Here is a 142770-nt window from a genome sequence, read left to right as displayed (position 1 = left end):
GGCGTGTGGCGTGGGACGATCTATGCAAAGAAACCCCCATTTCAATTAATTTGGCGGCCCGTCGAAAGCCAGCAACAACCAATGCAAACAGCGAAGCAACAGTTTGGTGGGTGTTTCTATACGAGTATAGCTCTCCAAATCCCACTTGCTTGCTTTTGCCTAATTTATCCGTCCCTGGGCATAATAATTAAAAAAAGATCCATCAAATCATCGGGGTCTGATTCTATCTGAGACTGCAGCAGCTCCTTTCCTCACCAATCACCATCTTTGGTTGCATCAATAAACAAGGGCAGAATAGCATGTAATGCGTGGGCTGTGGTTTGCATCTCATCTTGTAGCTCAGCTTATGCATGGCATGATATTCAGCAGGGCCCCTCCTTTTGGCAGCCTGGTCTAGACTCTACAGAGCCCACTTTGAGCTGTGCTATGACTAGTTCTTCCTCATAGATAGGAGTCCATGATGATTTGCAGCACTAAGCTGCAAGAACTCACTGACTCGTGGAGCCGGTGAAGGAGACCGTTGGTGCTTATTATGCGTTCCGGAGATGCGTCGTCTTGCCGATGAGGAAATGAGCCTAGTGCGCACGCTTACGTGGGTATGTGCCGTGCCAGACAGGTAACGAACGGTCCATGTGCCTGTGTCGGGTCGATGGCTGGCACAGTACCAGTACAGGAATGGAGATGGCAATTGCATGGCGTTCCGCCGTTTCGGTGGTTTACCTGTAACCGTGATACCGCAGTACTAGGAGTATACTCCAGGAATTAGGATAGGGCTACTTGTACTACTAATTGGGCTTAAAGGTTAGGAGATCAGATATTAGGCCCAAGGCCCGTGTGATGTGGGATCTCAAAAGTTGTCCATCCTAGCTATTGCTTTGGGCTCAAATCACACTCCCGGGCTCCCGGCCTACCAGTCCATACACACACAAGTGGGTGGGCCCATTTATATCTGAACTTCGTCGTTAGCCATAATCACCTTGCCCGGCAAAAGTTAGGCCTTGAGCTTTCGATCACTTTTAGATTACTAGTTTTTATATTTTCTAAAAGTTAAACAACTCTCATAAGTCAAAAGCTCACTGTAGTGAGCTCCAGGCTTTTAGCTTCCGTGAGTTTTTTTTTTTTGAAAGTCCAAAAGCTAAGATCAAAAGCTCCCAAAAAGTCTAAACAAACAGGCCCAAACGGAAATGGAGTAGAGTTACAGAAGAGAGCGCCTAAGAGAAATGCAGTTCAGTACCGAAGGTCAGTGTGATTTATACCGATGGTTGGCCGGTGATCTCTCGAACTGAACAAGATCTAGTCTAGGAGAACATGTGCTCCCTCCATCCATGCATCTCAAGCTAGAATAACACTTTCTTGCAAGCATTGCATATTAGCTAACATAAGCTCTTGTTTCTACAAGACAACCCAACACGACACCCTACCTTTCGAGGTCTCATCACGCTTACTAATACACAACAAAGCACGTACGCACACGCACTGATCGATCAATCACAGGTAACCCAAGCGCACACTACTCATCACTCATCATGTTCGAGGCCAACATCGATCAGCCTACTCTTCTTCGCCTTCGCCGATGATGAACCTGCCGTTGCCGGGGTTGATGGCGGCGACGAAGAAGAAGAGGACGTTGAAGATGACGAGCGGCTCGATCTCGTTGATGGGCACCCCCGTCTCGATGTTGAGCTGCGCCAGCGCGCCCTTCCCCGTGATGATCTCGCCGATGATGGAGAAGGCCACGCCCAGCTGCGCCAGCCGCCCCACGAACAGCTCGTTCGACTTGGTGAACCCAAACAGCGGCCCTGCATCGCATGCACCGCAGGCACCACCATTAAATAAAAAAAATGTTCAAATCAACGAACAAGAGACAGCTGCATGCGAAAGTGTCGTGAGCAGTTCTTTTTTCTTTTTCTTTTTTACCTCCCTCGCTGAGGCCGAGGGCGCCGCGGAAGCCCTTGCCGGGTTGGATGACGGCCTTGTCCAGGCCGGTGGCCTCCTCGTCGACGAACCTACCACGGTCCCCGAGAGCGCCGATGGCGCCAAGGAGGGTGAAGAGGATGAAGAAGAGGAGCAGGGGCTCCGCCTCATAGATGGGGATGCCCGTCTCCAGGTTCAGCTGGGCAAGGATGCCTTTCCCGGTGATGGCCTCTCCAAGTAGCGATGCCTGCCGTGCATGTTCAAGACTAGTGTTAATAAATCCTCGTTTCAACTGACGATACTCCATAATACATACACGAGTAGCTGTCCATAACAAGATAATGCATGAATTAGACAATCTATAGTTTATTTATTTTGGGAGACTGCTAACTAGCAGGAGTAATTGAGTAATTTATTTCGGGTTCAAATTAAGTGAGTAAATCTTTTATTTTGACCGTTAGCGATTTTCTTCCACCCATCACTCCTCTTTTTCCCTACTGAATTTTCATCTGGAGCTGAAACCCAGCTGCTAACTTCAGAGATAACACTTAGCAGCCATGTTCCCATGAGGAAACGAGAACTTCAGAGATAACACTTAGCAGCCACGTGGGAACCCAGAAACGTGGAATGTGGCCATGCTTCCGTTCGTAACAGCGACCACCATATCCTGCTACGGCAGCAGTAGTAGCTATCACAAAAATTGAATGGCTATGCTTTATTGCCAAAGCTATATATTGTTATTTTTCCTAATATAATACCATAGATGGATGGTGTGCACTACTCTAATTATTTTGGTCAATATGAAAGATATCGCCTCTGTTAACTCTAAAAGATATACTCTCTCCATTTTTAAATGTAATGTTTAAGACATGCTAATTAGCTAATAAAGCTAACTAGCTTATTCTAAACGTCATATATATTTAAATACGGAGAGTATATAAGAACATTTTTTTTCTACTACTTCCTAAGCGTGCATGAATACACTCCATCCAGATGCAGCTACAAAACATGGGCGTCAGTGTCTTCTAAATATACTCACGGCAAAGCCAAGCATGGCGACACGGCCGACGAACAGCTCGTTCTCCTTGGTGAAACCGATCCCGCCGGACGTGCCGAAGATACCATCCTCGACCTTCGGCTTGGGCGCAGCAGCCTGTACAACAAAGGATTGACACCATCATATACACATACACATGAGTACATGACAGAGGATCAGAATAAAACTAGGAGCATGCGTGCGTGGACACAGCATGCACACGGCAATAGTGTGTACGTGTTGCTAGATAGCCACGGTCCACGGACCTTCTTCGACGGCGCGGTCTTGACCTTGGATTTGCCGAACAGGGCGAGGGTCTTCACGGAGACGGACTTGGAGTGCCTGTAGCCCGACGACGATGGCAGCGGTAGCCGCGGGTATGGCGCCGGCCGGCCGGCCTGCAGCGACGGCAGCGCGCGGCCGCCGTTGACGCTGGTCGACATGAGCATGGACTGCGCCATATGTGCCCACGAACACAAACACAGAGAAGAGAGAGGAATGCGCAGCAGCCACTCGCGCGCGCTGAGGATCGAAGCTGTGTACTCGTAGTCGTAGGCGAACGCGCGGCTGCGGGCTGCGTGGTCGTGGGCTCCTTTGCCTACTGGCTCCGAGGCCGCGTGTCCGTTCTTATGAATGAATGGGGGTCACAGGCGCGGGCAGCGTGAAGCTGGAGTGGCGCCAACTGGAGGTGTCGATTGGCGACTGGCGAGCGGCGAGGCGGAGGATAGGGTGCGCCTGTGCGGGATGGGTTGCCAGGAGGCCACGTCGCCGAGAATCCAATCTATGGCCGCGCCGCGCCGACCGAGGCCAGGGAGCCCAGGAGCCAGTGTGTGCGGCTCCTGCGGTCTCCGGCCGCACGTACGGCCGGAGACGCGTTGGGCGTCGTCAGGCGTGCAACGAACTGATGGCGCCGGTCGGTCGGTGAGATACACGCGTCAGGCAAAAAGCGTTCTGTTCTGTCCCTCCAGCCTTGAGGCATGTGCTGAGTTGCAAGGACTGCATTCTACTGTCTGTTAGTGACGGTTATCATGTATGGAGCAGGTAGCATCGTGCTCTTTTCGTTTCTCTCTAAGTAGATGAATTGGATCTTGCTACGAAATTTCAACTTTCACTGCTAGTATATTTTTGTATCTGAAGTTCTGAACCTTGAAGATCTATTTTGAAGGAAAACTTTTCACCAAGTAAAAAGCCCGCTGTGGCAATGTTGCTGTAAGTTAGATTTATTTTCCTTCCCTTCGCAAAAAAAGATGGATTTATTTCATAGCGGTGCATCACGCTGTTTCGTGTGCAACAGAATTACAAGGAATTCGTCGGATATTCCCGTGTTCCATTCTGTTCCGTCTAGAGCAAATGGTTTCGGACCAATGGAAATTGGGTTTCGTTCCATGTACTGGTTCTCCATGGTAGAGATAAATATCGCTATCAGCACACCAGTCTCAACAAATGGCCCCATAGTGTAGTGGTTAGCACTCCAGACTTTGAATCTGGCGACCTGGGTTCGAATCCCGGTGGGACCTTTTTTTTGAATTTTTTTTTTCGCTGTGGGCCAACAAAAAACACGTCAAAATGAAAATAGCATAAGATCCATATACAATACAGAATGCAGGTCTGCTTTCCTTTGTTGGTCCACCCAAAACACGTCAAAATGAATCAGTCCAGGTTTAAGGCAAGAAAATGGGGCAGTACTTGCTCGCAAAAAAAAAAAAGGGCAGTACTTACTTCCTTCACTAACTGTAATACAGTAGAGCCAATGCATATAAACAAAAAACACAATATTTGCTTTGCAACAAGAAATTATCAAATATTATAAAGATAAATAAGAGCATTGTAGCCTCACAGGGCCAATCCACAAGTTGCTTCGGGGTTTACTTTAGATGAGGTTTGGGAGTTGGGACCAAAGGGTTTGATACACTACTCTTGTTTCTAATTGCAAAATGTATGTAAATCCTGCATCCAGGTACCCCCTTCATTCTTCTAGTGAACAGTAATATCATACCTACATGGATGCACATACTGGCAACAACCCTTTCTGGTAGAGATCTTAGCATTAGCACGTGTTGGTATACATAAAGAATGCATACATAAATAGCCTCCAGTGTAGTTGCTAATTAAGACTTAAACGTCCTCTGTCCCTATAAGAACGGAACTACAGCCTTCTCAAAATTTAGAGTACACCGCCATCAAGAAAGGTGCATTCAATCCTGATGGTTCTGCTGATTTCTTTCTTGTGTGAATGCTTTAAGTAGATCGAGCCCTAGAAATATGTTGAGCAGATTCATTCCTGCCATACCAAGAAGAGCTAGAGGAAGCTCAATGCCCTTCCCAAATTTGTGGGCATCAGCGATGAGCTTATAAGTAATCAAGATATGGCATATCACCCTTGCTGTCACAAAGGTAGTCCAGTTGAGTACCCATTCCAGCTTCACCATTGTTCTGTTGAAATCCCGAAATCCAACCATCCGCCTCACTTTCCTTACATGCAAAAATATGGAGTGCAGCTGCAATCATAAATTTTGTCAGTTTTCTGCTCTATGAACACAACTTAGTAATTTAGATAAATCACAACAACTACGGGGAACCCTAATAAAATAGTTATCAAGCAAAGGCATCAATTGTTCACAGTGGAAGATGAGCTTGACTACTTTTTCTGGGAGAACTTTATTTATATACATGAATGAACAGTTGAACACATCAAAATTCTCTTGCAGCAAGATGAAGAAAGAGCCTGTATTAATTCAACTAAGTTGCCAAAAAAAGGGGGTCTAAGATGCATTCACACATGCCACCAATTCAATCTCAATAAAAGCGCTATAGTCAAAACGAAGATGCAACTACGAAGGCCAGTGGTCAAAAGCCTAAGTGGGCAGGCAAAATAGTTACTCCCTCCATTCTGAAATATAGGTCACTAGGTCATTTTAATTTTATCTTAAGTCAAACTTCTCTAACTTTGATCAAGTTTCGAGAAAAATGTATTAATATATACAATACCAAAAATAAATGCACTATCAAGACATACCTCATGGTAGATTTAGTGAAAATAATTTGATGTTGTAGATGTTAGTGCAGGTTTATATGAATTTAGTCAAAGTTACGGAAGTTTGACTTAGTACAAAACTAAAACAACTACATTTTGGAACGGGCCAACCATCTTATTTGTTATACATTGCAGGGTAAAGTGAAATGTCCTATAGTCATATAATCATCTGGGCAACCATATAGAGGGAGAATGCATATAACTTGTATTTCAGGTTCATTGCAACAGAGTTGGGGTTAAAACTGGTGCACACAACTATGTACTGGCTAAGGTTATACTTTGTGACAAAATTACAATAGTTGCCAGTCTGGAGACTCAAAAGCAGACTAGGGTCAATCAACAACAACAACAACAACAACAACAAAGCCTTTAAGTCCCAAACAAGTTGGGGTAGGCTAGAGTTGAAACCCAGCAGAAGCAATCAAGGTTCAAGCACGTGAATAGCTGTCTTCCAAGCACTCCTATCTAAGGCTAAGTCTTTGGGTATATTCCATCCTTTCAAGTCTCCTTTTATTGCCTCTACCCAAGTCAACTTCGGTCTTCCTCTGCCTCTCTTCACGTTACTATCCTGGCTTAGGATTCCACTACGCACCGGTGCCTCTGGAGGTCTCCGTTGGACATGTCCAAACCATCTCAACCGGTGTTGGACAAGCTTTTCTTCAATTGGTGCTACCCCTAATCTATCACGTATATCATCATTCCGAACTCGATCCCTTCTTGTATGACCGCAAATCCAACGCAACATACGCATTTCCGCGACACTTATCTATTGAACATGTCGTCTTTTCGTAGGCCAACATTCTGCACCATACAACATAGCAGGTCTAATCGCCGTCCTATAAAACTTGCCTTTTAGCTTTTGTGGTACCCTTTTATCACATAGGACACCAGATGCTTGCCGCCACTTCATCCACCCTGCTTTGATTCTATGGCTAACATCTTCATCAATATCCCCGTCTCTCTGTAGCATTGATCCTAAATATCGAAAGGTATCCTTCCTAGGCACTACTTGACCTTCCAAACCAAAAGCAGACTAGGGTCAATGGCTCAAAAAATTCTATGGCAAGCATTCCATTTTGCTGTGCATGTGTTTCTTCAATGAAAAGTGAGTAAAAAAGTCAATGCTTGAAAAAGATGATAAAAGAGAGGACATAATTTTATTTCAAGCATGAAAAGTGAATGCATCCCCAGAATGAGAAGAGATAGATGTACCTCGCATACAAGGGAGAGAATTAGGTAGTTGATTGTGACATTCCTATACAGAGCTAGTGTAAAGCAAATGAGTAGGATCAAGTGATGCATGAGAATTCCAGGAATCCATCCACTGTACAGTCGGCAACGGAGCATGTCCAGTTGGTCATAGGCAAAGTAGCCACAAGAAAAGCACAGAGCAGAATATGCTCCAATCCAACTGCCACCAAATAGTTCTTCATGCTCAAACATGTTCTCAAGGCCCTTATTACGCCATTGATGGACAAGAACAAAGATAACTGCAAGGGCAATGGCATCAATTCAAAGATGAGCTAATGCAATAGAGCATATGAACAAGCCTAAGATTTAAAGACATGATGTAACTGATGGTGCTTTGTATAACATCTTTAAAGCTTGCACATTATAAGAATGTCTTAAGAAGTGTTAGTGGAAAGTGCCTGTCTGTTAACAAGCCCCATATGAATTGTTATTAGTATCTTTGCACATTAGTTCTTTGCTCCGCCAGCCCCAAATTTAAGAGTACTAGAGTAGACAATAGATGTCTGTTAACAAGCCCCATATGCATTGTTATTAGTATCTTCGCACATTAGTTCTTTGCTCCGCCAGCCCCAAATTTAAGAGTACTAGAGTAGACAATAGAATGTGATACAGCTTAAAGGAGCATATATTCGATCGGTTCATCAATACTTTTGACCAAACTTGGCAGCGCATTTGCCTGTAACGCCATTGTTCTGAACCACGATAACAAGCTACTGTTGGACAATCCTGCGCCAATACGGAATTTCAGTATTCTCGCACAACTTCAACCAAGCCAAGCTCACACCAGACAAACGACATTGCCACCATGGAAGCAGCAAGTGACAAAACCAACAGTAATTAAATCAACGCTGCTCCCGGTCCCCCAGCAAGGAACTCAGACGTTATGTATCACCTGCTTTGTCTATTGTTAATTTTCTGTGCGCTTCTATTTCCCAAACTCATCTGAAGCTGGAATCGAACTAATCGTATGTTTCCTTGCAGTCGACGCATACCGAGCACCAAAACTAAAAGGTACCAAGGCTGGGGGTTGGGGGAGGCAAGGGGGGAACTCTGTACCGGAGACGGAGGTGAGGGAGGAGTGGAGGAGCGATACGGCGGTGTTGACGAAGAGCGGGTCGCGGGAGACAGAGCCGCGGACCGCGGCGTTGGCGGCCTGGAAGAAGGCGAAGCCGGCGGCCACGGGCGCAAGCTCGCGTCGCCCCCGCACGCCGATCTCGAACCCCACAGACACAGCCCAGAGCACTAGCGTCGCCGCGAAGAACGCGCTCGTGTCACCGCCGCCTGCGGCCCCTCCGGCACGGTGGGGCGGCATCGGGTTCGTCGTCGGCTCGGCGTGGTGCACGGTGAGCCGCACCCCGCACCCGCAACGCTCGCTCGGCTCTACGTACGCGACTACTAGGCCAGTACGCCGGCCTTTGCCTCGACCACTCCAAGTGGGCCCGCACGCTATCAGGCCATTGGGCTGTGAAAGGACGCTGTGACCTGTAATCTCAGCCCAATTATTAGCGATTGCCATGGTGAGACGTGGAGTACTAGTAGGAGTGTAGGACCAGGATCAAACTAATAATTACGAGAATGCGTGGAACTCAACAAGTAGGAAAAGAAATACAGTGTTTAAAATTGACTCCTTAACGTTAATCTCTTCGCGTTCTTCGAATTGAGTCCTTAATGGTAATACACATAAACTCTGGGAATGCAGCTTGTGATAAAGCATTTTTTAATCATAATTTGATGCCAATTGCCAAATGGGATCTGTAATGCCAATTGCCAAACGAGATTCACAAGCCTTTTAATTATATTATATATTGTTATTTTTTCGATCAATATACGTATTATATATTGTTATGAGATTCATACGCTTCTAATGAGCCTTCATCTGTGACCAAAATTATTTCAGACTCTGAATCTGGCCCTGACATTCATGAATCACAACCTTTCCATCCTTTCAAATAATTCTGTGGCACGTGAACAGGGGGCATCACTATGATTTTACAGCTTCAGGAAACCCATATACACCCTGTTCGCTGATGCTGAAATCTACTTATGCTGATGCTTATGCTGAAATATTGTGAAAGAAAAATACTGTTACATAACTGAAAAGTAGTTCAGAATAAGTTCAAGCGAACAAGGCGATAAGCTCGTAGTGATTCAGTTGTTTGAATTTCAGTTTCAGCCTAGGCATGTAGTAAGGGCAGCCCAGTGCTGCAGCGAACTGTATGGTTCGGAAGGTGCAAACAAAACTTCTGTTGGGCCGCCTCCAGTGTGGATATCACCTTCACGTATAAAAAATTTATTTCTCTCCATACAGCGTAGTAGTGCCGCTCCATTGTCGTTTGTGTTTGTTTGAGATTATTTTATTCCCTATATTCGGCGCGTCTGCAGCACCCGCTTTTGCTTCTGACATCAACGGTTCGATGGCTGTAGTGTTGACGGTTCGGTTGGACAGCCCCTCGGTTCGATTCGGCCAAACACCGGAGGTGCTCTAAGGCTTTTGTGCCATTTGTTGATATCGTCTAGGTGTGAGTGTAGTTTATAACACTTGCTAAACATCATCTCTAGAGTCATGCCTTTTATCTCTGAATTTTATAGGCTGTCTCTTATTGATCAGATCTTCTTGGTTTTATATGATAGCTGCTTCAGATATTATATTTCTATAGTAAAATCCCTTCAGCCAAGAAACACTCGAAACAAGACATAGCAGTTGTTCAAGGACACTCAATGTACACAGGCTGAGCAAATATGGTACGGCGTTACGTCTCCCGCCTACCAAGGGTTGCACTTTTTTTTTTTTGAATCTGGGCTCCTTCTTTATTACTCGTTTGCTACCAAATCGTTAGCAACGATCACAAGTACAGCATTAGGGATAGAGTTGGTAATCACCTCCTCACCCTCATTACACAAATGACTCAGCGCAGCCAGCTCATGAGCGGCTCTATTACAATCTCTACCAACATGAACGCACTCAAAAGAAATGAAATTTGAGAACACCAGCGACTTGATTTCATCAACCAAATGACCCACTACTGACATATCATAGACATCCGAATTTATAGCCTTCACCACTTCTTGTGCATCAGACTCTACCTGGAGCCGACCAATACCAAGGTTCCCTGCCATTTGAATACCTTGGAGGCAAGCAGTTAGCTCGGCATGAAATGGACTGAATACATGGTCCATTCGTCCTCTTCCTGACAGCACCGAATCACCATCGCTGCAGTGCACCCCAGCTGCCTGACCCCGAATCAGAATGGAAGGAGGCATCACAATTCAGCTTTAGAATGTCCACAGGGGGCTTTGTCCAGTGACTTCGCCGACAATTTTGCCTGACCACCGGTGTTTTGGACTGCTCAAGATTTTCATGGGCATACAACTCAACGCATCTAGCGAGGTCCTGGGCACTTCGCCGCCTCCCCTCTTCTCTGATAATATTTCGTTCCGTCCAAATGATCCATAATGCAATGACCATCAGCAATTTCTTGTACTCCCTGGCTTTTAGAATAAACTCTACAGCTCCTAGCGCCGTTCGAATAGAGGCCAATTCCACTCTTTCAGCCTCCATGCCCAGCAAACGCCAGAGAAGTTTTGCCACTCGGCATTTGAAGAACAGATAGCCTCCATCTTCCCCCAGATGATTGCAAACTGGGCATCTGGTGCAGATTTTCATGCCCCGATGAGCTAAGTTACATCTCAAAGGGTGGCTATTGTGTGAAAATCGTCAGAGAAAATGCTTGATTTTATTTGGGCATCTCAGCTTCCAGATATTTTTCCATGGACTGCCAGGATTGCAATTGCTTCCTCCTTGTTGTCCAAAGGTGCTTTTGTTCCTCAAGAAATCAGCTCGGGCCACTTTGTAAGCACTTTTAACACTGAAAACACCATGTTTGTCATAATGCCATGCAAGATTATTGTCCCGACCCTGGTGGACAGGTAACGCAAAGATCAACTCAGCTTCTTCTTCCCAGAAAGTGTCTCGGACCAACTGCACATCCCATTGTCCAGTATAAGGATCTATCAACTCGGCCATCTCCGAGAGTAGAATATGGCCTCGTGGTGTTCGCGGTCTCCTGGAAAATTCCCTTGGAATCCAAGGATCCAACCATATATTTAGCCCAGCCCCATCACCAACTCTCCAAACCATGCCTTTCTTCACCACATCTAGTCCACCAAGAATGCTTCGCCACGTATAAGACATCCCCGTCTTTGGCTTGGCTTCCAGAACGGATGTATGGGGGAAGTATTTGGCCTTCAGAACCCGCGAGCACAGGGAGTCCGGTTGCTGCCATAGTCGCCAGACTTGCTTAGCGAGCATTGCCAAATTGAATAGGTGGATATCTCTAAACCCCAGCCCTCCTTCTTCTTTCGGTTTGAGCATCTGTTCCTTACTCAGCCAATGGATCTTATGTTTTCCTTCCTGGTGATTCCACCAAAACCGGCAAATCATAGCACCAATTTGATCGCACAAGGATTTAGAGAGATCAAAACAGCACATCGCAAATGTAGGGATAGCTTGAGCAACGACCTTGATCAAAATCTCTTTGCCCGGCCATGAAAGGAATTTTTCATTCCATCCTTACATTCGTTTCCAAATACGATCTTTCAGATAAGCAAAGGTTTTCATGTTGGACTGCCCAACATGCACCGGCAGACCCAAATATCTCTCATTCATCATCTCTTTTGTAACTTGTAGTAAGTCACACACCTTCTTCCTCTTTTCCGATTTTGTGTTCCTACTAAACAGAATTGCTGACTTTGCTTTGTTTATCACTTAATAGCACTTGTTTATTCTTCTGCAGTTCTGCTTTAGAACTAGCGTCCTGCCGTCCTCAACGGTTATGGACCTACGGGCAGTTGGGAGTTGGGACAGCCAAAACGGTCGCATAGCTTGTCCGTTGACATTGCAGGTTGCAGCATGCATGGGTTATGTAGCCACCCTTGTCCTCAGTTGTTTGGATTTAAAGCCCCCTTTGGCACGGCTCATCCAAAACGGCTTCACCGGTGAAGCCAAAGCCGGTGAAGTCAGAAAAACTGGCTTTTCTCGGTTTCTAGTTCATTTTAACTCCGGCTTACAAAACGGCTTCACGCTACAATGCCTCGATTTGCGCAAAATAGATGAAGCCGAAGCCAGCATAAGCCGTGCCAAAGAGGCCCTAAGTTTCAACCTATGCATGTACCACAGCTTTTGTTCCATCTATTGGCGTTGTCCTAGTTGCGAGTGTATGTAACGCTTGCTAAACGTCATCTCTAGAGTTATGAGCTTGTATCATTGATAGGCTCTCTTATTGATCAGATCTTCTGGATTTTACATGATAGCACCTTCATATATTATATTTCTATATTAAATTAAAATTTCCTTTGTCAAGGAACACTCGAAACAAAATATAGCAGTGGTTCATCAAGGGCACACCCATATAGGCTAGCTCACATGTTGAGCAAATACAGTACGACGTTACACGTCTCCCACGCTATCAGGCTGTTTAAGGCTTTACTAGCACCTTTTTTTTATATATGTCGCCTTGTTTGTTTGGACTTGTTTGGCTGATAAACCTACAACCTACGAGACAGTAAGATGCAGGATAAAATAAAGGAAATCGTATTTCGTTGTATATCTAGAGAGAAAATCATAGATATAAAATAAAAGTAATTAAAAACCCACAACCTACGAGACAGTAAGATGCAGGATAAAATAAAGGAAATCGTATTTCGTTGTATATCTGTCTTCGTAAATCAGAAAGAGATATCTTCTTTTCATTTGTTTGCTCATTCGCTCTTATAAACCTACAAAACTTCTAACACTACTAAGGAATATGGGAGCTGCATTATAGGGTTCCATTAGTCAAGTAAGCAGAGTTGGGCGATTTCATTAGTGGCCAAATGGATGCAAGGTTTTAAAAAAAGGATTGCTGAAGAGGGGGTATGGATGGAAAAAAACATGTCACAAAACATGGGTCATATATGAATTAGTTTTTATATGGCATGACCATCAGAGGTAGAATTGGCTTAATAGGCTGTAGATAATATCATCATTTGCAAACCAATCACATGAATGCACACTATTACAAAGACAGTAGAATAACTATTGGCATTATAAGCGGGAACAATAGCAAATTGATAACTGGTAGCTAACCGTTGTTATTATTTCCAAGAGGGGTAGAGACAATTTGTTATGGAAGGAGGGCATCTTCATTTGTAGATCCTTGTGGAGTTGTAATTTTAGGCACTGCATTTTCACTGCTGCCACTTGAATCATCTACATTAGTTTAGTGTATTTGTCCTACACAGGGTCCTCAAGACCTGAATCACTATGTTTCTGCCCTGGAGCATCATGTACTACTTGATCTGTAAAAGGAAAAACATGAAAGATCAATCCACAAGCAGGTTGCTGATCAGATGCCTAAACTATGGGGAATACACTAAAATAGATACGTGAAATATGAAGAAAAGTTGAATGGCACATTCACAAATGGAGTAACACACGTATAATCCACAAGCAGGTTGCTGATCAGATGCCTAAACTTTGGTGAAATTACATATAAATTGTATAAAGTCCAGAGTAAGCAAATAAAAGGTGATGCATTGATATATTTGTGATATGGAGGGTGCTCATTAGATCATGAAACCATGCCAAAGTTAAATAAATCTCAGTAACACAATTGATAGTGTCAATACTTGGATATCTGAACTGCTGGAAAACAGATAGTTGTGCCACTCAAATTTCCAGGGATGTCAACGTGAGCGAGAATATATTGTACCAGCATGCATCCTCAAGTAAATTTTGCTAACATGGCCATGCTAAGAGGACGCTAACTCCCGTAGGTTTGTAGAGTTTAATGTTTGGAAAGCCCAAATTGTTAACTATATTTAGAGATAGTTTTGACGGACTACAGACAATCTCTGCAGCTGTGGAGGCAATCTTTTTTAGTAAATAAAGTAAAAGTAGAGACAAACTAATTTTGACGGAGTACAGAGAAATGATATAAAAGAATTAATCACCAATAGAGATGTGTTTCTGTAACTGGACTGACTACTTTTTATCTCAGATTTGTTGTCAGAGACACATAGATGTGCAGATGAATCCATGAAGCACCAGCATAACATCAACATACTAAGAGTGTGCACTTAACCCAAGAACCTGAGAAGAGGACAACAAAAGAGAGAACAATGATTAGAAACCTAACCCCCTTTTTAACATTACTGAGAGCAGTATACTTTACCATCAATAAACAATGGTGTAGAGATCCAGTAAAAGGATTCCAGTATGGCATGTCAGGTAGGCATCTTTGAGGCAAACACAGTTCAATAGAGACACAGTTGCAGAACTATTCCGAACATATGCCAGCTGCAAAATTCCCATTAGAGCAGTAAACCGTCTGGAATTCATAGACTCATTAGTCGGTATTAGTCTATAACTCACCTATAGAAGCTCTTCTCCAACACACAGAGTGATCGCCTTTTGAATCGGGTGCAAATAACAAATTCTTTTCACATCAATGTTCCATATTATTGCAAAACACATGACATGAGGCATCATATCTGATCCTGGAACTCCAAGAACATGATATGAGGCATCATATCTGATCCTGAAACTCCGAAACAATGAACGATACACTAACCCAACAAAAGTCAGGAGGGGCACTATAAATATATTATATTCTGAACATAGAACTGCCAACACCTTCCTTTCCCCAATGTCTGCTACATGCAGGTGCTGGTGTTTAACCAGCTGCCATAACCATTGTTTCTATCAATTTAAAGCAGTCTCACAATAAGCAAGCAAGGACCAATTTGCTGTAAATATCAATGGATAGTTAACTACATGATTATATGTAATATGTATGATCACAATGGTATTAAGCTGAATGACAAAAAGAAAGTACAATTAATTTTAGGAGTAATTGGTCGAAGAGACACCTTCCAAGATAGCTTAGTTTCATATAGGATTAATAGTAGGATGCATAAGTTCAGGTTCATGCATGTTATCAACCAAGATAGTTATAGTACGACAGCACACAAGGTAACTTAGTTATATTCCATCACTGATCAATGATGACTGACTATGCAGGCAACCTCCTTTTATTAAAATTCCTTCCAACAACCAACCAATGCAAGATGAGTCCAAATTGTTTCTACATGCAATATTTCCAACGGGCTGCCCAAACACTATTAGTGTATTTTTCTCACAAACACTTGACACAAACCATGAAAAGTAATCTGAGACAAGCAAAGGTACAATGCACAAATAATAGGTATGGTTTGGAAAGTTAAAGAGAAAACTAAGCCTGATATTGACGTTCACTAAGTAATAAATTACCTTAGCAAGGCCAATCGCAAAATACATCATTGGCAATGGGCTGTGCTCAGTAATAGAAGAACCGATAAATTTTATGAAGCAAAGACATCATTGACAATGGATGTATGCTGACTAACAAATGGATAAAATGTGTGTCGGTGTTTCGGACCGGCGGGTCCTCAACCAACTAGTAAATTTGTACTGCGTGTTCTCAGCCCTGGATGGTGATGCAAGAGACACAAGGATTATACTGGTTCAGGCAATCGGTGCCCTACGTCTAGTCTGAGAGATCGATCTTGTATTCCTTGCACCGAAGTGCTTGTAGTAGAGGGTTACAAGCTGGGTGAGAGAGGGAGCTAGTCCCAGGTCTCGGCGTGGAGTGGTGCGGGCTGCTTGAGACGTTGCTCTCAGGCAGCGGGGGAGTGTGCGTGAATTGAGTGAGTGCGTTTGCGCGTGAGTTCGTTGCATGAGCCTAGGTCTAATCGCCTGCCCTCTAGAAACGGCCTAGGTCCTTCCCTTTTATAGTTAAAGGGGGACAAGGGTAATACATGCGCTAACTACATGGCGTCGTGCGAACGGAGGCGGCGTGTCCGAGCCCTGTAGCCTGTTCCTATGGCGGCGTGGCTGACGGAGTGGTCCGTCCTTGAAGTACTGGGGCGACGCGCCAGTCACATCCGATCATGTGCGTCGTGGGAGCTCCAGGGTTACCTCGAAGCGGGCGTGGCGGTCGGCGTGCGGGTCACTGTGTGTTGACTGCGCGAGAAGCCGAGGCTCAGTTGGTGCTGAGGCCGAACCGTTGTGGGGGTCTCGGCAGACGTGAATCCCGAGGTTGCCGAGACCCTGATGTAGATTGCCGAGGCTAGGAGGGAACAATTGGTCTCGTACGCTGATTCCAAGGCTGTGGTAACCCGGACTAGACTCCCCATGTCGCGTTGTCTTCGGGGCGGGGGTTGCATGGCACAGTGTAGTGCAGGCGCTGATCGTGGGCACAACACCAGAACACAGTGGCCGGTAGTCCCCGCCGTGCCCTGTCCTAGTCGGTATGGCGTTGACGCGACTCCCTGTCCCGTTGGCCACTCTGCGGTGTCGAGCCATCGTCCGGCTGAGATTGCGGGAGTGGTTGATGCATTAATGGGACGTGATGCTCTGTCGGGGAGCCCGGTCGAGGCGGGAGCGACGGGTTATTGCCGAGCTGGCCTCCAGCGATACGGAGAATCGCTACCTCGTTCGAGGCTGTACGCGTGGGGCCTCGGGCGAGACGGAGAATGGGTTCCTTGTCGAGGCCTCCTGTGAGAGGCCTCGTGCGAGGTGGAGATTTGTCAGGCTGTCGAGACCTCCCGTGCGAGGCCAAAGGCGAGGCAGAGAGCCGGTGGGCTCAGACGGGGCCGGTGGTTAATCAACGGCTTACCTTCTGGTTTTGTTTTTGATGGGGTTTAAGTGACTCTTTTGGTGTACGCTCGGGGTACCCCATTTTATGGTACCCGATAGTAGCCCCGAGCCTTAGGGAGAGCGTGAGCACTCTCCTTGAGGTTTTGACGAGGCTTGACTTGCGGTAGCTCCTGGCGGGACGATGTTTTGTACTTCGAGGCCTCGGTGGGTGCGCGCGAGCGCACCCGCCGGGTGTAGCCCCCGAGGCCCTAGGGGAGTGGATTCATTCCCCCAGGGTCTTTTTCTTACATTGAGCGAGAGATTTTATTGCATTTGCCGAGCCCACAAGTGCGAGTTCGGGTCGCGGAGTTTCGGCAAGGTCGCAGGAAGGGCTCTCGAGCCTCGGCACGGAGCGAGAGGGCGATCAGGAGCTCCCCTGACTTTTTGTATGACCCTCGCGCTTCCTTTTTGCTCAGAAGGAGGGGGGAATATGCCAGGCTACCCTCGGTGGGCGTGAGCGGTGACACTTCCGGTGAGCTGTTATCGGGTAGTCTGAGTGGAGGCCCGTGCCCCGTTCACTAGGGGTCAGCTAGTGGTCCAGAGACGCACTCCAAGAGTACCAGAGGGTTTCTCTAGTGGGTGCCGGGGCTGTTCGCTAGGCCCCGGTGGCTCGGTGCCTCCCTACGGTGGGATCCCATTCGGAGACCTCCCTACCGGTCTCGGACACGACTTGGGACGTCTCGAGCGATCGTTTGCTCAGGCCTCGGCCATATGTGGGCTCGCCCGTAGTCGTCCCTGACTCTGTTGCCCTGGGCGGCTATTGAAACCCTAGGGGGCCTAGCCTTTGAACCCCTAGACCGTAACGGGCTCGATGCCCTTTATCGCATTTTTAACGAAACTTCTAGCGTGGGCTTAGGTCGTTTGTCTTTGTCTCGGGTGTAGGAGGAGCCCCCGAGCCTCCGCATGGAACGAGAGGGCAGTCAGGGGTCCCCATGACTTTTTTGTTCGACCCTCACACATCCTTTTCGTTCGGACGGAGGGGTTGTTTGCCGAGCCCATTCGGGTGCGAGCCTGGGTCGCTGGGTCTCGGCAAGGTTGTAGGAAGCGCCCCTAGCCTTTGCACGGAGCGAGAGGGCTGTCAGGAGTTCCCCTAGCTTTTTGTACGCCCCTCGCGCATGAGGGTTTGTTTGCCGAGGACCCCTTGGGTGCGAGCCTGAGTCGCGGGGTCTCGGCATATCTGCAGGAAGAGCCCCCTTGCCTCTGTACGGAGCGAGGGCCGTCAGGAGCTCCCCTGGCTTTTTGTACGACCCTCGCGCTTTCTTTTCGCTCGGAAGGAGGGGTTGTTTTGCCGAGCCCCCTCGAATGCGAGCCGGGGTCGCTAGGTCTCGACAATATTGCAGAAAGAGCCCCTTAGCCTCTGCACAGAGCAAGAGGGCTGTCAGGGGTTCCCCTGGCTTTTTGTACGACTCTCGCGCTTCCTTTTCGCTCGAAAGGAGGGGTGGAATGTGCCAGGCTACCCTCGGTGGGCACGAGCGGTGGCACTTCCAGTGAGCTGTTATCAGGTAAGTCCGAGTGGAGGCCCGTGCCCCATTCGCTAGGGGTCAGCTTGTGGTCCAGGGATGCACTCCAAGAGTACCAGAGGGTTTCTCTAGTGGGTGCCGGGGCCGTTCGCTGGGCCCCAGTGGCTCGGCGCCTCCCTACGGTGGGATCCCATTCGAAGACCTCCCTACTGGTCTTGGACACGACTATGGGCATCCCAAGCGTTTCGCTTGCTTGGGTCTCGGCCCTGTATGGGCTCGCCCGCGGTCGTCCCTGACTCTTTTGCCCTGGGGTGGCTATCGAAACCCCTAGGGGCCCAGCCTTCGAACCCCTGGACCGTAATGGGCTCGGTGCCTCGTTCCTTCGCTTGAAAGGAATAGGGTGGGGGATATCTCCCCCATCGGCTCGACAACGGTCGGCGCGCCTTTTGAGGTGATTTTCTCGGGGAGACGGAACGACACCTGCCGCTACTGCGGTTGGACGCGACATGGTGTCAGTGGATGGGATGTAACTGCTCCCGCGATTAACAAGGAAAAGGTGGGCACGTGGGCGGTAAAATCGGATCAGGATTAACCGCACCAGATCTGGGGGAAACTTCCCCGATTTCGTCGCCCGTCCATTTCGCCTTCACCCTGCATAAATATGCAACAAGCCTCACCCCCCCCCCCACCTTACCTTGCCTGCATTAGCTTTGCCCCCATTGAGCCATCGCTAGAGCAGCGAGCACCAGGAAGAAGAAGGGAGAAGGGCGAGCCAGAGAGAGAGAGAGAGAGATAGACTCACCGCCTCATTCGAACCCTCCACCGCACTCATGGCCAGCGACATCGTTGTCATCGAGGCAGACCCTTGGGATCCATCCGACGTCACCGTGGAGATGCTTCAGTCGCTCGTCGACGGCGGACTCCTTCGTCCGGTGACTGACCCCAACAGGCCAGAGTGGATCGCTCCGTCGGGCGAGCCAGAGCCGAGGCCTCGCGACGGCTACGTCATGAGCTTCGTGTCCTTTCACGAGCGTGGCCTCGATGTCCCGGCGGACCAGTTCATATGGGCGCTCCCGTCCTACTATGGCGTGGAGCTCCACAACTTCAACCCCAACTCTATCGCGCAGGCGGCCATCTTCGTCGCTGTCTGCGAGGAGTACTTAGGGATTGCTCCCCATTGGGAGTTGTGGCTCCATCTCTTCCGGGCGGGGCATACCACCAAGCCAACAGGCACGTCGAGCATGAGGAAAGCAGTGAGGGCTGGCGGCTGCACTCTCCAAGTGCGCCAGGACCGCCAGCACCTCTACATCCTGGCCCAGCTCGCGTCAACTAATCATCGATGGTACACGAGCTGGTTCTACCTCCGCAACGATTACGGCGGACTTCCCCCCTACACTAGGCGGATTGTGGGGAGCTGCCCGGAGAGGTGGAAGTATGGCATCCCGAGGGAGGATCAGCCCAAGCTACAGCCGCTCCTGGAGGGGCTGCAGAGGCTGCGGGACCACTGCCTTACTGCAGCTGTGGTCGTGGCCGCCTTCCACCGTCAGAGGGTGCTACCACTGATGGCTCGGCGACGGCACCTGTTCGAGATGAGGCCGGATGAGCCGATCGTGGGCATCCGGATGTCTGCCTTCACCCTCTCTGATGAGGAAATTCTTCGCTGAGTGAGGGAGATGGTGGATGCGAAGCTGAGGAGCAGTGGTCTGACCACCCCTGTAATGCGTTCGTCGCGGAGGTTCCTCTCACTGGTAAGTCGTGCGTCGCTGTAGCCCTCGAGCCCTCTCCGTTTCTCATCATTTCTCGTTCCCTTATGCGCGTTCGCCGTTCCTGTAGGGGATGAGGGACATACGAGCCTCCCCGCCGCCCGTTCCCGAGGACGTGAGGCGGCGGACGATCAACCAGGCGCACGCCAAGGCGCAGAAAAAGCGGAAGGACGCCAAGGCGGCAAAGCGCACGAAGCAGATTCTCGCACGCGAGAAACTAGATGAGTGTCGCCGGCAGCAAAGGAAGGATGGCCTCATGTTGGAGGAGTCCCCGTCGTCGTCGCTATCAACGGATGCCTCGGATGGAGATGAAGAGCAGACCCATGCCTGCTCCGGTCTTCATCAGAGACCCGTCGAAGTACATGGTCCAGCACTCTATCTGAATTTGAGCTGGTGGCAGCTGGTGTCGGTCCACTCTGCTATAAAATCGGCCAAGACCTGAGATTTTATTACTTTCCAAGGCGCAAAGGTCAGGGCTTCCCCCATGAGTTCGACAGCCCACTTGGCTATCCTACCCGAAGCCTCCCGGTTATGGATTATCTCTCCTAAGGGGAAAGATGACACCATGGTTACTGGGTGTGACTCGAAGTAGTGACGCAGCTTGCGCCGAGCCAAGACTACGGCGTAGATCAACTTCTGGATGTGGGGGTATCATGTTTTGGTCTTGGAGAGCACTTCGCTGATGAAGTAGATAGGTTGTTGGATGGGTAGAGCATGCCCCTCTTCCTGCCTCTCTACTACTACAGCAGCACTGACCACTTGGGTCGTTGCGGCGACGTGGAGTAAGAGGGCCTCATCTCTGGCCGGCGGTACCAGGACGGGGGGATTGGTGAGCAGTGCTTTGAGCTTGGCGAGGGCTTCTTCGGCCTCGAGGGTCCAAGAAAAGCGTTCAGATTTTCTCAAGAGGCGGTACAGAGGCAAGCCTTTTTCGCCGAGGCACGAGATGAAGCGGCTCAGGGCCGCAAGGCATCCCATGACCCTCTGCACTCCCTTGAGGTCTTGAATTGGTCCCATGCTGGTTACGACCGAGACCTTCTCCGGATTGGCTTCGATGCCGCGTTCTGAGACTATGAATCCCAAGAGCATGCCTCGGGGGACTCCGAACACACACTTCTCGGGATTGAGCTTGATGCCCTTCTCTCTAAGGCATTTGAAGGCTATCTCCAGGTCGTCGACGAGATCCCCGACCCTTCTGGACTTGACCACGATGTCGTCTACATAGGCCTCGACGGTTCGCCCAATGTGGTCGCCAAAGACCTGGGTCATGCACCGCTGGTATGTGGCCCCTACGTTTCTGAGGCCAAAAGGCATAGTCGCATAGCAGTACATGCCGAATGGGGTGATGAAAGAAGTCGCGAGCTGGTCGGACTCTTTCATCTTGATTTGATGGTAACCGGAATACGCATCAAGGAAAGACAGGGTCTCGCATCCCATAGTGGAGTCAACGATTTGATCGATTCGAGGTAATGGGAAGGGGACTTTCGGACAAGCTTTATTCAAACCGGTGTAGTCTACACACATCCTCCACTTCCCACTTTTCTTCCTGACCAACATGGGGTTAGCCAACTACTCAGGATGGGATACTTCCTTAATGAATCCAGCCGCCAAGAGCTTTTGCACCTCCTCACCGATGGTCCTACATTTTTCCTCGTCGAATCGGCGTAGGCACTGCTTCACCGGCCTAGAGCCAGCCCAGATGTCCAAGGCGTGCTCGGTGACCTCTCTCGGTATGCCCGGCATGTCTGAGGGACTCCATGCGAACATATCAGTGTTCGCACGGAGAAAGTCGATGAGCACGGCTTAATATTTGATGTCGAGAGTGGCGCTAATCCTCAGTGCCCAGTCGTCGGGGCAGGCGGGGTCAACTGGTACGAGCTTGATGGCCTCCGCGGGCTCGAACATCCCAACACAACGCTTGGAGTCAGGTGCCTCACCACCGAGCCGGTCGAGGTTGGTGATGAGGGTCTCGGCCTCCGCGAGAGCCTCAACGTACTCGATGCACTCGACGTCGTAGTCGTATGCATGTTCGTACGTGGACTCAATCATGATGACGCCGTTGGGACCAGGCATCTTGAGCTTGTGGTAGGTGTAGTTGGGGACTGCCATGAACTTGGCGTAGCATGGCCACCCTAGGATGGCGTGGTAGGTTCCCCTGAATTCGACCACCTCGAAGGTAAGGACCTCCTTGCGGTAGTTGGAGGGGGTGCCGAAGCAAACGGGAAGGTCGATGCGCCCGAGGGGTCGCGTGTGTTTCCCTGGCACGATGCCGTGGAAAGGCGCGGCGTCACCCTGGAGCCTCGACCGGTCGATCTCTAGGAGCTCCAGGGTGCTGGCGTAGGGGATGTTGAGGCCGCTGCCTCTGTCCATCAATACCTTGGTGAGCCGGGTGTTGCCCACGATCGGGTCGACCACGAGCGGGTACTACCCAGGATTCGGGACATGGTCGGGGTGGTCATCTCGATCAAAGGTGATCGCCTCCCAAGACCAGTCGAGGTACTGGGGAGTGGCCACCTTGACCAAGAAGACCTCTCGGCGTTCCTTCTTTCGCAGGCGCGCCGTAAGGCATGCCGAGGGTCCCCCAAAGATCATGAAGGCATTGTGCACCTTAGGGAACCCATTGTCCTTGTCATCATCCCGATCGCCGGTGCCTTTCTGCTTGGCATCATCGTTGGGGAGCCCGAGCTTGGTGTAGTAACGCCGCATCATGGAGCAATCCTTGAGGGCATGCTTTACCGGGCCCTAGTGGTATGGGCAGGGTTTCTTAAGCATGTCGTCGAAAGGCCGAGGGCCCCTAGGGCCTCGAGGATTCTTGCGTTCTGCGGCCGCGACCAGATCAGCCTCGAGGATGGCCTGCTTCCCCTGGCGACCCTTTTTCTTTCTCTTGGGGAGGTGGGAAGCTGAGGCCTCGGGGGCCTCGTCCCTTCGCTTCCCCTTGGCGTCGTTCTCGGGGAAGATGGCCCCAACAACCTCTTCGCCCGAGGCGTAGTTGGTGGCGATATCGAGGAGTGCGGTAGCCGAGCGCGGCACATTTCGGCCTAACTCTTGGACCAAGTCTCGGCAGGTGGTGCTGGAGAGGAAAGCCTGCACGATTTCTGAGTCGCCGATGCTGGGCAACTCGGTGCACTGTTTAGAGAAGCGCCGAATGAAGTCTCAGAGAGACTCGTCCGGTTTCTGGCGACAGCTCTTAAGGTCCTAGGAGTTTCCAGGGCGCACGTATGTGCCGTAGAAATTCCTGACGAAGATCCTAACCAAGTCGCGCTAGTCGTGGACCTTTGAGGGAGGAAGGTGCTCGAGCCAGGCTTGCGCCGAGTCTGACAAGAGCAAGGGGAGGTTGCGGATGATGAGTAGGTCATCATCCGCGCCACCTAGTTGACAAGCCAGGCGGTAATCGGCAAGCCAAAGTTCGGGATTGGTCTTGCCGCTATACTTCATGAGGTTGGCTAGTGGCCGAAACCGGGCCAGGAAATGAGCAGCGTGGATGGCTCTGCTGAAGACTCGAGGGCCAGGCGGTTTAGGAGAAGGACTGTGGTCCTCCTCACTATCATAACAGCCACCTTGGTGTGGATGGTAGCCCCGGGCGGGCCCCTCATTGTCGTGGCGCCATCGCCTGCTGACCACCTCATGGTCTCCCTGCGCCTCGCGTTGGTTGCCGAGGCGGTCGAGTAGCAAGGGGACCCGGGGGGCTATCAGTGCCCGAGCGGGCTCGGGACGTACCGAGGCCTCCCTATTCTACCGAGACGGTGCCATGAGAAGGTCCGAGGCACCCCCACACCATCGAGAGGCGGAACTCTCGGCTTGCTGCACCGCGGTGGTCTCGAGGAGATCCCGGAGCTCGCCACGGACCCGTCGCCCCTTCGTGGTGGAGGGCTCGAGCATCGTGCGGACTAGCATCGCCGTAGCCACGACGTTCTGGCTAGCACGATTGAAGATTGGGGGTTGCTCACTCCTTTCGTCCTCATTGATGCGGTGGTGCACGTCGCGGGCCCTCTGTTGGGCTCCTCCGCCCTCACCGCGACCTCGATGCTCCTGCTCGAGAGTATCTCGAAGCTGCTGCAGGAGGAGTCAGTCTTGCTCGACCTTGGCCTGGAGCTCACGGAGCTGTTCCAGGTCCGGGCGTTGAGTTCGTGCGGGGGCGAGGTTCTCGTTCCGCGCTGCCAGCAGGACAATGCATGGAGGTGTGGCAGCGCCTGCACCCGGGCGAAGCAGGGAATGGCTACCTGCCCCCTCGTCCTCCTCACCCATCCTCGACATCCCGAGCCCGATGTGGAAGCACTCGCGAGTGGGGTCGTAAGCACCTTCGTCGTCGGAGTCGGAGTAGCCGAAGTAGTAGTCGCTCGTGGCCAAGAAGCGGCGCATGGTTTTAGGGTCATGGAGTTCGGAGAAATCCGCTCTAACCCATGCCTCGTCCTCCTCCGAGGATTCAGTGTGGGTGTAGGTTGAAGCGGTGGTGTCAAAGTCAAGGGCGAAGCGCTGGCGGCGTCCTAGCGGATCCACGTGAGCGGAAGCGTAGGCGTAAGCGTAGGAGGCAGCGGCATTTCTCAACCCGAAGGGGAATGAGGATGGTGTCATTGCTGGGCTCTGCTCCACCGGGGTTAGCTTCTCAGGATGTGGTGGACCGGAGCTTGATGTCGGGGCGTCGCCGCACGTCGCTGGCATTTTTCCCTTGTCCAAGCTCAGGCTAGACAGGTCCCTGACTAGGGATCCTACGCCAACAGCTGGGCGCGGGATGCCGGTGAAGCGCGGCGTGTCGCCCTGAGCTTGGGCAGTGTCATGGTGGTCCTACCCGTGTTGCGCTTGGCGAGCGCAACGAGAGCGACCGCCTGGGCGTCGCCTACGCCTAGGCTGCCGGTGCGTGGAGTCGTCATCGGTCGGTGGGGCCTGAGGTGTGAGGAGCACCATGTCATACTCAGATCCTAGAGACATGAATTCTAGGCTCCCGAACCAGATCACCGTGCCGAGACGTAGTGGTCGTACGGGGTCTGCCATCCAGAACTTGTTGGGATGACAAAGCTAACACGCAGAGGCCCCTACCTGGCGCGCCAACTATCGGTGTTTCAGACCAGTGGGTCCTCAACCAACTAGTAAATTTGTACTGCATGTTCCCAGCCCCGGATGGTGATGCAAGAGACACAAGGATTATACTAGTTCAGGCAATCGGTGCCCTACGTCCAGTCTGAGAGATCGATCTTGTATTCCTTGCACCGAAGTGCTTGTAGTAGGGGGTTACAAGCTGGGTGAGAGAGGGAGCTAGTCCCAGGTCTCAGCGTGGAGTGGTGTGGGCTGCTTGAGACGTTGCTCTCAGGCAACGAGGGAGCGTGCGTGAATTGAGTGACTGCGTTTGCGCGTGAGTTCATTGCGTGAGCCTAGGTCTAATCGCCTGCCCTCTAGAAACGGCCTAGGTCCTTCCCTTTTATAGTTGAAGGGGGGACAAGGGTAATACATGCGCTAACTACATGGCATCGTGCGAACGGAGGCAGCGTGTCCAAGCCCTGTAGCCTGTTCTTGTGGCGGCGTGGCCGACGGAGTGGTCCGTCCTTGAAGTACTGGGGCGACGCGCCAGTCACATCCGATCCTGTGCATCGTGGGAGCTCCAGGGTTACCTTGAAGCGGGCGTGGCGGTCAGCGTGCGGGTCACTGTGTGTTGACTGCGTGAGAAGCCGAGGCTCAGTTGGTGCCGAGGCCGAACCGTTGTGGGGGTCTCGGCAGACGTGAATCCCAAGGTTGCCGAGACCCTGATGTAGATTGCCGAGGCTAGGAGGGAACAGTTGGTCTCGTACACTGATTCCAAGGCTATGGTAACCCGGACTAGACTCCCCATGCCGTATTGTCTTCGGGGCGGGGGTTGCATGGCACAGTGTAGTGCAGGCACCGATCGTGGGCACAGCACCAAAACACAGTGGCTGATAGTCCCCGCCGTGCCTTGTCCTAGTTGGTATGGCGTTGACGCGACTCCCTGTCCCGTTGGCCACTCTGCGGTGTTGAGCCGTCGTCCGGCTGAGATTGCGGGAGTGGTTGACGCATTAATGGGATGTGACGCTCTGTCGGGGAGCCCGGTCGAGGCGGGAGCGACGGGTTATTGCCGAGCCGGCCTCCAGCGATATGGAGAATCGCTGCCTCGTTCGAGGCTATACGCGCGGGGCCTCGGGCGAGACGGAGAATGGGTTCCTTGTCGAGGCCTCCCGTGAGAGGCCTCGTGCGAGGTGGAGATTTGTCAGGCTGTCGAGACCTCTCGTGCGAGGCCAAAGGCGAGGCGGAGAGCCGGTGGGCTCAGACGGGGCCGGTGGTTAATCAACGGCTTACCTTCTGGTTTTGTTTTTGATGGGGTTTAAGTGACTCTTTTGGTGTACGCTCGTGGTACCCCGTTTTATGGTACCTGACAATGTGCAACTAATAGAACGACATTGTCACAAGATTCATTGAAGAATGAAATAACTATATACTCATCACTGCAGAACTCCATTGTCTCAGTCTTAAAAAGATCATCATTGCACCATCCCCAAGCCTCAGTAGATAACATGAATGTAACAATTTATAATCACTATACATGGAAGGATATCAGTTCTGCACACAAGAGAACAACAAGAGTCGATGGACACTGGGCGAGCTTGCTCGCTGCAGCGAAGAGGGGAGCGCGGCCAAGATCCCCACAGTGAGGATAGGGAGTTTAGGGAAGGGGAGGGAGAAGGGGAGAGAGCACACGCCAGAGTTTAGGGTTTGGCCCATCTGGCATGGTACCTAGGGTTTCACCGATAGGAGGAGCATAGGCACACCGGTGGGAGGAGGCATCGAGCAGGCCGTACGGAGGATGAGGGAGAGGGAGGGGGCCGCCAGGCCCCACCCACACCGTCGCGGCGCCTGCAGCCCATGCCATCGCCTGACGCCCGCCGCCGCCGTGGGAGGCAAGGGGAGAGAGGAGGAGGAGGGCGGCCGCGGCGCGCCGCTTGCGCCTGGCGCCGTCGCCCCTGTTGGCTTTAGGAGGACGAGGAAGGAAGGGGACGGGAGAGCTGAGTTTTTTTTCTTTTTTACTAAGGAGAAGCGGAAGCTAAGATATATATTTGCTTCGTGAAGCCGAAGAAGCGCACGAGAAACCGGAGAAGTCACTCCGGGCGGAATCCAAGGATAGGGAGTTTAGGGAAGGGAAGGGAGAAGGGGAGAGAGCGCACGCCAGAGTTTAGGGTTTGGCCCATCCGGCATGGTACCTAGGGTTTCACCGATAGGAGGAGCACAGGCGCACCAGCGGGAGGAGGCATTGAGCAGGCCGTACGGAGGATGGGGGAGAGGGAGGGGGCCACCGAGCCCCACCTGCACCGTTGCACCGCCTACCGCCATCGTGGGAGGCAAGGGGAGAGAGGAGAAGGAGGAGGGTGGCCGCAACGCACCGCTGGCGCCTGTTGTCGTCACCCCTGTTGGCTTCAGGAGTAGCCTTGGGCAAATTTTACCGAGAACCGAACCGAAAAACAAGAACCAAACCGAATTTACCGAGAATCGAAGTCTCGGTTCCCTGTTCGGTTCTCATTTTTGAGGAATCAAAATTTGTTTGGTAAAATCGGTTCCCCCCTCGGTTAACTGAACTAACTGAGGAACCAAAAATAGTGTAGTAGTGTGTTGTCTTAGTGTCTTGCACTCTTGCTGAATGCTGATGCCTTACTTTAGAAGTTAGCACTCTATATATGTATTTGTTACTCTGTTTGACTGTTATATTTGTCATTGTGGTTTTGTATGCAATCCTGCTGAAATGTTGTCAAAATTTGTTATTAAACATGCTGTTACATAGATTTTGGGTGTTGTTCGATTTTTCGGTTCTACCCGGAACTGAACCGAAAGAACTGATACCAAACTTGGTCGGTTCCATGTTTTTTAAAGAACCGATCGGTACTGGTTTTCTAAGAACCGAACATCTTCAAAAACCAAAGAACCGATCGGTTCGGTAGAACCGAATGCCTAGGGCTATTCAGGAGGACGAGGGAGGAAGGGGACGGGAGAGTTGAGTTTTTTTTTTCTTTTTTACTAAGGAGAAGAGGAAGCTAAGATATATATTTGTTTCACGAAGCCGAAAAGGTGGATAAGAAGCCGAAGAAGCGCTCGAGAAATGGGAGAAGCCGCTTCGGACGGAATCCGCTCCGACTAATCTAGGCCATTGGATGGCGAGATCGAACGGAGGAGGACATTTCAGGCGACGTGGAGGGTGCTTCTGCTCGAGAGCCCACATACATATATATATACTCTAAAAACTCATAAGGGTGACGTCAACCGGCTGACCCACGCCCCAGCTCCGCGGCCTCATCACCCGGCGCACCCAGATTTGTTTTCAGAAAAAATAAATTGGCACACACACGGCAGCCCAGTTTTTCTAGAAAAAAAGAGAGAATTCATGTCGGTCAATATTCACACGCATCTATACAAACATAGCCACGATTCACACCTTTCTGAGAAAAAAAGGGAGTCCATGTCAAACACAGTCACCCAATCTTCCTCTTCTGATCTCCTCGAAAAGACCAAAATCGTCGTTCCTCGACGACATCCAGCCTGTTCGGCAAGCCTTACCGGGCTGCATGTGCTGGGGCTTATCAGCCCAGCCGTTCGGCAGCCCATCCCCAGCCGAACTGTTAGAGATAAGTGATGGGCGGGCACTACATGCCACTCCCTATGTCCTCTTTTCCCCTTCGCCCGCGTGGCTAGGGTTTCCCCACACCCTCATCGCTCGTCCACGTCTCAACGCCTGATTCTCGGCGGTCGTCAACACCGAGTCTCCTGTCCACGTCAGTGGCCACCGGATTTGTTCGCACCCGTCTCTCTACGCCATCCTCCTTGCCGGGCCTATGCTGATAGTGACCTCCGCCTCCTTCCCCGACCCCGCCTCCATCGACGATGCCTTCGTCCAGCAAGGTAACCCCCGGATCCCACGCCATCGTACTCTCACCCAGCCACCTCTGAGCCCCAGCTCGTCGTCTTGTAGGTTGACCCCCGCGCGGCTAGGGTTTTCCCGCACTCTGAAAGCTCTAGTTTGGTTTTGGTTAATTGATGAAACCCTAAGTGTTAACCTAGTTTATCAAAGTGATCATGAGATAGATAGCACTATTCCAAGTGATGAAGCAATGACGAAGATCATGACAATGGTGATGGCATGGTTATGATCAAAGGCTTGAACTTGGAAAAGAAGAAAGAGAAAAACAAAAGGCTCAAGGCAAAGGTATAAAATGTAGGAGCCATTTTGTTTTAGTGATCAAAACACTTAGTGAGTGTGGTCACATTTAGGATCGATAGCTGTACTACTAAGAGGAGTGAAACTCGTATCGAAATGTGGTTATCAAAGTGCCACTAGATGCTCTAATTCATTGCACATGCATTTAGGATCTAGTGGAGTGCTAACACCCTTGATAATATTTGTGAAAATATGCTAACACATGTGCACAAGGTGATACACTTGGTGGTTGGCACATTTGAGAAAGGGTGAAGGAGATAGAGATGATAGAGGGTCAGTCTCGTTGTTTTACAACTGACCGAACGCTGGTCTCAGGGAGACCGGCGCGTCCAGTCAGGCGTGGCAGTGATTACCTGGCATCGGTCATGTGACCGGACGCTAGGCCTCTGACTGACCGGATGCTGGAAGGCTACGTCCGATCAGAGCTGACGTAGCTGCACAGAAGTCAGGGTAACTGACTGGACGCTGGCTGTGTCCGGTCAAGTACCACCAGACGTGTCCGGTTGAAGAAACCCGGTTTTGGAACCTTACTATAAATGACCGGACGCTGGGGGTTTAGCGTCCGGTCACTTGTGCCGGAGCGTCCTGTCAACTGTCGACCGTTGTGATCTGGCGGTCATAGTTAAATGAAGATTGACATGTGGCCGCCATCGGGCGACTGGACGCTGAGCCCTGCGTCCGGTCAGTAGGACCGGAGCATCCGGTCACCCCAATCAGTGCCTAGTGAAGGGGTACAATGGCTCTATTTCGTGGGGGCTTCTATTTAAGCCACATGGACGGCTCAAGCTCACTCTCTTGCACATTTTCATTGACATAACAACCTTGTGAGCTTAGCCAAAGCCCTCCCACTCATCTCTATCATTGATTCATCATCATTAAGAGATTGGAAGAGAATCCAAGTGCATTGCTTGAGTGATTGCATCTAGAGGCACTTGGTATTCATGTTTTGCTGCGGATTTCGCTTGTTCCTCTTGGTGGTTGCCACCACCTAGATGGCTTGGTGCAGCGGTGGAGGATTGGCACCAGTTGGTGATTGTTCGTGGCCATCTCCGGTGATTGTGAGGGGATTTGTACCTTCCCCAGTGGAGCGTTGAAAGGTAACTCTAGTGGATTGCTCGTGTCATTGAGTTACCTCACTTGTGGATAGGTTCTTGTAGTGTCCAATCGTGTAGACGAGGTTTGTGCAACACCTCTTAGCCACCGAACCACCAAGTGTTGGTCGACACAACGAGGACGTAGCGTGTTGGCAGGCACATGAACCTCGGGAGAAAATCAGTTGTCCCTTGCTATTTGACATTCTCCCGATGATTGATTTCATCTCCATCTTGTGATTGGTTCATCCCTCTACACGGTGGTATAATCACTCTACTCACCCTTTTATATTCTTGTAAATTAGTTGTGGCAAGCTCTTTAGTGTAATTAGAATTGAGAGCTTGATTTCTTATTTAAGTTCATCTAGTGGAGCTTTTTAGTGTAGCAAGATTGAGAGCTCTTAGTGAGTAGTATCATAGCAAGTTGTGTGTCTAGTAATCATTGCAACTAGAATTGTTGGATAGGTGGCTTGCAACCCTCGTAGAGCTAGAGCAAGTTTGCATTTCGCTATTTGTCTTACTAATCAAATTGCTCTAGTTGATTTGTAGAATTTTAAATAGGCTATTCACCCCCCCCCTCTAGCCATATTAGGACCTTTCACACTCTCGCCGAGCCTCGGTGACAATGCTCTCCACCTCCCTCCATGACCCTGCCTCCATCAACGGTGACTCCCTCCAGCACGGTAACCCCTCGGATCCTACGCCGCCACAGTCTCACTCGGCCGGATCTGAGCCCCACTGCCTCATCTTGTAGGTTTACCCCCGTGTCGTAGCCCTCATCACCGCCAGGACCAGATCGATGTCTGCTCCTTCTAGGTGTTTCTGAGCCACCGTCCTCCTTGCAGGGCCCCGTCTGCATCGACTGGCTCCAACAAGGTGCCCCTAGATCTGGCACTCACTTCCGGAGCTGGCTACTGTCAATTTTGAGGTCATGCAGCTGGTCATTTATAGAGCTGGCTTTACTGATCGAATAGGATTTGTGGCAAGATCAGTTTGGGGCTCTTGCACTTGGGGTGCTAGGGTTTAGCCCATTATTTCCAAATTCGCTATTTGCTTTTTGATCATAGGCTAGGAATTACTTACAATGCTTTTGTTTACACTGAAACGCTTGACCTTGGGATTGGTACCCAAGGTATTAATTCAGATTAGGATGTTGATTTTGCTTACTATCTGTGATCTTGGAGTGATTAGGTTGTTTTTACTTGAGTACCAATGTGTTTGTAGTGTACATGGAATGGAGAGTTTTCAGCCACTAAGAGCTATTGATTTGTTGGTACTAGTGGTTTGTCCATTACCTGTTGATTTGTTGGTACTAGGGGTTTCACATGAATACATGCATGCAATCCTGATGATCTCACATGTTTGTATGCCTGCAAATGCATGTTCACATTATGCAATATGAGAAGTTATTTGTTATCGTAGTTATTCCTGGTGACCCTTCTTGCACTAATAGCAGGGGCTATTGGTTTCTCTGCCATATACATGCATTATAGTTTTGTTAGTATAACCCATTTAGCTTGTATCCTTCAACTGCACCCATTCTGTAGGCTACTATAACTTTATAAGCTGTGTCAACACTACTTAATTGAACATCTTACAAGTATGCTCTATGTTTACACTACAGAGATTTTAGGGACGTTTCAACCGCTGATGATCAACGCTGCCCAAACTGGCAGTGTCATCGACTTCGTCTTGCTCTCCACCTGCTAGCAGGCATTACAACCTCCGCTCAAAGCGCTGCAAGCGGTTTGGAAAGGCAAGTTCTCTTTTTCGTCGCCCACTCTCATCTTTGCATATTGGAACTACCCTCCGTATGACATAACATATGCATCCATGTAATAATCCCTTCAAATATCAATCCTTGCATCAGATGAGCCAGGAAGGTGCTAGCTAGGATGACAGAATCTGCTCTTCGCTTCTTGACCTAATCAACAAGCAGGAAGACCTCTGTCACTGGAACGCCACTTCACCAACCTCACTAGGGTGGACCAATGTCGTTTGTTGCTTCAATAGAGTCACGAAGCTCGGGTACAACAAGAAAAAGTGCTAGAACAGTACAATGAGCTAAAACGTTTGTATTTCAATTGGCGCGACGGCCAGACCCATACTGGGCTAGGTCGTGACCCACTTACTAGGGAGATTATAGCTGAACCCGAGTGGTATGGCGCCAGCCCCGGGGTGTTAACTACACGCATTTCCTTGACTATTTTTTATCAATTAGGTTCCCACTAACTCAGTACTAACTTCACCATCACTGGAACATGAGTAGGAAAGTAGCCAACCCACTCGTGATAAGTTCAGATGCCCCCAATGTTGTGAGCAACTGATCATGATTTTGGGACGCATCCCACATGACAGGGGCGAGTTGGTATCGGCGAGAGGCCATCAACCTGACAAGACACCCAGTAGTGGAAGCCCTCGCACTCCTCAGGCCTTGTTAGACGAGTCGGTCCTACCACATAGTGGTGCTCAGCCCTCGAAGAGAGTCCATAGGGAACATTCTATTAACAGTTCTCGTAGTAAGAAGAGTAGCAAGACTCCATCTATTAACGTCTGCCTTGAAGACCTGAGCAGCATTATGAGGGAGGCTAGGTCCCAGAAGGCCCGTCATGGCACAGATGCTGAGGAGTTGGCCCAAGTCCATCAGATTCTGAAGCAAGATGGTTACAACGAGACTGATGTAGTATTCGCTCAAGCCCTTAACCTTTGCAACAACAGGCTTCGTCATCGAGCTTTTCTTAATATGGAAACTAAAGAAGGCCGACTGAACTGGGTCAATGTGTCATGGGACTTCGTGTGCTCCACAAGTCCTAGTGATCAGCACTATTGTTTGTACTGTGGTTTTTTCTACTGTTGCTGTTTTCCACCATGTGCATATTGAGTTGATTCTGTATGTTGTTTCGTTATGTTCGTTTTGTTTGTTTTAATAGAGACCATTGCGATGCGAAGAACTAAGTGCATGTCATTGTCTCATGTTTTGAATAAAATATATGTGTCGTGTTGTGAGCGTTGTAAGACCTTATGCATGGATCACTTTTCTGTTGTTCATTTCTTACATACATTTGTCTAAGGTGGTTGTGCCAACTACGCACAAAGAAGCTCAGATTCACTGTCCATTTTGTGATGACTGCTTGTTTTTGCCCTGCTGCTGTGTAGCTGCCTCTACTGTGTTGACAACCAACAGCTTGAAGGCGGGTGGTGTATGTGCACATGTAGATTGCAGGTATGCGTGCATTTTTGTTAGTGGGGTCATGAAGGCCACAATGTTTGTGCTGCATATATGCCTACTTTGTTATTTGTAGTGTATGATCTTTGTGTTGTATGAATGGAACAAATAGACTGTGAATTGTTGGTTGAACCTGTAACTTGTTTAGCTATGAATTACGGATTGCAAATGTGTTGTAAATAACCTTATGTGCATTGTGGTTTAACGCCATTATATGAAAACCACCTGTTGGCGCCAATAATCAGTTTGAATTTGAAATTGTGCAATCAGCCGTTTCAAACCTGCTGTTAATGGCTGGCATCTGGAATTGGCTGGTTGGGTTGGCTGGTTTAGCCCTAGGCCTAGCCAACAATTCAGGGTTGCCGAACAGGTTGATCATTGTTTTGCTGGCCCCTGTTGATCGAATCGTCGCCATTGACTTTTCCTCGACGAGGATCCCACCGTGCCGCACGGCGTGGCTGCCTCGGTGCCTCCCCAAGCTGCACATGTAATACTGGCAAGTGAGCAGAATAGGATCACGATCTAGGTGGCCTCCACCCACTCTCCTGGTTGAACGACTTCCTGCTAGCCGGGCCATCTCATCGATCTCGGCGATACGGCTGGCCACCGGCTGTGACCTCCCTGACCACCTAGAGACCCTCCATGAGGAACTGAGGATTAACGTGTAGATACATATACATCTATACTTCTAAGTCTACTCTACTTATGCCCTGTTCGCTTGGCTGATAAGCCATGGCTGAAAGTATTGTTGGCTGATTTATTGTGAGAGAAAAATATTATTCGTTGGCTGAAAAAGTACGGCTTATAAGCTAAGCGAACAGGGCGTTAAAGGTTGGTACTTGTCCAACATACTTTAAATTTTCTCATGTGCTGTCCTCTTATCATGGATTATTTTTGGGGAAATTTTGCTGTAGGACACCGCTAAAAAACGTAATATGCCGATGGACACCGCAACGAGCGGAATTTGTCCAATACCATTGCAAATTTGAGGTTCTTTGCCATGACACACCGCAACCAATATTTTATTCATTTCTCAGATTTGTGAAGAGAGAAGGCATGAGAAATAACTTTTTTGCCCTCGTCTTTGACCTTCGGTTGTTCGCTTATTTTTTGCTGTAACACATCGCCACCGCCTTTTCTTCTCCCACGTCACCCACGACCAGGACGCCGGGCATCTCCACCACATCTCCAGTGGCCGGCGGCCTTCTACGAGGGGCGGATGAGGTAGTAGAGAGCACATAGAAAGCACCAGTGGGGTCCTCTTAGGCAGAAACAGCTCGAGAAGCGCTGGTGTCAGGTTGAAGCGGACGGTAGTGGCGGAGCTCAGTGGAACTCGACGACGCGGTCATGGATCGACGACGAGGGGTGGGGTTGTGGCCTCTTTGTGCCACTGCGATGCCAACATAGGAGAAAAATAGGCAGAAGCTAACCAAATTTGGTAGATTAGAGCTCGACCATGGGTCGGCAATGGTAGTTGTGGCGGCGGCTTTGGGCGCTAGAGAGACGGAGGAGGCACGGGGATGGCGGAGTGGTGGCAGCGTGCTTTTGTGGAGCTCGGGTGCCCTTTATAGAGGAAGAGAGAGGAGAGGGCTGGGTCACGAAGGGCTCGAGCACGCCGTTAATGGCGGACTCGGTGCACGGGAGAGCAGGTCGTGGTGCGTTGCAGCACCATCAGCCGCCATACAGCGATGCCGTCACCGCATTACTAGAGATGAGCAACCATGGTGGAGATGCCCGATGTTGCGGTCGCGGGTGTCATCGGAGAAGAAAAGGCAGCGGCGATATGTTACGGCAAAAATAAGCGAACAACCGAGGGTTGAAGACGAGGGCAAAAAAGTCATTTCTCCTGCTTTCTCTTTCCGTGAATCTGAGAAATGAATAAAATATTGGCTGCGGTGTGTAACGACAAAGAACCCTAAATTTGTAACGGTACTGGACAAATTTCGCTCGTTGCGATGTCCATCAGTATATTACGTTTTTAGCGGTGTCCTACAGCAAAATTTCCCTTAATTTTGTGGTAGTTTCCATGAAGTAGAACATGTCCTGTTGTCCTCTACCCCCAATATCACATCCATGGATGTAGATCGAGCAAGGGGATTCATGAAATGTTGTTTGCCAAGTGCACCTTTTCTAAAATTTTTATCTCATTTCTAAAATCATTCTTATTTAGAGTAGTGGTGTCGGGTTCATAAACCCGGGTCCCTCATGGACCAGCTTCCCAATAAAGGCTCGGGTTAGCAGACAATGTTGCAAACGACACGCAACTCATGGGCCGACCCAAATACCTAAAACGACACAGAAGGGCGATCTAGTCTTCGACCGAAAGGCCTGGCCGAGAAGGAACGACGCCCACTTCCGACTCTGGCCCGCCTCTCCGACCGGAAGGCCTCACCTTCGACTCTGGCCCGCCTCCGGATGGCCTCTCCGACCAGAAGGCCTAGCCAACACACCGCTTTTGACTCCGACCCGCATCTCTGACTGGAGATGCACCAAACCCCTGCTCACTGCTCCTTTCCAACTAGCGCAATCAGAGCCGACTAGGACCAACCGACCAGGGACGCCTGCTCAGTAAGGACCAAGAAACAGATGGAGAAAGTAAGGCAGGGCACTCAAGTCAATTTCAATACCAAGGACCGTACCCTGTACACCTGCTAGACAGTACCCTACGACCTTCCTGGCATGACAGAACCCAAACAGTGTTGTACGCACCGACATTTCCCCTACAGTGTTGTGGGCGCCATCAACTCCCATACCAGACAAACACAGTAAGGTTCCTCCCACGTGCCTCTGAGGCTTAAGGGACCATGACGTCGAAGAGGGGGGGGAGGGTGAATTAGGCAACTTAAAATTCTAACTCTAAACTATGGCCTCTTTTTTCTAACCTTAGCAAAACCTATGTAAAAAGATAAACTATCTAAATGTGCAACTACGGTTTTGCTAATGTGTTGCTATCTCTACCGCAAAAGGAGTAATACAATTAATGTAAATACGGAAGCTAACGAGCAAGGTAGAGATATGCAAACTCCCATCGACGACTCTGGTATTTTTACCGAGGTATCGAGAAGCACGCAAGCTTCCCCCTAGTCCTTGTTGGAGCCCCTCGCAAGAAATTCCTCACAAGGGCCAAGCTCCCGGTCGGGTAACTCCGTCGATAGCCTCAGGCCTTCCCCACGCGCAAATGGGTCTCCGACGTGCCTTCTGGCAAACCTCTCTCGGATGTTCCCCACCGTCTTCACTATCAAGCGGCCACACCACAAATGTGGTTGGTGTGATCTCATAAGACTACAAGCCCCTCCGATGTACAACAATGATGCGTGCAAGCACCGAGTGGTCAGAGGTATGCAAACCCCCACTAAACACTAGGCCTAAACCTAGAGCAAGCGCATAAGCGGTGGTCTAATCAACCTAAGCACTTCGCAAAGCACCTACGCTAATCACCTAATGAATCACTAAGCACTATGCAAGTGGAGATCACTAAAATGGTGTATCAACACCCTTGATATGTTTCCTTAGCTCCACTCACCTCATTTGGCCGGTTGGGGGTTGTATTTATAAGTCCAACTGAGAAAGTAGCCATTGGGGATGAAATCCTACTTTTCTGCTACTTGACCGGACACTGGTCACGTCCTGACCGGACGCGTCCGGTCATCCCGATCGTTGGAGCCATGAACAACTGATTGGATGCTACCAGCATCCGGTCACATGCCACCAGACGCGTCCGGTCACATTTTCGCCGCTTTGGAACCTCTCTGTACTCGACCGGACTCTGCTGTCCTGCATCCGGTCGGTTTGCCGCCAGCATCTGGTCTAGCGTCCGGTCGCTGCTACTGACGCCTGTTTGCCGAGCCTCTTGATCGGAGTGTCCGGTCACTTTCTGCCAGTGTCCGGTCCAGTGTTCGGTCACTTCTGTGAGCTCGTTTCTTCGTGATCTTGCGTACGGCTTGGTTCCTATCTTCGTGCTTAGACTTTGCTTGATATCTTGGGTCTTCTCTTGTGCTCCTGAGGTCTTGCTTATGGTGTTGATCATCGAATCATCACGTCGCATTCGTCCAAGTCACGTCTTGCACCCTATTGAACTACAAAATAATCACTTGCAAACTCATTAGTCCAACTTGGTTGTATTGGTCATCAAACACTAAAATCCAAAGTAAATGGGCCTAGGGTCCATTTTCCTTACAATCTCCCTCTTTTTGGTGATTGATGACAACACGACCAAAGCAAGCAAATAATAAAAAATTTGAAATTTGAAAACTACCTACTTGCTAGGATGCAATGTAAGGGGCAAGATTATATGATGCTAAAAGATCCTACTTGTAAAACTAAAGGATACCACATAAAAACTTATCTTGCCCTCGCAAATGTCTCCGTGTGGCATTATGGATTTAAGCCTTGTTTCTTACAAAATATCCCCATTACATAGGCAATCCATAATTCACTATCCTTCCTTTCTCGGACCATTACCACTTATAGATACCACTTGTAGACCATTACTACTTATAAATTATTATGATCTAGATTTTGATCATATAAATTAATGCTTGTTTTTGGTCCTCTAAATTCTCCCCCTTTGGAATCAAACATCGAAAAGGAAGACATTAGTAGCACAAGGGAGGGTCAAACTTTGTGATACTTTGTGTGTAGAGTGGAATAGGTCACAAAATTTGACTCTCACATTATATAGATTAAGCTTCCCCTAAATATATGCATAATATGGTAGAAGACAAAGCATATGCATAATTGGCAAATTATTGCTCAAGGGAATTTAATCTATATAATGCATGGAGAAAGCATATAAATATCAAAATGAAATTAACATGATGATATCGGTTTAGAAATACCACATATGAAAACCAGTTTGATTTCTACCACTTGTAGTGTGTGGCGTATACTTGAAGTATGATACTTAACTCCGGGGATTCCATTTTCCTTGCAATAAGACTACTACACACATGATAAGCTTGGAAAAAGTGTTAGTCTCAAAGCATCCAACTTATAGAGTAACCTCTCCCTAAATTTGTGCACATAAGTATAAAATACTTGTAGGAAACATGCACATTGATTTTAGAATCAATAATACCACTTGAAAGATGACATCACATGAATGTGAGAATCATTTTCGAAGATAATATTCAGGAGAGACTGTCTACAATTTGGACTTTGGCACATATTAGATGAACAATTGTAATGTAAGCTATGTGCTGTGCTTTTAAACAATTTTAAAAACCATGTAGGTTTGCTCCAAGAGTTAAAAATGAAACCGAGCAAGCCTACCATAAGATATACCTAGTGCATGCATGACAAAAGATATAAGTATGCAAATACAAACATAGGCATAAAAAATAACTAGATGCTTAAAGATACCAATTTGTAAGAAATACCACTTATAGGAAATGCAAATTGATACTACTTAAAGGAAATTGAATCTAGTTACCTAACATGGGAAGGGGAATTTGGGTCCATAGTATTCACTAACCCACTTGGCAATGATTTGTCTATCATGATGCACCCCATGAAATACACCCATACTTTGCCAAGTATTCAAATTCCCGAAGTCCATTAGACTTCTCACTTCCCTTTCAAAATCCAAACCTTCTTGCTGCTCTTCATGTTGGAAATGATTTTCTTTGGCACCCAAAAGCGTTTGACTCCATTGTTGGCTTGCTTGTTCACCTTGATGGCCACCACCTTGTCATTTTTCTTCTTCTTTAATAAGTATGGTGTGGAGGCCTTCTTGTTCACCTTGTTGGTGTAGGTGTTGGAGAGCTTGCTTGTTTGCTTTTTCGCTTTCTTCTTTGCTCCACCCCCATTCTTCACCTTGCACTCATAGGACTTGTGACCTTCCTTGTGGCACACATAGCAAACCACGGTTTATCCTTCATCAAGCTTCTTCACTCCCTTGATGGTGTTATCTTGATGAAGTTGGCCTTGCTTCGTCTTGCCTTTCACTTGAGTCAAGTCCTTAGTGAGGCGAGCTACTTCTTGCTTGAGTTGCTCATTCTCCTTTGCAACCTCTTGTGTGCATGTATCTACAACAACTTTCTCAACACAAACTTGGTTGCACAAAGATGAGTCTAAACATAAGTCATTACAAGAAGTAGAAGCATTCTTTTTAGGCATGTTAAAGATAGAGCTTTTCTTTTTAGATGTCTTGGTGAGGGTTGTACTAACGGCTTCAAGATTAACAACTTTATTAGTTAGCTCATCACAATATTTGCACATGGTTTCCATTTTAGCAAGCAAACTTTTATAAGCATCTTGTGAGCTAGCTAACTTTTCTTTTAATCTTTTATTTTTCTTTACAAGTTGCTCATCATTGATTGTGTATGCATTTGTTGTTGCACTAGCCTTAAGTTGCTCAATTTTAGTAGATAGTTCAACATTGAGATTAGCAAAGTTCTCATATTGGTCAAGCAAAGTTTTGTATACTTCTTGTGAACTATTTAGCTTTTCTTTTAATTTTTCAAGCTTCTTTTGTTGACTAGTGCAAACTTTAGCATAATTAAGATTTTGTTGCATAATTTCATTATAAGAAGGCATTTCATCATCACTATCACTCTCACTAGAGGATGAGCTTTCGTTACCTCGTGCCATAAGGCACATACGAGAAGAGCTTGATGATGAGTGCTTGCGTCCTCGCCTCTTGTGATGGTGTTCTTCTTCACTTGAAGAATCATCCCATGACTTTATTGATGTGAGGGCTTGGTTCTTGCATGCCTTCTTCTTTGTCTTGGGTGTGGGCTTGTTTGGATAAACTTCCACAAAGTACCCCAACTCGCCGCATCCATAGCATCCTCTCTTTCTTTGCTTATTTCTTTGATTGGTAAAAATGAGATCTTGGATTTGAATGGGCACATCCTTGACATTGAGCCTTTGGATCATCTTCTCCACCTTGTTGATTAGTTTGATTGATTCTTCATCAAGGTCGGAGATGGAGGAGGAAGATTGATCATCTTCACTTGAATCTTCATCATCATCATCATTGTCCTCATCTTCTTCTTCATTTTCACTCGAGGAGCTTGAGCTTGAGCTTGTCTCAACTTGCTTGCCCTTCATCTTCTTTTTCTCGCTACATGTGAGAGCTTTGCCTTTGCTCGATGAAGAGGCTTCATCTTGACCCATCTTACGTGACATTTCAAATGTCACTATCTTGCCAATGACTATGCCTGGGTTCATGGTGCTCAAGTTCTCCATGTTGTGAAGGATGGTGATGATGCTTGCATATTTCTTTTGTGGTAGCACGGAGATGATCTTCCTTACGATGTTCGCATCATCTAGCTTTGTTAATCCTATTGAATGAAGCTCATTGATAATTAGATTCAAATGAGAATACATATCACGAATAAGCTCATCATCATTCATTGTAAAGGAATCATAATTTTGTTTAGCTAGACAATGTTTTTGCTCATGGACATTAGATGTGCCGTCATGGAGCTCTTGGAGTTTTAACCAAATTTCATGTGCCGTATTTAAAGTGAACACTTGGTTAAACACATCCATGCTAAAAGATTCAAATAAGCAATTCTTAGCTCTAGCATTAAAATGTATTTCCTTTTCTTCACTCTTTGTGGGTTTATCAAGATTCTTAATGGGTTTTATCCCGTCACAAGTGACTCTTTAAACTCCCAAATCAACCGCCTCAAGGTAGTAAGCCATTCTAGCTTTATAATAGGGAAAGCTAGTGTTGTTGGGGTGATCCAGTCTTCGACCAGAAGGCCTGGCCGAGAAGGAACGGCGCCCGCTTCTGACTCTGGCCCGCCTCTCCGACCGGAAGGCCTCGCCTCCTACTCCGGCCCGCCTTCGGACGACCTCTTCGACCGGAAGGCCTAGCCAAACGCCGCTTCCGACTCCGACCCGCGTCTCTGACTGGGGATGCGCCAAACCCCTGCTCACTGCTCTTCTCCAACTGGCGCAATCAGAGCTGACTAGGACCAACCGACCGAGGACGCCCGCTTGGTAAGGACCAGGAAACAGACAGAGAAAGTAAGATAGGGCACTCAAGTCAACCGCAATACCAAGGACAGTACCCTGCGATCTTTCTGGCATGACAGAACCCAAATAGTGTTGTAGGCGCCGATATTTCCCCTACAGTGTTGTGGGCGCCATCAACTCTCATACCAGACAAACACGGTAAAGTCCCCCCCACGTGACTCTGAGGCATTAGCAGTGTTGTGGACGCCGACATTTACCGTACCAGACGAACATGGTAAAACATCTTGCATGCCTCTAGGTATCAACAGTGTGGCGGGCACCGACGTCTGCCATACCTGAAGAAGACGACGCAACCTCCCACATGCATCTAACATAAAAAAGTGTTATGGGCGTCTACAATCATCATGTACCGAATAGCGTGGGCAACAAGACTTAGCATACGTACACTCTCTCCCTCTCACTTGTAAGGCTATCCCCTTCATCTATAAAAGGGGATGAGCTCTCTCCCAACAAAGAGATGGATCCGTTCATTAGTACATAACAACAGAACCACCAGGTTCAAACCACAAGCACACGCTCGAACACTTAGCACATAGCGGGGCTCCCGTCACTCTCGGCCCTTCAGACCAGAGTCCGACCAGACCTCTTATACCCCCATCTTTTTCCCTTCCGTTTGTAACCCCACAGCAAACTTCGAGCACCTGGGCTCAGGAATAAAGTCATCGACCGACTCAAACTGGACGTAGGGCACGTTGCCTGAACCAGTATAAACCCTGTGTCATTGAGTGCTAGGCCACCTCCGATCACAACGTACAGCAAAACTACAAATATTTACGTGTTGGTCACTTTCTGCACCAACAAGTGGTTTGTGTCCCTTCCTATCGAACTACATGACAAATACTTACACAGTGGATGACTTCCTATTGCAGGTGCATATGGCGGAAAAAATCGATGGAAGCACACTATTTCAAGATCGGCCAAACACCACCAATGCAGATAACTATTGAAATATCCTTCTAAAATAGTCTAGTGTTCACGCAACGTAAAATTTATATTAATTAGAATAATTGGTGGTCAAGCTATATCCAATCCAACGCCATCAGTCATTGATGCTAAAGAATGTAAGCGGGAAAGGGATAAAGCTCGATGGGCATCAATGTCTCAAGAACGAAGGTATGAAAAAAATAAAAGGCGCCGTGAATCTTATCAGCGAAAAAAGGGCAACCAAAACTCACCGGAACTTTCGAAGGTAATATTGCATGCAAGTTTCTAATTACATTCGACCTCTTTACTCTTCTTTCTTTTTGATGATGTCCAAATAATTTATAGAAGGTGGCGGCATATTAAACAAGGAAAACGAGGATCCTGCTATTGCTACTGATAACCGGCTACATAGAAACAATTCAAACCCAACCAAAAATGTTGACAATGGGAACATACCCACTAAATTGCTAGGTAAAGAAACTGTTATTATAGTTGTCATTTATAGTGTGTTGTTCATTGCTGGAGGTTTTGCAAAATAAATGATCAACAATATCAATATAATATGTAGGTCACTGGACATCTAGCTTTGTAGACAACGACAACATTATCGCCATGAATAATGTCACATCTTATTCCAGCCCAGGTATAATATCCAAATATTTAACGCTTCACTTGACACACACCAATACTTCAAAATCTCCTATGTCATGTCAAGGTTTTGTTAAGATATTAATATTAACTGTTCTAATTATTTATATTTATAATTGAGATATGCTTACCAAGCTTTTATATTAGGGATTCATTCAATATGTTCATCTGATTTAAGCAAAACCATACACAACCTTGAAGTTAAATCCCATGCTTCCCCGGTTGATAAATCGCAAATGCAAAGAGAGTCAAAACGCATATACTGTCGGACATGGTATAAAAATTTGACACCTGAACAGATGATTGCAAGACTCAAACGCCAGAGGTTACATAAGACAACTCCTAGACGGCGGGAGGCAAAGAGAGCCTATAAAAGAAGACAAAAGGAGTTACGGAAAACACTTTGCATCTGGATTCCATTGCTATGGAGAACCCATTCTATGCACCTGAGGTTGTACCATCTTTTTTTCTATGCTCATAGCTCGCTTTTATGATGTCTAAAAAAAATATAGAGAACACCTTTTCAAGTTTTTTATTCTCAGCTTCCATCTTTATATATTTTATAATTAATCTAACAACACTAACTATGTATCACGATATTTGTATTTCAATATTATTTTAAATCCTTCAAATTTCAAAAAATTCATAGCTTTTATTTCAAACTTCGACGTTGGATCCGATTACTAATCAAAGCACCAGCCTTGCAAGATGCGGGTTTGCAAAATCACATATGGCTTATGTTCCCGAGCCATGCACGTGCATTATTCTAGTAAATATAAATATAAATAAATTTGAAGCTAGTACTCCGAATCTTTTTTTGTACGTACGGGCTCGCCGTCCCCAACTGGCCGTCGCCCCGCTGGCCGACTCCGTGGCGTTACACGCTGCTCTTCTCCAATTCATGGCCTCCCGCCTCACCCTCCTTCCCCGCCCGTTCTCCCGCCGCTTAGCATTCTAGGGTTTTCGGATTTCCGAGTTCCAGTCCGCCGCGACCGCCGCCCGCGATGCCTGACTCGCCGGAGCTAATCGTGAGGGCGGTTGGGAAGCGCCTCGCGCAGCCGCGCTTAGGCAAGGACGCCCTTGTCAAGCTCCTCAAGGTGACTACTGTTCATTTCCACCCGCTTCTCCTCGTGGCCTATTTGCTCCTCGATCTAACCCAGCGCGCTTCCATTTCCCGTGAAACCGCGCTGCCTCTGAAGTTTCGAATTGGTAGGAGGCCTTGCTGTAGTGCGTTGCTAAGTTCGGTGGAATTTTCTACTCAAATTTGTAGTCACAGTTCAGGGAATAGATGCGGCCTACTGACAATTTTGGTGAATTTGAGTTCCATGTTGCAATACGTACTGATTTTCATCTGAAGCTGGAGTGGTGTAGTAGCACTGAAGGAGTCGTGTATACACTAGTGGAGGATGTCGTGTTTGGTCAATGTGACGCTTATGTTTATGTGATTCTGAGAGTTGGTTTCGGACTTGGGGAATGGTGTTTTCTTGGGTCTTACAAGGGACCTTCATCTATCTGGCACTTGGAGGCAGCTGAAAAGTGTGTGGAGTTTTGGACATTCAGTTGAACTGCTTGTCACTGCTTGCTGTTCCATGTTTACTTTCTTTCTGAACTGCTATAACTGAGGGAAGCTGCTAGTCCTGAAAATTTTTTATAGGTAAGGAATGAAAGGATATATGAGGCATGGTCAAACATATTTCTGTAAATTGACAGTGAGCCGTTAACATTTAAATGATTTCCTTGCATCCTGTTGCATTTTTTTCACGATAAACCTTCTCTTGGAGATTGATTGGATTTTCTCAGGGTTTATTGTCTTTTAGCTTTGTGCTAGTGTTGGTCGATGGTCCAGTTGTTGAAACAGTTCAGCCTAGCAGAGTTCTTCTGAAGCTAGACATGAACTTGTCCATTGTTAATACATACTCAAGTTGGATAGTCATAATGACAAAAAGGCTCAAATAATGGTGGATTCATATTCTTTACTTCCCTAACACATTTATGTTCTTATCTGCAGCAAGCTGAAAGTGCATTATCAGAGTTTAGTCAATCATCCTCTCTGCAGAATGCTCTTCATCCTCTGAGCAAATCTCTAGTCCAGACCACTTTACTCAACCATAAGGATAAGGATGTTAAACTTCTTGTTGCTGTTTGTTTTATCGAAGTTATGCGTGTCCTCGCACCAGATCCACCTTTTAGCGATGAAATACTTAAGGTATTTACCAATCATGCTACTTTTTTACTATGTATCTGGTGATGTAAAATGCTACTCCCTCCGTTCATTTCTAGTAGGAGCATTAGAATTTTGAATATTCTGACTTCATAAACTTGGAACAACAGTTTGTCAAATTATATGCATGCTTACAGTATAAAAGTTACGTAATAGATTCATATTTCAAATATCTTTTCATGTGACATTGTTTTTGTAGTGATTAATGATATATTTAAAGAGAAACTAGTTTTTTTTTCTCTCGAAAAACGCAGGAGAGCCGTGCTTCATTATATTAAGAAGAGTGGGCAGAAGCCCTTACAACACACACCAACACCACACCCCAAAAGAGAAACTAGTGGTCAGCGTATATATCTCCAAAGATCTTTTTTCAAATCATAATACGTCTACTAACAATGAACAGAAGTAGTACCTAATAGTTCCTTTTTTACAACAGAGCTTCTGAAATTTCATTTACTTTTAGAATAAGTAGTGAGAAAGAACAATTTCATTAAGGATTGCACTATAACACTTGGTTAACATTTTTTCACAGGAAATATTTAGGCTATTTATCAGCATATTTGCAGACCTTGCTGAAACTAGCAGTCCATATGTTACTAGAAGGATGAAAATATTGGAAAATGTTGCTGCACTTAGATGTTCTATGATCATGCTCAACATTGGCTGTGAGGACTTGATTCTTGATATGGTCAAAATTTTCTTCTCCACAGTGAAGTAAGAACAAATCTACTTCTTTGATTGTTATTCTCTTATACTTTGTTAAAACCATTGTTTAGATCTGATGCATTTGTCCACCATGTTATTTGCAATTATTTTTTGTTGTTATTAATACTATATATCAGCTTATTTTTTGTTTGTAGTACTACTTAGCTTTAATGCAGAAGTTAGGAACTCTCATGTCATTGAGATTTCCAATACTGGGTCTAAAAAATGTAAATGTCGGGCACTCGGGTTGAATTCTATTTACCACTGAAGCTAAGAGTGTCAAATAATTAGACTTCATCCACCTATAAAAAATTCACTTTGCAATTTGCACATATTACAGCAATTTCATACATTTTTTAAGAAAAAAGCGTATAGTTTGACCATCTCATGATGTTGGAACCAATAGGGATGTACCTATTTGGTGCAGTGGGTTCAGTGAACATGCCATGGCCACCATAAGAGTTGTGTATGCTAACCATTTATCTGTATTACTGAACAGTCATTTTCCTTCATTTATAGTCTTGCCATGACACTGTTCTTTCTTTTTTTGTTTGCGTGGGGGTGGGGTGGTAGAAATGGTATTGCTAGTCCTGCAAAATCAAAATTCCACTGATTAGGACTTTTGCTTTAGAACTCTGTGCGCAAAAGGTAGATTATGACTTAAAGCGCCGTTTCTGTAATTCTGTTACCATATCTGTATTTTTGGCGTTGGTTTTGATGACTATGTTATTTGTCTAGATGGTTATTACTTGGCATGTGGACATTTCACTGTTGCTCAAAACATAGTAAAAAACGTTCTTGTGATTTTTGGGAGATGTTTTGCCGAACAAATACATACCTGAAATATCACATAGTATAGTACGATGCCTCATGCTGATTTCATTTGTTGACCATGACCAGAGTTTGACACTTTGACCAATTTTTTGGCAACTCGCAAATTGCATTAGATTCAATGTTAACCAACACAATATATATATTGCAACTGTATAATTATGTGCGTACATCCATTATGTCAGATTTTGTCATGTATTCTTCCTTTGCCTCTCAGTTAATTGTATTTTTAAAGAAAGTCTTGCATTGTTGTTAGAATTATTTTGGTGTATTATGCTCTTACCGATTCTTTTTGTAAGTTATATTTCACAGTTTCATATTTGTCTGCCAGATAATTGCTTGACTCTGGAAGTTTAATATGAAGCCTTAGGTTAAATTCGTTTCTATGAACCTTTTTACAGGCATGATCTTCAGCGGAGTGTGTGCCAAGCTATGCTATCAATAATGACACAAATATTGAATGAGAAAGTTACTCAGCCTCTTGTGGATGTGATTTTACGCAATTTAGTAAAAGATGACAAGGTGCATTATTTATTTATTTATTTTAGTTATTATTGGTTGAAAGGATGTTTCTCTAAAGCATGTAGTTCTTGTGGTCTGGACAAATACACACACGTGGTCACCTGCATTACTCATTCTTCAGTCCAAGTAGATTATCAGCTAATGTTTAATTTCTTGTTCTTTTTTGCCTGTGCAGGGAGCATCCCACAAGCTAGCTTTTGACATCATTGAAAATTGTGCTGACAAATTGGAGCCTATCATTCGCAGTTTTTTGTCCTCGTGCATTTTTAACAAGGATATGCCGGTTACTGAACTTAGGAGATCATATCATAAAATTATTCTTGAAATATTCCAGTGTGCACCCCAGATCCTTTTCACTGTCATTCCAAACTTGACACATGAACTTCTTGTATGTTATCCTCCTTTCTTTGTTACACCATTGTACCTGCATAATACCATTCCTGAATTTTGTACTATCTACCTCTGTAGAGTGACCAAGTTGATATAAGGCTGGAGGCAGTTCACCTGATTGGGAGGCTTCTTGCCTTCTCTAATCTTCATTTTGGTAAAGAAAACAAGGTGGTTTTTATAGAATTCCTAAGGAGATTCTCTGACAAATCTGCAGAAGTTAGAATTGCTGCAATTGATGCAGCCAAAGCGTGCTACATGGATGTATCTGGGGATGAAGCACACCATATACTTTGTAAGGCTGCTTTTAGTTGTTATTTTATCTAGATTACTGTGTTAGCACCCTTTTAATGTTAACATTCATTTCTTTGGCAGCATCACTTGAAGGGAGGTTACTAGATTTTGATGAGAAAGTGAGGATCCGAGCTGTTCACACAGTCTGTGATTTAGCCAAATCAAATCTTAGCTCTTCTGCTAAACTGATATTACATGCAGCTGAGAGGCTACGTGACAAAAAGGTGAGTATAAACTGTTGATGTTTCTCAGTGCAGTTATTTCTCTACAATGCTTCACCCAAACATGCTTTTCAGGCATCCGTTAGAAAAAATGTAATGCACAAGTTGCTGGAGCTGTATCGGGATTACTGTGAGAAATGCTCAAAAGGAATTGCCACAGTCAACACTCATTATGAACAAATCCCAGCTAAACTTATAGTTCTTTGTTTCAATAATGATATTGAATCCTTCAGGTTTGTCCTTTTTTCTCCCTTTGTACATAGGATCTTGCCCACAGTTCTGAGTTCTAGCTTCTTTATTATGGCAGGCCACAGAATATGGAGCTTATATTTGCTGAAGAACTCTTTCCATCACATCTTTCTCCAAAAGAGAGGGCGACCCATTGGATTGTGTTCTTTTCTTATTTCAAACCAGAACATATTAAGGCTTTGAACACCATCTTTTCTCAGAAGAGAAGGTAGATATCTACCACACATAGTATTTAAGTGCTATAACTGTACGCACCACCGCTTGATGCTGAAGAAAGTTTACTTTTAGGTTACAAGTGGAGATGCAAGCATATTTATCACTTCGAGCAAGGAAGGTTTGTAAATTCATTAATCTATTGGCAACAACAGTTGACCTTATTTCTCAAATTGAAGCCTGCCTGTGCTGTAGGAGGAACCATCAGATGAAATACAGAAGAAAATCTGTGCGACATTCAGAAAGATGGCAACATCCTTTCCAGATACTTCTAAAGCTGAAGAGTGCTTTGGAAATTTGCACCAGATGAAAGATAATAACATATTTAAGGATTTGGATGAACTAATCAATGAGGGAACCACTTTTGCAAAAGGCCGCTTGACCAGAGTAATACTCTTTTAGCCCTTTCAGTCTATAAGACTGCACACTTTTTGATTTCTCCTTGGTTTTGTTACCTTTATCCTCAGAGATCCAAACATTATGAACTGGGAGATGTTATAGTTCATAGCCATTAGGTTTCACTGTACACATGTTTGATTTATTTTTTTTTGGCATTTGTTCTCCCTAATCATGGTTGCAGAACCCTACTAATTCATCAATCAATCCTCCTGATAACTCCTTTCAACACCTATGTATCACGAGATGTGTCAACATGGGACATGCATTAAGGAAATGAAATGTGCTTTTATGTCATCTTTCATATGTGCCTATTATTACCATTAGAATTTCCTGTCAATCTGTCTTTTCTATTTTCTATTTTTGAGGTATGCATCGATTCATCATGATTGAAACACTTAGCAAATATTGGCAAGTCTACTGCAGTTTTGGTAGCGGTCCATGTCCTGTTATACTTTTCCTTTTGCATATAAATATTCAATCTAACTAAAGAAAAAATGTTTAGTGAAAAGAAATCAAAATTCTTTCAAAATCTAATGATTAGAAGAGTGGCGTATAATAGGATCCGCACAAAAGAGTTGTATAGCTTAGTAACATCATACTGACATGCATCGTTAACCACTGAGATTGTAGACGAAGGTACTAGTATAGTGGATTGATGCATTTCAGTTAAAAGACCCGACATGGCAAAGCTTGCAGTAAAAATCGTACTTGGCGTAGTTATTGTGCTTATATCATTTTTTCTGTATCAGTATGAAGAATATACAGAGCCCATGGAAGGAAGATCAATGACTCATATAAACTACGTACTTAGTGGAAATGTCCCGAAGAAACCCAATGAGAGACTAAAATCCTGTTATAGAGGAAAAAGTAGCTATCATTCCTTTTCCGACGAGTGAGGAAAACGTAATGTGATCTTTCCATGTTCAGTTTACTACAAGTGGCTAATTGTAAATTCTATTGAGACGCAAAACAATCAACAAATTTGATCTGTTCATTGGATTTAAAAGGGCACATCTTAAGTCCCATCCATGCCCTAGTTCCTTCTATTCATTTTCTTTTGCCTGCATAAGTGCTCTTCTTAAAAAAAGTCCTAACAAACGCTAAAGCTTCAGATCTGTGGTCTTTGTCTCTGACTGTGTATTTGCAATATATGCAGGAGACATTTCTCAAGAGAATTGGACAGAAACACCCAATTTACAATTTTTCCAGAGTGCTGTCTATAAAATGTTTGCATTCAATATTTAATCAGGAGATGATCTGTGCCATCTTCGAGTCTCTTTTGTCCTGCAGAGATGAATTAACCGATTACGTGCAGTCTGCTTGTGATCTATTACTGGTAAGCATAGCTACAATAATAATATAGAAAATATAAGTTGGGGCAGATCCTGTTTCAACATTTGGCCCTCCTTGTACCAGACATGCTCGCATTTTAATAATGTATCCCTTATATTTGCATCAATAGTTGTGAGTCACCGAAATCCCCTAATAATGGTAAAATGTTTCACAACTAAATGCTACATGAAATGTAGTCAATAGTGTGGATGAACTACTAAAGAAAATAAATGATTTTGACAGGCAGACATGATTCTTATTCGTAACTGCTTGCAACAGCTGGTACAATGTCTGCACAAGATCAGAGATAGATTTCTTTGTTATCTTTTGTTACTTGAGATAGCTTGCTTTGAGGATAAATTAGGAGATTTGTTAGTTGGTTTGTTAAACTTGGATGTTTGGCACACATCCATATAATGAGCATTCGGCAGATGATTTAGGCAAGCAAGGAACAAACCCTAATTCATTGTCTTGAGTTTGTACCCATGCCTTTATTTCTTATGCAAGAAGCATCTTGCATGCTTCTCACTCAATGGTGTATTCATGTAGGTAATTGCAATGGTGTTTCCATCATTATTCCGAGGCTCAGAGGAGTACTTGCTTAAGTTGTTCTCAGAAGAATCAGTCCTGATAAATGTGAAGACTCTCCAGATGTTGGCACATTTGGCAAAATCTACACACTATTTTTCTACTAATTTTAGGTAAACATATTTTTATGTAAAGCTAGATTGTCTTGACCCTTTTGGTTCTTGATTATTACTCTGAACATGAACTATTGTAAGAAGTGCAGACCTTATCTCTTAGTAGGCCCCTTGGGTGTTATGAAAAGGCTACAGACAGATGGATTAGCAGAGAGACCCCGGATAGCCGTCCTTCCTCGGGGACTATCTTAGGATTTCTTCTTGTTTGCCTCTAACTGATACATGATGGTCCCTTTTATAGAGACAACTTACTTGACCCCTATGTAATATCCTAACTGAATCAACCTATCTTATTCCTTTCCTAACAAACCAAATCAATCTAATCTAATCAGTTCTGGCACTGTTCATGCCACGTGGGCCCCCTGGGCTGGCTCCACCTGCCATAACATTGGGCAATATGACAATATATATAAAGTGGAGTGAAAGGGAGATATAGTAACCTATGTGAGAGACTATCAGACTACGACACTGTTAAAGGTTTGATGTGTGTATCAATGCTGCATCTCACATATGGGTTATCAAGGCTCAGTTCCGATATTCTCGTGGGCTGCAATATGTTAACTTAAACTTTGGAAATCATCTTAAGCTTTGTACATAGATCAAAACTCAAGAGTATATGTACTGTATCTGTTATTTTCAAGTAAAAGTGTTAGGCAGTTAGACCATGTTGTATATTGGCCCTTTGGCCCACGAGTACTGTGCTGCTCCGGCTGTTGAGCCTAGTGTTTGGTGTTAGGCAAGGATATCTGGTGCTGGTCTTGTTTCTATAAACCTAACCATAGACATCTTTGCCTATATATACATGAACATTGCTCCCTCATAATCAATCTACTAATCCTTTGTGCCATATTCTTGCTTACAGAAGGAGATCCACTTTACTCCACTAGAGTATTGTGAGAGCCCACTTAACACATTATGTATTTTTCTGCTGTATCTGAAATTTTCAATCCCTTGTTTCATAATATCAGTGCATTTAACCCCTGGTGACTGGTGATGGTTACACTATCTCTATTCTGCAGGGTTGGACATGGTTTAAGTGGTTTGGTCCACGTCATTCAGCCAGCTAGCCAACAATAAGGCTAAACCACCTAGTATTGTCCACCCTGATAAAACTATTCAATCACACTGATATTAAGAAATGAGGTGTCAGATACAACAACAACAACAATATAGCCTTTCAGTCCCAAGCAAGTTGGGGTAGGCTAGAGTTGAAACCCACCAAGAGCCCCAAGTCACGGTTCAGGCACTTCAATAGCTGCTTTCCAAGCACTCCTATTCAAACATAGATCTCTAGGTATATCCCAAGCTTTCAAATATCTTTTTATTGCCTCTCCCCATGTCAATTTCGGTCTTCCTCTACCTCTCCTCATATTATTAGCTTGGCTTAGGACTCCACAATGCACTGGTGCCTCTGGAGGTCTCTTTGGACATGGCCAAACCACCTCAACCGATGTTGGACAAGCTTTTCTTCAATTGGTGCTACCCTAGGCGATCACGTATATCATCGTTCCGAACTCGGTCCATTCTTGTGTGACCACAAATCCATCGCAACATACAGCATTTCTGCAACACTCAGTTGTTGAACATGTCGAATCTTTGTAGGCCAACATTCTGCTCCATACAACATAGCCGGTCTAATCGCCGTTCTATAAAACTTGCCTTTTAGCTTTTGTGGTACCCTCTTGTCACAGAGAATGCCAGAAGCTTGTCGCCACTTGATCCACCTCTGCTTTGATTCTATGGCTAACGTCCGCATCAATATCTCCATCCCTCTGTAGCATCGATCCCAGATACCGAAAGGTATCCTTCTTAGGCACTACTTGACCTTCCAAACTCACATCTCCTCCTCCTGTGCAGCTCCGCCAAAGTCGCATCTCATGTATTCGGTTTTAGTTCTGCTTCAATCTAAAACCTTTAGACTCAAGGGTCTGCCGCCATAACTCTAGTTTCCTATTACTCCTGCCTGGCTTTCGTCCACTAACACTACATCATCAAGCGAAGCAACATACACCAAGGGATATCCTCTTGTATGTTCCTGGTAACCTCATCCATTACCAAGGCAAAGAGATACGGGCTTAAGGCTGACCCTTGATGAAGTCCAATTTTAATCGGAAAAGTAATCTGTGTTACCATCGTTTGTTCGAACACTAGTCACAACATTGTTGTACATGTCCTTGATGAGGGTCACAGTACTTTGATAGGAACTTTATGTTTGTCCAAAGCCCACCACATAATATTTCTTGGTATCTTGTCATAAGCCTTCTCCAAGTCAATGAAAACCATGTGGAGGTCCTTCTTCTGCTCTCTAAACCGCTCCATAACTTGTCTTATTAAGAAGATTGCTTCTGTGGTTGACCTTCCGGGCATGAAACCAAATTGGTTTGTTGATATCTGCGTCGTTCCTCGCAGGCGCTGCTCGAATAACTCTCTCCCATAACTTCATAGTGTGGCTCATCAACTTAATTCCCCGATAATTAGTATAACTTTGGATATCTCCCTTGTTCTTGTAGATTGGTACCAATATGCTTCTTCTCCGCTCCTCAGGCATCTTGTTCGATCGAAAGATATTGTTGAACATCTTGGTTAGCCATACTATAGCTATATCCCCGAGACATCTCCACACCTTGATTGGGATACCATCAGGGCCCATCGCTTTGCCCCCTTTCATCCTTTTCAAGGCTTCTCTGACCTCCGATTCTTGAATTCTCCGCACAAAGCGCCTGTTAGTTTCATCAAACGAGTCGTCCAGCTGAACGGTGGTGTTCTCGTTCTCACCATTGAAACAATTTATCAAAATACTCTTGCCATCTATGTCTGATCTCATCCTCCTTCACCAAGAGCTGCTCCCTCTCGTCCTTTATGCACTTGACTTGGTTGAAGTCCCTTGTCTTCCTATCGCGAGCCCTAGCTATCCTATAAATGTCCTTCTCTCCTTCCTTCGTACTCAAACGTTGGTAAAGGTCCTCATAGGCCCGCTCCCTTTGCCTCACTCACCGCTCGTTTTGCAATCTTCTTTGCCACCTTATACTTCTCTATGTTGTCTGCACACCTGTCATGATACAAGCGCTTATAGCACTCCTTTTTCCTTAATAGCCTTTTGCACATCTTCATTCCACCACCAAGTGTCTTTCGAGTCGCATCCGCTCCCTTTGGTCACTCCAAGCACCTCTGAAGCAACCTTCCGAACGCATGTTGCCATCTTCTCCCACATGCTGTTTGCATCGCCTTCATCCTTCCAAGGGCCCTCTTCAATGACCTTTTCCTTAAAGACCTTTGATGCCTCCCCTTCTAATTTCCACCACTTCGTTCTAGCAACCCTAGCTTGTTTGTTCCCACGAGCTTGCACCAGAAAGCGGAAGTCAGCCACCACCAGCTTGTGTTGAGCGACCACACATTCTCCAGGTATCACCTTACAGTCCACGCATGTTCGTTTATCCCTCCTTGTAAGGACAAAGTCGATTTGACTAGAGTACTGGCCGCTACTAAAGGTCACTAAATGGGACTGTCTCTTACGAAAGAAAGTGTTAGCTATCATCAGATCAAAAGCTTATGGCGAAGTCTAAGACTTCCTCTCCCTCCTGGTTCCTACTATCCATATCCGAAACCCCCATGAACCGCCTCGAAACCTGCACTTGATGTACCTACATGGCCATTAAGATCACCTCCTATAAAGAGCTTCTCGCTACTAGGGACAGCTCTAACCAAGCGATCTAAGTCTTCCCAGAAAAAGCCGCTTAGCACTCTCATCATGGCCTACTTGGAGGGCATACGCACTAATTACGTTTAAGACCATATCACTAATGACAAGTTTAACTAAGATGATCCTATCCCCTTGCCTTCTCACCTCCACCACACCATCCTTGAGGCTCTTATCAATCAAAACTCCTACTCCATTTTTATTTGAAGTTGTCCCTGTGTACCAGAGCTTGAAGCCGGTATTGTCCACCTCCTTCGCCTTCTGCCCCTTCCATTTAGTCTCTTGGACGCATAAGATATTTACACGCCTCCTAACCGCTGTGTCCACTAACTCTCTTAACTTACCCGTAAGGGACCCTACATTCCAGCTACCTAAACGGATCCTAGTTGGCTCGACTAGCTTCCTTACCCTTCGCACCCGCCGAGGTAGGTGTGAAGACCCTTGCTCATTTTGCACCACACCCTGGGCCCGATGTGTCGCGCCACTATGGATGCGACGACCCGATCCTTGCTCACTTGACACCGTGCCCAGATCGCGACACGGCGCGTCACGGGGGTGACGACCCGGCCCTTGCTCATTTAACACCATACCCGGGTTCCGACATGGCGCGTCGCTAAGAGGGTTACGCCCCAACGGGATTCTTTTGGGTTGTCAGATAGACAACAAAATGTGAAAAATCTTTTAGGGCTCACAATACTTTGTTGTTATCATTTTTTACCATAGTACATCTGTTTGTAAGAGGGATGTTCTTTACATTTTGTATGTAAAGAAGCTGTTTATTCTGTTGCCAGCAATGTTGTCTACCCATTATTGGAGCAAAAGTGCATTGAAGGTACTCGTGCTGAATCAAAATATGCTATCACTGCAATTGCTTCACTGCACTCCTCAGATGATAAGAAATTTGCTAGATTATTTGAGGTAGGTGGTATTTCAGTTGCTTTAATGGTGTGTTATTATATTTCTAATTTTCTGATGTCTGCACACTGCACTGTTCAATCAACAATTGTATCAAGTTTGCAAATGCCTTGTAAAAATGAAAACAATGACATTTTGTAAGGATGCTGTGTTTCATGAATGATGGTTACTTTGTTCCAGCTGCTGTGTTTTCATCCAAGCTGAATAGCTTCTTGAAAGGAAAAAGAAATTTCTATCATTGCACAATTTTCCAGATGACATTGATTATATTTTTCTGTTCTAGCTCACCCAACTTTGCTTATCTTATTCATACCCACTTTTAGCTGCATTCCCACCCACTGCAAGGTTTACATTGCTGTTTGCTTATATATGTTGTTTGATTACAATTGGCATGCTTTACCTGATCCCTCTTTGCAATCATACGATATTGGCATTTGCATGCAAATGTTTTTATGATTTCTCTTGGCATGGCTGAGAGCATGATAAAGATTAAAAGGTGATCTAGTAGGTTAGGGTCCACAGGCCATGCTGCTATGTTTAATTTTTTGTGATGTGATTAAGTATCTACATACTAAGCACATATTATATTCATTATGGTTTATTGTCCCATATTAAAATGTTTAATAGTTTAATACTGTTTCTGTCTGACGTCTATAATGCTATGCTACTGCTACTCACAAAAAAATGCGAGTAGTTTTAAAATAGGTCCTTGTTTTTAACTTTTTTTTTTACTTGACATCATATAACCCTTTCTTTGCATATAATTTATGTCATCTATTCTTCCCTGCAGAAAGTTATTACTGGGCTCAATGATGATCACAATGTTCCAACACTATTACAGTCCTTGGGCTCAATATTGGAGAATTCCCCTTCTGTCTATGAGTTGTACGAGAGGGAGATCATCACTTTGTTTCAAGATATTTTGTCGCCAGCTGAAGTAGGTATTTTGGTATAGAAATATGTAGCCTAGTGTTAAACAAACTTATATATGGTGTTTATTTGAATGCTTTGGTCTCTGCAGTTCATTTCAACATCTGGACAGTCATCCCTTGATGGCCCATGCTGTGCCTCTTGCAAGCGGAAGGTAGGCTCACTGCTTGAGAAAACAAAGCATTCAGTTCATGGTAGATTTAGTGTGGATGAAATTCAATTCAGGATTTCTACATGTTGCATCCACTGTGGAAACAACTTCTACTTTTATTGGCATGTGGGCATGGGGTGGGATAAACACATTACAACGCTGCTATTAGTGATGCATCTATGTTTTTGGTCTATGACTTTTTTTGTGATCTATTGTAGATTTATTGTCTCAAAGCACTTGTCAGAAGTTGTTTACCCAGAAGTACTGCACGTGCTCGAATTAACAATATTCTGGGGAAGCTGTTGAAATATGAGAAGGGTCTCTTCGATGACATTGCTCTATGGTCTGTCTTGTTCTGCTACCTCTCATTTTGCTTACTACTACGTCCATTCCAAATTATAGATCACTTTAGCCTTGTCATAAATCAATCTTCTCTAACTTTGACCAGGTTTATATAAACATCTACAACATCAAATTAGTTTGATTAAATTCTCCAAGAAATATGTCTTGATAGTGCATTTATTTGAACTTGCAGATGTCAACATATTTTTAAAAACTTGATCAAAGTTTGAGAAGTTTGACTTAGGAGTTGGGCTCTTTTTTTCTTCAGAAAAGGTTTATTCCAAATTTTTTGTTTCTGTTTACTGACAGTCTCTGCTTTTTGGGCAACTGGTGAAGCACTGATGCTAATCTGTTTATTAGAATAAAGACTCTTAGGTGCATTGGTTGCTTGATTGATTAGCTTTTCTGTGATATTTGTTGAAGTTATTTTTTCTAGTTTGAAAAATCAAACCCTAATGCATCATGCCGCTTACAAGTCAGCCACTATGTGCTTTCACTAGGTTTGATCCATTTTATACAGGTACTAATGTTTTAGAGTAACTGTGATTGGAACTCGTCCAGTATCTTAGGAATGTCAGTCTATTTCAATTAGATGCTTCTTGGTTAGTTCAATGACTGGAAGTAGTAATTCATTGAGCTTTCTTGTACAGAGATAAGGAACATAACATATTTTTTTTCATCTGCACTTTTTTTGGAAAATTGAAGGGCGGGCCTGGTGCAAGCGGTAGAGTCTTACCGCCTGTGACCGGAAGGTCTCGGGTTCGAGTCGCGGTCTCCTCGCATTGCACAGGTGAGGGTAAGGCTTGCCACTAACACCCTTCCCCAGACCCCGCACAGAGCGGGAGCTCTCTGCACTGGGTACGCCCTTTTTTGCACTTTTTTTGGAAAATAAATGAAACTTTCCCAAAATTATAAGACCTCTGACTCTGAGACTGCTAGTCTTTCCATTCTCTTCATCAATTCTCCACATGTAATAATGCATTGTTCGTTAATAACACGACCTTGCTATATGCTTACATCCCGCTTTCCGCAGCCATCTCACATTCACTAGGAATCTCAAAGTTACTGCTACCAATATGCTTATTGCTTGTTGGCATATCCAATATCCACACAAGTTTTAGCTTATAATCGAACTTTACTACTTTGTGATGAAGCTGCCTTGTCCAATACCTAGCCTGAGCCTAGAATTAAAGCTCACAAACTTCAGGAAAGAGAAAACTATACCTCTTCCGTCGCTATGGATTACCGGATCTCTCCCCTTTCTCAGAAGATAAGTGTTCTGTGATTGGTGGATGAGAGTTAATAATTTGGTTTTTGGTGAAATTAAGCGTGGCCTCAATTCGTTGATAGTCCTCACTGCTTGGAAGCTGTGGAATCACCGTAATGATTGTGTTTTCAATGGGGACAGCCCTAGCATCCAGCTCATTCTGAGGCAAACTCTTGAAGAGGCACACCTATGGGTTCTTGCAGGTGCTAGAAGTCTTGCCGAGATCGCTAATAGTTAATAAAATGGTTTTTGTTGGGTTGGGTCCTGGTTTGATGTAAAGGGTGTGTTTGTTTCTGGCACGAGCTGGAATATGCACAAAGAATTGTAGATTGATTATGGAGGATGTGAAGGTACACATATATAGGCAAGGATGAACTAGGGTTTATAGAAATAGAACCAACCAACTGTGATCCTTGCCTGTAATATATCAATCATATCTACCCTAGCTGTATGGGGCCCAGGGCCCAAATAGGAGGCACCAGGCCCAAAGGGCCTGCCACACCCTTTTCATGTAAACTGGAGTAGGCACAAAGGATAGTAGATTGGTTATGGAGGATGTGAGAACATATATAGGCAAGGATGACCTAGGGTTTATAGAAATAGAACAAATCAATAGTGATCCTTGCCTATAATAGATCAATCATATCTATCCTATGTGACAAAAGGGTACCACAGAAGCTAAAAGGCAAGTTTTATAGGACGGCGATTAGACCTGCTATGTTGTATGGTGCAGAATGTTGGCCTACAAAAAGACGACATGTTCAACAGCTAAGTGTCGCGGAAATGCGTATGTTGCGTTGGATTTGCGGTCATACAAGAAGGGATCGAGTTCGGAACGATGATATACGTGATAGATTACGGATAGCGCCAATTGAAGAAAAGCTTGTCCAACACCGGTTGAGATGGTTTGGACATGTGCAACGGAGACCTCCAGAGGCACCGGTGCGTAGTGGAATCCTAAGCCAGGATAGTAACGTGAAGAGAGGCAGAGGAAGACCGAAGTTGACTTGGGTAGAGACAATAAAAGGAGACTTGAAAGGATAGAATATACCCAAAGACTTAGCCTTAGATAGGAGTGCTTGGAAGACAGCTATTCACGTGCCTGAACCTTGATTGTTTCTGATGGGTTTCAACTCTAGCCTACCCCAACTTGTTTGGGACTTAAATGCTTTGTTGTTGTTGTTGTTGTATATCTATCCTAGCCATAGGGGGGGTGCAGGGCCCAGATAGGAGGCCCCAGCCAGCAGCCCAAAGGGCCTGCCGCACCCTTTTTTGTAACAGTATGTAAGAGTGTGTTTATGTGTGTTGTAATTTATTTATTTTATCCCCTTAATGCAATGATACGCAGCTCTCCTGCGCATTCTATAAAAAAAATACATTTATACAAAGTTAAATCCTATTGTAGTACAAATTCCATTTATGATCCTGTCCATTGAAGTTCACTATACAAATAATGAGATACTGATTCTATTCTCATTCTGTATTCAGTGAAAATGATCATCCATATCTGAAACTGGCCGCTGGAAAATCTGTTCTGCAATTAGCTACAAGATGGGATTCACATATTTCACCAGAATTATTTCGTAACACACTTCTCATAGCAAGGGTACTGTCAATATTTTACACTGCTAATTGTCATCTTGCTTCAGATTTCATACAGAGGCCGCATTTCTGTCCGTTAACCTTCCAAAATTATTTACTTTGATTTTTAGGTCATTGATTTTGAAGTGCAATATTTTCTGTAGATGCATATGATTGTGTGCTTGCTTCAGCTTGCTTTGCACGCTTTGTTTGACTACTACAATTATTATTGTTAAGAGACCATTATATTATTATATAGACTGAATCATAGTTCCATATTCAAACCTATTGTTGGAGGTTCTCTGCATTTTAGTATTTATTACCTCTGCTTTTGTAATGTATATTTTGTTCGGCTTCCAGGATCCTTCATATAATGTTCGCAAGTCATTTATTTGCAAACTTTATGGCCTCTTGAAGAAACGTGCAATCCCGTTTAGATATGCATGTGCTTTTGCACTAACATCAACAGATTGCTTCAGAGATATCCGCACTGAAGTAAATGTCCTCTTTTCCTTTTGATTTTGGTTAGTTTTCATATATATGCCCTTCAACCTGCATGTGCTCAAGGCATTTCCCTGTACTGTTCCTAGTCGGCAAGTTACTTAAGTGAGGTGCTGAAGGAGCAAAGAAGGTTTTTTGTTCATCAGAACAGAGCAAACAAAGAGTCCATCGTGGACAACCCAGCATATGCTGTGGTTTTTTTGATTCATACTCTAGCATATGATGGGACACTCCCTTCCAATTACTATGTAGACGAGAGTAGCTTTCCTGAACTTTGCAGGTATTTTCTTATTTTAGAGTGCTGGATCCTGCGAACTCCTTTTGGCACTTAAAAGGTACCTGCTAGAAAATTTTGATCCTCACAGTAATTTTCCCATGTGTTTCTTTTTTTGTTGACAGCCCACTTTGTGTGATGTTGAGAGAACTAGTTGAAATAGATAGTTCTAGCAGAACTGAGCATGGTCCCACAGCCAGTTTTGTATCAGTTCTGTCAGGGATTCTCCGTGGTATTCAGAAGGCTGAGGATCCGACTGATTCTGATATAACTCCTGTATGTCTTTTGGCCACTGTTAGATATGTTATATTTGTTTACCATTTTGTCATCAAACTCTGACGTTCTAAGCCCTGTCACAGACACTGCATGTTCTCTCAAAAATCGGCTTGCTTATTGTAAAAGAACTTGATAAGCATTGCAAGATGTATGATTCTCCACGCCATATTCTCTTGCCCTCATCTTACTATAGATTGTCTGGGAGTGAGAGAAAATCAGATGTAAGTCAATCTTATTTGAAACCATAAAATAGTCTATCTTTGCATTATAGCTAACCTTTTGTGTTGCTCCGATATTCTAAATGCAGGAATGTTGCCAAGAAAATTTTATTAGTGATAAGCTTGTAAAGAGAATTCTTAAAGCTCATGAACCTTATAACCATAATGTATATCCTTTCTGCGATGCCTCCTTTTCTCCTTTCAAATGTGTAACTGTACACCATCTAGCATCTAACTTGGTGATGGTCTAAAATCAATTGATGTATTTCAGGACAATACTAAATGCTCTGTTGTTTCTGAGAGGGTATCAAATGAATCTGCTCCTGAAAGGAAAGCTTGCTCCTCATTAAACAAATCAGTGGGACAGAAGGTAGGTGGTGGTGATAAAGGCAAAAGGAACAAACGTTTGGCATCTGGGAAAGCTGTGTCCAAGAAAAAGGATCAGAATACTAATAATAGCTTGGATAAAGAAAATGTGTCATCTTGTGGTTCCGCTGGCACAAAGGTGTCATCTCCAGGCTCCTTGGGTTTAGCTAAGGAAGCTGATTCTGGAAATTGTGTCTCCCTCTTGGATAACCGGAACCATCCTATGAGTAGGTGCTCTACTGGGGAGACTAGGACCTCAAAGGCAAATCACAACAACTGTAGGCAAACTGCGGTATGCACATATTTGCTAACTTGTGGCCAATTATAAATTTGCTTGTTAGATAGTGAACTACGTATAGTTTCCTACATGAACATCTGTATATCTTTTATTATTTTTGCAGGACGCCTCCCATTTTAATCTCAGAGAATGGTAAGCAGAACAACAGTTTGTCAGATCCCCCCCCCCTTTTTTTTAAGGATTTCTGTCCCTGCCTCTTCTTTGTTTGTTCGCGTCGTCATATCATGTTTTACTCCAGTTGAATTAGTATGGCTCCATAGTGTAAATATACCACGAATGATTCTGGACCTAACTGTATGGGACCACCTTCCCCCATTGTCTGCTGTGCCTTCATGTGGTATCTTCCCCCATGATATCATTGGGAAAACCATGCAATGCCATTTTATAACTAGAATTATGTGCTGATCTATGTCTGTAGGTATAATTGGTTGGTCTTATTCATTCCATGTTAACTGTTACACATAATAAGATTATTTCCCCCACCTGCCAACGCCCTTGATGGGATCATACATTTTAGTAGAATGTGTACCCGTAGAACATTCTTTTTAAAAAAAGAGTGTTGATAAATAAAGGGTGGCCACATTAAATTTGTGTTACTAGATTCATCATGAAATGCTATTTCAATGGCCAAAAAACTTTGATGTGCAACAGCTATAGTAGTTCCTTATTAAAAATAAAGGGAAATCTCTATAGCGAAAAGGTTGTGGACAATCAGCATGAAATTTGACTTATATAGACCTGATTCTGGCAGATCAAATTAATGGAACCTGATTCTTTTTTTTTCTCAAATATTCTGACAGATCATATTTAGTTAGACCTGATTCATACAGATCAAATTTGATTGCCATTTAGTTATAGTTCAGATAAACTCAGACTAAATTGCACAAACTTTATCTTTATATCCTGCCTTGGCAGCGGCGGAGGTATATGTACTGCTGTGGGTGCGGCTGCACCCACACAAAAATAAAAAATAAAAAAAACTTTGGCAAGAATCAAATTTTCACCATATTTGCACCCCTCATATGTTATGGTGGGCCAGGTCTACCAGCGTCGTAAGCGCAGCCATGGCTGAGCAGCGGCAACAGCACGTGCACGGCGCGCGGCCTTTCCATGGTGACCGCGCCCAGTGTGGGGCGCCGTTCCTAGAGTCTAGGATCTCAGATTCAGTTCAGTTAGTGATTTGAAGTTTGTTAGTCAGTTGGTCAGTTTGTTAGCATGTGGCTATAAAGCCTAAACACTTGGTTAATGAGAAGTTTAGCCGGAGATTGATTAATCTCTCCTGCTCCTCTGTTCTCGTGTGCTCTCGCTTCCTCTGCTGCGGGCGTCGCAGCCTCGCCGCCGCCGTGAGATCAAGCCACGCCCGCCTACCACCCACGACTACTTCCTCAGGGGCAGTTGCAGCGAACCCAACAATCTGGTATCGATGTTAGGCCCCCTCCGCCAGCGGCCCTCTGGCGGCGTCCCTTCCGTATGGGTTGCCGGGCTATGGCGGCATTCCGGTGGCGCCTTCGACCGGCTCCGGCGTCGTGCATACCGAGGCGTCGAGCCAATAGCCGGTCCCTTCCGCCCCGGTGCCCATCACCCAAATCGCCTTCCCACACTCCCCATCTCCACTTCCCAACTTCAATGCGCCACCGGTTCCGCCGGCGCCATACGAGGGCCATGCGGACGCCCTTGGCGTTCCCCGCTTCCAGAAGTTGTCCTTTCCGACGTTCGATGGCAAGGACAATCCACTGGCCTGGCTCAACAAGTGCGAGCATTTCTTCCGGGCGCAGCGCACACCCGAGGCGGACAAAGTCTAGCTTGCGTCGTTCCATATGAACGGCGTGGCACAACACTGGTATTACATGCTCGAGCGCGACGCCAGCAACGTCAGCACCATCTCGTGGCCACTCTTCAAAGCTCTGTGCCACCAGCGCTTCGGGTCGGCGCTCGGCACCAACCACCTCTCCGACCTGGCGCGTCTTCCTTTCCGCGGGACCGTGGCCGAGTACCAGGAGGCCTTCTAGGCCCGAATGGCGCATGACGGGCCGCTGTCGCTGGCGCAGCAGGTGCAACTCTTCACGGGCGGGCTGCCGGACCCCATCCGCACTGACGTTGAGCTCCAAGGCCTGATGGATCACTAGCGGGCCATGGGGCTGGCCCGTGCCTACGAACGCCGTGCCGCGGCACTACCCGATGCGACTCCAGGACGGCCCCCGCGGTCCCCCACTGCGTCCATAGCCGTTGGTCCTCCCCGCCGCGACATCGCCACCGACGCAGCAGCTGACACTCGCGGCGAATGCCCCGGCGCCGCCGCGCCCGTTCCGCCGTCTGTCTCCAACCGAGATGGCCGATCGCCGGCGCCAGGGCCTGTGCTACAACTGCGATGAGCAGTATGTGCGTGGGCACAAGTGCCAACGCTTGTTCTACCTGGAGGTCACTGACTTCGATGACATCGAGCCTCCGCTACCCGAGAAGGAGCAGCCCCACGATCAGGTCCCAGATGAACTGTCGCCGCTCATCTCGCTACACGAGATCGCTGGCATCCGGACCGAAGACACCATGCAGGTCCGCGTCTCCATCGGCAACTATGAGCTCACGGCCCTCCTCGACTCAGGCTCGGCCCACAATTTCATCAGCTCGGCGGCTGCCCGTCGCGTTGGTCTACACTTCCACGACAGCCAGGGCGCCCACGTGGTGGTCGCCAACAGTGATCGCGTCGCGTGTCGTGGCCTGGCCTGCGACATCGCCATCCGCATCGGCAAAGAACACTTCATCGTCGACTGCTACGCCATCCCGCTCGACTGCTATGACGTGGTCCTCGGCGTCAAGTACCTACGCACCCTAGGCCCGATCTTATGGGACTTCGACGACCTCTGCATGGCCTTCTGGCACCACGGCAAGCGCGTCCTGTGGAAGGGAATCTGCTCCACGTGCACAGACATCCCCCCACTGGCTGCCTGCACGCTGTCCGCAGCACGGAGCCCGCCCTCCTCGATCGGCTCCTGGAGTCGTTCATCGACGTTTTCGAGCCTCCAGCCGGGCTCCCGCCGCCTCGCGATTGCGATCATCGGATCCACCTGCTGCCGAACACCGCGCCGGTGGCGGTCCGGTCGTACCGCTACCCCCAACTCCAGAAGGACGAGCTAGAGGCTCAATGTGCGGCGATGTTGGAGCAGGGGATCATCCGGCTGAGCACCTCACCCTTTTCCGCACCGGTGCTCCTCGTCAAGAAGTAGGACGCCACATGGCGCTTCTGTGTGGACTACAGGGCGCTCCATGATCAAACGGTGAAAGATAAGTTTCCAATTCCAGTGGTCGAAGAGCCCATTTATGAACTGCACGGCGCGCGCTTCTTCACCAAGCTCGACTTGCGCGCCGGCTACCACCAAGTGCGCGTCCACCCCGACGACGTCGCGAAGACGGCTTTTCGAACACATCACGGGCACTTGGAGTTCCTCGTGATGCCGTTCGGCCTCACCAACGCACCGGCCACATTCCAAAACTTGATGAACGCGGTGCTCCGGCCGTTCCTCCGTAAGTGCGTCTTAGTGTTCTTTGACGACATTCTAATTTACAGCGCGTCCTGGTCCGAGCACCTCCAACACCTGCGCGCCGTCCTCTCCGTCTTACGCGACAACCAGCTACGGGTCAAGAGATCCAAGTGCGCCTTCGGCACTTTTTTCGTGGCCTACCTGGGACATGTCATCTCGGCGTCCGGGGTGGCCATGGACGGCGATAAAGTGGCGGCCGTGGCATCTTGGCCGCAACCCACCTCGGCTCAAGTGCTGCGCGGCTTCCTCGGCCTCGTCGGGTATTACCGGCGCTTCATCAAGGACTTCGGCACATTGGCCGCCCCCCTCACGCAGCTGCTCCACAAAGAGGGTTTCCTTTGGACCGAGGCGGCCACCGAGGCGTTCTTGGCGCTCAAGGAGGCGCTGTCCACCACGCCCGTGCTCCACCTTCCGGACTTCACCAAGCCCTTCATGGTGGACTGCGACACCTTCGGCACCGGCTTCAGCGCTGTTCTCCACCAAGGCGCCGGACCCCTGGCGTTCTACAGTAAGCCCTTCGCTGCTCGGCACATGAAGGTCGCGGCTTATGAGCGTGAGCTCGTCGGGCTCGTTCAGGCCGTGCACCATTGGCGGCCATACCTTTGGGGCCACCGCTTCGTCGTCAGGACTGACCACTACGCGCTCAAGTACATGCTCGATCAGTGCCTCTCCACCGTTCCCCAACATCAATGGATTAGCAAGTTGTTTGGGTTCGACTTCTCGGTGGAGTACCGGCCCGGGTGCCTGAACACCGTGGCGGACGCACTGTCACGCCGCACTCTCCGGACCGACGTTCAGCCTCTATGACGACCTCCGGGCTGAGCTGCAGACGAACGACAACCTGCGCCACCTCTGCGACACCATCACCGAGGCCCGCGACGCGCCCTGGCATGTCGAGGGGGGTCTCATCCTCCGAGGCGCGCGCATCTACGTCTCGGCCACCTCTAGCGTTCTGCCGATCGTGCTCCATCTCGCGCACATGGCCGGGCATGAAGGCGTCCAGAAGACGCTGCAGCGCCTGCACCTCGACTTCGTGGTGGACCATGACCGCGTGGTTGTGCGCGACTTCGTGCGTGCTTGTACCACCTGCCAGCGGAACAAGACGGAGGCACTCCATCCGGCAGGTCTTCTTCAACCTCTCGACGTTCCCTCGCAGGTTTGGTCTGACATTTCATTGGACTTCGTTGAAGGGCTCCCCAAGGAGCATGGCAGGAGCGTCATCCTCACGGTGGTCGACCGCTTTTCGAAGTACGCTCACTTCATAGCGCTTGGCCACCCCTACACAGCGTCCTTCGTCGCTCGCGCCTTCTTCACCGACATCGTTGGGCTCCACGGGTTCTCGGCGTCCATCGTCAGCGATCGGGACCCCGTCTTCACCCGCCACGTTTGGCGCGACTTGTTCAAGATGGCGGGCGTCCAGCTCCGCATGAGTACCGCCTTCCATCCCTAGACCGACGGGCAATCGGAGGCGGTCAACAAAACGATTGCTATGTATTTGCGATGCCGGGCTTGGCTGGACTGGCTCCCATGGGCCGAATACTGCTACAACACCGCTTTCCACTCCGCCTTGCGCACCACACCGTTCCAGGTGGTTTATGGTCGTCCGCCGCCGGCACTGCTGCCTTACGTGCCATCCTCGGCGCGCACGGCGACGGTAGATACTCTTCTGTAGGACCGCGACTCCTTCCTCGCCGACGTCCGTGACCGACTCCTCTAGGTCCAAGCCTACGCCAAGCGCCACTACGATGCACACCATCGCGCCTTGGAGTTCAGCGTCGGTGACTGGGTGTGGCTTCGCCTCCTCCACCGGCCCGCCCAGTCCATGGTCCCCGGGGGGCGGGGTAAGCTGAGCCCGCGCTACGCCGGGCCGTTCCAGGTGCTGAACCATGTCGGCGACGTCGCTTATCGTCTTCGCATGCCGGACGGAGCCCGCATCCATTATGTCTTCCACGTCGGCGTCCTCAAGCCCTTCCACGACACTCCATCAGCATCACCGCCTCTTCCACCGCTGCAGCTTGGTCGTCTCCTCGAGGCTCCAGAACGCGTGCTGCGCTCCCAGCTGCGACGTGGCGTCTGGCATGTCCTCATCCAGTGGGCGGGACTGCCTGAAGCTAAAGCCACCTGGGAGCCTGTTGACACGTTCCGCACGGCGTACCCGGACTTCCAGCTCGAGGACGAGTTGTTTGTCGACGGCGGGAGTGATGTTATGGTGGGCCAGGTCTACCAGCGTTGTAAGCGCAGCCGTGGCTGAGCAGCGGCAACAGCACGCGCGGGGCGCGCGGCCTTTCCATGGTGACCGCGCCCATTGTAGGGCGCCGTTCCTAGAGTCTAGGATCTCAGATTCAGTTCAGTTAGTGATTTGAAGTTTGTTAGTCAGTTGGTCAGTTTGTTAGCATGTGGCTATAAAGCCTAAACACTTGGTTAATGAGAAGTTTAGCTGGAGATTGATTAATCTCTCCCGCTCCTCTGTTCTCGTGTGCTCTCGCTTCCTCTGCTTCGACGCCGGCCGCCAGGACGGCGTCGCAGCCTCACCGCCGCCGTGAGATCAAGCCACGCCCGCCTACCACCCACGACTACTTCCCCAGGGGCAGTAACAGCGAACCCAACATCATATGTCACAAATCCTTGCATCCACAAAGCAAGCGCACCCCCCCCCCCCCCCCCCTCTGATTTGCTCTAGCTCCACCCCTATCCCTTGGCCTGGATTTCTGGTTAGTTCTTGGACAGTTCTAGTATGTGTATGCCTGCCAATCCAACCACTGTTCTGTTTCAATCAAATGAAAGAACTAGAAATCTATTATACAATCATGATGGCATTGCAAGAATAACAAAGGGGTTGAAAATGAACTTGTCCAGCTTATTTGATAAAAAGTTGTTATGTGCTTTGCTGCAAGTTTATCTGACAAGTTTTCTTCGTTTTGATGATACTTGAACCTTGAAATATTAATAGTTCCTTCAAGAAAGATCATAGCAAGGGTTTATCTGAAGCCCAGAAGCATGAAAAGTCGCTTCCTGGATCTTTGATTATATGGTGAGAATGTTGCCCCTTTTTTCATGGTGAAGCTTTGCTGACTTTCCATCCATGACTATTTATATATCGACTTAAAGCAGTGATATTGAAGATGTTGAAGATGTTGGTGATTGCGATGACAACTTTGTGAAAGCACCGTTATCAAAGAACATAACAGGTAATCACCCAATAATTGAAGCTGTCGTATTGTCAATGCATAAACACCAATGATTCTGATCTTGAAATCCTTTCAAAGACGCCTTACCAACAAAATCATGTAAAAGTCACTCATAAGTATTCAGTTGCATGCACCGACCAATTTGACCCAAAAGCTTAAGCTCATGGGGAGAGGTGGGTAATTCACTTATATTCCAACAATAAGTCAAAGCTAAAAATAATAGTGGTTCTGACCAGCAGTCTTGAATACTAATTAAATTTTGTGTCCAATTCTACATGGCACTTCTATTCTGATGATTGAATGTTGCTGGTTAAAAGTTGTGCTCCTAATTTTACATATCATGTTTGTATTTATTGCATTAATCCAGTTTTGTACATTTCTGTAGCTAACCTTAAGAAAAAGGGTAAGAGAGCATTAGAGGTGGCGAATTTGCAGAACAGCTCTGATTTAACTGATGTTGTCACAAAGGATAACGTAAGTCGTGCAAACAATGCATGATTTCATTTGTATCATAGAATTATATCTAATTTTGCTTTTGCACAGGTTCGACGGATTAGAGCAAGGAAGGTGCCAGTGTAAAGAGCTACTCACATATGATCTTAGTATTTATCTGATTTTCGTCCCATGTAAATAAATACTTAGTTCTGGAATCATTTATACTTGCATATCCACTTGCGAGTATTGTCATGATTGTAGGAATCTTGGTCCCGGTCGACCATGTAACATTGTAATTTAAATAGGGATGGGCATGAGTCTCTTATGACGTCTTCTCTAATGTTTAGTACCCGTCGTTGTAGGACTTTTTAACTTTTCTAAATACATTAATTTTACTTTAATTTTACGTATCTAGACATAGCGAAGAGCAAAAGCTATATATAAGTTATAGTAAATTACTACAATTTAGATTGGAGTAACATGGTACCCACCCTTTCAGTGCTGGTCCATCATTGTCGATTTCATATAACCGGCGATGATGGTGCCTGCCTGTCCATCACCGTTGTTTTTTTTTTTTTTCTAAAACTAGCAGTGATAGGATCAACCGGCAGTGATATTCAGACTATGAATTGGCAGTGATATTAGGTCATCATTGTCAGTTTTTTGCTAAAACCGGTTTGTGGCTTACCGACAGTGATATGTTGTACGAAAAACTTTATAATTTTCTCATATGATGTCCGATGAAGATGAACTTTATACCAAAGTTGTAGTACTCGACGAGATCTACAATTTTGGCCCTGTTTGCTTTGCTGAAAAGCCATAGCTGAAAATATTGGTCGCTGATTTGTTGAGACAAACATGTTCGTTGAAATAGTACGGCCTTCGTTCGCTGAAATAGTATGGCTCATAAGACAAGCGAACAGGGGCCTTTATAGTTTAAACTTCTTTGATTTGAGATCGTTTGGATGTCTAAATATACATCATAAGATTTTATAGAGTTAGGGGATGTTTAGGACTGCTTCACAAACTCTACCGTGGAGCAGCTTCATAAAAAACTGGAGTTTGTGGAGGAGCTTAAAAAACTGGAGTTTATGGAACACCACTTTAACTTCACCATTTTTCCTCGAACAGTGTGTGGAGCTGAAACCGTTTGGTTATAAAATGTGGAGCGGAGCTGAAAAACGTAGAGCAGAGCAGTCCCAAACGCCCCCTTAATACCAACGGAATTCATATGCTCTATAGTCAGGTAAGTGTGTAGTGGTAGTTAAGGAACTTGGACGATCGAAACATAGATGTTGAAAAGTTATGTAATTTTGTAGTTCATAATTTTTTTTATTTGAAGTTGATGTCTCTCTATTTGATTCGCAAGATTTCATAGAAGTTAATAACAAATGAATGCACATGTTCTGTAGTCCTAAGTGAATGCGTAGTGACTAAAGTTGTAGATCAGAAAAAGTTATGCAACTTTGTAATCGACAACTTTTTCATTTGAAAAAACGAAAACCTATCTTCTTTGATTCGTATTTATGCAGGAAAACAAAAAGGCTGCCCTTATAGCTATATCTATGTACCAGTAAAAACAAAGGGCAGTTTATACACACACAAAATGGATCAAACGTGCTAAATCTACTAATAGAACTCTAGAAGAATAGCGAGGGCACAATCATCTCAATTATTGCGTCGTATACACAGCCGAAGAATTTCGTGGCGGTCCAAAACAGAGGACTCGTGCTGCAGAGTTCGCACTGTGACACTTCCTCTTTTTCCTAACGTTTGCTGGACTGGAAAAGGGCACCGTCAGACATCAGTGACATCAGTGCAGGATCTGGCTCCTCTTCCCCGCATAGATTGCCAGGAGATACATCGCAAGACACCCGAACACTGTGCCGCAGGTGGCCTCCCAAAAGTTCAAGTTCTTGATCCTCGCCTGCTCATCCGTCTCCGGATCTTTCATGAGTTCAATATGGATGTTCATGCCAAACAAGCTCACGACCACGATGCCGGCAGTGACCACCACGGTCGCCGTCGTTAGCAGGACGCCCATTTGCAGTAGCTGGTTCTGCTTCTCGTCCAGCATTATGTTGATGTAATCCTCCGTGTCGTCCACGTATTCCCGGAGCTGTGGAATGCAATAGGCACAATATAGGTTACAAAAGCATGGTCGGAACAAGGACCATGGTAGCGATGTATTGTCACTAGACCATTCAGGATTACAGATACCTGCATCGTGTATTTTTCAGTGATTGGTCCAGCAGCGACTTTCTCAGCTCACTGCATTCATTTATCTTTAAGTTTATGTATAATTGACAGCATGATCACCATTTTCTTAATCTAAAAAAATGATCCACCATTTTGTCTTTGTTATGGCAAGGACAAAAGAACACATCAAATTGAAATATTTGTTGCAATTTCCATAATTACCTTTTTTCTAGTAAGACATATTGCTATCTGCTCTTAAGTATCATCATTACTTTTTTGACCGAAGTAGTATCATCATTATTTGACCACCAATCCTCAAAGGAAACCATGTGTAATACCAAAGCAATCTAATAGTGCAAAAATTAAATTAGGATAAGCTGTGAATAAGCAAGATGGAACATACATGGTACAGTTTGTTCAGCGTGCCGTCGATCTGCACGAAGTAGGCTTCAAGAAGCATTTCCAACTCTTCAACATCAGGCTTAACATAGGCAGAACTTTCACGGACAGTCTCTGTCTCATCATCACGATCTTCTTCCTCCCTGAATACAGTCATACAGGTAAGATTAAAATGAAAATAATGGGTGTGAAATAGGTTGTCGTTTCATCAATATATGTTTGTCAACATGTGCTTCTGCTCGGTAACATATCTTCCAAAAAAAAAAGATTTAGGAGTTTACTTCCTGTTCACATCCTAGCATCTACAGACGGGATTACATACTTCTCGTTCTCGTTGTGATCCGTGGATGCATCCTTATTTGAATTGACTGAGCCCAATGTCTCGGAGAATCCTCGGAACGTGAGTTTTCTTGTCAGATACATCTCAGACATATCCATGTCGTCGTCCAGCAAGTGCTCGATTTCATCCCGCACCTACCAAAGAGCATATGCCACACAACACAACCAGAACGTCAAATGATTAGGATGTAACAACACGCCACTTCAAACTTTTGAACTAAGAACAGGACACCTGCTTAACCTTCTGCACGCGCCCTGAGACCGCAACCAATCGGTTCTTGATATTCCTGACGTGATCCAACTTCAGTCTGCTAACCTTGGAGGTCAGCTCATCCAAGGCTGGGTAAGCTTCCTTCTCGAGAGTCAGCGTCTAGCACCAATGTGAATCCATCCTCAGAAACACGATTTGCAAAATTGATATAGAGATCTTGTGTAGGAAATATAGGATTTAGTGATGTACCTCACTTTCCAAGCATTTGCATGTGTGCTCGAGGCAGACCTCAAGCACCTTGAACTCGAAGGGAGGGGATATCGACATTGCCAGCCCTGCAGAGCGCCACTGTTACCCCGTTTCCCTGATCCGTCTCTTTACTGAGCGCCACTGTTGGCCCGTTTCCCTGATCCGTCTCTTTGCTGCGATCAGTCTCTGAACTCGTGCTAGAGACGTCCTTCACAGGAACAGAGGACAATTTTGCAGAAACGTCACAAAGAGTTCATTAGCTCAACTGCAAAGGTCAGAGTTGCAATCTAGTGTTGTAGAACAGAACAAACTCGTCTCCGTCTGCAAGAAAGAAGAAAGGTTCGTACCGGAGACGAGAGGCGGGTGTGGAGGCTCTTTAGAAAGGGGACGAGGAGCGGGTTGCTGGAGTCCAGGACGAGCGCCTCGGCGGCCGTGACGATGACCTTGACGTGCTCGAGGTTGACGACGACGGCGCGTTCGCGGCCCAGGATAGTGGAGGGGGAGTCGAGGTCCGGGTCGAGCACGCGGAGGTCGCGCGTGGGCAGGCCCGTCATCTCCATGATCCGGTGCTTCCCCAGCTCCGCCACGCGGGGCTCCCCCGCGGCCGCGGCCTGCACCACCAGCCACTTCCGGGTCGCCGCCGCGCCCTTCCGCCGCGTCACGTGCACTGACGGCGGCGGCAGCTTGCGCTCCATAGCCCCCGCCCGCCGGCTGGTTCGTGTTCGTGGTCGTGGCTGGCCTAGGGCTGTGGGACTGTACTTTACCTGCCGCCGCCGCCGCCCACCGCGGAATCAGCCGATCAGCGGAGGCCTCGCTCGCGCAGTTGGTTAGTTCGTTGGGAGCGTGGAGGGCTGGGTCGGGTCGCTCTCGCTTGCTGAGGGCCCCGCGCCGCGAGGACGCGGTGCCACCTGGCGCTCAGGCGGCGTGGGCTCGTGGCCACGGATGTGGTGATGGGTGACCAGGCTTCGGTGGTCGTCGGTTTCAGAATTTCCGTGCGTTACGTGGGTTATTCCTGATGACCGTGACCGTTCTGGTGGGTTCAGTTTTCGATCAAGATCCGATGGGCGACGGCAGTGTCGGATGCACAATAGGTGCATGCATTGTACCGTAGAATTCAGGGTGTGTTTAGTTCGCGAAATGAAAATTTTTGGATGTCTCATCAGATGTTTCGGAGATGTCGGAAGGAGTTTTCGGATACTAATAAAAAAAACTAATTACATATCTCGCCTGGAAACTGCGAAACGAATTTATTAAGCCTAATTAATCCATCATCAGCGCATGTTGGTTACTGTAGCACTTATGGCAAATCATGGCCTAATTAGGCTTAAAACATTCGTCTCGCGATTTCCAATCAAACTATGCCATTAGTTTTTTTTTCGTCTATATTTAATACTCTATGCATATGCCGCAAAATTCGATGTGACACTTTAGGGTGAAAATTTTTAGGAACTAAATAGGGCCTCAGTCTTGTTCGGTTAATCTATCATAATATTAGTTCAATATAATCAATAATTCTAGTTTGAGAAATTGGGTTGTTGTTGGACCTAGAAAGGTTTTGACAAGTGAAGAATGAGCTCTATATCAAACTTGTTTTTGTAATCCAGTTCTCTATCAAACTTGTTGAGACAACAAAGCATAGGCCTGTTCGGCATACCCCATTTTCGGCTTGTTCGGCTTCCTTTTTTCAGCTGGAACAGTGTTTTTCTCTCACAATAATTTAGCCAGAACAATGTTTTTCAGCCAGTTTCAGCCAAGTTTCATATCAGCGAACGAGGCCTTTGCTTTAAGGGGCTATTGCGTTCTTGCCCCTATTTTGAACCCCAATTGTGATTTTATCCCTCATTTTCTTCACTTTAGTGTTTTTACCCCTGTTTTTTCAAAACGAATGTTCAGTTTACCCCTACTCCATGAACAGCAGGTAACGTTGTTAAAAAAGTTGAAAGATGACAAGTTTGCCCTTCCGAATATTGCATTTTTGCCCCTATTTCAAACCTCAATTGTGATTTTACCCCCACTTTCTTCCACTTTGTGTTTTTACCCCTACTTTTCCAAAACGAAGGCTCCGTTTACCCCAATTCTTAACTCAGTTATCTACATCCGGATCAAAGCAATTAAAAATTAACAAAAGTCCAGTGAAAAGACAAACTTACACCTTATCTCTCGGTCGTCTCTCTCAGGGTCGTCCCTCTCAACGCTAGTAGGCAGCGGGCGGCTGGGTGCGGCAGCGGTGGCGGCGGAAGGGCAGCGTCGGGCCGTCGGGCGGGCGCGGCGAGTGGGCACGTGCGGCCAGGCGGAGGAAGCGGCGCTGGCGCGCGTGGCTTAGCCTGACGTGGGCGCGCAGCCAGGCACGAGGCTCTGCTTGGCGCGGGCATGCGCGGCTTGGCCGGCGTCGCGAGCGCGCGTCTCGTGAAAGCAGTCGACCATGGAGCCGAAGACCCGCCTCTCTCTCAACTCTAGCGGATGGCTGGGTGCGGCGGTGGCGGGAGGCCAACAGCGCACACCGCCCGACGGGCCCGCTGTTGGCCTCCCACCGCCGCCGCACCCAGCCATACGCTAGAGTTGAGAGAGAGAGAGGCGGGTCTTCGACTCCATGGTCGGCTGCTTTCACGAGACGCGTGCTCCCGACGCCGGCCAAGCCGCGTGCCTGGCTGCGCGCCCACGTCAGGCTAAGCCACGCGCGCCCGCGCCGCTTCCTCCGTCTGGCCGCACGCGCCCGCTCGCCGCGCCTGCCCGACAGCCCGACGCTGCCCTTCCGCCGCCACCGCCGCCGCACCCAGCCGCCTGCTGCCTGCTAGCGTTGAGAGGGACGACCCTAAGAGAGACGACCGAGAGATAAGGGGTAAGTTTGTCTTTTCACAGAGCTTTTGTTAATTTTTAATTGCTTTGATCCAGATGTAGATAACTGAGTTAAGAATTGGGGTAAACGGAGCCTTCGTTTTAGAAAAGTAGGGGTAAAAACACAAAGTGAAAGAAAGTGGGGGTAAAATCACAATTGAGGTTTGAAATAGGGGCAAAAACGCAATATTCGGAAGGACAAACTTGTCATCTTTCAACTTTTTTAACACCGTTACCTGCTGTTCACGGAGTAGGGGTAAACTGAACCTTCGTCTTGGAAAAGCAGGGGTAAAAACACAAAGTGAAAGAAAATAGGGATAAAATCACAATTGGGGTTCAAAATAGGGGCAAGAACGCAATAGCCCCTCGCTTTAAACTTGTTTATTGTTGCTGAATGGTCCTGATCCTTCTTGCGGCATTGAGGGTATTTTTCAACAATGAACTATGTGAAGACTAAGCTTCTGAATAAGATGGTGATGAATACTTTTGGTAATATTTGAGCGTGACATTTCCTGACGTGTAAGCGATGAAGATATCAGTAAACACTTTCAAGCCATGGTGGAACGGCGCTTGCAGGGGCGGAGCCAGGAAGTAATTTTTTGAGTGTTAGGGGGCACAGTGTTAAATTTTCAAAATTTATTTGAATTTGAAAAAATTCAGTGGAAATTTTACAGCCTGGGCCCCTGCTCTCGTCCCACCTTGTCTCCGCCCCGGGCATGTGAATCTTTAGTTTTTATTACAGTATACTCCCCCGTCCAGGAAAGAATGCAATTCTAGTACAGTACTATGATTTTGTATCTTAAGTTTGATCAATTATAGATAAAAAGTATCAATATCTATGATATTAAGGCAATATCATTAGATTAGTTATAAAATGTATTTTTATAATAAATTAATTTAGAGCCATAAATATGAATAGTATTCACTAGAAATTTGGTCAAACGTGAACTACTTTTGTTGGCACGCAACTTATAATTACATCCTTTTTTTGGATGGAGGGAGTAATTTATAAGATTTAGCTGGAAACATATAACTTGTTCCATCTATATACATAATCACAACTATTTTATCATCATTAGTGATCAAATTATGTCATGTGGCGATGTCGATGAACTATATCAGTTTGGTTCATATCCTATGATTGAAATCCTACCGACAAACCGCCACTGGGCGACGGGGTGACCATCAGCGTGTATGAGATGGGAGGCGCGAAGCTGGGCGGTGATATCAGGTGTGTGATTCTTCGTGATGTTTGACTGGAATTTGAGTTATATATAAGCTTGAGGTGCGTGTTTATTTTTTTAAAATTTATTTGAAAATTTAATAATATATTATTTTTCTAGTTGTAGGTGATGTGATCGGTGATGAAACTTTTATGGTGACTTCGTTAATTTCGATATCAACCGGTTTAATCTTTCAAAGATACTCATACAGTATCCATAGAGATAACTATGCATATATATAAGTGTTGTGTTCCTACTGTAAATCTTGAGAGAAAAATAAATATAAGTGAATATCGCGTACGTTGGCGCACGACGGGTGCCTCATTAGAATGCCATTGCACTAGTTGACGTAGAATGAGTATAAACCACAGTAAGCTCATACTCCACATATATTTTTTCCTAGGGTTTATATGTCGAACCCGTTGCTCTGTTATTCTTTATTAAGTTTATTTATATGACTCTTGCGATAGTGAGGTTTGGTGGCGGCCATTTAAACAGCAAAATGAACGGAGGTAAATCACTCCTGAACTCCTCCATTAGTCTATCTCCTGTTTAATCTATATTACTAATAGTAGGTAGCATGGTTTTGGGCCTAGTTTCTATTCAAAATGCTGGGCGGATACTTGCCTTTTTTTTTGTCTTCATCTAATATAAATCACAGTAAAGCTTTTATCGTCCTTTAAAAAAATAGTATAGCTAGCTGCTACAAAAGAATAGTAAATTTAGATCAAACATGTCGTCTATTAATAAGTGTACTAGTTACTAGTAAAAATGAGTAAAACTAGTTTTGCCAATAAGTGCTACTTCGTAGCTCTTAAGATGCTATTTAGTAGAGTTAAGTGCACCGACAGCCTTAAAACTTGTAGAAGTATGCCACTTATGTTCATAAATTTTTAAAATATATTTATGGATACCAAAACTTATTAAGTGGTATATCATAGGTCTATACTCGCTGGTGTGACAAGGGGACATGACATGTTTTTTTACAGTTAACCTCTCTCGTTCTCTCCTCTCACACGAATCGATCCGTGTTTCCCTCTACTCTCTGCCCTCACTTCGATGTTGCTTGTCGCCGTTCCGCTCCACCACCAGCGAACACCTCGTCATCCATACATTCATTCGTACAGCGCGGGAGCTTCTCACCGCTATCGAGGTGCACGGACAAGAGCGCAGCGACATGTCAGTGCTCAAAGAAGATCGATCGACTCGCCGCGCATATACCATTGCTACTTCATCCTGTCGCCACGCCATAGGGATGCGGTCGCACCTGCAATAACATGCATGCGTGTTACTGTGTTAGTACGCTCGCGTGCACCAGCCAAGGTAGCCGGCCATTAGATAGTAAAAAATGCAACGAGAACTATTGTTACTGTAATTACTCCTACATGTGTGCATACATAAAGCAACAACTAGCTTCCCTACATATGCGCCAGCAGCAGGTAGCATGTTGTGTTGTACAGCAGCAGGGCGAGGGGTGCCTCGGCGTCCACGGGTTGCAATCAGCGTGAGAGAAGAGGGAAGCAAAGAGAAGAAATGAATTTATTTGTGAGAGAAGAGGAAAGACGAGCGCTTAAATATAGAAAATTATGTCACGCTCGTATGTCATATCAGTAAAAAAAAAAATCCATATAGCTAGTATGAACTTAAGGTGCACAAATTAACAAGTTTCAGATCCAGAAAAAAACATTTTTAAACTTCATGAACAAATGACACACACTTATATACTTATAAGTTCGAGAGCAGCCGGTGTATTTAACTCTTTTAGTTAAGATTTAATTTGGTAGAGCTTCGACTCCTTAAAAAACCTCCTCTTGTGTGGAGTAGTTTATCTAGTGGGGTTAGAGCCGTCTTAAAAAAATATTCGACAAAAACTGATTTTAGTGATAGTTTTATATTAATTTGTATTAGGTTTGTAAGTAAAGTTACTTTTTTTTAGCTTCATCTCCCAAAAGTGAAAAAACCGTTTTCACTTTTTGTGGTTCCTTACAAAAGGCCTTGCCGAACATATGTTAGAAAATGGTTTGGGTTGTTGGGAGTTTTGGTGGACCGGTATACTCACTCCGTCCAAAAAAACATGCAATTCTCATATTTCGAGGAGTCAGACAAATTAAACTTTGACTAAAATTATATTAAAAAATACTAACACTCATGAAACAAAATAAACACCATTCGATTAGTTATATAATATATTTTATATTAAATTAATTTAGAGATATAAACGCTAACGGTATTTACTATAAACTTAGTCAAACTTGAACTAGTTTGACCGGCACGTTTCTTATAATTGTATTCTTTTGTGGACGGAGGAAGTATAATATAGTTACAAGAAATATCGCTAGGAGATTTATGACTGTCAGATTTTATTAACTTTGATTAGATTTATAGATGTTATAAATATTTTTATCTATAAATAAGTTTGTTATAAAAATATATTTAACTAATATTAATATTTAGAAATAAATACTCGACGGAGGAAGTAGATGGGACCCTGAACCATTGCAGCCGTGTATAACACCCCTACCCCTCCCTTCCACCGCTCCGTTCCTGTCCTCGCCGCGGCGCGCTCCGCTCGACTCTCCCGCGCTGCGTCTCCTCGACTCCTCCGCTCTTCTCTTCTCCGGCTCCGGCCCCGGCCCGGATGGGAAAATGGGAATTTTGCCCTTATGGGGAGTGGGCTTCGCTAGAATGCCCTTAAGTTTGTGGGCTTCGCCAGAATGCCCTTATAAAAGATGTGTTTCACGCTATTTTTCCATTTCGTGTTTTTTTCAACTTTGTAAATTTCTGACCCCATCTTTTTGACCAGGCGTGACCGTTTTACCCCTGTCCGCGACTGGGGAAAGCGAGCAGATGCAATCGAACAGAATCGAGCAGAGAGGGAAGTGCGGGCGGTGGTGCTGCTCGTCGCCGGGCATAGAGAGAGACGGTGGGAGATAGAGAGGGGCTTGAGCGGTGGAGCCGCTCACCGCTGAGCAGAGCACCTGGGCGAGTGGCGGGTCGCTGGACCGAGCGCTGCTCTAGCGCTGGGAGCACGCGGCTCCTGTTGCTCGGCCTCCCACGACGAACAAGCAGGAAGAAACGAAGAACAACAGGTGCTGCCTCCCTACTGCACGTGAGTGATCGAGGCTGCTAGCCAAGGACTAGCGGCACACTGCGCTGGCCCTGTTGTTCGACCCTGTGTGCAAGCGGAAGAACATGAGACCGATGCCTTCAAGAACAGAAAAAGGGCGACAACAAAATTGACGAAATCCGACTCAAAACTCCATGATTCGCTCCCAAATTTTGCGAGAAATTCAACTACCTACAAACTCATCCCCAACAAATCATCTCTTGGGATTAACCCAAACTCCGGAAAATCTAGAACAAGAAACCGGCGGCCACAAAATCGACGAAAAACTAGACCAAATCAAAACAAATCACGACCAAACTTTTCACAGGCCATCACAAGGGAGTTGGTGAGCATACTCTAAGAGATCATCGCCCAATTTCAACCCAAACTCCGGGAAAATTAGATCACGGCCAAGAACACGAAAAACTCCCCAAAAATGAAATTCGTTCGATTTCTTCGTGCTCGACTCGATTCAATCAAATTCACTTAAGGGGTAGCATCAACTCATGTCATAGCACGAATCTGAGCAAAAAAGAACGAACTAAATCGGTCTCAAAATGAAGAATCGAAGCAAGAACGGGGGAGGAAAAAACTGAGAAAAAAGCTGCAAAAATAAAATCACAGACACAATCCCTAGAACACGAATTGGTAGTGTCGTTGCCAATTGGTGCTGTCCTTTCACAGATAAACACAGAGAAGGCAAACATTGGAACAACATGCATTCTAGGCCAAACCCTAGAACACGAATCGAAATCATCGAAGAGACGAATCAAAGAGGCAAAAGCAAAATCCCAAAATACAAGAGGAAACGGGAGCACCTGAGACTGCTATGTGCCAATCGCGGCACCGCCGAGACCTACCGACACCGGGCACGAGCACCATGAGCGGCCACAGCAGGAGAGAGGGAGAGGGGGAAAGATGAGGACGACTCTGCCCTGCCCTGCGCCGGTCGCGCCACGGCCCGGTGGTAGATTGAGACGGAGGGAGAGGGAGAGGGGAGGGGGGCCGCCTGCGCTGCGCCACCTCGGGAGAGAGAGGGAGAGGGAGAGAGGAAGGGGATGCGACGGGAGCGAGAGAACGAGAGGGGGAGAGATGAGAGGGCAGAGGTCAATGAGCTCAGAGGTAAAATGGTTAGTTCAGGCTAAAATTTTGGGTGAAAAATATAAAAAATGGACTTAAATCTTAAAATGACATTATAACGTGTTGGACTTATTTCATAAGGATATTTCAGCGAAGCCCACAAATTTAATGGCATTTGGGCGAAGTCCACCCGCAGTGAGGGCAAATTTCCAATTTTGTCGGCCCGAATTCGACGGTGAGGGCGGGCGCATCCTATCCCCTCTCCTTTGACACCTACACTTTCCTCAAACCCTAACCGTCTCTGCTCTTCCCCGCTGTCTCGTTTTCCGCCTTCCTGCACACCTTGCTCCGTTTCTTCCTCGAACACAGATTCTGTGCCCCACCCCGACTCTACCTATAAATCTCACCAGCACACCCCCCGAATCCCGGCAAAACCCACCGGCAGAAGCTAAGCTCGGGCCGCCGCCGCCGCCGCCGCCGCGATGATCCTCCGCATCCGCAGCCGCGACGGCACGGACCGCATCACGGTCCCAGACTCGGCCTCCGCCACCGTCGCCGACCTGCAGCGCCTCATCGAGTCGCATCTCACCGTGCCCGTCCCGCTCCAGCGCCTCTCCCTCGACCCGGCCCTCCTGCTCCCTAACCCCTCCGCCGCTGTTCCACTCCTCGCCAACCCGGCGGCGCCGCTTGCCTCCCTCCGCCTCGCCAACGGCGCCTTCGTCTACCTAGCATACCCGCCCGACGCGCGCTCCGCCCGCCCGACGCCGCCCAAGGCGCTTTCCGCCGCCGGCTCCTTCGGCAAGAAAATGACCATGGACGACCTCATCGCGCGCCAGATCCGCGTCACACGCCAGGAGAACGCCCTCTGCGCCGCCGCCTCCTTTGACCGCGATGCCGCCAACGCGTTCCAGCTCTACGTCGCCGAGTCCCTTGCTTTCGCCGTCAAGCGGGCGGGCTTCCTCTACGGCCGCGTCGACGCAGAGACCAAGGAGGTCTTCGTGGACTTCATCTATGAGCCGCCGCAGCAGGGCTCTGAGGACGTGGTCCACCTCATGAGGGATCCCGAAGAGGAGGCCCGCGTCGATACCATCGCCGAGGGGCTTGGGATGCGCCGGGTCGGCCTCGTGTTCACGCAGGCCGTCGGGAGGAAGGCCAGTGAGACTGGCGAGTACACCATGTCCAACCGGGAGGTTGTGCAGGCGGCCCAGCTGCAGGCTGAGGGCGGGATCCCGGAGTGGGTCACCGCCATAGTCAAATTGGAGGTGGGGGATGACGGCACTGGGGATGTGCACTTCGAGGCCTTCCAGATGAGCGAGATTTGTGTCAAGCTCTTCAATGATGGGGTACTGGAAACTGAGGTTCAGGATGCTGATGATCCCCGTCTGTCAAAGATGCGGAAGGAGGTGGTGGCTGGGGGGAAGGATACTTTGGAGGTGGATAATGATTTCTTCCTCGTGCCCGTCAAGATCTCTGATCATCAGGTATGCTCCTTTACTCATTCCTGCTCCTGTAGTTTGGAATTTATAGATCACCAGGTATACTCCTTTACTCCTGTAGTTTGGAATTTATAGTTCATAATATGAATAGAGGATTGGATATAACTTGGTGAATAAGGACTGAATATATAAAGAATGTGGTGCTCAGAAACCTAAAACACTAGGTTGAAACCGTAAAACACTAGGTTGTAATATCTGACTATGACTGTAGATCATTTCTCTGCAATGTTATTGGTATTTCAGAACCTTTGAAGGGAACCAAGTAGATATGTGCTTTATACATGTATAGCTTGATCTGATATGATGTTCAATTCATTGACAATACTGACCTTTCTGAGTGAACCAAGTCGATATGTGCTTGAACTATATATTAAATTTAGCCATGGAACAACAATTTACTGAATATAATCAACTCTGCAGCATGGTTTACATCTAAATTTACCAATCATTGGTAAAATTAGTTTTTTTTTCCATTAACAGGAAGGGTTGCCGCTTCACTTGCAGTTGGTTAATGAGCTACTTTTTTCCATTAAATTTCCCAGCACCCTTTCATTTACAGCCAGCGTGGGCGTGATTAAAGGCACCTAATCTGGGTTTAAAACTTTAATCTTTTAGGTTCAAGGATATATGAATTTGTACTAGGGAGCAGTAAATCACAATAACCCATTCTTATCAGTGGAGACTATGAATTACATTACATGTTGATCATTAGAGAAGAGTAGTAAATTGACACACTATATATTTGACTTGAAACTGTAGGATTGTCCCTTTGGACATGCATACTTTTGACTTGAAACCATAGGATTTTCCCCTTCGAACACAGGGGTGGGCCTATGGAAAAATTTGAGAGGGGGCACACCTCAAGGGCTGCAAAAATTTTGGTAGCTTAAGCATGGTGAAAATTTGTTGATTATATTAGCTTCAAAATTTTTGAGTGGGCCTGGACCCTGTACCTTCATTGGCTTCTGTGTAGGTCTGCCCCTGCTTCAGTAACTTGACATGCTTACCTTGTTGGTTGAAAGAATGCTTCTCTGTGAACTGACACAACCTAGTACACAGTAGTTAAACAGATTTTTTTATTGTGGTTATGTTGTGGATGAGTCTTAGAATGACATCTAGACATGTGGGATGTATGAACTTCACTGGCATTTTTTTACTTGAAGATGTGCTTACAGTCCGTATAATCCACAAATAAGAGTTGGTTTGGTTATAAAGATTCACATTTCGTAGTCACTTTTTTTAACCAAAAGAAGGAGCTCTGGCAATATGAGCACATATGCTTGGCCCTAGGGCCTGAATGAGTGTAAAAACTAAAAACCCTTCTACAAGGAACATAGTATGGAGAGTGGTGTGCATAAAAGTTATATGAGATATAATTTTGTCATTTATAGGTCACAAGAATGTCTAGTTCGTTATTTTTTTGGGTGCTTTTATTGAAAAAAATGGCAGTGTTTTGTGGGGATGGTAGAACTGTACAGGATCTTGTCAGTTAATTATCACAAGATAACTGTTCTGGGCATGTACTTCTTTAGTACCAATGTACCATACTTCTGTTGAGATTAATGGGGCTGCCAGGACCCAGAATATCTGCAATTGCAACAAACTTGTAGAAAAAAAAGGAAAATTGGTAATATATATCCACTATATACCTTTTGCCCCACCCCCACCACCACACCACCACAGACACACAAATATTCTGTGAATCCACCTTTAAAAGAATTATATCAGAATCTTCATCTTAAGGGATCTCACATTGAAGGCTCTAAAGTTACTTTTCCTCAAAGAAATATTCTATGGATCTACCTTTGAAAGAATTCTCAGAATCTTCTTCATTTTCTGAGATTATTTCTAGAATAATCTTATAATATATATTTTTAACATAGCATATTCTAAAAGCCCTTCATTATATACCATGATAAACTGTATTAACTTTGGGTTAGTAAAATCATCCAAACTTAGTAAATGTGGGTGTTATACCTAAAGCCTTCAACTATTACACTGATGCTGCATTTAAACTGGCAACATTATTTGCTAATTGCTGTATATTCCAATCGAGCTGGTCATGGTTGTTTATTCGACATAACAATCCTCGCATATTTGGCATTGTAAGCCGCAGATGTTAAAATTATGTTAAACTGAGTCAAATATATTAGGTATTGAAGCTGTAGTAAGCATATTTGCTTCCATAACGAACATGCATTTTTCATGGATGCCTAGCTTAAAATCAAGCAGAAATTGCCTCCTGATTGGTCCTTGTTCCACAAAGTTAGTGCACTGAAATTGAATAACCGCAAGTGTGGTACAGTTGCATGGTAGTAGTGTTATTCATTTATTTTGATCTGCATCATCACGGTTAATTGATGTTTTTATTTGGTAAAGAGTGGCATAGTATTCTTGATTAAGAGTTATATATCCAACTCTTTCACAATATAGTTCTCGCATATGTCCTTTAATATATGTAATTAGATTGATGATCCACTAGATTTACACATTAAAACATCTTCAGCTTTGGTGACTGTTCTATGTTGGGGTGTGATCATATTTCATAATTTGACACAAGGAAGCGAGGAAATGGTTCACTGTCCTCTTGTGTTAGCTGATTACAGAATTCTGTTTTACCCATCAAGATGTTCAAGTTATAACCATGGTTTGCTTGGTGATTGCAGGGTCCACTCTCAGTAGGCTTTCCTATAGAGAACCGTGGAAGTCCTGTGGGCATGAGTGCGCTGAGAAGTCACCTTGAGCGGATGAAGCATTTGGCATTTGTGAGGCGGATCTCGGACTTCCATTTGCTTCTTAAGCTTGCTACTTTCCTAGATGTAAAGGCAGACATGCCTACTATAGCTGCATGTGTAAAAACTCAGAGCAGGGTGCCCGAGGGGTACCAGTTGCTGATCGAGTCCTTTGCTAGTCAGGGATAATCTTGCCTCTGAAAGCATGACACGACGATGCATAATTATTTACTTGTCACATCATGTGTAACTTATGGATGTCTCAGGTGTATAAGTATTGTTCAATTCTTATGCTATTACCTTTGTGATAGCATGAGATCTGCCGTTTTGGGGACGATTCTTGAATCTTGCCTTACACTGACCGTGTCGCAAGTCTTACTCTGGTTATGAGATAGGGAACAAAGGCGGTACTGAATGACTGGCACCTGATCAAAACTGTCATGATCTGTGCCTTGTTCTGAAAGTAACGCGGTCAATGTCTTGCTACTTGTTCTTTCTCTAAGTTTTGGTCAATATCTTGTTACTTATTCTTTCTCCTCTATAAGTTGGATAATCTCTGTTGTGGTCAATAGGTACTTATTCTTTCTTCTCCAACTTAGGTTCGTATGTGGTGTGTTCGTTGGAGTTCAGGCTTGGCCTGTTTGGAACTCACAGAAACCGTGCAATAATTTCACAGGAATTAATTTACTCTCACAAGAAAAACGTGAGAACATGAATCAATTCAATTTCACAATAAAAACGTGAGAATAGGAAAATTTTCCTGCATTCCAAAGTTTGTTCATGTTGTGGGTGGTGGAGTTTGGATTGTTGGATAAGCAATTTCTTAAGAAAAACACGAGAATAGGAAAATTTTGGGGTGGTGAATTTGGATTGTTGGAGAAGCAATTTCATAAGAAAAACACGAGAGTCGGAAAACTTTTCTGCTTTTCAAAGTTTTTTTCCCGCATTTCAATGTTTGTTCATTTCGTGGGTGGCGGTTTGGATTGCTGGAGAAGTAGAATGAAATGAACTTGTTACTTGCTGGAGAAGTTGAATGAAATGAACTGTTTCGGTTGCTGTTAGAAATTTCAGGTCAATATAATGAAATTTGGATAATAGAAAAATAATGAAATTTGGATATAGTTGTATAAACAATATGCTATCATTATACATAACTTTATTAGTAGTATTAACCTTTGATAATTGTCTAGATCATACAACAGCCGTACAATTGATCTCTCCCTGATCGATCAGCTAGGATGCGAAATAGTATTGGTGCACAAATTGCTCAAGCTACATCATAAATATCACCGATGCAACGGCGTCACGGCGTTGCATTTCTTCCTGATCTGTCCATCGGTTGGTGCCGGTGAGCACGTCAATGTGCCATGGATTTCTTGAAAGTGTCGAAGAAGACGTCGGGGTCCTGCAGCTTGTCCACTATGTTGGCAGCGCGGCCGTTGGTGAGCAGCGTGGCGTCGGAGGTCAACATGCCCTAGTGCGTCTTGAGGTTGACCAAGTAGTGGTGGTCGAAGGAGAGGCTGCTGCCGTTGCTCATGCACCATGGGTGCGCACTCTCCATCTCGCGCGTGAAGCAGCTGGATCCGGTGCGTGTCGCGAGGAGGACGAACCCGTGCAACACGCTTCCGCCGGCAATTCCACGTGGGGAGCATGCGCTCGAACAGTCGTCTCGCAAGGCGATGACGTTCGTCTCCCTTTTCATAATTTCGATGTACACAGTTAAAAAAAAACGATGTACACGGAGGGATTTTCTGTAAAAATAACATCATACAGACGAGATTTTTTTTTGATCGGTACAACTATACAGACGAGATCTTAACTCGCTTTCAAAAATATGCATTTCATAAGAGAAGTTGAAAAACAGCTTCAGAAGCTGCTTGCCATCCCTACCAAACGGGCCTGGATAACGCACGCCAGGACTCGACGTCGCTACAGAAAAACGGCCCATTTCTCATCTCGTGGATGGGGCCCACGCGCTCGTTAAAACCCAAATCAGTAGGGGGGAATTACTCGTGAGCCAAGAAAAGTTCAGCGGACTTCAGTGCCACTGCTTTAACTTTTTTTTCCCTCTATACCACGGTCGTCAGATTGGGCTCTAATGGTGTCAAACTGTAGGTGTGAAAAGTCGAAAATACTCTTAAGTCTAAATATATCATTAATTTTTTGAGCATCTTAACGACCTTAAATAAAAAAACTCAAAACTAAAAAGTTGTAGATCTCGTCGAGATCTATAATTTTCATATAAAAATTATCTTCTTTTAATACCGCAAAAAAAGATATGATTTTTCTAAGATATATTAATCATATCAAATCATATCTTTTTTGCGGAATTAAATAAAGATAATTTTTATATGAAAATTATAGATCTCGACGAGATCTACAACTTTCTAGTTTTGAGTTTTTTCATTTGAAATTGTTAAGATGCTTAAAAAAATTAATGACATATTTAACCTTAAGGATATTTTCGACTTTTCACACTTGCAGGTCGACACTGTTAAAGCTCAATCTGACGGCAGTGACGTAGAGGGTAAAAAAAAGCTAAAACAGTGACACTAAGGTCCGCTAAACTTTTTCGATGACTCACATTACGGTCTTTTTTTTAACGGGAGGAATTCCCTCCTCCATTAGTAGCCACATGGTTCGTCCTTCTCTCTTCTCAATCGTCTCTCTGGCTCTCTCCCCTCTTCCCGAACTGTAGCGAAACCGAAGCGAGACATAAACAAACAACCACGGACTGCCCAATGAAATCGAGGGAAGGTTCACGACACGCTGCTCCCCACCACTAACCGCACTCGATCGGGCGCCATGCTGCAGCTTCAGCCGCCCCGGTTCCTGCCCATCCCCCGCCGGCGCGTCACCGGCCGCTGGCGTCGCGCCTGCCCCGTCATCGCCTTCAACTCCCAGTGGAAGATCCCCGACGTCGACACAGGTGAACACCCTCCCCGTTAGCTAGTCCTCGAGCCCAGCCCCAGCCCAAACCCCACCCTGAGGTGCCGGGCCGGATGTTTCTGGTTTCCCTCGCTGATCCCCGCGGCCACCGCGTGGTTCCTGTCCCTCGCAGATGCGGTGCGGGAGCGGGTGCGGTCGTGGATGTCCCTGGCGCGGGGCGCGGTCGCCGACGCGGCGCACGCGGCGCGGGAGAGGGGGAGGCACAAGGAGGAGCGCGACGGTGGGAAGAAGAAGCAGCGGAAGGAGGTGGTCGTGGAGGAGCAAGCGCTCGTTGCGGTGCCGGAGGTCACCGTGGAGACGCAGGTGCCCCAGGGTTGGCTCTCGCTGGACGCCGTCGTCTCCATCGAGCAGTTCGCCAGGTATGGTCAACCAGTATGTGCTTGCGAATGTATGCATTGGTGTGTCTCCTGTGCTGATTCTACTACCGAATTAGCGAGGTTCATTGGGAAATGACTAGAGCTAGCCCAATCAGACTGAGGTTAATTATCTATTTAGTGTGGTTTTCTGTAAGTTTCAAATTGCTGGGTCCTTGAAGTCAATGTGGTATGAGCCATAGCAGCGGGCTACTCTGGTGTTAAATCAAGTGGTAGACTGTGAGCGTCTTGGTGTCTAGTGATCAAGAATTAGCAGTATTAGGTAGCTCTGCTTGTTAGCACTCTTCGTTCTAGAGATACTTTATATAGATGAAACTGGGCCACGTTGTTTCCAGTTGGTGCTCCTATAATTTTATCACATTTTATTTTGCATTTACAGCGCCATTTGGGTATTGAGTAATTTATTAACTCGGCATGTTTAAGAGAGCAAACAATAACAACAACAACACATCAGAGCCTTTTAGTCACAAGCAGGTTGGTGTAGGCTAGAGTTCAAAACTAACATGAGCCAAGCAACTCAGCATGTTTAAGAGATCATATGTGCAAGTTAGGTCTTTTGAATAGTCCACAGCTAAAGTGTCTTTCCCTTGGTTTGATCCATCCATGCATATAATTTTCTGGTAGGTTGAATGGGTTGACAGGGAGACAGGTGCAGAGGATATTTGAAACACTTGCTCCGAAGCATCTGCACAATGGCGCTCGAAGCCTGGTTGAGTATAGCTGCTTCCGGTACTTGGCAAGAGATAATTCTGACTTCCATCCGAACTTGAAGGTAAAATTGGTTGATGATTCCGTAATCATGCTCCATGTTTCCACTGATGAGTTTGCGAATAAAGTCACTTTAGGCTTGGCTGTGACAGATTATAATCATGCTCCATGTTTTCTCTGCTGAGTTTGAATTCTACTAGTCTAGTTACACTTAACTTTTGTATATGTGCTTCTACGTTAACTGTACAGTGACCATGCTTCTTGCTGTTTTGAATTGTCTACAGGAGCTTGCCTTTCAAAAGCTTATCTTTGTGACTATGCTTGCTTGGGAAGATCCATATAATGAAGATGACGGTCCACTTTCTTCGCTAGACAACTATTCTGTATTGGTGATGACTTGTTCCTCTATGTTCTCTCTTTACTGGAGTTGCAAAAAATGGATTCTGAGTTAGATATTCTAAAATGTTAGGGAAGACTTGTTGGAGAAGATGCCTTTGTCCGAATTGCTCCTGCTGTTGCAGGTGTTGCTGATGTTTCAACAGCTCATTATCTCTTTAGGGCTCTTGTTGGTGCAGAAAAGGGACTTTTGTTTGATCTGTGGACAACATATCTCGCTGAACTTTTGAAGTAAGGTTGCCTCAACATATTAATATGAAAAGTTCGAGCTTTTATATATCATGATAGGAGATTTATTTCATTTTAGGTAGGCTCATAATCATGCAATTTATTTCTTCACATCCATCATTAACTTCTCCTGTAACTTAGGCAAGAGGAAATCTTGTTATGCAGAGATTAGTATATGTTGATGCTTATGACTAATTTTGTCATGATGTCATCACATCAGCATATTATGCTTCTTTAATGTTTCACAAGATAAGATTATGGTACAAGTTTTTATACAGCTCTGCAACCTGACATGATTGCAATATGAGTTAGTCTCTTATCTATATTCACGTTGAACTTTTGTGCTGAATAAGTGAATATTGGAGTTCGTTTCATTAATAACCGAGTGCATTCGAATAGGGTTCATCATGGCAGGCAGACACATCAAATGGGAGATAATTTTTTGTATGATGAGAAAGTCTTATGCATAGGCTCTAGTAAAAAAAGACCTGTTCTAAAATGGGAGGAAAATACTGCATGGCCAGGAAGCCTTACCTTGACAGACAAGGCGCTGTATTTTGAGGTAGGTCTTTGGGCCTGAAATGTCTACATGTTTGGACTGATGCTCCGTACTAGCATTTCTTTGATCACATAGTTTTCTACCTGTTCCCTGCTTGGCAAGATGCAATTTTGAGAATTTGTGAGCATGCGAGGACTGAACCTCAACTTCTTTATATTTCTATTGATACTGGCAGGCCATTGGACTGTCAGGTACCAAGAAACCAATGAGGCTTGACCTTACAAATCAGAATTCAAGGGTTGAAAAGACGAAAGTTGGACCATTTGGATCCAAACTGTTTGACTCTGCTGTCTCAGTTTCTTCTGGTTCAGTGTAAGTAACCCATTGATCATTCACTACTACTGGAATGCCAATTTTCCATGCACATGTAGTTTGATGGTCTAATTCTAGGGCTCCAGCCCGTGCCTAGTGATCGCTGCTACATTACATTTGCATCATATTAATTGTTCGACTGGCCTAGTTTTTGGTACTTGTAAGTCATAAACAGTGTCTGTACAGGAAAAATATATTTATCTTTATCATGTATTCATTTGAGCAGAAGGGCGGGCCTGGTGCAAGCGGTAGAGTCTTACCGCCTGTGACCGGAAGGTCCCGGGTTCGAGTCGCGGTCTCCTCGCATTGCACAGGCGAGGGTAAGGCTTGCCACTGACACCCTTCCCCGGACCCCGCACAGAGCGGGAGCTCTCTGCACTGGGTACGCCCCATGTATTCATTTGAGCAATCCCATGAATTCAAAAGTGGCAATCGCCTTAATCATTTACTGCAACTTTTGCAGAGTGTTGTAATGATATCATGTGTTTAGTATGATCTCAACTCTGAAGGTAACTAGTTTACTACTAGCAGGTCAGATGAATGGACATTGGAGTTTGTTGATTTCAGCGGGGAGATGAGACGAGATGTGTGGCTCGCCTTCATCAGTGAAATTATTTCAGTTTATAGATTCATTTGTGAATATGGTCCGGGTGGTGATGACCCAGCAATTCACAATGTGTATGGTGCCTACAAAGGGAAGAAAAGAGCTGTTAGCAGTGCTGCAAACAGTATTGCAAGGCTTCAGTCTCTGCAGTTCATACGGAGGTTATATGAAGATCCAGCTAAGCTAGTGCAGTTCTCTTACCTGTCCAATGCACCATTTGGTGATGTTGTTCTTCAGACCCTAGCAGTGAATTTTTGGGGTGGGCCTTTGACTACAAAAGCCAGATCTGCAAACCAGAGTTCAACTCAATGGCATAGATCTTCAGAGGACCCATCTAGCGGCCATGCACATGTTTACGACATAGATGGCAGTGTGTACTTACGCAAGTGGATGACATCCCCCAGCTGGGCATCTAGCCACTCAGCCAATTTTTGGAGAAATTCTTCTGTCAAGCATGGTGTAATATTGAGTAAATCTTTAGTTGTAGCTGATAAAAATCTTGTAGAAAAGGCAATGGTTGATTGTAAAGAGAGGAGCAAAGTAGTTGAAAGGACACAAGCAACAATAGTTGCTGCTACAATCGAAGGTATTCCAAGCAACATTGACCTCTTCAAGGTATTTGGCTTTCACCTAGATGCATGGAGTATATGAACCAAATATATATTTTTAAAAAGTTCCCTTAACATATCTAACATCTTTGTCGTGTTGCTGTATCAGGAACTTATGCTTAACATTTTTTTAACATTTGTCCTTTTTTCCCCTCAAATCAGGAGCTTATGCTTCCTTTTGCAATAGTGGCTGAAAATTTTAAGAAATTGCAACGCTGGGAGAACCCACGATCAACCTTTTGTTTTCTATTATTGGTTCATACTGTTATTTTCAGGTGAGTTACTTTACTATGAGTTATTTTTTCCTTGGTCACTCTGATAAGTTGAATATTGATCCATTGTATTAAGTTGCATGCACCGACCAGTTCAACCCAAAAACTTAAGCTGATGGGGAGAGGTGGGCAATTCACTTATATTCCAACACTCCCCCTCACGTGGAGGCTCCCTCAGGCCTCAGACGTGGAATAGGAGCGAGCAGCAATTATTTCATTTAATTGCGCTAACCAGGATTCGAACTCGAGACCTCTGACTCTGATACCATATTAAGTTGCATGCACCGACCAGTTCAACCCAAAAGCTTAAGCTGATGGGGAGAGGTGGGCAATTCACTTATATTCCAACACATTGTGGCTCTTTCAAATATTAATTTAGGACAAGCATGCACTAGCTTTGCTAGTCATTCTAATATTGTCCTAGAATGCATTGAAATCCTTTTTTTTTGTCTTTCTTAATGTTCTTATGGTAGATATGTGGAGATGAGTTTTCGTTGGTTAAAAAAGTTGAGTGAATCATATATTCGCATATTCTATGTCTGCCCCCCCCCCCCCCCCCCCCCCCCCCCCCCCCCCTAATGCTGTCATTTTAAAATTGTACTAGAATGGGGTCGTTCTTTTTACATCTATATGTTTTAACTTACAGGAACATGCTTTCTTATGTATTTCCTTTCACCTTGATGATGATGGCCCTTTCCATGCTTGCTGTGAAAGGGCTGAAAGAACAAGGCCGGTTAGGTAGATCTTTTGGCAAAGTGACAATTAGGGATCAACCTCCTTCAAACACAATTCAGAAGATCCTAGCCCTTAAAGAGGCAATGGCCTCAGTGGAAAATTATCTCCAGAACCTGAATGTCTCCCTGCTGAAAATCCGCACGATCTTACTAGCTGGCCAACCTGAGGTAAGATAAAATGATTGTGTTGGTGCTGTACCCTTATCCTCGATATATCTCCCTAAGTATTTGTTGGTCATGTGACAGGTGACAACACAGGTTGCGCTTGTTCTTCTAGCATCCTCAGCTGTCCTTCTTGTGTTTCCTTTCAAATATGTTCTTGCATTCTTTACATTTGATCTCTTCTCAAGGGAGCTAGAATTCCGGAGGGAAATGGTGAGAGCCTTCATGAACTTCTTGAAGGAACGGTGGGAATCAATACATGCTGCCCCTGTGGTCGTGTTGCCATACGAGGGCGCTGAAAGCAGCCCCAAGACACTCCCGGCAAAAGCTTCGGGGCAATCAGAACCCCAGAATTTGCAACGGGGGAGCGGTTATGTCACCTCAAAGAACGGCATCAGCAGTTCATGATCCGCACAGATTTGAGAGCATCTTTTTGTAAACTTGTGGTGTACAGTTTTGTACAGTTGAAACTTGTATAGATTACTTGAGAGGTCAGATTAGGTATAGCTCGTACCAATCGGTGGATTTTGCAGAAGCTCTTGGAGTAATATTCCATTTAGTCGTAGCGAAGATAACTAGCGTAGACGAGGAGGTAGGACGTAGGAGTAAGAATTTTGGCCCAATCCTCGGTCTGGCAGTTTGGAATTTCAAGTTGACACATGCATGTGTTCATAATCTGTTTGGAACGCTGCAGGATTCGTGGGGATATATTATCTGCGGATCTGCCGAAACAAGTGAACTGGGACGTCGTTTCAGGCTGCAAAGAAAGCTAATGAGATATCCTGCACCTGCATACCTGCCTCCTTCCTCGAGTGCTTTGATGGCATCCTGTCCGTGTAGAGCGATGGCCATTGATTCCCAGAGGACAGCATCAGCAAACATATTCAGTCTCTTATGTGTTTGTCTCATTTATTGGAGCCTCTCGTGTTAAAGAGTTCAACTGCTGAGGAGCATGAAAAACGCCAGCAACAGGTGCAGAGGGACACCGAGACTTCCAGTTCTTTTGTTACGAACACACACACATGCACGGTTCTTATATGAAGGCGAAAAAACGACTACGACGGATACGGGAGACCAGAAAGCACGACGTAGGGAGTCCTCACCCTGTACTTGCCGCTAGCGTCGGCCCAAACTATGTCCCCGAAAGTAGGCTCGCCGCCGGTAGGCGCAGTGAGTTTGATTCCCACCTCGAACGTCGCCGTCTGCCCCACCGCACTGAACTCCAACGTCCCCGGCGACACGGACACGTTGACGTTGCTCGGCGATACCCAAGACGCGTGGTACACTGCGGCGCCCGCGCCGACGTTGGTTACCGTCCTCTTGAACTGCACGCTGCCGGAAGTGGCGTTGAAATCGAAGATCGCCACGAAGGACGGGTAGTTCACGTCGCTGGACGCGGAGGAGCAGTTGTACGCCGACGACGACCTCGTGATCGCCATGATCTGGGCCTTCGTGTAGTTGGCGGCGCAGAGGAGCGCGACGAAGTCGCCCGGCCCGGCGTCCTACACCAGTCCAGGGTCCATCGCAGCGTTGGGGTCGACTTGGCCTGAACCCATGGCCAGCGGGCTCGCGACGGTGATGTTATCGATCACGTCGGCCGTGATCGGATTGTTCGTGTTGTCGGCGGTGGTCGCCGTGGTCATCATCGCCGACTTGATCATGGCCGGGCTCCAGTTCGGGTGCGCCGCATGCAGCAGGGCCGCAACGCCGCTGCCGTGCGGGCAAGCCATCGACGTCCCGGACGCAACCAGGAAGTCGCTGGACAGCCATGTTTGGCCTATCATCGCGGTTGGAATTGCGGGCGCCACCGACGCAAGGATTTTGTCCCCTGGCGCTAGGATGTCAGGCTTGAGCACGCCGGCGTAGCTCGGCGACGGCCCCCGCGAAGAGTAGAAGGTGACCATCGGCGCCGGCCGTGTGCCGAGGATCGTCTGCTGGAACTTCATGGCGCCCGTTGGCACCGTGCTGGAGTTGATGTAGCTCAGCAGCCTCGGTGCATCTTCCGGGCTGATAATAACGGCGGGGAGGGGCATGGAATCTTCGAAATATGCTCCGTCGGATGAGATGAAGACGGCCCCGGAGACTCCTGCCTCGGCGCCGACGTTCAGCTGTTCAGTCAGATTCCCCGTGTGGCACACGACAATAGTGGTCGTTGAATTGGCCAACGCTGCTTTTGAGTCGCACGCCGATACGATGTCGTTGTAGACCAGCCTCGTGTCCACGACCCACGCGTTCACTGGGTACGTAGTGATGCCGCGGATGGTCCCTCGCATGTCGTTCGTAGTACAACGTGCCGGCAAACATCTGCCTGTCCACCGTGCCGGCGGCGACGGTAAGGAGCCACGGGATGCCGTTATGCAGTCTGCCGAGCTGTGGGCCTTCGTTTCCAGCCGAGGCCGAGACAAGGATACCGCGCTCGATGGCCGCGAACGCGGCGATCGCTACGGGGTCCTCGTACAGCGGCACGTCGTCGAAGCCGCTCGAGATGGATATGACGTCGACGCCGTCCGCGATGGCCGCGTCCATGCCCGCCAGCACGTCGGACGCGTACCGCCCATCGGCCTCGGGCCAGAGGACCTTGTACATGGCGACGTGGGCGCGCGGGGCAACGCCGCGCGCCGTGCCGCTCCCGTACCCGAAGTAGGACGCGCACCGCACGGGGCTACCCCCTGCGGTCGACGACGTGTGCGTGCCGTGTCCGTCCGTGTCGCGCGTCGAGTTCATGGAGATTATTACGCCCGGGTTCGCGGCGACCAGGCCCTTGTTGAAATGGCGCGCTCCGATGAGCTTCCGGTTGCACATGGAGGGCGTGAAGTCGACGCCCGGCTCGCACGTGCCGCGCCACCGGGACGGGACCGGGGGCATGCCGGCGTCGTTGAAGCTCGCGCTCTCGGGCCACACCCCGCTGTCGATCATGCCGATGATGACGCCCTCGCCGAACTTGGATGCCGGCCACAGCCCGCTGGTGGAGTTGAGATTAAGGAACTCCATGGAGTGCGTGGTGTCGTGAAGCGTCGTCGCTCGGTGGTCCGGGTAGGCTGAGACGAAGCCCGGCGTGCTGCGGAGGGTGCGGAGCTCGGAGGCGGAGAGCGTCGCCGCGAAGCCGCGAAGCGCCTCGTCGTAAGTGTATAGGAGCTGCGGCTTGGTTCGGACGTCCGCTGACGCGTCCGTCGCAGACGCGACGGTGGCGGCGTACCAGTCGCGGTGGTCGGAATGGTGCCGCGGCATGGTGGACTTGTCCATGTGGATAATGTACCCCGTCCGCGCGGCCTGCGTGGCCACCGGACCGCACGCATTGATGAGAAGTAGCAGTAAGGGTAGTGACGAGCGAGAGCGAGAGCGAGAGCGAGGACGCGATGCATCCTGCGCCATGTGGACAAGCTTCTCTACAACCTCAATTTGTGATTGTTCTTTGTACCTGCAATGCCAACTTTTATACTAACTCGTATAATCGTCCCTGTGCACATTGGTTTGACCGTCATAGCTGCAAATTGCAATGCAAGCTGGCACATCGTCGTAATCGTATATACTACATACAGAAGGGACATTATTCATCGTGCTGATCCAAGATGCGAATGCTACCCTGTACTCGCACAAAAGAAGAAGCGGATGGGCCTATGACCCCTCAAAAGATGGTGGAAGGCGGCGGAAAGGCGGGCCTGATAGTGGGCCAATGGGAAGGGGGAAACAGCCCATTCCGTCGCATCCATATGAAAGCCCACGCAAAATGCTTGTACTCCACTTCGGATCGACATCTTCCACCGATCCATGGAAAAACCCTAGAGCTTGACGCGCACCTCTAATTCTGCGCGCCAAATGCTCGAACACTTTCCCGCCAAAGCTCCCCGCTGGCATTTGCAATATAGATCTCCGCACCCCAACACCTAATTTGTACGCACGCCTGTGTCACGGAGAGAGAGGAGAGAGAAAGAGAGAGAGTCGCATGGAAGACTCACCCGCCGACGCCGCCGGCTCCGGCCGCCGCACGCGCACGCGCACCCGGGGCGCCGAGGCGTCGGGGCGCGCCGCCGTGCTCCAGCAACTCCGCTCCGTCCGCAAAGGTGAAATCCGCGCCTCCGACGTCATCCAGGTGAAGGTTGACGCCCCGATCTACGACACCGTCCCGGAGGAGGAGTACAACGTGCTCGTCGCTCGCCGCAAGAAGGAAGCCGGCGAGTTCATCATCGACGACGACGGGCTCGGTTACGTCGAGGACGGCCGCGAGGAGGACTGGAGCCACCGCGCCCTCCCTTCCTCCTCCGATGAGGGATCTGACGGCGAGGACGGCGCCCCCCGCAAGCGGAAGCAGACGCGCCCTCCGCAGGCGAAGCGCCAGCCGCAGCAGTCCGCCAAGGCGGCGGCGTCTCTCTCCGCCGCTGCTGCAAAGACGGGCCAGCAGATCTCCTCTATGTTCACATCCTCGTTGTTTAAGAGGACCAGCAGCGACCGTGCCAAGGGCTTGGCACTGGCCGCCGACAGCATCGTGGACGACATCATCGCCGAGTTCGCTCCCGACGAGAACGACCGTGAGGAGAGGCGGCGGCGGGTTGGTAGGGTTTGTGCGCCGCAGCCTCCTCCTCCAACAGTTTCCTACGTCAAGCCTCAAAAGGTAATTGTCGATACTGAAATGGTCAGATCGGACAATGGAAATGATATGGCGGTGGAATTGAAGAACGATACTGAGATGGAAACCAATTTGGAGGAAATTCCTGGTTCTAGTGCTGAATTGGTGGTTGATAATCTGGAAGAAATTCCTGGTTCTAGTGCTGAATTGGTGGTTGATAATAAGAGTTTGGAGGAACCAGAGCAGGAGGCTGATGGGGAAGTAAAGGTAGAAAAGACACACCGCCTCAATGCAAAGATTAAGGCAGAGGAGAGCAGAAATAATGATGAGACGAGTGCAACAGCAGGATGGATGAAGATATGTGGGAACGGGCAGAATGCAGTAGGTGAAGAAGGGGTGGCTGTTGATGGTAACACCAATGTGGATGAAAGTTCAGAGTTTGAGCTGAAAGATGGAACGCTGCCATTCTACATACTGGATGCATATGAGGAACCATTTGGTGCTAATTCAGGCACAGTGTATTTGTTTGGGAAGGTAAATAGCATTACACTGAAGTTTCAAGTACAATTCTGGTAAATTATCCTAAGAATACAGTTTTACTTTCTGATGTCTGACAAGCAACTTTTCTTTAATTGATTATTGGACACTGTAAAGCCCGAGGCCAATTCATAGTGCTGCTTTTGTAGGATAATTCGTACACCATACATGTCTCAGAAATTTTGTGTCCTTTTTCCCAAGGATTCAAAATGGAAATAAAAACTTCCTGTGCAGTCTTTGAAAGATGTTTCATTAAGTACTAGACAGTCAGTGGATTGGTGTGTAACTCCTAGGTGGGAGGGTGATGCCTAATTCATTGGCGATGGATCTTCGTAAATTGTGTCTCTGAGGCATATGCTTTCATCACTAGATACTAGTATATTCTTTTTTCTGACGAGCTGCTTTCCTGTTCTAGGTTGAAGTTGGCAAGCGGTTCCATAGTTGCTGCGTCATTGTAAAAAATATTCAAAGATGCATATATGCTATTCCAAACCATTCAGTGTTTCCAAGGGACTCCATATCAGGGATAGAAAAAAACCCCACAAGTGCTGATCTTTTGCCATCACTTCGAGCAACTCTACATGTGAGAATGATTTTGTTTTTATTCTTAACACATAGCACTACTGTGAATTATGCATAACACATTCTATATTACCAGGAGTTGGCGTCAGGATTAAAGAGTGAAATAGCTGACAAATTGTCAGACCTCAATGTGTCAAATTTCGTAATGACTCCAGTCAAGGTTAGTAATTGCACATGCACACAGATACAAACATGCTCCCCCATTCCCCTCTACTAGGCTAAATGGTTATATTTGTCATGCCTTAGAGGAACTATGCATTTGAGAGGACTGATCTACCAAATGGAGAGCAATATGTCCTGAAAATTAATTATCCTTACAAGGTATGTGTCTTGTCAATACATCTTTGACTGCTATTTTACTTTCGTAGTTTATAATTACCTTCAAGGGGTCAAGGTACTTTTGTTTGTCTAAATGTTATTGTGGTTGCATATTTGGCTGCCATGGAGTGAAATGCAATGACAACATTTGAGAAAAGTGTGGCTAGTATCTAGCATAGCTGGTTTATCAGTCCCTTATTTGGGAAATGATACTATGTTGAATTGTGAACTAATGGCACAAATGATTTAATATGTTATATAGCATAAAAAACACCGGATATTTCTATCCTAGAAGTTTCTGAAGTATAAAAATCTATATTCTGTATTGAATTCGATCCAAGTCATTTTTATATTTAATCTTGTATGCTTACAGAAGGAACCTAGGAAATTAAAAATAAAAAACCTACAGTCTTACAAGATATTATTAGTCATTTCTTAAGTGTGGCTGCTAGTCTGGGAATTCTAGAGTTGTATGCTGATTCAATATTTGTCGGCTATACTCATCAACTAACTTGAACTGTGAATACATTCTGGATGTTTGTAGGCTTGTAGCAGAGAAAAAGCAACCTACTAATCAGGCCCCTTGGCTTTTGAATATTCATTTTTCATGTCATGATCTCTTGGTTTGAATACCATAATCATTTTAAATGAAAATGGTTTCTGTGCTAATTTTGGTTAAATGGTATACTCAAGTCTTACAAGTTGGGTTGCGAGCTGCTGAAGGGTAGGATTGATCTTGGAATATTCGTGATTTAATTCCTAAGGAAATGCCCCATGTAGTAACGAAGCTCATGGGTTCAGGACTAAACTATGTTCTTTCTGAGTGGTTTCTTTCAGTGTAAACTGAAAACTGCATCTATCTCTCACTCAATCTTTCCAATTTGCAATTGTATTACTTATGTGATACATATTTTCTTAGGATCCTGCTCTACCAGCGGACCTCAGGGGTGAACATTTTCATGCACTGCTTGGGACAAGCAATAGGTACAATGCCATACACCTTGCATTATATGGCATATGCTATACAATATAGTTTAGATGTTTTTTATGCCCATTTTCTTCCTGATGGATGCTGATCTTTTTACCTTTCCAGTGCTCTTGAATTATTTCTTATCAAGAGGAAGGTCAAGGGGCCTTCATGGCTGTCGGTTTCCAAATTTGTGACACGGCCATCCACTCAGCGGGTATATCCTTGACTTCATCCTGTCCTGTTACTATTGGTGGTGTTTCATATCAAGCTAGTTAGTATTTGAATAGCTCCTTCCAGATTCTTTTGCCATGCTATATTGATGGCGGTGCCTTTTGACTCTACGATAGGTCAGCTGGTGTAAATTTGAAGTTACAGTTGATTGCCCAAAGGATATATCTGTTTTGACAAGTACAAATCTAGAAGTTCCTACTGTTGTAGTTGCAGCAGTTAATCTCAAAACTATCATAAATGAGAAACACAATGTGCATGAGATTGTGTCAGCATCTCTCATATGCTGTCATCGGGTGAAGGTATGTTGTTTATTTGTTGTTGAAATATATTTTCTAGCATTTGGTTTACTAGTTTAGGTACGTTGGCAATGAGGTGGCAGAAATGGTTCATATCTATTTGAAACAATTGTTTTGAGACAAACTGGCACACTTCCATGTTCCATTTCAACACTTTACATTTCTCAAAGGTTCACACAACAAGGAAACCCTCATGTTCTTCAAACTAAACCTTTCCTTTTTGGGCCAATTTTCAGATTGATAGTCCAATGCGTCCAGAAGATTGGCAGAAACGGGGAATGCTCAGCCATTTTACTGTTATGCGCAAACTTGAAGGTAGCATATTTCCTATAGGCCTTGCTAAGGGAGCTTCTGATAGGAACGAGCAGGCTGGTAGCAACGTGCTGGCACTAGAAAGCAGGTGGGTTCTGCCTTTTCTTGTATATGTATTATTACTCTGGCCACAAAAAAGTTGTCGTTTAGGACCAGATTTGGTCAAATCTTAGAAACTAAAACAACAATAACTATAACTATTATATTATTTAGTTTGAAAACAAGTTGTATGTGAAGATTTGTTTTCAAAGTTTTTACAAAATCTCTTAAATTTGAAGGATTTTAAGAATATATTCTAGATAAAATTAATGGTCAAAGATATGCATTCAAGACTGCGCAAAGTCAAATGTCAACTATTTTTTATCAGAGTAGTACCCACTTATTTGATGAGTTCCATTGTTGAATGCATTGATTAATTGGTTTACTCCCTTTTCCAGTGAACGCGCATTATTAAATCGCTTGATGATTGAGCTTAGCAAACTTGACTGCGACGTACTTGTGGGACACAATATTTCAGGATTCGATTTGGATGTGCTTCTACACCGTACTCAGGTCTTTTTAATCATTATGTGCTCTGTTGCTTCCTATATTCAACCTGTTGTACACTACTCTTCTTGAGTTCATAAATTTGTATGAGTTTTGTTTATAAATTATTTAGGGTTTATTCCAGGTAGTTTCAAGGGAACTTGCATTATATATTTCCGACTATCATTTTCTTATTTAATGATTCTGCTAGACATGCAAAGTGCCAAGCAGCATGTGGTCCAAGATTGGTCGTCTCAGGCGATCATCAATGCCCAGGCTTACCAAAGGAAGCACACTCTATGGTTCTGGAGCAAGTCCAGGAATTATGTCCTGTATTGCTGGCCGTCTTCTCTGTGACACCTATTTATGCTCTCGTGACCTTCTGAAGGAGGTAACCTGCAGTGCGTTTGTTTTTTTGATAATGGAAGGCAACTAACCATACAATTTTTAAATATAGTTTCAGTTACCAAATTCAGCAGTTAATTCTGTTCCATGCAGGTGAGTTATTCCTTGACACAGCTTGCAGAAACACAATTAAAAAAGGTCAGGAGAGAGGTTTCTCCACATGATATACCTCTGATGTTCCAGTCTTCGAGTGAACTGCTCAAACTGGTAATTTCTTCAAACAAACACTGTGCTGCTTTTCTCTTAACAGAATGTCTTCTATTTTTCTCAAAAGTTATGAAACTAATTGCAAAATTGTGACACTCAACTAGGTTGAATATGGTGAGACAGATGCATGGCTTTCTTTGGAGCTCATGTTTCACTTGAGTGTTCTCCCACTGACACGGCAATTGACAAATATTAGTGGTAACCTGTGGGGGAAAACACTTCAGGTAATATTCATTATTATCATGCATTTTGTGTAGCTAACTATGAAGCCGTGCATTCTTGACGTCATGTCTCAAATGAAATTCCTGTAGGGTGCTAGGGCTCAGAGGGTAGAATATCTACTACTGCATTCATTTCATGCAAGAAAATTTATTGTACCGGATAAATTTGCACGCAACAAAGAGCTGAACTCCACAAAAAGAAAAATGAATGCTGATACTGAGGGTGCAAATGCTGATGATGGTGCTGCTGATCCTTCCGTTGATGATGAAGTGCACAATGGTGATCAAGGTAAAGCCAGAAAAGGACCTTCATATGCTGGTGGATTAGTTTTGGAGCCTAAGAAGGGTCTATATGACAAGTATGTTTTACTTCTCGACTTCAACAGCCTTTATCCGTCAATAATTCAGGTAAATGATCAGTACTCACAGCTTCTATTGCTTGCTCTCTTGAAAGTTTAAGATAAACAAATAATAGACGTATCGATCTATATTCAATAGTGCCTTTATTATTATTTCTCCACAGGAATACAACATCTGCTTTACCACCGTTGAGCGTTCTTCTGATGGCAGTGTACCTAATTTGCCAGCATCAAAAGCTACTGGTGTTTTACCTGAGGTAATTGCCTATGGATGTGCCATTGAGATTTAGAGCTGTCAATAGTTTCGGTGATCAAGATTTTGTATGGACATGTATTTTTCTCATGTGTTTGCAATCATGGCTTACAAATCAGTTGCTGAGGAGTTTGGTGGAGAGGAGAAGGATGGTTAAATCATGGTTGAAGACTGCTTCTGGTCTTAAAAGGCAGCAGTTTGATATTCAACAACAAGCATTGAAACTCACTGCAAATAGGTAAGAATTTCTATAACAAACATAAGTATGTCTGCTTGCATTCCACTAGTATGATTAATGAGTTTCTGACTCAGTCTTTAATGCTTGTGCTCCAGCATGTATGGTTGCTTGGGCTTTTCCAATTCCAGGTTTTATGCAAAGCCACTTGCTGAGCTTATTACACTCCAAGTGAGAACAAGTTTTACTCACAGAATTTATTAGCAAACCTGTAATATGTTGTTGTGGTTAATATGATGCCTCTTTCAGGGTAGAGAGATATTGCAAAACACTGTAGATCTGGTTCAGAATAATTTAAATTTGGAGGTATGTAGAATTCCTATGTCTATGGATTTCTCTGTAGTAATAAAGCATTCAGAATAATTGAAATTGCTTCAAAGGGACATAACAACTTGGTAGATGCTAGAGAGTAGAATTTAATACATCTCAACTTCATTGTACTGGAGATTAAACTGGAGGTGAAGATGCCTCCTAAAAATCCAGTCCATTGAAGATTCAACAGCTTATTTTTTTTGTTAATTAACTGCTTGTATTGATATTTATTTTCCTTGTACTGGACAGGTTATCTATGGTGATACAGATTCCATCATGATACATACTGGACTTGATGACATCTCCAGGGCAAAAGCAATTGCAGGAAAGGTTATTCAGGAGGTAAGACTCAGGATGTGACATCTTAATGTGCAAGGTGCAGATGTTCATTTTAATGCTTCAGAAAGAGTAGCGTTTAATATAGGAAGAGTTTTTTTCTCCACAACGGTAAACCTGAATTTCATTACCAAGGCAACAAAATTACAGTCATAGTTCAAGTTTGTATCTAAAGGAAACAGCCACCTGCCAAACACTCATATTTCTGATCACCTAGGGATCAGACAATACAAGCTATCCTTACCCCACAAAAAAAGCTAGAAGTTTCCCCAGAAGAGGCAAGCCACAAAACCTTAAGGCTCTGATACATGGCCCTTGGCCTATACCACAGCACACAGGCTGGATCTTGCTTAAATTACATCTTACTGCCATCTCCCGGAATCATCAGCTGCTGCCCACCCCTTTCAGGCTCCTTCACCTGCCCATGGAAATACAAAGCCATCCTCTTCAGACTGTCCGCTCCACTTTCCATCTGAAGAAGTTTATTTTTGGCCGTCAAACTATCTCTTGATTTTGGCCATCTAACTATCAAAACTGCACCTTGGCCCTTGACTGGTTTCAAAGGTGGTTTTGACTGTATATGTATTCTTATGAAATATGGTTAGATCTAAAAATCATAACTAATTCACTTTAAACAAAAAAAATATGAAACTGGTACCTAAATTTTCCTAAAAATACAATCTATCTATTGGTTCTGTATTTAGCTTTATTTGGATCTTGTTCCTATTGCTAGTGTTTTTATTGGTCTTAGTCATGACTATTATTTATTTAAATATTGTTTTGCGATTTATTTTATGTTGATTGCATGGTGTTTGAGGGTCCGTCTTACTTGAAACCTATTTCCTAGTCAACCGATTGAAAAGTAAAGCAGTAGTCATGCAATGCCTAAATACAATCTATATGTGGTGGAGCATGGCATCTGGGAGGTTGGCGTCACCTTTGAGATCTTTCATGTACTTGGAGTCCATTGGATCCTTTTGGTTGATCTCTTTGTCTAATATAGAGCAAAGCGTTCAATGACCAAAAATACACTTCTTCATTTATAAGATGTGCAAACTGAAGAAAGATGATCTTACCAGAATGCTTCAATGCAGGTGAACAAGAAGTACCGTTGTCTGGAGATTGATCTTGATGGCATATACAAGAGAATGTTACTTCTTAAAAAGAAGAAATATGCTGCTATTAAAGTGGCACTGGATGGTAGCTTACGAGAGGTTTGTGCTTATTATGAATCTATGCGTCATCTTGTGAAAGTAGTAGAGTTGCTTTAACATGTTTGATGTTTGACGCAGAACATTGAACGCAAGGGGCTCGATATGGTCAGGCGCGATTGGAGTTTGCTGTCAAAAGACATCGGAGATTTTTGTCTCAATCAAATTTTGTCTGGAGGGTAAGCATTTAAGTTTCTATCGTAATTTTGCTTTTGACATTTTTCTTGTCTGACCTTTGTGAAAACTGCCTCTACAGGACATGTGATGATGTTGTTGAGTCAATACATAGTTCTCTTGTCCAGGTTAGGAGCCTGCCACCTTTTTCTTAACATTAATATCAATACTCAAGAAACATTGGTTAGCAAGATACTGTTGCTCTGCAACGAAACTTTGGCCTAAAACATATTATTTGTTATATATTTCTATTGTTGTATATTTTAATGTACTGAATGAGGCTATGTTCAGGTGCAAGTGCAAATGAGAAGTGGTCAAATAGAACTCGAAAAATATGTTATCACAAAGAGCTTAACAAAAGCGCCAGAAGATTATCCAGATGCTAAAAATCAGCCTCATGTTCAGGTAAGAGTTGCATATCCATGTTTTGTTTTGTCCTGATTTCAAGCCAGAAAAGTGATGAGCTAATAAATGTGTAAACTTGGTTCCTCAGGTTGCTTTGAGACTCAAGCAAAATGGTTACTCTGGTTGCTCAGCTGGTGACACAGTCCCTTATATAATTTGCTCTCAGCAGGTATTACTAAATGATGTCTTTTATGTTTTGCATGCTCACTAAATCATCGATTGCTTATCCACATTGCAAAATTTTGGATTGTCAACCTGTCATATGACCCCAACTTGTTTGGGCCCCAACTTGTTTGGGACTTAAAGGCTTTGTTGTTGTTGTTGTTGTCAACCTGTCATATGACACTGATTGGTACTCTTGTTTCACAATCTGTCCAAGCCTCCAAGGCTAAGCTCATCATGTATACAGACCAGAAAGCACTAAATCTCATCAAAGTTATAAAAAGAGACCAACACATATCTCTAATGATATTCAAATTTTACAACCACTCACAATCTTGATTTTATTGCTGAACTAACATTTTGAAACATTTCTTCACAAGATAGAAGAATATGGATAAACGGAGGGAGTAGTCAGAACTTTTTGTTTACCTGCAGTGTAATTTCAGGAAAAAGGAAAATATATAATTTTTTGCCTGAAAAACATCCCAGTTTAGCTTTGTTTGAAGCTTGATTTATCTGATCCTAAACTGTACTTGCCATTCTGTATAGGACTCAGATAATACACATTCTGTGGGAATAGCTCAGAGAGCTAGACATCCCGAGGAGTTAAAAAGAGACCCTGACAAGTGGATGATTGACATTGACTATTATTTGTCACAACAGGTTCTTCACCATTGCAATACATTTTCCCTTCTTGGAAAAATACAGTTGTCTTTCCATATGCTATAGTATATACAGTGTTGCTGATTCTAAATTGCCTTTGCAGATTCATCCTGTTGTTTCTCGTCTGTGTGCTTCCATTCAGGGTACTAGTCCAGCTCGTCTGGCTGAATGTCTGGGACTTGATTCGGCTAAGGTGCGTATTTTCTGTTGAGTCTTCGATATCTTAAATGATTGGCATCATTTCTTTCAATATAGAGTTTGCTGATTCTTATTACCCGGATCAGTTCCAATCAAGAGTGACTGAGTCTAGCAATCAAGATACATCTACGATGCTGTTATCTGTAATCGATGATGAAGATGAGAGGTGAACCTCTAACATATCAATTTCGTTAATGTTGCAGTATTTCAGTTATTCAAATATTCTTGTGTTTTAATGACAGATATCGTGGTTGTGAGCCACTGCGTTTATCATGCCCAAGCTGTTCTGGTACCTTCGACTGCCCTCCTGTATCTAGTCTGATTACTAGTGCTACAAGTGTATCAGATCCAAATGAAGGAAAGGATGCTACTGCTAATTTCTGGCGCCATATGCGGTGCCCAAGATGCCCAGATAATGCTGACGAGTCCAAAATTTCTCCTCCAATGCTTGCCAACCAGGTGAATATTAATTTAATATAACATGATCCAGAATTTAAGTTGATTAAAACTTAACTTTTATGTTGTCCATGTAGATGAAAAGACAGGCTGATAATTTCATTAGTCTATATTATAAAGGTTTGCAGATGGTAAGTGTTTCAGTTTGAGCCTTAATATATTATACAATGCCTGTTTATGATTACCCTTGACCTTTTAGCTGTTCTTTTCTGCCAGTGTGACGATGAGGGTTGCAAATACTCGACTCACAGCGTAAACCTTAGAGTTATGGGGGATTCCGAGAGAGGAACCATCTGCCCTAACTACCCACGCTGCAACGGTCGCCTAGTAAGACAGGTTTGTTGACACTCTGCCTGAGCTTACAATGTGCCTATTTGGGCAAGTGGCAACTGGTGTCTAATACTAAACCTTTGTGTTTAACAGTACACGGAGGCAGATCTATACAGGCAACTTTCATACTTTTGCTATGTACTTGATGCAACCTGGTGTCTTGAAAAGGTTTTCATCAACCTAACCATGTACTTTTCTTTTTTTACTTTCTAATCCAACGTATGCCATAGCTGACTTGATCTTAACTGCTTTGGATGTAGCTGGACCAGAAGGCAAGGCTCCCCTTCGAGAGAGAGTTTGTAGCAGTAGGCCAAACAATTAACTTGGCACTGCTAGAGATCCAGAAAATCCGAGATAGATGCGCATTTGGATGGGTTCAGCTAAGGGACCTTGCCGTGTCAATATGATGTTTTTTTGGGGGGTGGGGGGGTGGGGGGTGGGGTGGGGGGGAGAGCTCAATTAGATGAATTTGATTCTAATCGTGCAAGAAATTAATCGCTGTCTGTAGGTTGTGTTGATTCTGGATCTCGTTGGTAAAAGGAACAGGACACGCCAAACGGTGAGTTGAAACACCAGCCGTCCTGGTAGTATTTCCTTGCCTGTAGAATTCCATTTGGATACACCTCATAGCAGACCTTGTCTCACCTACATGTGTTTTAGTGAGTGGCTGTGTTGTACTAAACTTGTAAATATGTTGTGTCCGTCTCCTTAGGCCTCGCTGCCCGTGCTAATGTACACTATCATATATAGTCATCTGTCAATTGTTTGTTTTGCTATGTGGTGTGTTCCTGTGCATATATATAACAAGATACTATCGTTGGTCAGATTACTAATGTTGTGAATTCCGTTAGGTGGAAAATATGGGAGAGGAAATCGAGCACTTTGTGACAACATGCATTCTTGCCTTCTTGGTCTCTCCATGTCATTTTTTTTATCTCCTAACTGCGCAGTTTATGCGTTAGACAATGGGCCTGAATCTAAATGATGGTAGAATGCCATACATTCCGATGCTATTCTTTCCTAAGCACCGCTTCCAAATAATTGTGGCATGCAAGTCCTATACAAATTGCTACAGTGAGTTATGGCAATTTTGGTAGCAACTTGTGTCTCACAATAAAATATTCCAGACTGTTAAGTAGAGCATAATTGGCGCATCATGCTCTCAAATTGACATTTGGCGGCAATGTATAACAGGCGGTGAAAAATGTCAACAATGTCCCTTGAAGCTTCCATCCTTCATCCGTTTCCTCCTGGGACGGTCGATAACTCGCGTTTATCCTCCAGCATCGATGACAGGGTTGACTAGACACAAGCAGATGATTTATGAATCATATCATGACAAGATAAGAAATCCAATACGTGACCATTTTTTTTTAGCATCAATACGGTTCACCGCTATCGGAAGCTCTGCTCTCTCGTATGTATACGATTATTCTTTGATTTTTTCCTCTCATCTTAAGTACAGCTGTAGAATCTGTTCGGATACATACACACACGGTATACGAACAAATTTATAACTATACTTAGACAACGAACGCAGCTGAGAAATACTCGAAGACCACCAGACTCCGAGCGTGGCGGGTGAGTTTTCGTGAGGGCGTCGCTCGTGAGGCCATTCTTTTGTGGGCGGAGTAAACATGTCCACGCTGTCATGCTCCCAAATTACGGCGCCTACTGTCATTCACTGAACCGAGCGAGTTCTCGTCGCCTCCTCATATCTTATCTTCTTCCGTCTTCTCTTCGCATCATATGCGCCTCTTTCTTCTCTGGTTCCGCTGGGCTTTTCTTCCTCGCAATCCACTGGGCTTTCATCATTCGCCACTGGCGGCGACAGAATACAACAAGTCAGTCCTCCCGCCGAGGTTTCTTTGGAAAATTCTTTGTGTGCCATTAAAAAAAAGATCGTAATGCTCTGTGAGCCTCTGAAAAAGTTCAGCGATCTTTAGCGCCACTGTTCCAATTTTTTTGTGCCCTCCATGCCACTGCTGTCAGTTTGGGTTTTAACGCTGTCAAAGTGCAGGTGTGCCCTTAAGTTTAAATATGTCATTAAATTTTTTTTGAACATCTTAACGACTTCAAATGAAAAACTCAAAACTAGAAAGTTATAGATCTCGTTGAGATCTATAATTTTCATATAAAAATTATCTTCATTTAATTTCACAAAAATATGATTTGATATGATTAATATATCTTAGAAAAATCATATTTTTTTGTGGAATTAAATGAAAATAATTTTTATATAAAAATTATAGATCTATAACTTTCTAGTTTTGAGCTTTTTCATTTGAAGTCGTTAAGATGCTCAAAAAAATTAATGACATATTTATACTTAAGGATATTTTCGAGTTTTTACACCTGCAGTTTGACGGCATTAGAGCCTAAACTGACAGCAGTGACATAGAGGGCAAAAAAAAAAGTTGAAACAGTGGCACTAAAGACCACTGAACTTTTCTAGGGACTCATATGATATTGCGATATTTTTTAATGGCACGCAGTTAATTCCCCCGTTTTCTTTTGGTTGGACTTGGAGAGGAGTTGCGCTCCTCCTCCCCCTCTACTGGATTCGACTGGCGTGGAACGGCAACGGCACAGCGGAGGAGACCCATCTGTATTTGTTTTTGAATTCTTCTTTGTTTGTAAGTAACCCTAGCTTGTTCGGACGGATTTTCCTAAATTCGTCTGTTCCCAACACAAAAAAAAAAAAATTGGCAGCAAAATAAGCAATCAAATCCATGTAAATTTCCCCCTATAACCCTATCCATTCGGTGTTTTTGCTAATTTTTATACTGCGTGGACCTTTCACTAAACTGGTTTATCTTGGTTCTTCCCGTTCTTATGCAGGGGGCAAGGTCAATCTCAGTTGATAACATACGACTTGTACTCTAGTCTGACAGTCTCCACGTGCGGCTGCATATATACTGTTTCAAAATTTCGGAGTAAGGTCTGAACCCTCATTCTGCTTCAGGGGGATTGAAGCTGGTTGTTGGGTTGCAAACTTGCAATTGCACATAGCGCAGCCACAGCAGCGGGTGTACCAAGCTTGGAAGGGGGATAACGTGAGAATCATTCGAAATTTCTGTATTTACTTCGTTTAGTGCTCAGTGCAACCTTTTGTTTTCCTTCTGCTGCAGCCACATCTTTTCAAATGCATCACAGGTCTAAACAAAATGTTGGCCAACAAGTTTCTAAGTTTGCAAATAGTGGAATTGAGCTAACCTCCACAGGACAGCATCTTGGCCATGGCAGTTTCTTTTTCTTCTTTAATTATCTCAGCAGTCATACAGCCAATGTTGTCTCATTTACTGAGATTTGTATGATGATAGCTGTATGAGTGTTGGATCTCTATTGTTCTCATATGCAATATATGTGTTGAGTTGATGAGTATAACAGTTACAAGATTGATGAATTGGAAGTGACATTGACAAGTATAATAACTAAGTAATTGAGTACTACAGAATGTTGCACACTGTGACACTGATGTCACATCGTTGTTCATATGCTATGTGCCACACATCTGTTACAACTGCACCAAGAAATGTATTCTTTCTTAGATCATGTCCTTTATTTTAGATTTGGCTAGGTTGCAGTCCTATGTGTCACTGGCCAATATGTATGGAAAAACTATAACAACTGTGTATTCAATGGTGCAAGACCGAGCACTCAAAGGGTCATGCAGCTGGCTGGTGAAGAAGCCTGGCTATGTTGTGATGCCAGGGCAAAAGGATTTTCACTGCTAGCTGGGTATCCCCATTAGGGTTGTTTTTACAGGGCCGTTCCTTTTCATTTCTGGTGCATATATAATTTCTAGTATACATTTTCACTCTTAACTCTCTTGTGTGCTCAAGGGGAAAAAACAGTGGCTAGCATGAAACCAACTATCACAGTATGACATTCTCTGCTGTGTGATGAACTTGGCTTGTTGTTTAGATCCGATGTGCTATATATATATTTTTGCCATATATTCTATCTTTGAGATCGTTGTTTTTTGACATTCATGCTGTCTCATATTATTGATTCAGTATCCTCAAACTGACTCATGTGTCTTGTTTCTTGTTTTCCACCCATTAATACAATGACACGCAGTTCTTCAGCATGTTCGAGAGAAAAAAACCGACTCATGTGTCTTGTTTGCAGAGGTTCTGCTTTGGTGGGCGATTGATATTTGGACCTGATGTTAAATCTCTAGGTGTTTCTGTTGCCCTCATTGTTATCCCGGCTGCTATCTTTTGTGTGTTTGTCGCACATCATCTCTGTCATCAGTTTCATGCATATGATGCAGGATATGCAATTCTTGTCATAGCAATAGTGTTCACAATCTATGTAAGTATTCTGATGCTGTTACTTGCTGGTATTTTTGTGTGAGGATTTCAAAAAAAATATGACTCCTAAATTTGTGTGTTATTGCCTTCACTTTTGGTGTAGGTGCTTCTGTTACTCTTCACCGCTGCCGCTCGGGATCCTGGCATTGTACCTCGTGCTTCACATCCAATTCACTATGATAATTTGTCTCTTACTGACACACCTGGAATACTACAGTTTCCTCGTGTAAAAGAAGTTATAGTAAATGGGATGCCTGTGAAAGTAAAGTATTGTGAAACTTGTATGGTTTTTCGCCCTCCTCGGTGTTCACACTGTTCCATTTGCAACAATTGTGTGGAACGCTTTGATCATCACTGCCCATGGGTAGGACAATGCATTGGAAAGGTAAGCTATAGTATTGGAATCAAATGATGAATTTTGCATTCCATGGATACATATTTATATAAGAAAATAATGAGTGCACTAAAAACAGAATTGCCATGTCTTAAGCAAAAGGGAAAAAATGATCATTTCTTAAATAAAATGTGCCCAGTTTATAATTTGCATGTTCGATCTGACATAGTAACTCCACCAAACTAGAATGAAGAGAAAAGTTGCTCACATCCATGTGAAGATCTTTTATGATAAGGTTTTATTTTGTTAATCTTCTCATTTGAACAACTTATGCATCTGATATTGAGGAAATGTGGTTCCCATGAACATTTCTTGAAATTATTTCCTTCATTCTAAATTGATTAAGTCACTCCATCTTTTACCTCTTTACTTTCTGATTTCTACTTGTCCATTGTGCAGCGCAATTACCGTTATTTTTTCCTATCTGTTGTCTCTTCAAGTCTCCTCTGCATTTATGTGTTTGCTATATCGGCCTTGTACATCAAGTTTCTCATGGATGGAGACTATCCTACAGTTTGGAAAGCATTGAAACATTCCCCTGCTTCTCTAGCACTAATGGTATACTGTTTTATCTCTCTGGTTTGTTGGTGGGCTCACAGGATTTCATACGTATCTCATCAGCACAAACCAGGTTGGTCTGTTGATATTAATTCTCTATCTTCGTTTGTTTCTGCCTAGTGGTTTATCTATCTGTCTACACTTTGAATTCTTTTATCTATGATTGCAAGTTCCTATCATCCAAAAGAATCCCGTTGGGGCGTAACCCTCTTAGCGACGCACCATGTCGGAACCCGGGTATGGTGTTAAATGAGCAAGGGCCGGGCCGTCAGCCCCGTGCGCGCCATGTTGTGATCTTGGCATGGTGTCAAGTGAGCAAGGATCGGGTCGTCGCATCCTTAGTGACGTGCCACATCGGCTCCTGGGTGTGGTGCAAAATGAGCAAGGGTCTTCACACCTACCTCGGCGGGTGCGAAGGGTAAGAAAGCTAGTCGAGCCATCTAGGATCCGTTTAGGTAGTTGGAATGTAGGGTCCCTTATGGGTAAGTTAAGAGAGTCAGTTGACACAACGGTTAGGAGGTGTGTAAATATCTTATGCGTCCAAGAGACTAAATGGAAGGGGCAGAAGGCGAAGGAGGTGGACAATACCGGCTTCAAACTCTGGTACACAGGGATAACTTCAAATAAAAATGGAGTAGGAGTTTTGATTGATAAGAGCCTCAAGGATGGTGTGGTGGAGGTGAGAAGGCAAGGGGATAGGATCATCTTAGTTAAACTTGTCATTAGTGATATGGTCTTAAATGTAATTAGTGCGTATGCCTCCAAGTAGGCCATGCTGAGAGTGCTAAGTGGCTTTTTTGGGAAGACTTAGATCGTTTGGTTAGAGCTGTTCCTAGTTGCGAGAAGCTCTTTATAGGAGGTGATCTTAATGGCCATGTAGGTACATCAAGTGCAGGTTTCGAGGCGGTTCATGGGGGTTTCGGATATGATAGTAGAAACCAGGAGGGAGAGAAAGTCTTAGACTTCGTCATAACTTTTGATCTGATGATAACTAACACTTTCTTTCGTAAGAGACAGTCCCATTTAGTGACCTTTAGTAGCGGCCAGTACTCTAGTCAAATCGACTTTGTCTTTACAAGAAGGAGGGATAAACGAACATGCGTGGACTGTAAGGTGATACCTGAAGAATGTGTGGTCGCTCAACACTAGTGGCTGACTTCCGCTTTCTGGTGCAAGCTCGTGGGAACAAACAAGCTAGGGTTGCTAGAACGAAGTGGTGGAAATTAGAAGGGGATGCATCAAAGTCTTTAATGAAAAGGTCATTGAAGAGGGCCCTTGGAAGGATGAAGGCGATGCAAACAACATGTGGGAGAAGATGGCAATATGCGTTCGGAAGGTTGCTTCAGAGGTGCTTGGAGTGATCAAAGGGAGCGAATGCGACTCGAAAGACACTTTGTGGTGGAATGAAGATGTGCAAAAGGCTATTAAGAAAAAGGAGTGCTATAAGCGCTTGTATCATGACAGGTGTGCAGACAACACAGAGAAGTATAAGGTGGCAAAGAAGATTGCAAAACGAGCGGTGAGTGAGGCAAAGGAGCGGGCCTATGAGGACCTTTACCAACGTTTGAGTACGAAGGAAGGAGAGAAGAACATTTATAGGATAGATAGGGCTCGCAATAGGAAGACAAGAGACTTCAACCAAGTCAAGTGCATAAAGGACGAGAGGGAGCAGCTCTTGGTGAAGGAGGATGAGATCAGACATAGATGACAAGTGTATTTTGATAAATTGTTTAATGGTGAGAACGAGAATACCACCGTTCAGCTGGACGACTCGTTTGATGAAACTAACCGGCGCTTTGTGCAGAGAATTCAAGAATCGGATGTTAGAGAAGCCTTGAAAATGATGAAAGGGGGCAAAGCGATGGGCCCTGATGGTATCCCAATCAAAGTGTGGAGATGCCTCGGAGATATAGCTATAGTATGGCTAACCAAGATGTTCAACAATATCTTTCGATCGAACAAGATGCCTGAGGAACGGAGAAGAAGCATATTGGTACCAATCTATAAGAACAAGGGAGATATCCAAAGTTATACTAATTATCGGGGAATTAAGTTGATGAGCCATACTATGAAGTTATGGGAAAGAGTTATTGAGCAGCGCCTGCGAGGAACGACGCATATATCAACAAACCAATTTGGTTTCATGTCCGGAAGATTAACCACAGAAGCAATCTTCTTAATAAGACAAGTTATGGAGCGGTTGAGAGAGCAGAAGAAGGACCTCCACATGGTTTTCATTGACTTGGAGAAGGCTTATGACAAGATACCAAGAAATATTATGTGGTGGGCTTTAGACAAACATAAAGTTCTATCAAAGTACGTGACCCTCATCAAGGACATGTACAACAATGTTGTGACTAGTGTTCGAACAAACGATGGTAACACAAATTATTTTTCGATTAAAATTGGACTTCATCAAGGGTCAGCTTTAATCCCGTATCTCTTTGCCTTGGTAATTGAGGTTAACAGGAACATACAAGAGTATATCCGTTGGTGTATGTTGCTCGCTGATGATGTAGTGTTAGTGGACGAAAGCCAGGCAGGAGTATAGAAAACTAGAGTTATGGCGACAGACCCTTGAGTCTAAAGGTTTTAGATTGAACAGAACTAAAACCGAATACATGAGATGCGACTTTGGTGGAGGAGGAGGGAGATGTGAGTTTGGAAGGTCAAGCAGTGCCTAAGAAGGATACCTTTCGGTATCTGGGATCGATACTACAGAGTGATGGAGATATTGATGCGGACGTTAACCATAGAATCAAAGCAGGGTGGATCAAGTGGCGACAGGCTTCTAGCATTATCTGTGATAAGGGGTATCACAAAAGCTAAAAGGCAAGTTTTATAGAACGACGATTAGACTGGCTATGTTGTATGGAGCAGAATGTTGGCCTACAAAGATTCGACATATTCAACAACTGAGTATTGCAGAAATGTGTATGTTGTGATGGATTTGTGGTCACACAAGAATGGACCGAGTTCGGAACGATGATATACGTGATCGCCTAGGGTAGCACCAATTGAAGAAAAGCTTGTTCAATATCGGTTGAGGTGATTTGGTTATGTCCAAAGGAGACTTCTAGAGGCACCAGTGCATTGTGGAGTCCTAAGCCAAGCTAATAATATGAGGAGAGGTAGAGGAAGACCGAAATTGACATGGGGGAGGCAATAAAAAGATATTTAAAAGCTTGGGATATACCTAGAGATCTATGTTTGAATAGGAGTGCTTGGAAAACAGCTATTGAAGTGTCTGAACCGTGACTTGGGGCTCTTGGTGGGTTTCAACTCTAGCCTACCCCAATTTGCTTGGGACTGAAAGGCTTTGTTGTTGTTGTTGTTGAGTTGTTTGCTTTGTAAGAACAAATTCCGGGAACTGTTAAATTTTTAGTTGTGGGAAAGACAATTCCTATCTCAACTAAATTATTAAGGCCTCCTTATCTATCTTTCCCAATATGCTTTTACTGTTGTGCATTGATGTGGGACAAGGCTGTTTTACTCTTGCAGAAAAGCACATATCTTAGATAATTTGAGAACTCACTCTCTTTTGTCCTTGCAAGGTAGTGGCATCATAGGGAGTTTAAGGCAACCACACAGGCTTCTGCTGTGGTGCTAAATTACATTGTTTTTATCCGAGGTTGTGAGAGACTAAACTGTTTATCTCGCATGATTATATATGGATATTTATTGTGTTATTTATGTACAGAAAAATCTTGTTTGGGTTATCTCAATCTAACCTTCCGATTCCAACTGAAAACCAATGTTTCTGTTATAGCAGCACTACAGTGGCCTCCCGGAATATAGCATCATCTCCCTTAGGTTTAGGGTTAGTTAGAGATAGGATATGATTTGTTAGTAGATTGGATCTCGTCCTTGGGAGCCAAATAGATCTCTCTATAAAAAGAGAGATGTGTCAAACAAGAAACAATCAATCTAGCTGTTATAGTTCACGAGGCCACTGCAGCACTGCTACAGTATCGGACCAATCCAAAGGGCCTACGTGGCTGGCTACCCGTAGCAGTTTCCTTTACAGTACACCAGCCCTAACATCTTTATTGCCACTTTGTTTTTCAGACCACATACGAAAAATTTCGGTACAGGTCAGATGGCAGGCATAATGTCTATGATCAAGGGTGTCTGAGTAACTTTCAAGAAGTAGTCTGTGCCAAGATAGAGCCTTCTAAACATAAGTTCCGGGCACACATACAAGAGGATGTGCTAGCTCCACCAGCTAACCATGCTGGAGAGGCTGAAGAAGAACGAGTTGGTGGTCCTCAACCAAAAGTGGGATATGACCTTGATATTGATGGTGATCTGATGAAGATTTCACAGAGGCATAACCATGAGGACATTGATATTGAAATGGGAGGCGGGGATGCTAACGAGGTGGAATGCTCAGTTTCAGATCCCAAAGTTAAAGACAATACAGATGCACATATGTAGAGTTAGAAACAAGGTAAAAGAAAAACACTCAAGTTGGATTCAAAGAAACATAATTCGGGTTATACCACAAGAAGTCACCATATCAAGTGTTTCAACCTCTGAATCTGCACCAGAGATGCTCATTAGTTTCTAGTTTATCTGCTCAGACCTCTTCTAGCAGGATGGATGCCTGTTTACTCGACCGCTTCCAGCAGAGATGGCCAGTTTCCAATGGTTTAATGAATGTGTGTTTGTTTAGTTCATAAGTAGGGCAAATGCTGTCTCCTCAGGTGGTTCCAGCATTATTCTTTTTGTATGTAAATCGCTAATGCAGGATACTTAGGATGCTACCTGTAGTTTTTTTTAAAGTAAATGCTACCTGTAGGTTCTCTTGTGCATTTCAATAATTCAACCAGCGTTTGTGATGAGTTCTTACCCCCGGATCTTTCCGATGATGTTTGTGTATAGTATCTTGGTCGAGAAACCTCAAGATGGTGTATGAATTCAGATTGCATCATTGATATACTAGTTCTGAACTTCAGTGGTCTTTCAGTTCCTCGCAGGCAGAAGTCATTGCCTTTCAGCTCATGTTGTCGACTTCAGCATTAGTTTCCTCGGTCCAGAAAAAGAACAGCAGCAAGATTGGCATGATGCTATGGCCACCAGAATCACAGCTGTCTTTGAATGCTAACCGTGTTCATGCCAAACCTTCCTTGTTGGCTTGCGGATTTAGACTTGGACACTGAGCTTTTGGTCGGTGTTGAAAATATAATGCCGAACTCTGAAGACACCAAAATTGTCAGTTCCTCTCCTCGCCTCGTCAGTTCAACGCAATATCTGCTTCAAAATGGTCCTGCGTTGGTAGGCCAAAGAAAAGTTTGGGAGTTGATGATAAAATAATATCATGGAATGTCGGTTCTATCACTTAGTCAAGTCGTGTATCAAGGCCTCAGATTACGCAAAATGTGGCCCCATCAATCGTTTGTTCTTTTTCCCCTCAAGGCCTCAAGTGTTCACAGTATTTTTCAGAAAAAAGACCTCAATGCATGTGACCAACTATGCAGAAGTCCACCCAGAGCTCAGGAGGCTGACATTTTTGTTTCGGTGCAACTGTGCAAGATATTGATTGATGGATGCCCAAGGATGTCAACTTGTGTATCAAATGGCCCGGGCCTTGTTTAGATTGGGGTTAGGAATCAGTATTTGGCACTGTAGCACTTTCGTTTGTATTTGACAATTATTGTCCAATCATGGCCTAACTAGGCTCAAAAGATTCGTCTCGTAATTTACAATCAAACTGTGTAATTAGTTATTTTTTATCTATATTTAATACTCTATGTATGTGTCCAAAGATTTGATGTGATGAAAAAAGAGTAAAAAAACTTGCAATCTAAACAAGGCCCTGGATTATCTCTTTTGATGGCGTCTTGGAGAGTGCACTGCAGCCACAAAATTCTTTTGGAGTGGGCCAGGCGAGTGGCTGCACTGCACTGCACGCCTGAGCCTGAGCGGAGCTGTGACGGACACCGACTGGCCCTTGACCGGGGTCGTGTGAACCAGTGGACTTGCCTTCATTGCTCTCTTTCAAGTGGCAACTTGGCGAGATGATCTGTGTGCGCTGTAACCGTACACGCGTTTTTGGTCAAAATCCTGACTCCTAAGCCACTGACGAGAACACTCGATGGATATTCCTGTTAGCCGGTGGCCTCGAATTCGAATGGGGCCTTGTTTAGATCACCTCCAAATTTCACGTTTTTTCATTCTCTCCCCATCATATTAATTTTTAGCCGCTTGTATGGAGTATTAAATGTAAGTAAAAAAAATAACTAATTGCACAGTTTAGTTGAAAATCACGAGATGAATCTTTTGAGTTTAGTTGGTCCACGATTGGACAATATTTACCAAATAAGACGAAAGTGCTACTATTTTATCGGGTCCGCCATCGTGGGCGACGGTGAACCGGCCGCTGGTCGGTTTCCATTATCCTCTTGCCTCGTCCATTTATGGCAATTTCCCTCCGACCTGCCGAGGCCTCGCTGCTCAACCATCTACAGCGACAACCTACCCTAGTCAAAGTTGCAGTAAACGACTAAAATACTATTTCTATGTACGTCAATGACTTGTGGGGCCGGTCCTCAATGATCATATCTTTGTCGAAGGCCGGTAACCATTGGACCGGTACCGTTATGTTCAAAGGCCGGCACAGTAAATGCGAGATTTTTCCTTTTGCCACTTGTTCAGAACCCCATAATCTCTTCTGTCATCCAAAACTCTTTCAGCAGTACATATTCCTCTTTTGTCCTCACCATCTGGTCAATATGATTAGTCGCATGAACGACAACATCATATACAAAAAGAAAACAATTTTCCAAAAAAATCAAGAAGAAAGTGAAGGTTTTACATTGTTTAGAAGTTCCTCTAGAAGTTCACAATGAAATGCCCTCAAAAGATTGCTCTGGTGCAATTTCTAAAAAATTGCCCCAAAGGCCGACCTTTTTTTTCTTTATTTCGTAGATGGAACATGGAAGTATACTTCTCTATGACTCTTTATATGTATATATATCTTTTCTTTGCTTCTCTCTCTCTCCATATTTTCCTCGAAGCATCAGTGGAAAAGTGAAAACAGAGAGGAGAAATTAAATGAATGGATTTTGTACATATGGCAGATCGAGAAGAGACAACAGGGTTCAAGTGGCAAAGGAAAATGTCTCTCTTGCATGCTTGGCACGCCGTATCGTTTCCACAAGAACATGTGACTCCAAGGCCACGTGTCGGTGGTGGCGAAACCTAAAACTTGTAGTAAATGTTTCGCAGATACGCTGAACGCTGCCTCCCGTCTGATCCATTCATTCCGTTGCCGTGCGTTGATCAAACATAGGCGTTGAAATAGGACCTTGCATGCATGCGGCGGCGCTGAAGGTCAGATTGACCTCGCCCTCGGGCCTCAGTCCTCCATCGGATTAATTAGTTGGTTGTCAATACATTATTATACGCATCAACGCATGGCCAAATGGTCACCTCCAAGGCTCGGAAGCTCCTCTCATCTCTGCAAATGTCAAAACCGTACTTCTTGCATGGCTTTCGTCGGAGTTCTTAATTATGTTTTTTAGACAAATAATGTTTTACTATCTGACACAATCAGTGGAGGATATAGCTAGGACAGTTGGTAAGGTTGCTACTTCCTCTTTCTCTCGCTCTTTTTTTTTTCTCTCTTCTTCTTTATCTTTCTCGAGTGCTACATTGTGCGCGCGGCGTGTGGTGCATAGCCATAATATACATAGCACTCCATCACCTATGACAAACACTTGATCTGAAAAAAAGACACATCTCCAATTAAAGATGCAACACACCTCCAAGGCTCCAAAAGGGCACCCACGTGCTGTTTGGAGTTCTTCCGTGTCATAATTTTTTTTAGGAAAAAGGAGGGGTTTAAACCCCCTACTTGAAATTTATTGAGTAAAAAAATGCAGGCTTGCAGAGTAAAGTCAAGAAAAAAAAGGTTAAAAAGAAAATAGCAGAAATTACACATAGTTGTCTAGCCATAAATCTATGAAAGGATGAAAAGTTGCTTTTGCCCTTAGAATAACTAGAGCAAACTCAACACAAACTTGCATCTTTGGATGGAACGAGGAAGATTCTTGAAAATGATATCATTGCGCAAAATCCAAATGGCCCAGCACATAGTAATGATTATTTCCATGAAAAAAAGGCTGATTGAACTGAGTTTTGACACCTTCCAGAATCATCAAGATGTCATTGGAGCTTGGTATGTAAACATTTAGAGTGAACCAACAAGCCTGGGCAAAAGGACAGTGAAAAAGAAGTTTTTTTTTAGAAAAGGGAATATATTAATATCCCAGCTTCTGCATCGACTAATGCATATGGTTGTTCATTATTACAAGCGAGCAAAAAAAAGTCCAAGGAATCTCAAACACGAAGTTTTGAGCCATGAATACAACAAAATTCTCAAAATAAAAGACTAAAGAGCAATTCTGTTGCTAAAACGCCAACCGTGTCTAGCAAACACCTCCATCACGGCCGTCTCAATAGTCCTACAGCCCACCTTCATGAAATGGCGATCCTCCTCCTTCTGAAGTAATGTCCAGTACCTGGTCCAATACATTCCCTTGAAGATAACCTGCAAATAAGATAGTGCTATGGCCTTGTCAAACACAACATCATTCCGAGTTAACCAAAGAGCCCAGCAAATGGCACTTGCACCCACAAGAATTTGAGACTTCCTTTTCCTATTTAACCCTTCCAACCAACCTGTAAACAAGTTCTGTATACTAGTTGGGGGTTTTAGGTTAAAGGAAATAAGAACAATTCTCCACATAAATTTAGCATAATGACAGTCAAAGAGTAAATGTTGTATGGTCTCATTGGTGGAACAGAAACAACACTTCTTATCTCCTTGCCACTGTCTCCTAGCTAAATTATCCTTGGTCAAGATTACGCCATTGTATAAGTACCACATAAAGACTTTAATCTTGAAGGGTATTTTAAGTTTCCAAATTAAAGTGTTGTAAGCCTGTATACCTAATAATGCTCTGTACATGGAATTAACTGAAAACAACCCTTTCTGATGCAGCCACACACAAAGCGATCCATTTGGTTTCTTCAGTGTGCATCTGCAACCGTGGCCACTACACTGTGCCATGCTTGCAAATTAACCCCCATCAGAGATCTCCTGAAAGCTACATTTAACGGTGTTGTAGACAGTACCGTCCTAACGAATGCACTTTTCTTTCTCACAATGTTATATAGTGACGGAAAGAGCGTCTTGAAAGGGCGTGTCGTTATCCACGTATCCTCCCAAAAACACACTTGGGATCCGTCACCTAGATCAAACCTATCCATCGACAGGAACTCACCCTTGACCTTCATAAGGTCAGCCCAAAACTGAGAGCCCCCGGGCATGTATTGAACCTGAGTCAAAGTCTTGTCCTTTAAATACTTATTTTTAAGCAACGTTTGCCAGACACCATCACCATTTATCAGTTTGAAAAGCCACTTGCTTAAGAGGCACTTATTATGGACACCTAGATTTAGGACACCCAATCCTCCTTGGTCTTTTGGTGTATATACTACTTCCCATTTTGTCAATCTATATTTCTTCTTATGTTCATCGCTTTGCCAAAAGAACCGAGATCTAAAATAATCCAATTTTTTCAAAATTCCTCTAGGTATTTCAAAGAAGGACATCATGAACATAGGAAGACTACTCAGAACCAAGTTAATGAGGACAAGCCTTCCACCCACCGAAAGCATCTTACTCCTCCAACCACTCAGTCTCTTTTGAAATCTTTCTTCCATATGTTTCCATTCCTTATTCATTAGTTTTTGATGATGCATAGGAATTCCTAGGTATCTAAAAGGAAATGATCCTACATTACATCCGAAAATTTGTGTATATTCCAATTGATTAGCCTTAGCTGCTCCATAACAAAATAATTCACTCTTATGGAAATAGATTTTGAGTCCCGATAATTGCTCAAAGGCACAAAGCAAGAGTTTCATGTTTTTGGCCCTCTCTAAATCATTGTCCATAAAGATAACAGTGTCATCCGCATACTGAAGGACTGAGAGTCCTTCATCGACCAAATGCGGAACCACTCCATGGATTTGTTCGGCCTCTTTTGCTCGTGAAATGAGTATAGCCAGCATGTCAACCACTATGTTAAACAAGATTGGAGATAATGGGTCCCTTTGCCGCACTCCTTTTCTTGTTTGAAAATAATGGCCTAAATTATCATTGACCTTTACTGCAACACTCCCTCTAGACATGACTTTTGAAATCCATTCACACCAAACCAGTGAGAATCCTTTCATTCTGAAGACTTGTTGTATAAAAGGCCACTTAAGATTATCATACGCTTTTTCGAAATCTAGCTTTAGGATCACTCCATCTTTCTTTTTCCTATGCAGCTCGTGTATTGTTTCATGTAAAATTACAGCACCTTCCATTATATATCTTCCCGGAATAAAAGCCATCTGAGACGGACCTATCAACTTATCCGCCATTTTCAAAATTCTATTATTTAACACCTTCGTAAAAACCTTGAATGACACGTTTAAGAGACAAATAGACCTGTACTGTTGTATCCTAGTCGCATCCGTGATCTTGGGTAATAGTGTAATTATCCCAAAATTTAAACTATGAATATGCAGTCTCCCCATATATAATTCATAAAAGAGACTCATCAAATCTTGCTCGACAACATCCCAAAAGAATTGGTAAAATTCTATCGGAAAGCCATCCGGACCTGGTGCCTTATTATGTTCCATATCAAAGATTGCCATTTTGACCTCTTCCTCACTGAATGGAGCCACCAATACTTCATTCTCCTCCTCTGACACTTGAGGTATATCATGCCTCGGAGTCTCGTCCAATGAGAAAGTATTCTATAAATGAGGTCCAAACAATCTTTTGTAGTAATCGGTTATATAATCTTTCAAATTCGCATCCCCAACAATAATTCTTTCTTCCTGTTCTAGTTGTGTGATTTTTGTTTTTCTATGTCTCCCATTTGCTAACATATGAAAATACTTAGTATTATCATCTCCCTGCAACAACTTTGTTGCTTTTGATCATTGGAGCCAATAAATCTCCTCCTCTCTTAGCAACTTAGTTAATTGCCCTTTAAGATGGTATCTAAGCTCTACCTCCTGAGATGATAGCAAAGTTGTTTCTGCCTTTCTATCGAGGATATCTATTTTATTCATTAGGTCTAGTTTATGTTTCTTGTTTTGGGAGACTAAATATCTAGCCCAACCTCTAAGAAAACGTCGCAGCCTCCTTATCTTAGACTGCCACCATTCCAAGGGTGTTCTACCCCTATTCTCAGACTTCTACACCTCTTTTACCAAATCAAAAAAACCATCCCTTGTCAGCCACTCTAGCTCAAATTTAAAATTCCCAGTGTTGCCTCTGTGAGATGGTTCCCCTACATCAAGTAAGAGTGGTGTGTGATCAGAGATGTCTCGAGTGAGAGCCTAGACGGTCGCCAACGGAAATTTTTGTTCACATTCAGTTGTCACCAAAATACGATCTAATTTCTCATAGGTTGGAATTTCAGCATAATTAGCCCAAGTGAACTTTCTACCCGTCATTTCTAGTTCCCTTAGATTTAGAGTTTCAATAATGGCATTAAAGAGAAGTGGCCATTTATTATTATACCTTGAATTATTTTTTTTCGATGGGTTCCTAATTATATTGAAATCCCCCCTACTATAAAAGGTAGATCTCCGCAGCTAGTGCAAGCACGTACTAACTCTGATAAAAAGTTCTCTTTGTGCTCTTCCTGTGCTGCGCCATAGACCGACAAAAGGGCCCATCGAAAACCATCTACCTTATTTCTTAAGACAAATTTTATGTAGTAATCCCCATCAATAATATTTTCTACTTCGAAGCTTTCTCGATTTATTCCCATTAGCATCCCCTAGACATACCCCGGGGACATCGCCAATGCCAAACAAAATCAGTCTCCGCACAGAAATTTTTCAAACACTGAGTTGAGAAACTATTCCTGTTGGTTTCTGATAAAGCTATAAAATCAAGTCTTTTATCTTTGGCCACATCATGTAAAAAGGTATGTTTAGCCAGGTCACATAGACCTCTGCAATTCTAGAAGATCCCTTTCATTAGAATATTTTTTTCTTTGCTGACGCCTTCCTATTGAGGAGTTTCTTAAACTTTTTATTTTTTTGCCACCTTGCTGGGTATGTGAACAGGTACTCCATCAATGCCCACATTACTATCGTCCATCACCTCCTCCGTCAAGTCGCCACAAAGTCGACTGATGGTGGAAGTATCAGGATCGACCTCATCCTCCTCTGATTCACATTCTTTATCAATTGAATTACCAACATACGAAGGTTTCAATCTCTCTTTTTCTAAATCTTTAATTAAAGCTATAGAACCAGCAATTAAGTTTTCACTACCACCCAGACTGATCCCCACCCCTCCTAAATTTTGCTCAATACGATCACTAGAAAAAGAACACACTGAATTAATAACTGCCTTAGCATTACCTTGGGGATCCTCGAGATTTTTTATGGCAACTCTTTTTTCTACCTTCTCAAGAGAGTGTACATCAGCCACGTCCGCATTCCGCTTGCTTCGCCGCACTGGAGTAAGCTCTCCGTCAGACAACACCACCATTGTCATAACACTTCCCAATACATTGCCATCCGCTGACACTCCGGCCTCTACCATAGCTTCAGGAACGGCCCCAAGGTACTGATCCTCACCTACAAGCACTCCATCTGATGTCCCATCAACCTGCCTTGCCTCAAGTGACTCTCCAACTAGTGTGGAAGGCTGCTGGTTATAATTTTTTTGTGAACCCCAACTAGCAGCCCCCAAACCGGCTGACACCTGTATCCCTACCGAAGGCGGCTGCTGCTACCCCTTCTCCTTCCCTTTCATTAAATTTCCTAGGACCAACTTGCCTCCCGACCTTGATGACTATGATGAACGTTGCTAAATATGCGCTGGAACTGAGGACCCTGAAGGTACCAGAGAAGTTGATACTCGCACATCCACCGAATGACCTCTCTTGACCCCCACAAAATTGCGTACCGCATCACTCAGATTATTCCCTTCATCTAATAAATCATCCTCTTCAAAATCAACATCCATATGTGCTTCTGGATTATTTGCTTCTTTTCCTGAATTGCTACTAACTACTGTACTTGCTGCACTTGCACCTGAGTCGATAGCCTTGCCATGATTTTGTGCCTCCTCCATCTCACTATCCTTTGGTGCCCCACTACCATGATCTTCATTCCCATTATTCTTGGTGTTCCAAATACTTCGCAGCCCGATGTTTGGTAAAAAAGGTTCAACTTCAAAAAGCAACTGGAAGTATCGATTACCAATAATGACATCTAGTTTGGTTGGAATTACCTCCGGATCTAGTACTACCACTGCAAACCTTTCAAAGCTACTCGCTCTAGTTGTCACCATGTCCACATCTTGAGTCACTCTAAAAAGAGTTCCCAAAGCCCACAAAACTAAATACTCCCTTAAAATTGTCGGAAGATTTAAGACTCATCCATACCATTGGCAGAGCATGACCGAAATATTCCTCATCTTCCTTGAATTCTTGAAATTTGAGAGTCACACCTTCTTTCATTTCCGCATTAAACCTTGTCATCTTTGCTAGATCACCCTTTGTAGGAAAAAGCACCTTGAACTCAGAGCTACTGTGCCGTTTTACTTCCCAAGCAAAAGTGTCAAAAACCAAAACCCGCAAAAAAGCGGCAACATCTTCTTCTGACAAATCTTTACCAGAAGTGGAGATCGGAGCCATTCTCGATTCTCTCTTTGTCGGTTGAATTGGTGCATGTGGAATAAGAAAACTGGCTAGTGCATCTGCCGCTTGACCGACCAACTGGGCTACTGGTTTCGGCTGCTTAAGAATCGTGCATCAACTCATGGCATGATCAGAGCTTCTGCAAATTTCACAAAATACCATCGCAGTGCACTCAAACATCAAGTGACCCTTTACACCACATCTTCTACAAACCTTAGAGGTGCCTGTCTTCTGTGAAGCACCTACAGCCCCCGCGCTCGATGTTTATACCACTGAATTTTCAACTTGCACATCAGTTGGTCCACCTGGCGAAGAAGAACCCTTTAGAATTTGAGATCCAGTATTAACACCTTGCTCTGCATCTGTACCCATTCCTTTCAGTTGCTGCTGATCCACAATAACACCTTGCTGTTGATTGATCCCCATCCCCGGCAAAGCCGTAGATGGCGTGGTCATCACTTGAGGAGCTTGCGACGTGTACTGCTGCTGATTCACAAGCTGTCACACCGGGATCTGAGGGTTTGGCATCGGTTGCTGTGATGATACCTGCTATGATGGCACCTGCTGCTGTGGAAGAGGTTGTTGCATGTACTAACGTTGCTGCACAATCTGCTGTTGATGCTACGGTGGCACCTGATGCTGCAGATGCTGTAGTTGATGCTGAAGGTTCGGCAAGTGGTGAATCACCTAGTGCTGCTGTGGACCATATGGTTGAAGTCGCTGTGGATTCTGGTGAAGTACGTGACGCTGATACTTGTGCCCCTATTGGAACCCGCCGTTCTGGCCTCCGCCAAAGCGTCCTCGTTTCCCCGTTCATAATCCCACCCAGGGCCATAATTTGGTTGAGCCCTGAGGTTAGGGTTGAACCGATGACCATTGAAAGGTGCGCCATTGTCTACTTCCTGAAACACAAGGCCGGCGCCGTATCCATGTCGGCCACTACGCGTAGCACCTCCTCCACCGCCTGTGCGCCCTCCACCGTGGTCGGTTCTATAACCTCTTCCTCCAACGCTAGCCCCATTATTGCCCACCCCGCTTGCACCTGGTGACGCCATGCCCGCACGCACGACTTGCACATACGATGGACGAATAGAGGATGGAGTGGTGGCTAGGGTTAGCTTGTTGATCTCGTCAAGGTCGCATGAGGCAAGTAGGAATCGTGATGCTAATTTTCCTGTATGACCCCTTCTACGGCCGCATCTGTCCAGCACACAAAGCCCACGTTGGGTCTTAGAAGGCCCACCTGTCTCTGTGCCTAGAACAGATCGGCGACAAGGACGTTTGTCTCGCATGTAACTCGCATCATAGGCGTCACGTAGCTCACCCATTCCTGCTGGGAAAACCGAACCCGCATGTCGCTGTTCACATGGTCCGTCCGTCCCTGCAAAGGAAACAGATCCCGCATGCCATTGTTTGCATGGCGTGGAAAACGGATCCAATTTAATTTGATTTTGAAACAATGATGAACAATAATCTTCATGGGCCTCGTGTGCTGACTTCGCCAGCGATGATGGGGATGACCTCTCTAGGACCTCGGCAAGAGTACCCCCAGCCATTGTTCATCGACCCCGCAACAGCGTTGCCGTACAATCGCCTAGCGTCATCACCGGTGATGCCCTCGGTCGTGGCAGCTTCCCGGACCACGGCGTCAATGACGGCCATCGTCGTGCTGTCCAAGCTTTAATGATATTTCGCACCAAAACTACTTTAGTGTCCGAAGATGCTGGGGACGAAGATGCTTCTACCTGTCGTTGGATCGATGAGTCTTGCAAAGCTATCTCCGCCTCGACAAGCTTCTCCATTCCAAAGCCATGAACTGCTGCTTGGCATACCAAATCCGTTGTATACGGTGATTGATTGAACTCCTCATCGGATTCATCATCGTCCGCTAACGCCCAGAACTTGGACTTCCCACTTATGGGATGGAGGTCTATCGTGGGATCAGAAACAACTCAATCACCACTGCCACCAACGGGTATCCAACCGTCATCATCCTTTGTCCCAACACTGTTTACCAAAATACTACATTTGCTTACCTTGTTTTCAACAGCCCAATCTACCGCACTCCTATGAGATTCGAAGATCACTGAAATGTGAGGACGCCTTGCAAAAGATCTGCCAGGCACACTAGTGATCTGCTTCTCACCATCAAGGTCGATGAATTCATGTCCATCGCACAGTGGGTCGCCGTTGGTCGCGACAACATGGCCCTCTTCGGCAACATGGAGAAGCCTATCTCCATCCTGAGATAGATCACTGGTGTCACTCCGCCGCTGGCCTCCGTTGCCGTCAAGGTCCTCAGGGTCGCCTCCTGAGTCTCCCTCAATGGTCATGGGAGCCCTATGAATTATCGCTTTCCCCTCTTCAAACACTAGACTACGATTTTGGGTAAACGACTGACTTTGAATTCATGCATCGACCATTGACCCGTAAATTAATTTTACCACAAATTGTGGTGGCATTGTTCATCAATTAATAGGTGAAGGAGATCTTCCTCAACATTCAGCATACAAAACACACAATTATAGTCTGGAAGATGCATATTTCACCTTCTGAGGATTGATCTGGTGCTCAAACGATCCTTTAACACTAGCCAGAAAAAGAACTTTCTTTTATTTTGGCAAGACGATTTCCATAGCCATCTATAAGCCCTGTGCATAGAATGATGACCCACAAGATACTTATAAGCCTTTCTTGAAGAGAAAAAGGTGAAACCCCAAACATAGAACCTGTCGGTACAGAAAGTGACCAACTAGTGAATATTTATAGTTTTGCTGTACGTTGTGATCGGAGGTGGCCTAGCACTCAATGACATAGGATTTATACTAGTTCAGGCAACGTGCCCTACATCCAGTCGGGGTCGGTCGGTGACTTTGTTCCTGAGCCTAGGTGCTCAAAGTTTGCTGTGGGGTTACAAACGAGGAGGAGAAAGATGGGGTGTACAAGAGGCCCGGTTGGCTCCGGTCAGAAGGGCCAAGAGCGATGGGGACTCTGCTATGAGCTAAGCATGTGCTTGAGGTCTGAACCTGATAGTTCTCTGGGTGTGAGCTATTGGACTAATGAATCAAAAGGAACTGAGCTTGGATCCTTCGGTCTTCTTTGTTGGAGGAAGCGCACCCCCTTTTATAGATGAAGAGGATGGCTTTACAAGTGAGAGGTTGAGGGTACGTATGCTGCCGAGCCTTATTGCCCATGCCTACCAAGCCTTGTTGCCCACACCGACGGGTACAAGATAGTGGTAGGCGCCTACAACACTGTTGCTGTCACTATAGAATGTCAGATGCACACGGGAGGTCGTGCTGCCTTTTTTAGGGATGGTGGACGTCGACACCTACAAATACTGTTTGATGCCTAGTGTCATGTGAGGAGTCTCGCTATGTTCACCCGGTACGGTAAATCCTGGTGCCCATACCGCTATCGAAGTCCAGAGACACGCGGGGGGTCGTACCGTATGGGAGTTTTAGCGGCCCCTACAATACTGTAGAGATAGATGTCGGTGCCTACAACACTGTTTATGTCAGGGTGGCTACAGAGTACTATTTCATGCAATGTATGGTCCCTGGTACAGTGGTTTTGACTTGTGAGCCTTGCCTTGCCTTTCTCCGTACGTCTTCTGATTCCTACCGAACGGGCGTCCCCGGTCGGATGGCTCCAGTTGGCTTTAGTTGCGCCGGTCGGAGAAGAGCGGCGAGCAGGGTTCTTATGTGCCCTGGTCAGAGAGACATGGGGTCGGAGTTAGAAGTAGGGCTCGGGGCAGGCCTTTCGATCAGAGAGGCCATCCGGAGGCGGCTGAAGGCCGAATCGAGCGCTCCGGTCAGATAGGTGGGCCAAAGTAGCTAATGAGCGGACATTGCTCTTCTTGGGCCTGGCCTTCCGATCAATTGCTGGACCGCCCCTTTGCCCTATTGTTTTTAGACTCTTGGGCCGAGCCTTGGCGCAGAAGCCGGTCCCCAAGGGACCCCGGGTTTATGAACCCGACAGGAGCCCCCGAGTGTGGTAGAACCTCCTAAATTATAGGACCCACATGCACTTGTCACTGTCCAATGACCTCTGACGACTATGCATATGTTCCCGATAACTTAAGAAGACTGTCGGGTGTCCCCGGGGAACCCCGAATCATCCACGTTTTCCGAGCAGGATCCCATTACAGAGTCATTGCAGTATTACAACAGTTTATTCAAATAGATACATCAGAGTAATATAGCGGAAGTCTTACAATAACTTAATTTATAAAACAGTAGTTTCAAACCTTATAAACTAAGTTCGATACTCAATACAAACCATAGTAGTAGTAGAGTGGCATTATAACGTAATACAAAACACGCAATTAAACTGCCCTGCCCAAGGGCCACAAATTTACTTATCGTCATCGTATTGAACAACAGTCATGCAGCACAATCCAAAACAGATCTGCTCATGAGCCTCACCTGCAACAAGGGTCAACAAACCCTGAGTACAAAAGTACTCAACAAGACTTAACCGAAATAAAAATTGATAGAACTCAGGAATGCAGGCTCAGGGATTCAAGGTATGGCTTTAGCAATAATCAAAGTTCTTTTGCGTAAAAGCTCTTTAACAAAATTCTTTATGTCAACATTTAAAACTTCATAAGATCATATACAAAGCTGACACGATCCGTATTGAGATCATGAAACTTCATATCCAACACCTTCTCAAATTTCAGTTATTAAACTACGATGATGAACAGAGAAGTGAGTCTCCATAACTGAGGAGCAACGACGATTCGAACCGATTATAACCCAGCTAGGGATTCCAGACCACACGACATATGCAGGTCCCTGACTCACATATATCAACCTACCCTCGGATCCTCTAAAACAAGAATGGGTCCGCGCCACCCGAGAATACAGTACTCCACCAATCCAGCCCATTGCCACGTGGGTACACGCTATTCCCGCCATCTCCCCACTCCCAGTGCGCGAGTAGCCATTCTCGTAATAGAATCGCCAAGTTAAGGCTTACCAGAGTATGTGGTTAGTACTACAAAGTCTCACCGCACACAGTTCAACAACGGTACAGACCTTAATCGACTCAGGCGGAAAGAACCCGCTCACAAGACATTACCAGGTCTTGTGGCTCACACACACCGAGTCCGCCCGGTCTAGATTTATCACTCCACATTCCCATATCACATGATAACATAAGTAACCAAAGTTCCATTTAAAACTCACAGGTGACAGATAATCACCCGACCTTTATTTATCTAAGCATGACTAAGCATAACTAGCCATATACGAATTAAAACGGTTAACAAGGTAGATAAGGAAAACAAGGTTGGTCATGCATCAATTAGGTTTTCACTTAACTCCTAATCACTTAATGCAGTATATGAAAGCAAAAGCGAAATCAATTTGTAAAACACAAGGTAGGGTTTAAATGCATCCGGGGCTTGCCTTGGTCGGCAGAAAAGGTTAGTTCCACAGAGAGATTATGGAGTTAGACTTGACAGCATCACCATTGATGGATGAACCTTCTCCAACACTTGATCAACGCGAGCACCATTGAATGATGACACTCATCCGAAGATTAGTCAATGCGAACCTTCTCACTCACGTATGCACTACACGTAAATAAATAATGCATGCTTTAGCATGATGGATTGTATGACATGATGCATGGAGGTGCATTGGTGAAAGCATAAAAGATTAACTAACTTGAATACAACTTTCCTTCACGATACAGTTACAAGTCAAAACTAACTAAACCTTTCTAGAATACTAACATCAATTGCCAAAGATCATTACCAACTAATGATCCAAGGACATCACTCAATCAAAAATTCAATCAAAACCTAAGTCATTAAGGTTTGCTATTTAACTAACATATGTCTATTTCAGGACTGGAAACAACAGCTTCATGTTTGGATCATAACTAGAGTTATACAAATCCAATAGCCATGCAACAAGACATTCTGGAAAGCTTATGAAATTTTCTACAACTCATCTTTAATCATCTTAGCATGATTCTCAAGTTAACTAAGTCAAATATACCCATTTACAGAAACTGGTCCCCAAATGACAGAGAGCAGCCATTTCTGAAACCCAACTTTAAACAGGCATAACTCACAAACTACAAGGCCAAATACCACCAAATTTTAACAGCAGCTAGATACATGAATTATCTACAACTTTATTATTAACAAGTTTCTCGAAAAACATCATTATCATGAGGTAATCCAAACAGTCCCAAAAACAGTCCCGAAACGACAATTGCAAGAAAATAATTATTAACTTATGTTGCAAACACATAATTGGGCAAAACCAACTTTACCAACATTTCACACATGACTAAAGAACACCAGAAAGCATGGTGCTCACCTCTAAATAAATTTTCTTAAAGCATTTCTTAATTTATTTAGACATCAAGGTGTATTTATGAACATATACCAAAAATGCACAATAACTTCTACAAAAATTACAGTAGCTCACATATCCTCTCAATAGTCTACTGTACAAATTTCATACCATTTGCATAAGTATAGCTGCCTCTATGAAAAAGATAATTTGCTATTGCAAGAAATCATGTGAGAGCGAGATAAACCAAAAACTCACTCATACTTCATCCAATACTCATGAAATTTTGACCACACATCAACTATCACATGAGTAGCATGCCACAAAATTTTCACTTCATTTGGAGCCCTAGATTTGCAGTTATGGAAAATAACAAATTCAACTAGCATTACAACCTTACTGCACAAATCTATTTTTGTAGCTAAAACTTTAAACTAAAACATGTCATATTATAGATCTACTGCATAGACAATTTCACAAGGATTCCAAAAAGTCCTCATTTGCTATTATACGAATTTCCTATGAATTACTATGAATTTTCAAAGTTCCAGCCGATTTCAAAGCAAACAGGTCCAAACGACACTATTCACATGAGTCTACGGTTCACAGAAAAGCCCCTCACAAATCTCGAATTTGAAGACGAAGTCCCTGGTCGCGATTTTCAGAACAGAGGACGCCGGAGAGACGCGATTTCCGGCCGGTTGATGCTCGTAGGCGGCAATTGAAGGGGTGGTCGAGCGACGGGGTGGCGAGGCGAGCTTGAGGATGGCCGCAGCATGGGCAGAGGTGGCCTGTGGCCTACTGGCCGCACGAGCAGGCGGGACGACGGTGGCTGCTCCGGCGGCGACGGTGATACGACGGCCGTGGTGACTGGAAAATGGGCGCGGGAGGGGCGGCGTGAGGCGTTGGACACGTAGCGACACTCAGTGCAGACGCAGGAGGGCTGTAGGAGAGGGAGCAGCGGCGGCACGGAAGCTGGGCGGCGGCGGCCATGGCGGCGAGAGAAACAGAGGAGAAAGAGGAGAACGGCGGCGTCGTAAGCTTTATAATGCGGCCAAGAAGGACGAAGAAGCCACGCAGGAGCCTTTCCCACGCCAGCGCGACGCCGAGGGCGGCCACAGTCGCGCCTGGAAGCTGATCGAAGCACGCCGTCGGTGAGGTGTCTGCCGCGGGCACTGTTCACCAGAATTACAGATTTGCCACTCGCTTAAAAATCCCAAATTACTCCCAAATCTGTATAACAACTCAAAAATCTCCAAAAATAAAAGTTGTTCAAAATCAAAAGTTCTACAACTTTGCTTTTATAACCATTCCCAAATTCGGTCTACATTTTGAAATGCAAGTTTGAATTCAAAAATGGGACATTTAAAGAATCTCGCCTTTTCAAATTACTTCAAATTTCATAAAACAACTTTGAAAACTCCAAAAACAAACTTTGTACCTCATGACAAACTCTACACTTTTGCTTTTAGGCTCAACCCCAAAATGTGCTTAGATTTTGAATTAGGTTTTCCAGGGTAAACTTTAAATGCTGGAAATTCGGGTTTTCGGAAATCTAATTAAACACAAATGTTTTGAAATTGATTCATCCATACAAGTCAACACATATCATAAAACAATATTCACACCAAGCATTGCAACAAAAATTATTAAACTTTTATTAAGGAAGAATTTGAATTGTTTAATAGATTCCCACATTAAAATTCACAAAGTTTCTTAATCACTATTATTTCATGTAACATATAACACACTTCATAACAACATTTACATGCTATAAATTAAACATGAAATGCATTCATGAGTTGATACATGATGATTATTCATAATGATGACATGATCACTTTCTTAATTACTTTTTAACATCTGGGATGTTACAATCCTTCCCCCTTAAAGAAATCTCGTCCCGAGATTTAAAGTGCGAAAAAGCGTTGGGTTGAGTAGTGGAAAAGGAAATGTGTCAAACACATTAACTTTCAAGTTGTTCACAAAACAACAAGAGTTGACTTGAAATTGTAAACGAGATCAAAAGACAATGTAAGGGACAAAAGATTTAGTAACTTCAATGGAATGATGGAACATGAATTCCAAATGAGAGTTCCAAGATGAGTGAATCATATTAATTGTGAAGCTATAGTGGATCATGACCGCAGACCTCGATACCAGCGAGCGCCCAGCAGTATTTCCTTATGGCTACAGTCCATAGGAGACCCCAGGTTTCGATGCGGCACCGTAAATCATGGATCATGGCACCACCATAGGGCACAACTAAAGTAACTCACAAGTAACACTTGTCAAGCTAGCAAGATCAAGGAACTAGCATGTGTTGCATTAGAAGAGACCAAGACATGACACATGCATAGGTTTGAGAAGTCAAGGATTAGTCCCAAGTTTCAACATTTAGTAGACGGGAAAAAATTAAAGTGCATCAAGAAATTCCCAAAGATATGGAACTTATGAGCAAGTACAATCAAAGAGTGGTTTACTAGCAAAGCTTGGTAAATGACCAAATTCATGGAGACAAAATAGCTATAACAAGTAATAGCCATTCCCTGAATGGAAGGAGGAAGTTTTAAATATCATTATATTTCAACTTCATATGAATGATTATAACTGGAATATGTGCAGTGTTTCATTAATGACATGATGCATGAACGATTCTTACGTTACTAAACATCAAAGCTACTAAGGTACATAAACAATAGTTCTTATTATATAGGGCATATTATGATTACTACTCCACCACACAAAGCCTTTTTAATCAAATAAGGAATGGTGAGAATGAAATAAGATAAGTCGGAAGCAATTTTGACCAAATTAACAAGTTAAATAGATTTGTCCCAAATCATTTTGAAGTTTTTATAAAACAATACCACAAAAACTTTGTAATGATCGCTCTGATACCATTCTGTGGCAGAACCTCCTAAATTATAGGACCCACATGCACTTGTCACTGTCCAATGACCTCTGACGACTATGCATATGTTCCCGATAACTTAAGAAGACTATCGGGTGTCCCCGAGGAACCCTGAATCATCCACGTTTTCCGAGCAGGATCCCATTACAGAGTCATTGCAGTATTACAACAGTTTATTCAAATAGATACATCAGAGTAATATAGCGGAAGTCTTACAATAACTTAATTTACAAAACAGTAGTTTCAAACCTTATAAACTAAGTTCGATACTCAATACAAACCATAGTAGTAGTGGAGTGGCATTATAACATAATACAAAACACGCAATTAAACTGCCCTGCCCAAGGGCCACAAATTTACTTATCGTCATCGTATTGAACAACAGTCATGCAGCACAATCCAAAACAGATCTGCTCATGAGCCTCACCTGCAACAAGGGTCAACGAACCCTGAGTACAAAAGTACTCAACAAGACTTAACCGAAATAAAAATTGATAGAACTCAGGAATGCAGGCTCAGGGATTCAAGGTATGGCTTTAGCAATAATCAAAGTTCTTTTGCGTAAAAGCTCTTTAACGAAATTCTTTATGTCAACATTTAAAACTTCATAAGATCATATACAAAGCTAACACGATCCGTATTGAGATCATGAAACTTCATATCCAACACCTTCTCAAATTTCAGTTATTAAACTACGATGATGAACAGAGAAGTGAGTCTCCATAACCGAGGAGCAACGACGATTCGAACCGATTATAACCCAGCTAGGGATTCCAGACCACACGACATATGCAGGTCCCCGACTCACATATATCAACCTACCCTCGGATCCTCTAAAACAAGAACGGGTCCGCGCCACCCGAGAATACAGTACTCCACCAATCCAGCCCATTGCCACGTGGGTACACGCTATTCCCGCCATCTCTCCACTCCCAGTGCGCGAGTAGCCATTCTCGTAATAGAATCGCCAAGTTAAGGCTTACCGGAGTATGTGGTTAGTACTACAAAGTCTCACCGCACACAGTTCAACAACGGTACGGACCTTAATCGACTCAGGCGGAAAGAACCCGCTCACAAGACATTACCAGGTCTTGTGGCTCACACACACCGAGTCCGCTCGGTCTAGATTTATCACTCCACATTCCCATATCACATGATAACATAAGTAACCAAAGTTCCATTTAAAACTCACAGGTGACAGGTAATCACCCGACCTTTATTTATCTAAGCATGACTAAGCATAACTAGCCATATACGAATTAAAACGGTTAACAAGGTAGATAAGGAAAACAAGGTTGGTCATGCATCAATTAGGTTTTCACTTAACTCCTAATCACTTAATGCAGTATATGAAAGCAAAAGCGAAATCAATTTGTAAAACACAAGGTAGGGTTTAAATGCATCCGGGGCTTGCCTTGGTCGGCAGAAAAGGATAGTTCCACAGAGAGATTACGGAGTTAGACTTGACAGCATCACCATTGATGGATGAACCTTCTCCAACACTTGATCAACGCGAGCACCATTGAATGATGACACTCATCCGAAGATTAGTCAATGCGAACCTTCTCACTCACGTATGCACTACACGTAAATAAATAATGCATGCTTTAGCATGATGGATTGTATGACATGATGCATGGAGGTGCATTGGTGAAAGCATAAAAGATTAACTAACTTGAATACAACTTTCCTTCACGGTACAGTTACAAGTCAAAACTAACTAAACCTTTCCAGAATACTAACATCAATTGCCAAAGATCATTACCAACTAATGATCCAAGGACATCACTCAATCAAAAATTCAATCAAAACCTAAGTCATTAAGGTTTGCTATTTAACTAACATATGTCTATTTCAGGACTGGAAACAACAGCTTCATGTTTGGATCATAACTAGAGTTATACAAATCCAATAGCCATGCAACAAGACATTCTGGAAAGCTTATGAAATTTTCTACAACTCATCTTTAATCATCTTAGCATGATTCTCAAGTTAACTAAGTCAAATATACCCATTTACAGAAACTGGTCCCCAAATGACAGAGAGCAGCCATTTCTGAAACCCAACTTTAAACAGGCATAACTCACAAACTACAAGGCCAAATACCACCAACTTTTAACAGCAGCTAGATACATGAATTATCTACAACTTTGTTATTAACAAGTTTCTCGAAAAACATCATTATCATGAGGTAATCCAAACAGTCCCAAAAACTGTCCCGAAACGACAATTGCAAGAAAATAATTATTAACTTATGTTGCAAACACATAATTGGGCAAAATCAACTTTACCAACATTTCACACATGACTAAAGAACACCAGAAAGCATGGTGCTCACCTCTAAATAAATTTTCTTAAAGCATTTCTTAATTTATTTAGACATCAAGGTGTATTTATGAACATATACCAAAAATGCACAATAACTTCTACAAAAATTACAGTAGCTCACATATCCTCTCAATAGTCTACTGTACAAATTTCATACCATTTGCATAAGTATAGCTGCCTCTATGAAAAAGATAATTTGCTATTGCAAGAAATCATGTGAGAGCGAGATAAACCAAAAACTCACTCATACTTCATCCAATACTCATGAAATTTTTACCACACATCAACTATCACATGAGTAGCATGCCACAAAATTTTCACTTCATTTGGAGCCCTAGATTTGTAGTTATGGAAAATAACAAATTCAACTAGCATTACAACCTTACTGCACAAATCTATTTTTGTAGCTAAAACTTTAAACTAAAACATGTCATATTATAGATCTACTGCATAGACAATTTCACAAGGATTCCAAAAAGTCCTCATTTGCTATTATACGAATTTCCTATGAATTACTATGAATTTTCAAAGTTCCAGCTGATTTCAAAGCAAACAGGTCCAAACGGCACTATTCACATGAGTCTACGGTTCACAGAAAAGCCCCTCACAAATCTCGAATTTGAAGACGAAGTCCCTGGTCGCGATTTTCAGAACAGAGGACGCCGGAGAGACGCGATTTCCGGCCGGCTGATGCTCGTAGGCGGCAATTGAAGGGGTGGTCGAGCGACAGGGTGGCGAGGCGAGCTTGAGGATGGCCGCAGCATGGGCAGAGGTGGCCTGTGGCCTACTGGCTGCGCGAGCAGGCGGAACAACGGTGGCTGCTCCGGCGGCGACGGTGATACGACGGCCGTGGTGACTGGAAAATGGGCGCGGGAGGGGCGGCGTGAGGCGTTGGACACGTAGCGACACTCAGTGCAGACGCAGGAGGGCTGTAGGAGAGGGAGCAGCGGCGGCACGGAAGCTGGGCGGCGACGGCCATGGCGGCGAGAGAAACAGAGAAGGAGAAAGAGGAGAACGGCGACGTCGTAAGCTTTATAATGCGGCCAAGAAGGACGAAGAAGCCACGCAGGAGCCTTTCCCACGCCAGCGCGACGCCGAGGGCGGCCACAGTCGCGCCTGGAAGCTGATCGAAGCACGCCGTCGGTGAGGTGTCTGCCACGGGCACTGTTCACCAGAATTACAGATTTGCCACTCGCTTAAAAATCCCAAATTACTCCCAAATTTGTATAACAACTCAAAAATCTCCAAAAATAAAAGTTGTTCAAAATCAAAAGTTCTACAACTTTGCTTTTATAACCATTCCCAAATTCGGTCTACATTTTGAAATGCAAGTTTGAATTCAAAAATGGGACATTTAAAGAATCTCGCCTTTTCAAATTACTTCAAATTTCATAAAACAACTTTGAAAACTCCAAAAACAAACTTTGTACCTCATGACAAACTCTACACTTTTGCTTTTAGGCTCAACCCCAAAATGTGCTTAGATTTTGAATTAGGTTTTCCAGGGTAAACTTTAAATGCTGGAAATTCGGGTTTTCGGAAATCTAATTAAACACAAATGTTTTGAAATTGATTCATCCATACAAGTCAACACATATCATAAAACAATATTCACACCAAGCATTGCAACAAAAATTATTAAACTTTTATTAAGGAAGAATTTGAATTGTTTAATAGATTCCCACATTAAAATTCACAAAGTTTCTTAATCACTATTATTTCATGTAACATATAACACACTTCATAACAACATTTACATGCTATAAATTAAACATGAAATGCATTCATGAGTTGATACATGATGATTATTCATAATGATGACATGATCACTTTCTTAATTACTTTTTAACATCTGGGATGTTACACCGAGCCCCCGGGCGATTCGGGTAGAATCATCCGGGGGATTTTTGTCTTGCCGACGGGTGCGCGCGAGCGCACCCGCGAGTGTAGCCCCCGAGCCCCCGGGCGGTTCGGGCAAAACCGTCTGGGGGGTGTTTTTGTGTCATCAGGGGAAGTTTTCTGTTTTGTCGGCGGGTGCGTGCGAGCGCACCCACGGATGTAGCCCCCGAGCAGTTCAGGCAGAACCATCTGGGGGGTGTTGTTTTAGCGGGCGTGTGTGCGTGTTTTTAATTTGAGACGGAATTTTGTCAACCAAGGCGTCGTTGTGTAGCCGAGGCGTTTTTAGGCCTGAAGATTGGATTGAAACAGAGCTTTACTGATCCTGGCGTCGATGCGCGCCGTTGGATCAGGCGAGGAAGTTAGTTCAGACGCGAGAGAGCTCACTGATCCTAGCGTCGATGCGCGCCGTGGGATCGGGCGAGGAAGTTAGTTCGGATGTGAGAAAGCTCACTGATCCTGGCGTCGATGCGTGCCGTGGGATCGAGTGAGGGAGTTAATTCGGTCGTGAGAGAGCTCACTAATCCTGGCGTTGATGCGCGCCATGGGATTAGGTGAGGGAGTTAGTTTGGACAAACCCTAGCGTCGGTGCACACCGTGGTTTTGAAATGGTTAGTTTTTTAGGGGTAGGACGAGATCGAGCCCGTGGGTCCTGGCGTCGGTGCGCGCCATGGGACCGGGTGGGTTGGAGTCATGGATCCCTAGCCTCGGCGTAGCCTAAGCAGCCAAGGTAGTTAGTTCAGTTAGTTTTCACACGAGTTCGGAGTCGCGGTCCCTAGATTTTTGGAGCGCAGTCGGAAGTGAAGCCATTACGTGAGTTCAGAGTCACGGTCCCAAGCCGTAGCCGGATGTAGTAGATCCTGTCAACGTGAGTTCGGGGTCACGGTCCTAGGGTTTTTTGGAGCGTAGACGAAGCATAGTTACTTAGTTAAAGATCAGACGAGGCGGTGCTCGTGGATCCTAGTGTCGGTGCGCACTGTGGGACCAGACGAGTCATAGTCGTGGATCTGGTGAGATCATGGTCGCTTTCCTTGGCATTTGTCTTGAGCCCTCAAGCCCTGTCGGGACTTCGTGGGGGTCGATGTGAGTTATGTGCGTTACCCCATCCGGTTCCTCACAACCGGAGGGGCTGAGTTTCGTCGCTTGTCCCGATTGCTCGGGCTCGAAGACTAGCTCGGTGAGTTCGCTAACGGATGTGATCGAGCGGAATCTGGGTCCGTCGTTCGTGACAGGGTCGGCATGGCCCTCTTATGACATTCCACTACCCCTTTACCTGCAACCCGGCAGATGCCTAGGTCATTCCAGAGACTGACCCGGGTGGCCTAACGGCCTCCCCTCGATGGAGATTCTATGGGCCTGGCGCGAGGTTTAGGATCGAACGAGAAGGTTGAGATGACCCAGTCTGCCAGACCGGGTGAGGGCCGCATGGTGCTCATCTATGGTTTTCTCCCCTGGCTCTGTTGGTTGCTCATGTCGAATGAGGCAACTGCTGCTTCGTGATGCAACATGGAGCGTTCTGATGCATTTCGCTGCACGTGCGATGCTTAGTTCCTGGGCCCCTGGGTGGTTCAGGGCCCGAATTGTCTGGGAGGCACGGGCGTATGGAATGAATGTGCGTATGGATGTATGAAATGATTGTAAGGAAATAGAGGGGGTTGGTAGTGCTCACTTTAATGGCTTAAGTGACGGGGTTCGGAGAGCTTCAGTAAAAAATGTCCGACCGGGACCTGCGCTCGTCAATCGTGGGTGAGCCCATGTGTGAACAGTTTTTGTATTAATGAACACATGCTCACCTTGATGACCTGAGTGATGGGGTTCAGAGAGCTTCAGTTGGAAATGTTCGACCGAGACCTTGATGACCTGAGTGACGGGGTTCGGAGAGCTTCAGTCAGAAATGTTCGACCAGGACCCGCGCTCGTCGTTCATGATGGAGTTGGCATGGCCTGCATGGGGCGTCCCTTCACTTCCTACCCATTGTGCTTGACGAAGCCGAGGGAGCAGAACCGAGCGGATCCTTGCGGTCGTAGTAGTATTTGCAGTACTAGAAAATGTAAAAGTTAAGTTTGTGGGTGAGTCCTCGTGTGAATAGTTTTTTTGTATCAATGAATACATCAGTACTGCCCTTGTGACAGAACCACGATATCCATTCTCTGCTTATATCCTAGCATAACCTTCATTTTTATCCCCTCTCCCTCGTACCTGCCCGTTTGTCCCGTAGGGTGCAAGCTTAGGAGTCCGGGGCATGGCCCGTAGGGCTCAGCTGCTCGTATCCGTAGGGAAAGGCGGGGTACGTTCGGTTGGGAGTAAGAACAGAGTTACGTAGGGTAATCAAAGACATGGAATGTGTTCCCGTTTGGGGACAAAGTTGTTTATTATGTGATAGTAAAAAGAAAAGGTGTTTAGACCCAATTTAGGGGAAAAATGATGTAGCTGTTCAATATTCCAAGTGTTGGTGAGAGCATTGCTGTTGTTGTCCTCTAGTTGATAGGTGCCTGGTCAGATTACCTTGATCACTGTATAGGGCCCTTCCCATGGTGGAGAGAGCTTGTGCTTTTCCTTCGTTGATTGGATCCTCTGGAGCATGAGATCACGGACTTCGAGTATCCTTCCCCTGATCTTTCTTTCGTGGTACCTGCAGAGGGTTTGTTGGTTTTTTCCTTCAGCCATCCGAACCTAGACTTTGCTGTCATCTGTAGCGGGTATGCTGAAGGCTTGAGCATGGAGGACATCCAGTCAATCGGGGAGGGCTTGCTGCCGCACGCAAGGTTGGTGGCGGAGCAAGTCTCCGCCGAGTGGGTGATGGACGTTCGTCATGAAGACATGGCCCGAAGCATGCGTGGGGAGGACGCTTCCGAGCCTGCGGATAGCACAAAGCCTAGTTCGAGGGAACATTGCCTTGGCCCCGATCGAGCCGAACATCATGCTGTCGGGGAGTGAGCAGCCTACGCCTTTGTCGGTCGCGCCGTCAGCA

The 142770-nt window shown here is 45.2% G+C and overlaps 6 protein-coding genes, 1 non-coding gene and 3 pseudogenes across 12 annotated transcripts; 6 read left to right on the top strand and 4 right to left on the bottom strand.

The window, feature by feature from the left end:
- Positions 1–1338: 1338 nt before the first annotated feature.
- LOC136450841 (photosystem II 22 kDa protein 1, chloroplastic-like) lies at positions 1339–3565 on the bottom strand. The gene is made up of 4 exons (XM_066451477.1): positions 3217–3565; positions 2954–3067; positions 1918–2161; positions 1339–1799 (listed from the first exon to the last, which is right to left on the bottom strand). The coding sequence occupies exons 1-4, from the start codon at positions 3409–3411 to the stop codon at positions 1552–1554; spliced, it is 801 nt and encodes a 266-aa protein (XP_066307574.1). The 5' UTR covers positions 3412–3565; the 3' UTR covers positions 1339–1551.
- An 830-nt stretch (positions 3566–4395) lies between these two features.
- Positions 4396–4467, top strand: TRNAQ-UUG (transfer RNA glutamine (anticodon UUG)). Its single transcript has one exon. It is a non-coding gene; the product is annotated as a tRNA-Gln (tRNA).
- Positions 4468–4716: 249 nt separating this feature from the next.
- LOC136453674 (uncharacterized) lies at positions 4717–8646 on the bottom strand. The gene is made up of 3 exons (XM_066454233.1): positions 8292–8646; positions 7197–7474; positions 4717–5448 (listed from the first exon to the last, which is right to left on the bottom strand). Exons 1-3 carry the CDS (start codon positions 8545–8547, stop codon positions 5146–5148), a joined length of 837 nt encoding a protein of 278 aa, XP_066310330.1. The 5' UTR covers positions 8548–8646; the 3' UTR covers positions 4717–5145.
- A 35460-nt stretch (positions 8647–44106) lies between these two features.
- LOC136450839 (sister chromatid cohesion protein PDS5 homolog B-like) lies at positions 44107–69605 on the top strand. Of its 3 annotated transcripts, none has more exons than XM_066451475.1 (29): positions 44107–44350; positions 45262–45459; positions 46007–46188; positions 47412–47532; positions 47708–47920; positions 48001–48214; positions 48295–48437; positions 48510–48667; positions 48742–48891; positions 48972–49017; positions 49092–49283; positions 50452–50631; positions 51177–51328; positions 55817–55943; positions 56731–56877; positions 56962–57024; positions 57240–57364; positions 60119–60236; positions 60572–60706; positions 60802–60992; positions 61112–61262; positions 61346–61483; positions 61570–61647; positions 61752–62138; positions 62248–62276; positions 68631–68711; positions 68789–68868; positions 69254–69342; positions 69412–69605. In XM_066451475.1, exons 1-29 carry the CDS (start codon positions 44258–44260, stop codon positions 69445–69447), a joined length of 4017 nt encoding a protein of 1338 aa, XP_066307572.1. In that variant the 5' UTR covers positions 44107–44257; the 3' UTR covers positions 69448–69605. The 3 variants fall into 3 exon arrangements, with proteins under 3 accessions (XP_066307572.1, XP_066307571.1, XP_066307570.1); XM_066451474.1 differs by having other exon boundaries at positions 56731–56889; positions 68792–68868; XM_066451473.1 differs by having other exon boundaries at positions 56731–56889.
- A 1175-nt stretch (positions 69606–70780) lies between these two features.
- Positions 70781–73586, bottom strand: LOC136450840 (magnesium transporter MRS2-E-like; annotated as a pseudogene).
- A 7644-nt stretch (positions 73587–81230) lies between these two features.
- On the top strand, positions 81231–85527 carry LOC136453673 (NPL4-like protein). Its single transcript, XM_066454232.1, has 2 exons — positions 81231–82425; positions 85107–85527. The coding sequence occupies exons 1-2, from the start codon at positions 81427–81429 to the stop codon at positions 85359–85361; spliced, it is 1254 nt and encodes a 417-aa protein (XP_066310329.1). The 5' UTR covers positions 81231–81426; the 3' UTR covers positions 85362–85527.
- A 2282-nt stretch (positions 85528–87809) lies between these two features.
- On the top strand, positions 87810–93755 carry LOC136450837 (uncharacterized). Of its 4 annotated transcripts, none has more exons than XM_066451471.1 (11): positions 87810–88101; positions 88234–88480; positions 89120–89267; positions 89488–89592; positions 89673–89830; positions 90227–90389; positions 90562–90698; positions 91227–91917; positions 92073–92185; positions 92829–93084; positions 93267–93755. In XM_066451471.1, exons 1-11 carry the CDS (start codon positions 87978–87980, stop codon positions 93375–93377), a joined length of 2253 nt encoding a protein of 750 aa, XP_066307568.1. In that variant the 5' UTR covers positions 87810–87977; the 3' UTR covers positions 93378–93755. The 4 variants fall into 4 exon arrangements, with proteins under 4 accessions (XP_066307568.1, XP_066307569.1, XP_066307566.1 ...); XM_066451469.1 differs by having other exon boundaries at positions 87812–88101; positions 93163–93730; XM_066451470.1 differs by having other exon boundaries at positions 87812–88101; positions 91230–91917; positions 93163–93724.
- A 255-nt stretch (positions 93756–94010) lies between these two features.
- Positions 94011–96450, bottom strand: LOC136455381 (subtilisin-like protease SBT3; annotated as a pseudogene).
- A 509-nt stretch (positions 96451–96959) lies between these two features.
- Positions 96960–107752, top strand: LOC136453671 (DNA polymerase alpha catalytic subunit-like). Its single transcript, XM_066454231.1, has 31 exons — positions 96960–98176; positions 98595–98762; positions 98838–98921; positions 99008–99082; positions 99999–100063; positions 100173–100263; positions 100397–100579; positions 100813–100976; positions 101326–101440; positions 101625–101804; positions 101912–102025; positions 102130–102249; positions 102337–102654; positions 102770–102862; positions 102978–103096; positions 103192–103264; positions 103343–103399; positions 103655–103747; positions 104836–104955; positions 105034–105131; positions 105209–105254; positions 105418–105531; positions 105620–105700; positions 106243–106356; positions 106460–106549; positions 106641–106720; positions 106797–107013; positions 107088–107141; positions 107227–107346; positions 107434–107508; positions 107601–107752. Exons 1-31 carry the CDS (start codon positions 97022–97024, stop codon positions 107745–107747), a joined length of 4623 nt encoding a protein of 1540 aa, XP_066310328.1. The 5' UTR covers positions 96960–97021; the 3' UTR covers positions 107748–107752.
- A 3646-nt stretch (positions 107753–111398) lies between these two features.
- LOC136453670 (protein S-acyltransferase 8-like) lies at positions 111399–117337 on the top strand (annotated as a pseudogene).
- Positions 117338–142770: the final 25433 nt, after the last annotated feature.

Source organism: Miscanthus floridulus, chromosome 5, assembly GCF_019320115.1.
Source record: "Miscanthus floridulus cultivar M001 chromosome 5, ASM1932011v1, whole genome shotgun sequence".
NCBI classification, from domain to species: domain Eukaryota; kingdom Viridiplantae; phylum Streptophyta; class Magnoliopsida; order Poales; family Poaceae; genus Miscanthus; species Miscanthus floridulus.
The sequence above is the reverse complement of the archived record's forward strand: the minus strand, read 5'-3'. Positions and strand labels throughout refer to the sequence as shown.

Coding starts and splice junctions, on each gene's coding strand:
- LOC136450841 (XM_066451477.1), bottom strand. CDS start 3,411: ATGGCGCAGTCCATGCTCATGTCGACCAGCGTCAACGGCGGCCGCGCG. Junction 3,068..3,216: donor AGACCGCGCCGTCGAAGAAG/GTCCGTGGACCG, acceptor TTTGTTGTACAG/GCTGCTGCGCCCAAGCCGAA. Junction 1,800..1,917: donor CCTCGGCCTCAGCGAGGGAG/GTAAAAAAGAAA, acceptor CATGCGATGCAG/GGCCGCTGTTTGGGTTCACC.
- LOC136450837 (XM_066451469.1), top strand. CDS start 87,978: ATGCTGCAGCTTCAGCCGCCCCGGTTCCTGCCCATCCCCCGCCGGCGC. Junction 88,102..88,233: donor GATCCCCGACGTCGACACAG/GTGAACACCCTC, acceptor TGTCCCTCGCAG/ATGCGGTGCGGGAGCGGGTG. Junction 90,390..90,561: donor ACAAGGCGCTGTATTTTGAG/GTAGGTCTTTGG, acceptor TGATACTGGCAG/GCCATTGGACTGTCAGGTAC.
- LOC136453674 (XM_066454233.1), bottom strand. CDS start 8,547: ATGCCGCCCCACCGTGCCGGAGGGGCCGCAGGCGGCGGTGACACGAGC. Junction 7,475..8,291: donor CTCCCTCACCTCCGTCTCCG/GTACAGAGTTCC, acceptor TTGCCCTTGCAG/TTATCTTTGTTCTTGTCCAT. Junction 5,449..7,196: donor TTCTCTCCCTTGTATGCGAG/GTACATCTATCT, acceptor TTATGATTGCAG/CTGCACTCCATATTTTTGCA.
- LOC136453671 (XM_066454231.1), top strand. CDS start 97,022: ATGGAAGACTCACCCGCCGACGCCGCCGGCTCCGGCCGCCGCACGCGC. Junction 100,977..101,325: donor GTGCTGGCACTAGAAAGCAG/GTGGGTTCTGCC, acceptor TCCCTTTTCCAG/TGAACGCGCATTATTAAATC. Junction 104,956..105,033: donor TGGATGGTAGCTTACGAGAG/GTTTGTGCTTAT, acceptor TGTTTGACGCAG/AACATTGAACGCAAGGGGCT.
- LOC136450839 (XM_066451473.1), top strand. CDS start 44,258: ATGCCTGACTCGCCGGAGCTAATCGTGAGGGCGGTTGGGAAGCGCCTC. Junction 48,892..48,971: donor ATCTTTTCTCAGAAGAGAAG/GTAGATATCTAC, acceptor GTTTACTTTTAG/GTTACAAGTGGAGATGCAAG. Junction 62,277..68,630: donor CATTTTAATCTCAGAGAATG/GTAAGCAGAACA, acceptor AAATATTAATAG/TTCCTTCAAGAAAGATCATA.
- LOC136453673 (XM_066454232.1), top strand. CDS start 81,427: ATGATCCTCCGCATCCGCAGCCGCGACGGCACGGACCGCATCACGGTC. Junction 82,426..85,106: donor TCAAGATCTCTGATCATCAG/GTATGCTCCTTT, acceptor TGGTGATTGCAG/GGTCCACTCTCAGTAGGCTT.